The 107,459-nt window shown below is 47.6% G+C and overlaps 1 protein-coding gene across 1 annotated transcript; it reads left to right on the top strand.

Moving 5' to 3' along the window:
* Nucleotides 1-33,540: 33,540 nt before the first annotated feature.
* Nucleotides 33,541-99,309, top strand: zbtb41 (zinc finger and BTB domain containing 41; the record flags this gene model as incomplete). The annotated part of the gene is made up of 11 exons (XM_084333637.1): nucleotides 33,541-35,027; nucleotides 35,266-35,540; nucleotides 46,824-47,034; nucleotides 61,309-61,384; nucleotides 74,638-74,785; nucleotides 85,689-85,818; nucleotides 88,753-88,848; nucleotides 93,656-93,762; nucleotides 95,459-95,564; nucleotides 97,575-97,663; nucleotides 98,517-99,309. Coding segments are annotated over 11 exons (3,333 nt in total), but the record flags the coding sequence as incomplete, so codon positions are not given.
* Between the last annotated feature and the right edge of the window lie 8,150 nt (nucleotides 99,310-107,459).

Genomic DNA, 107,459 nt, shown 5'->3' with positions numbered 1-107,459 from the left:
CACCCACCCACCCCCTACCCACCCCCCCCCCCCCCCCTCCCCACCTCCAATGTACAGTTCCCCCCCCCCCCCCCACCCAACCCCCACCCCACCCCACCTACCCAACCTCCTCCAATGTACAGTTTCTACGTCAAATGTATATACACTCTTTTCTGGCGTCCTGGATGGGGATGTGGTGTGGGGGGGGGGGGGGGGGGGGGGGGGGGGGGGTTGATGTGTCCGGGGGACCGGCTGCTCCTGGGGGGGGGGGGTGTTGATGTGTCGGGGGACCGGCTGCTCCTGGGGGGGGGGGGGGGGGGGGGGGGGTTGATGTGTCGGGGGGGGGGGGGGGGGGGGGGTGTTGATGTGTCGGGGGGGGGGGGGGGGGGGGGGTTGATGTGTCGGGGGGGGGTGTTGATGTGTCGGGGGGGGGGGGGTGGGTGGTGGGGGGGGTTGATGTGTCGGGGGGGGGGGGGGGGTTGATGTGTCGGGGGACCCGGCTGCTCCTGGGGGGGGGGGGGGGGGGGGGGGTTCACAATGCTTTTGAGCAACACTGTACTTATTGTACTTATTTTATGCCTATTCTCACGTCTGCACTTTCTTTGGCTTTTATTCTCTATGCTAATTTTATACCTATGTTCACTTTATGCTATTTGCTGTGAAGCACTTTGAGCTGCAATCCATGTATGAAAGGTGCTATATAAAATAAAAAGTTATTATTATTGTTACAACAAATATAGGCAATAAAGAATTTGAAGGGGGTGGAGGGGGTACAGGTACAGGTGGGGCAGGGTAATAGTAGAAAGAATACAAATATGAGAGATGGTGCAGATGATCGGGTCTGACCCTTTCAGAGAAATATATGATTTATTTATTATTATTATTATTAATATTATTATTAGAAAGAATGCAAACCCTGATCTGAGTCTAAACTCTGCCCCCTAGGTGGTGGTGGTCCAGCTGATCCCCTTCACGGTGCGCTGGGCCCGGGCCGCCCTGCTGGAGACGCTGGAGTGGGCAGCACCTGGCGCCGGACGAGGGGGACGCCGCGGCACTGAGCCACTCTATGGGCCAGCAGGACCTGGAGGCGGAGCCCGGCACCACCCACGCCTGGGCTCGGGGGCTGCGTGCCCGCGGCCCCCACCACGCCACTGCTACAAGTGCGGACTAAGCGCGTCTATTCGAAGCCTATAACAGGTTCATGCTTCCGCGTTCGCGTTTTTTTTGCGCTCGCGATTGGCCACTGATGTTTCTGGTCGCACCAATCGTGTGACGGCAGCAAGTTCTTTCGCCGGTTAAGCTTAGGCCACTCTTTCGAAGTTGGTTAAGGTTAGAGTTTGTCTTAGAGCAGGGCGATAGAACACCAGCCCTGATTCCAAACGCTAACCTTAACCCAACTGCGAAAGAGTCGCCTATAAGCTTAACCGGTGATAAACTAGGCGTTAGGTAGCTAGCAGGCTGGTCGAGGCGGAAATGGGCGCGTCACGCGATCGGGGCGTACACGTCACATGACCAGAAACGTCAGTGGCCAATCAGATCGCAACCAGAAACGGCAGTGGCCAATCAGATTCGCAAAAGGCGAACGCCAGAAACATAAACCGGTTAGGCTTCAAATAGACACGTCCGGACTCTCTCACCCCCCCCCCCCCCTCCCTCCCTCTTTTATGAATATGAAAATATGAGAGAAATAGACAGTATAAACAATATAATTAATTCTAAAATAAAGATATAAGAAAAAGAAATCTATCTATCTACAGTATACTGTATTTGGTATCTGTGTACTTAGTATGTACTGTGTATCTATCTATATCAATCAATCAGATTTATTTATAGAGCACGTTTAACATGGCACGTGTCAACCAAAGTGCTGTACATAGATACATCTAGACAACAATCACATCTCAGTTTTATGGAGGGCACACAGGCAAACACACAGGAAAACAGGGGCATGAGTCAGTGAACATCGGGAAAGGCTAGTAGATAGAAGTGGGTTTTGAGCCTCGATTTGAAGGCATCTATCGAGGATGGAGGTGGGGATGCTGTTCCACAGTGCAGGGGAGAGGAGCCTAGTGGAGGTGGAGGATGCTGTTCCACAGTGCAGGGGGAGAGGAGCCTAGTGGAGGTGGGGATGCTGTTCCACAGTTCAGGGGGAGAGGAGCCTAGTGGAGGTGGGGATGCTGTTCCACAGTTCAGGGGGAGAGGAGCCTAGTGGAGGTGGGGATGCTGTTCCACAGTTCAGGGGGAGAGGAGCCTAGTGGAGGTGGGGATGCTGTTCCACAGTTCAGGGGGAGAGGGAGCCTAGTGGAGGTGGGGCGATGCCTGTTCCACAGTTCAGGGGGAGAGGAGCCTAGTGGAGGTGGGGATGCTGTTCCACAGTTCAGGGGGAAGAGGAGCCTAGTGGAGGTGGGGATGTTGTTCCACAGTGCAGGGGGAGAGGAGCCTAGTGGAGGTGGGGATGCTGTTCCACAGTTCAGGGGGAGAGGAGCCTAGTGGAGGTGGGGATGCTGTTCCACAGTTCAGGGGGAGAGGAGCCTAATGGAGGTGGGGATGCTGTTCCACAGTTCAGGGGGAGAGGAGCCTAGTGGAGGTGGGGATGTTGTTCCACAGTGCAGGGGGAGAGGAGCCTAGTGGAGGTGGGGATGCTGTTCCACAGTTCAGGGGGAGAGGAGCCTAGTGGAGGTGGGGATGCTGTTCCACAGTTCAGGGGGAGAGGAGCCTAGTGGAGGTGGGGATGCTGTTCCACAGTGCAGGGGGAGAGGAGCCTAGTGGAGGTGGGGATGTTGTTCCACAGTTCAGGGGGCGAGGAGCCTAGTGGAGGTGGGGATGTTGTTCCACAGTGCAGGGGGAGGGGAGCCTAATGGAGGTGGGGATGTTGTTCCACAGTTCAGGGGGCGAGGAGCCTAATGGAGGTGGGGATGCTGTTCCACAGTTAAATCAAATCAAATCAAATTTATGTATAGGGCCCGACAACACACGTTAATGTCCCCATGGGCCGTACAGGTCTTCTTTAAACAAGTCAAGAAGAAAACATAACAATAAGTCAAGAACAGAACAAGAACACCATAAGGTCCAAACATTTTTAGATGAATGCAAATAAATGAAAGAATGCAAGCACTCCCAGACATACCCCACGCGAAGGTAAGGAAAAACTCACTAAAACCTAACAATAGGGAAAAAAGCTCCACAGGCAGTGTGGAGGAGAGAAACCTTAGAAGGGCCATTCAAGGGGGGATCTCCCTTCTTAGATGTTGGTGATAGTAGTGTTGCAGACGGACAGTTGGTAAGCATGCACTCATGTGTGTGGTGAGACACAGATGAGTGCATGCGATAGCAACTGAACATTTTGAAAGATTAAAGATAGAGCTAATAGCGGTAGCAACTGAACATTTTGAAAGATTAAAGATAGAGCTGATAGCGGATCTATTTGAGGCAGAGGGGCGGCGCAAAGAGGGTCACGTCCTCCCCGTCTTAGTCACGGGACATTCAAGACATCCACAGTGCAGGGGCTGCGACAGCAAAGGCACGCCCCCCCCCCCCCCCCCCCTCCCCTGAGCTTGAGGTTAGACCTCCGGACTGTCAGGAGCCTCTGATCGGCTGACCTGAGGGACCTGGTGTTGGAACAGGGGGATAGGAGGTCTGAGATGTAAGAGGGAGGGGGGGGGGGGGGGGGGGCTGACCAATAAGGGCTTTAAAAACAAATAGGAGAACCTTAAAATGTATCCTGTAGCGTACTGGGAGCCAATGAAGGGAGGCGAGGACAGGAGTGATGTGGTCTCTCTTGCGGGTTCCGGTCAACAGTCAGTTTGTACCAGCTGTAGGCGGGACAGGATTATTATTCCGTTAGTCCCCCGCCCTCTGGCTCCTCACTCTGTATCACTCTTCCACCTCACCCCGCCCTCTGGCTCCTCACTCTGTATCACTCTTCCACCTCACCCTGCCCTCTGGCTCCTCACTCTGTATCACTCTTCCACCTCACCCCGCCCTCTGGCTCCTCACTCTGTATCACTCTTCCACCTCACCCCGCCCTCTGGCTCCTCACTCTGTATCACTCTTCCACCTCACCCCGCCCTCTGGCTCCTCACTCTGTATCACTCTTCCACCTCACCCCGCCCTCTGGCTCCTCACTCTGTATCACTCTTCCACCTCACCCCGCCCTCTGGCTCCTCACTCTGTATCACTCTTCCACCTCACCCCGCCCTCTGGCTCCTCACTCTGTATCACTCTTCCACCTCACCCCGCCCTCTGGCTCCTCACTCTGTATCACTCTTCCACCTCACCCCGCCCTCTGGCTCCTCACTCTGTATCACTCTTCCACCTCACCCCGCCCTCTGGCTCCTCACTCTGTATCACTCTTCCACCTCACCCCGCCCTCTGGCTCCTCACTCTGTATCACTCTTCCACCTCACCCCGCCCTCTGGCTCCTCACTCTGTATCACTCTTCCACCTCACCCCGCCCTCTGGCTCCTCACTCTGTATCACTCTGACTCAGCAGACGCTGCTGGAGCTGCACTCGGTCGAGTCCGTTGCTTCCCGGGACGTTGATGCTCAGGGAAAGTCTCAGTCCTCCGCGAAGCAGCAGGTCTCAGAGGAAAGGAACCCGGCAGACACTGAGGGGACGGGCAGAGCTGAACACGGGCGGCCTGAGGGGACGGGCAGAGCTGAACACGGGCGGCCTGAGGGGACGGGCAGAGCTGAACACGGGCGGCCTGAGGGGACGGGCAGAGCTGAACACGGGCGGCCTGAGGGGACGGGCAGAGCTGAACACGGGCGGCCTGAGGGGACGGGCAGAGCTGAACACGGGCGGCCTGAGGGGACGGGCAGAGCTGAACACGGGCGGCCTGAGGGGACGGGCAGAGCTGAACACGGGCGGCCTGAGGGGACGGGCAGAGCTGAACACGGGCGGCCTGAGGGGACGGGCAGAGCTGAACACGGGCGGCCTGAGGGGACGGGCAGAGCTGAACACGGGCGGCCTGAGGGGACGGGCAGAGCTGAACACGGGCGGCCTGAGGGGACGGGCAGAGCTGAACACGGGCGGCCTGAGGGGACGGGCAGAGCTGAACACGGGCGGCCTGAGGGGACGGGCAGAGCTGAACACGGGCGGCCTGAGGGGACGGGCAGAGCTGAACACGGGCGGCCTGAGGGGACGGGCAGAGCACATGTACAGTCCTTACCTCGCGCTCAAGCCTTCCCCACGACGACGACATGTCGGAAAAGGCGGTCGCAGCCCGAGACCAGAGAAACGTCGCCCCTGGCCGGAATAACTCGAGGCCCGACCCCGGCAGAGCTGGACGTACGCAGAAACGTACCCCGACCGACACCACACACACTTGTCGCTAAAAGACTTGACCCGACACAACTACCCCGACACCAGGTATGGCCTGAGGTTTACGCTTTGGAGCCGCAACCTCCCCATCGACTGTCAGGGAGGACGGCGGCGCTCGCGTCCCTCGTTGGCACCGACCGGCACCGCTGCAGAACAACGCCCAGGCGGGTCACCGTCACCCCTGAGGCCGACCGTCGGCGCCTGTCCACCGACCGGGACGAGGGCGTCGTCCATGCACTTCAGCGCGTCACGCTCGCCGTCGGTAACCAACGAAGAAGTCATCTGCCGGGTACTACTATCCCTTCGCTGTCCCATGCCCTGCACACCATGCGACTGGCCAAAGGGGTCTCTCTTGGCACCGCTGTGAGGACCTCCCGTCACGCGGAGGACGACCCGCCCCGGCCTGAGCTGAGACCCGTCAGAAACAGCCTTCCTCCTCTGCGGCCTCTCGGTGAGGCGTTGGAAGAGCGCCCGAGAGCCACGAGCCAAACCTGACGGTGGCCAGGGCGGCGTACTACGACTACTACGCTACCGAGGAGCGTTTCTCTGAATGTATGTACATTTAAAAAAAGCTGTGAAAATAAAATAATCTGAATCTGATCCTGAACATAGTAGTATTGCTGCCTGTGTTTATGTTTTTAGTCTAGAGGTGAGAGCACTCGCTGTTTTGGGACTTTCGCCAATATGAAATGTAAAGTAAACATATTACTCACACAATAAGTAAATATAGTACTTATGGCTATAACATAACTCAGAGTGACCCATGCTCTTACAGTAGGACTGAGTGTACTTGTCTACACTCTACTCGGTTGAGTACTTTATTATCTAAAGATGGTAAGTTAGAGTGTTGTGTTCATTCATAGTTAAAGACAGTAGAGGTTGAGTACTTTATTATCTAAAGATGGTGAGTTAGAGTGTTGTGTTCATTCATAGTTAAAGACAGTAGAGGTTGAGTACTTTATTATCTAAAGATGGTGAGTTAGAGTGTTGTGTTCATAGTTAAAGACAGTAGAGGTTGAGTACTTTATTATCTAAAGATGGTGAGTTAGAGTGTTGTGTTCATAGTTAAAGACAGTAGAGGTTGAGTACTTTATTATCTAAAGACGGTGAGTTAGAGTGTTGTGTTCATTCATAGTTAAAGACAGTAGAGGTTGAGTACTTTATTATCTAAAGACGGTGAGTTAGAGTGTTGTGTTCATAGTTAAAGACAGTAGAGGTTGAGTACTTTATTATCTAAAGATGGTGAGTTAGAGTGTTGTGTTCATTCATAGTTAAAGACAAGTAGAGGTTGAGTACTTTATTAGCTAAAGATGTTAAGTTAGAGTGTTGTGTTTCATTCATAGTTAGACATTAGAGGTTGAGTAAATATCTAAAGATAAGTTAGATGTCAATGTTTTGGTTTGATTGTTTGTACTAGTAACGTTAATGCTAGCAGAATAGACACAACGTGAGGTAATCACCATCCATTTTAAACCGGTTATTACCTAATGCTAACGTTAGCAGATAGACGCGAGACTGGGTAACATTACAGCTTGGCGTTAGCCTAATGCTAACGTTAACGTTATCGTTAATGTTGTTATTGATTGATTGATGAGTCGGCATTAATACAGAGGTGCTGTCGGCATTTAATACAGAGGTGCTTCACAGCGCGGCGTTTCCAATATTATAAATACGGAAACAGCTGTTCTGCGAGGAAGTCAGGAAGTCAGCGAAAGAGCTGTAGAGCGTCGCATAACGCGCGTCGATAAGGGGGCGTGTAATAGGGTAGGGTCACGTGGGGTCAGTGGCCAATCAGAGGAACCCGGAAACCGAATTCCGTTGCGGAAAAGATACACGCCAGTGAGCTGGATGCAATCCTACCTGGAGGGGAGAGAACAGATGGTGGAGGTAAACGGTACTCTATCCCCCCCCCTCACAGTGAGCTGTGGTGTTCCACAAGGAAGCATACTAGGACCGCTACTCTTCCTAATTTATGCAAATGACATGTCGTCAGCCTGTGACTGCAACTTGTTCCTGTTTGTGGACGACTCAGCCCTGCTGGTCTCTGACAAGAACAAGTTGCAGGTTGAAAAAACCCTCAGCTCGGAACTAGGCAGAATCTGCATATGGCTCGCTGATAACAAACTATCATTACACATGGGCAAAACAGAGTCCATTCTCTTCGGTTCAAATAACAAACTCAGCAAGACCGACGGCTTCTCAGTTGCAGTGGGTGACAATATTGTCACAAGGAAAGACGAAATTACCTACCTGGGTTCCATCCTAGAGGCAAATCTTTCCTGTGACAAAATGGCATCCAATGTAATAAAAAAAGTCAACCAACAAACTAGATTCTTGTACCGGATCTCCTCACTGGTAAACAAGAATACAAGTTTCAAGTTCAAGTTTCTTTATTAGTTGACATGCAAAGATACAGAATACCTTCACATGGAATGCTTTTTTCTGTTATGCTCCTATGAGGATCATAGGACGCTTGGATCATACACATACAGCTCATTACAGTAATATTCCACAATTATTACATTTTAGATAGTAATAATGGTACAGAGCCTTGAGACAAACATATGCATATTCACCACCGCAAACAGACTGGCAGCCGTCATAGGCAGCGCCATTTACGGAAGGAGGGGGGAGTGGGTTGGGGTTGTTACAGGGCTGTAGGGGGGGGGGGGAGTGGGAGGGGGGGGGAAGGTGGGGGGGAGTGCACAAGCCAAGTCCTGGGTGGGGGAGGTCTCCCTCACACGAGGCAGCCGACAGTGCAGCGCCAATGCGGGGGGGGGGGGGGGGGGGGTGGGGACTAGGGATTGGGGTTGTGGGACGCCGCTCGCCACTCTTATCTCCCAGAGAGCCTTCGACTCCAGAGCTCTCGGTTCGACCTTGGTCCAAGAATTTGTTTTGGCTGACTGACTGGCACAATTTATCCCAGCCACGTCCCTTTAAATTTGATTTGAATAGAGTGGAATATAACTCTATTGATTTGAGTGGAGTGAGTTTTAACAACTCCGTCCAAATGACTGAATGCATTATTAGTCCAAGTGTCCAAGTGTCTTATCAGTTCATTTTGGTAGGTCCTGTGCGCGGTAAACAGATCCAAAATCTTCTTATTGCAGTCCAAAAGCTTCGATAATCCAAATAATACCACGTCTTCAAGTTTGTAGCCCAATTATGATGTCCCAATAGGCAGAGAGGGTTAGCCTTATTCTGCTTCTTGAAGAAAATATGCAATCCACTGATTAGATCCATTTAGAGTTGATTTGAGTATAGTCCGGCCACCGGCACGAAGCAGGGCATAGCAGCGTCGGGCTCCATGGTGCAGTAGAGGCGGCGGTAGGAACGGCCTTGAAGGCCTTGGGAGAGAGGAAAGAAATGCGACTTGTCTCTGCAAGAGGTGGGAGGTGGGAAAGACTCTGGCAGGAGCACTCATTCAGGGGTACTACGACTATGCGTGCACCTCATGGTACCAAAGCACCTCAAAGGCGCTTAAAACAAAATTACAAACATCACAAAACAAACTGGTCAGACTACTACTTGACCTTACCCCCAGAACCCACCTCACCCCTGCCCACTTTGACAACCTAGGATGGCTTAGAGTAGACGACAGAGTACAGCAACTTGCAATGGGCCTGGTCTACAAGATACACTATACGACTAAGGTACCCATGTACATGTCAAAATACTTCCCAAAGGTCAGTGAATACCACGATCACAACACCAGAGGAAGCTCAACAAATCATGTTAAACCCAGATTCGGCTCAAACAAGGGACTAAACACGTTTCGCAATTATGCCACAACAATGTGGAACGCCCTACCTAAAGCTGTAAAGGAATGTGAATCCCTACCCACATTCAAAACCGCTCTTAAAGAGCACCTACGGGAGGCTGCAATTCGAAACTGGCCACCGTAAATGCCCAAAACCCCCACCACCTACTAATAGACAGTCTCCTCCCCACCGCATGTATATATTCCCTCCCCGCCGTATGTATATCTCTCTCCCGCCCACCCACCCCCTCCTAATGTACAGTCCCCTCCCCATCATATGTATATACTCTGTCAGGATCTAGGGGTAACAGTACTGTATATTTGAATACCATTTATGTCACAAATGTATCAGTACTAAATACCTATATGTCCCTATGCCATAAATGTCATGTATGTTGTGTATGTCATAAATGTCTATATGAATTGAAAATGGGGGACCTTGATGGAAACAAGACAAACGTCTTTCTCAGGTCTGCATCCCCTTAACAATTGTGTGTATTGAGCCGTACTGTATTGTACCCATTCTGCAATCTGTTAAATAAAGTTTTCATTCATTCATTCATTCATTCATTCATTCATTCATTCATTCATTCATTCATTCATTCATTCATTCATTCATTCATTCATTCATTCATTCATTCATTCATTCATTCATGAAGTTACATTTGCCAGCAGGGGGCGCCACATGACACGACGAGAGAGAAACAGGAGAAAGAGAGAGAGAGAGAGGAGAGACAGACAGAGATGAGAGAGAGAGAGAGAGAGAGACAGGAGAAAGAGAGACAGGAGAAAGAGAGGAGAGACAGACAGGGAGGAGAGAGAGAGAGAGAGAGAGAGAGAGAGAGAGAGAGAGAGAGAGAGAGAGACAGGAGAAAGAGAGACAGGAGAAAGAGAGGAGAGACAGACAGGGAGGAGAGAGAGACAGGAGAAAGAGAGACAGAGAGGAGAGAGAGACAAATAGAGAGAGAGACAGAGGAGAGAGACAGGAGAAAGAGAGAAAAGAGAAAGAGAAACAGAAGAGAGACAAGAGAAAGAGAGACAGAGAGGAAAGAGAGAAAGGAGAAAGACAGACGGAGAGGAGAAAGAGAGAGGAGAGACATGACATACATGACATACAGGTATGCAGTACTGTTACATTTGTGACATACTAGATATGCAGTAATGTTAAACAGAGATCCTGACAGAAAACATATACATACGAGGGGGAGGAAACTGTAAACCCATATTCGGCTCAAACAAGGGACTAAACACGTTTCGCAATTATGCCACATCAATGTGGAACGCCCTACCCACAGCTGTAAAGGAATGTTAATCCCTACCCACCTTCAAAACCGCTCTCAAAGAGCACCTACGGGAGGCTGCAATTCGAAACTGGCCACCGTAAATATCTAAACACCCCCACCCCCTCCCCCTCCTAATGTACAGTCTCCTCCCCATCATATGTATATTCTCTGTCAGGACCTATGGGTAACAGTACTGTATATTTGCATATCATATATGTCACAAATGTAACAGTACTATATACCAGTATGTCATGTACTGTATGTCCCTATGTCATAAATGTCATGTCTGTTGTGTATGTCATAAATGTCACTATAATTGAAAATGGGGGACCCTGATGTAAACCAGAGCCGTATTATACAAGTAAACAAGACGAAAGTCTTTCTCTGGTCTGCATCCCCTTAACAATTGTATGTATTGAGCTGTACTGTATTGTACCCATTCTGCAATCTGTTAATACAATTTTCAATCAATCAATCATTCATTCATTCTAACAATGGTTTGTGAAAATAAAGGCCTTTCCTCCACATTCATTAAGCAGAGTTTTGCATAAAGGGAATATGTCATGTTGTAAGTTCTTTCAGTGGGTTGGTGTACAGGATACACAAGTACAAAAATGTGAAAATATATAATTTATCTTTGCTTTTGATGATTGCTTTATATGTGTTTTAAGACACTAAAGAACTTGTAGAGAGGCAAAATATAATATCTCAAAAGGGTTACTATCCAGCCAAAGTCACAGTTTTCAATGGTTGTGCCCTGCCTTAATATAATAACTAATACCAGTGTAATACCAACATGTATTCTATTAAACAGAAATCATAAATTGTAAGTGTGTATCTACTTTGGAAAAGGGTAGATTGATTGATAGACAGACAGACAGCCAGCCAGCCAGCCAGCCAGCCAGCCAGCCAGCCAGACGGACGGACGGACGGACGGACGGACGGACGATCGATCGATCGATCGATAGATAGATAGATAGATAGATAGATAGATAGATAGATAGATAGATAGATAGATAGATAGATAGATAGATAGATAGATAGATAGATAGATAGATAGATAGATAGATAGATAGATAGATAGATAGATAGATAGATAGATAGATAGATAGATAGATAGATAGATAGATAGATAGATAGATAGATAGATAGATAGATAGATAGATAGATAGATAGATAGATAGATAGATAGATAGATAGATAGATAGATAGATAGATAGATAGATAGATAGATAGATAGATAGATAGATAGATAGATAGATAGATAGATAGATAGATAGATAGATAGATAGATAGATAGATAGATAGATAGATAGATAGATAGATAGATAGATAGATAGATAGATAGATAGATAGATAGATAGATAGATAGATAGATAGATAGATAGATAGATAGATAGATAGATAGATAGATAGATAGATAGATAGATAGATAGATAGATAGATAGATAGATAGATAGATAGATAGATAGATAGATAGATAGATAGATAGATAGATAGATAGATAGATAGATAGATAGATAGATAGATAGATAGATAGATAGATAGATAGATAGATAGATAGATAGATATATAGATAGATAGATAGATAGATAGATAGATAGATAGATAGATAGATAGATAGATAGATGGACATGCCAGTTTGCCAGTAGCATCAACAACACAACAGTTATTTTGACTACTACATTACCCACAATGCATTGCAGGGAATAGAGGAGCCTTACGATACAGTTCAGCACATTCTTTCATCCGTGACTTTTAATTCGGCCTTTAATTTTACACCAGGATGTACGTAAGCAGAGTGTGATATATTTCCTGTTGTCATTACTATTATTATTATTATTATTATTATTATTATTATTATTATTATTATTATTATTTATTGTAGCCTACTCAAAGTCTTTCGAAGACAAAAAGCTGAAACAGTCGATGACTAAACGGTCGTCCGACATTTCTTCATGGAAGCTTGAGGTGGGGCGTTTTGAGATATTCGGGAAATGATCATTCCTCTGTTATTGTTATGATCAGAATATGTGAACGGATCCTCGGTGCATCTGTACTCATCTCGCTTAGGTGAGGATCACAGTTACTATTGGTTTACATGTTGTTTTCCACGGGAGCAATACGAGTCGTTTGTCAACGTTCTCCTCGGAGGGGGGCGTTCAGAGCATAACAACATAATATTATAATAATAACATATATAATAATAACATAGGGGTTCTTGAGGTGCATATCGTCATTCATGGGCGATTATTGATTGATTGATTGAATTGATTGAAAACTTTATTAACAGATTGCAGACTGGGTACAATACAGTACAGCTCAATACACACAATTGTTAAGGGGATGCAGACCAGAGAAAGACTTTCGTCTTGTTTACATCACATTTCAATGTGAGGGGGGGGGGGGGGGGAGATAGGGTTTGATTGATTGATTGAATTGATTGATTGAAAAGTTTATTAACAGATTGCAGAATGGGTACAGTACAGTACATCTCAATACATACAATTGTTAAGGGGATGCAGACCAGAGAAAGACTTTCGTCTTGTTTCCACCAGGGTCCCCCATTTTCAATTCATCATAACATATATGACATACATGACATACAGATAGACAGTACTGCTACATCTATACATTTATGACATATCAGATTTGCAAATACAGTACTGTTTGTGATACAAAAGTGTCCAGAAAAGGAGTGTATATACATTTGGCGTAGAAACTGTACATTGGAGGAGGTTGGTGGGGTGGGGTTGGGTGGGTTGGGTGAGGGCTGTACATGGGGTTGGGTGGGTTGGGTGAGGGCTGTACATTGGAGGTGGGGGGGGGGGGGGGGGGGGGTTGGGTAGGGGACACACACACATTTTACACTGTACATTGGAATGTTGACAAAGCCTTACTTGGTCATTTACTGTACAACTAGGTTAGGACATTTGTAGGGGCCAGTTTCGAATTGCAGTCTCACGTAGGTGTTTTTTGAGAGTGTTTTTGAAGGTGGGTAGTGATTCACATTCCTTTACAGCTTTAGGCAGGGCGTTCCACATTGATGTGGCATAATTGCGAAACGTGTTTAGTCCCTTGTTTGAGCCGAATCTGGGTTTTACATGATTTGTGGAGCTCCCTCTGGTGTTGTGATCGTGGTATTCACTGACCTTTGGGAAGTATTTTGACATGTACATGGGTACCTTGGTCGCGTAGTGTATCTTGTAGACCAGGCCCATTGCAAGTTGCTGTACTCTGTCGTCTACTCTAAGCCATCCTAGGTTGTCAAAGTGGGCAGGGGTGAGGTGGGTTCTAGGAGTCAGGTCAAGTAGTAGTCTGACTAGCTTGTTTTGAGATGTTTGTAATTTGTTTTTTAGTGCCTTTGAGGTGCTTTGGTACCATGAGGTGCAAGCATAGTCGTAGTACCCTTGAATGAGTGCTCCTGCTAGAGTCTTCAGGGTATTCTTGTTTACCAGAGAGGAGATCCGGTACAAGAATCGCGTTCGTTGGTTGACTTTTTTTATTACATTGGATGCCATTTTGTCACAGGAAAGATTAGCCGTTTACCTCCACCATCTGTTCCCTCCACTCGATGTAGGATTGCATCCAGCTCACTGATAGACTATCAAAACCAATTGCCTTTAGCTTGTCAATCAGAATGGAGTGATTGACAGTGTCGAAGGCCTTTTGTAGGTCCAGCATGACCATGCCGCAGTATTTGCCCGCATCCACCTCTTGTTTGATGTGGTCGTTCAAATAGAGAAGGCATGTGTCAGTGGAGTGGGATGTTCTGAAGCCAGATTGGAATTCGTAGATTAGATTTTTTTTCCGCTAGGTACTTTTCAACCTGTTCGTAGACTATTTTTTCCATGACTTTCGAGATGGAGGTAAGAATGCCTGATTAGAGGATGTAAGAATTGATTGATTGATTGATTGATTGAACACTTTATTAACAGATTGCAGAATGGGTACAATACAGTACGGCTCAATACACACAATTGTTAAGGGGATGCAGACCAGAGAAAGACGTTTGTCTTGTTTACATCAGGGTCCCCCATTTTAAATTCATCATAACATACATGACATACAGGTAGACTGTACTGCTACATCTATACATTTATGACGTACCAGATTTACAAATACAGAATAGTAAACTCGTGATTGTAAGCCAACCACAAGAACACGTTTTGCAGAACTGTCTCGAAAAGCAGTCTAATAGTCTAATGTTTCCACAACGCTCAGTTTAAGTGTTACTGTCTGTCTTTTCACAGTAAATTACAGACGTTTTAACTAGGCCTTAGCTTAGCCCCTTTCGTGACTGTGATGCACAGAGTGAATACACAGTACACATGTCATATATGTCTATATGAATTGAAAATGGGGGACCCTGATGGAAACAAGACAAACGTCTTTCTCAGGTCTGCATCCCCTTAACAATTGTATGTATTGAGCCGTACTGTATTGTACCCATTCTGCAATCTGTTAATAGGGAGGTGTAGTGGTTACTTCCTGTTCTATAGGGAGGTGTAGTGGTTACTTCCTGGTCTATAGGGAGGTGTAGTGGTTACTTCCTGGTCTACAGGGAGGTGTAGTGGTTACTTCCTGGTCTACAGGGAGGTGTAGTGGTTACTTCCTGGTCTATAGGGAGGTGTAGTGGTTACTTCCTGGTCTATAGGGAGGTGTAGTGGTTACTTCCTGGTCTATAGGGAGGTGTAGTGGTTACTTCCTGGTCTATAGGGAGGTGTAGTTGTTACGTCATTGCCGTTTTTCCGTGTTCCACTCTCTGTCCAACGCAATGTATTTCCCCATTGCCCATTTCTAAATTGCCTCGTTTAAAACAAATAAAGCATTAACATTGGCATGGTGTACCTTTCTGTGCTTATTCATCCACAATCTATAAAATATTCGCAATTAATAATAAAAAGAAATCGCTAAATTTTATTTCAACCAAAATTGTTTAACAATAATGTTAGTGATAGAAGGGAACTCATTTTGTGCAAAAATGTAAAGCTTTTCAATTTCCATGCGGCAGAATTGTTACAATAGCCGATAATCCATTTTCCCAATGATGAATCCCTATACGGGCGGAACAACCAGTGACGTCAGACTACACCTCCCTATAGTGACGTCAGACTACACCTCCCTACAGTGATGTCAGACTACACCTCCCTATAGTGATGTCAGACTACACCTCCCTACAGTGACGTCAGACTACACCTCCCTATAGTGATGTCAGACTACACCTCCCTATAGTGAGGTCAGACTACACCTCCCTATAGTGACGTCAGACTACACCTCCCTACAGTGACGTCAGACTACACCTCCCTACAGTGACGTCAGACTACACCTCCCTACAGTGACGTCAGACTACACCTCCCTATAGTGACGTCAGACTACACCTCCCTATAGTGACGTCAGACTACACCTCCCTATAGTGACGTCAGACTACACCTCCCTATAGTGACGTCAGACTACACCTCCCTATAGTGACGTCAGACTACACCTCCCTACAGTGACGTCAGACTACACCTCCCTATAGTGATGTCAGACTACACCTCCCTATAGTGACGTCAGACTACACCTCCCTACAGTGACGTCAGACTACACCTCCCTATAGTGATGTCAGACTACACCTCCCTACAGTGATGTCAGACTACACCTCCCTACAGTGATGTCAGACTACACCTCCCTATAGTGACGTCAGACTACACCTCCCTATAGTGACGTCAGACTACACCTCCCTACAGTGACGTCAGACTACACCTCCCTATAGTGACGTCAGACTACACCTCCCTATAGTGAGGTCAGACTACACCTCCCTATAGTGACGTCAGACTACACCTCCCTATAGTGATGTCAGACTACACCTCCCTACAGTGAGGTCAGACTACACCTCCCTACAGTGAGGTCAGACTACACCTCCCTATAGTGATGTCAGACTACACCTCCCTATAGTGATGTCAGACTACACCTCCCTATAGTGATGTCAGACTACACCTCCCTATAGTGACGTCAGACTACACCTCCCTATAGTGATGTCAGACTACACCTCCCTATAGTGATGTCAGACTACACCTCCCTATAGTGAGGTCAGACTACACCTCCCTACAGTGATGTCAGACTACACCTCCCTATAGTGACGTCAGACTACACCTCCCTATAGTGACGTCAGACTACACCTCCCTATAGTGATGTCAGACTACACCTCCCTATAGTGATGTCAGACTACACCTCCCTATAGTGATGTCAGACTACACCTCCCTACAGTGAGGTCAGACTACACCTCCCTACAGTGACGTCAGACTACACCTCCCTACAGTGATGTCAGACTACACCTCCCTATAGTGAGGTCAGACTACACCTCCCTATAGTGATGTTAGACTACACCTCCCTATAGTGATGTCAGACTACACCTCCCTATAGTGACGTCAGACTACACCTCCCTATAGTGATGTCAGACTACACCTCCCTATAGTGACGTCAGACTACACCTCCCTATAGTGATGTCAGACTACACCTCCCTATAGTGAGGTCAGACTACACCTCCCTATAGTGATGTCAGACTACACCTCCCTATAGTGATGTCAGACTACACCTCCCTATAGTGATGTCAGACTACACCTCCCTATAGTGACGTCAGACTACACCTCCCTATAGTGACGTCAGACTACACCTCCCTATAGTGACGTCAGACTACACCTCCCTATAGTGACGTCAGACTACACCTCCCTATAGTGACGTCAGACTACACCTCCCTACAGTGATGTCAGACTACACCTCCCTATAGTGACGTCAGACTACACCTCCCTATAGTGATGTCAGACTACACCTCCCTATAGTGACGTCAGACTACACCTCCCTATAGTGACGTCAGACTACACCTCCCTATAGTGACGTCAGACTACACCTCCCTATAGTGACGTCAGACTACACCTCCCTATAGTGATGTCAGACTACACCTCCCTATAGTGATGTCAGACTACACCTCCCTATAGTGATGTCAGACTACACCTCCCTATAGTGATGTCAGACTACACCTCCCTATAGTGATGTCAGACTACACCTCCCTATAGTGATGTCAGACTACACCTCCCTACAGTGATGTCAGACTACACCTCCCTATAGTGACGTCAGACTACACCTCCCTATAGTGACGTCAGACTACACCTCCCTATAGTGACGTCAGACTACACCTCCCTATAGTGACGTCAGACTACACCTCCCTATAGTGACGTCAGACTACACCTCCCTATAGTGAGGTCAGACTACACCTCCCTATAGTGACGTCAGACTACACCTCCCTATAGTGACGTCAGACTACACCTCCCTATAGTGATGTCAGACTACACCTCCCTATAGTGATGTCAGACTACACCTCCCTATAGTGACGTCAGACTACACCTCCCTACAGTGACGTCAGACTACACCTCCCTACAGTGACGTCAGACTACACCTCCCTATAGTGACGTCAGACTACACCTCCCTATAGTGACGTCAGACTACACCTCCCTACAGTGACGTCAGACTACACCTCCCTATAGTGATGTCAGACTACACCTCCCTATAGTGATGTCAGACTACACCTCCCTACAGTGATGTCAGACTACATCTCCCTATAGTGACGTCAGACTACACCTCCCTATAGTGATGTCAGACTACACCTCCCTATAGTGACGTCAGACTACACCTCCCTATAGTGATGTCAGACTACACCTCCCTATAGTGAGGTCAGACTACACCTCCCTATAGTGATGTCAGACTACACCTCCCTATAGTGACGTCAGACTACACCTCCCTACAGTGATGTCAGACTACACCTCCCTATAGTGACGTCAGATTACACCTCCCTATAGTGACGTCAGACTACACCTCCCTATAGTGATGTCAGACTACACCTCCCTATAGTGATGTCAGACTACACCTCCCTACAGTGACGTCAGACTACACCTCCCTATAGTGACGTCAGACTACACCTCCCTATAGTGAGGTCAGACTACACCTCCCTATAGTGACGTCAGACTACACCTCCCTATAGTGATGTCAGACTACACCTCCCTATAGTGACGTCAGACTACACCTCCCTATACACAGTCCCGTATTCCTCGATAAGGAAATCCCACAATTAACTCTGACGAACTGGTCCTCAGCGAAACGCTCGTTGTACAAGTATCGCAGATTAGTGTCAAAGGTACACACAGTTGCACGAGGGTTTCGGACAAACGCTAGGGTTTGAAAGCTCGGCGTTGCTAATAAACACTTTAAATAATTTTTATAAACTGGTCAACACAGCTTTATTTCCGGCGTTGGGTGCCTGAACCATGTGATCACAGCGCAGGCGCATCAGGCAGCTAAAGCCGTTTTGAGCCGTGTTGACCAGTTTATAAAAAATATTTTAAATGTTTATTAGCAACGCCGAGCTTTCACACCCTAACGTTTGTCTGTCCAAAACCCTCGTGCAACTGTGCGTACCTTTGACACTAATCTGCGATACTTGTACAATGAGCGTTTTGATAGAGAAAAGCGAGACAGGGTTAATTGTGGGATTTTCCTATAAAGGAATAAGGGACTGTATTGATTGATTGATTGATTGATTGAAAACTTTATTTAACAGATTGCAGAATGGGTACAGTACAGTACGGCTCAATACACACAATTGTTAAGGGGATGCAGACCAGAGAAAGACTTTCGTCTTGTTTACATCAGGGTCCCCCATTTTCAATTCATCAGGACATTAATGACATACGCAACATATATATCATGACATTTATGACATACATCTACATGACATAGATATACAGTACTGTTACATTTGTGACATACAAGATATGCAAATATACAGTACTGTTAAACAGAGATCCTAACCGATAATATATACAGACAGTTACGGGGGCCGGTTTCGAATTGTATTCACTCATCCAACCTTGCTGGAGTGCATCACAGACCCGAAAGGGGCTAGCCTTAGCTAATTCATATGCCATTTATTCTACACAGCTTTTTGCTAACTTGCACTAGTAGTGGATATCTTTCCCCAACACCCCCTCCTAATAGGCTCCTAATGTGCTCAGCGAACCTACCCTGGGTAAATAAAGGTTAACAAACAATAGACAGTCTCCTCCCCACCGTATGTATATTTTCTCCCACCCACCCACCCCCTCCTAGTAGACAGTCTCCTCCCCACCGTATGTATATATTTTCTCCCACCCACCCACCCCCTCCTAGTAGACAGTCTCCTCCCCATCGTATGTATATATTTTCTCCCACCCTGATGTAAACAAGACGAAAGTCTTTCTCTGGTCTGCATAATCAAATCAAATCAAATCAAATTTATTTGTAAGGCCCGACAACACACGTTAATGTCCCCATGGGCCGGACACGTCTTCTTTAAACAAGTCAAGAAGAAACATAACAATAAGTCAAGAACAAAACAAGAACACCATAAGGTCCAAAAAATTTAAAATAAATGCAAAATAAATGAATGAATGCGAACACTCCCAGACATACCCCACACAAAGGTAAGGAAAAACTCACTAAAACATAGCAATAGGAAAAAATGCACCACAGGCAGTGTGGAGGAGAGACACCTTAGAAGGGCCATTCAAGGGGGGATCTCCCTTCTTAGATGTCGGTGATAGTAGTGTTGCAGACGGACAGTTGGTAAGCATGCACTCATAATAATAATAATAGATCAAATTTATATAGCGCCTTTCATAGAACCCAAGGTCGCTTCACAATCAGGACAAAAAATAGGGCTAGGGAAATAGGGGGGACAAAGGGGATGAGGGAAGGTAAGGGATAATGGATAATGAACCTAATCTAGTCTAAACTAACTGGTGGGGAAAAGCCTTGGTGAAGAGGTGTGTTTTTAGAGCAGTTTTGAAGATGTCCAGGGTTGGGGCGTTGCGGATTTCAGGGGGGAGAGAGTTCCAGAGGGTAGGGGACGCCACGCTGAAGGCTCTGTGAGAGAGTTCCAGAGGGGGGGGGGACGCCACGCTGAAGGCTCTGTGAGAGAGTTCCAGAGGGGGGGGGGGACGCCACGCTGAAGGCTCTGTGAGAGAGTTCCAGAGGGGGGGGGGGGGGGGACGCCACGCTGAAGGCTCTGTGAGAGAGTTCCAGAGGGGGGGGGGGGGACGCCACGCTGAAGGCTCTGTGAGAGAGTTCCAGAGGGTAGGGGACGCCACGCTGAAGGCTCTGTGAGAGAGTTCCAGAGGGTGGGGGGGGACGCCACGCTGAAGGCTCTGTCCCCAAAAGTCCGTAACCTGGTGCGAGGGATGGAGAGGAGACCCAGATCAGAGGATGGTAGGTTCCGGGATGGAGTGTACTGGTGGAGGAGATCAGACAGGTATCGGGGGGCGAGGGCATGGAGGGACTTGTAGGTGAGGAGCAGGAGTTTGAAGGTGATGCGGAACTGCTCGTGCTTATGGTAAGCTTTGACTGACTTTTACGAAACTCAGAGCATTTTTTGTCTCTGGTTTTCATAGCGGTCAGTATTTCAGTGTGCATCCACGGCTCTGCGCGATTTTTAACCCTGGTGGTTCTTAGGGGGGCCATGTTGTTTAGTATCGTTGAAAATTTGGTTTTGAAGCCAAGCCATGTTTCTTCAGCCAGTGTACCATTGAGTTCATCTGACCAGTCCAGACTCTCCAGTTCAAGGTTAAAGGCCTCGCTAGAGTAGGTTTTGAGATCTCTAGATGTGACTGTTTTGTGACAGCCAGCCTTTTGTTTTAGCTTTTTGCGGGTACAGAATATCATATAATGATCACTTAACCCGCATGCTATAACCCCTTTATTGGCGATCTTGGACTTGTCAGAGGTCAGGATGAGGTCAATGGTAGTCTGAGTTGACTCACACACACGTGTGGGTTGTGTGATTAGCTGGCTGAGGCCGTGCAGATCACAAAACCTATTGTAGGATTTGAAGACGGGTGCATCTTTTTGTTGCATATCCGTGTTCCAATCCCCAATAAGAATCATTTCTGTATCCTCAGCTCCAGCTAAGCACACATCCAACACATCATAAAAGCCATTTTGGTCTGGCGGTCTGTAAATTGTGCCGACTAGAACAGATTTAGCCCTTTCAAATAGAATTTCTACAAAAACAGTTTCAATAGCCTCATGATCTAGGTCTGTACGGTTAATAAATTGTGAGCTGGATGCAATCCTACCTGGAGGGGAGAGAGCAGATGGTGGAGGTAAACGGTACCCTATCCCCCCCCCTCACAGTAAGCTGTGGTGTTCCACAAGGAAGCATACTAGGTCCGCTACTGTTCCTAATTTATGCAAATGACATGTCGTCAGCTTGTGACTGCAACTTGTTCCTGTTTGCGGACGACTCAGCCCTGCTGGTCTCTGACAAGAACAAGTTACAGGTTGAAAAAACCCTCAGCTCAGAACTAGGCAAAATCTGCATATGGCTCGCTGATAACAAACTATCATTACACATGGGCAAAACAGAGTCCATTCTCTTCGGTTCAAATAACAAACTCAGCAAGACCGACGGCTTCTCAGTTACAGTGGGTGACAATATTGTCACAAGGAAAGAAGATATTACCTACCTGGGTTCCATCCTAGAGGCAAATCTTTCCTGTGACAAAATGGCATCCAATGTAATAAAAAAAGTCAAGCAACGAACTCGATTCTTGTACCGGATCTCCTCATTGGTAAACAAGAATACCCTGAAGACTCTAGCAGGAGCACTCATTCAAGGGTACTACGACTATGCTTGCACCTCATGGTACCAAAGCACCTCAAAGGCGCTAAAAACAAAATTACAAACATCTCAAAACAAACTGGTCAGACTACTGCTTGACCTTACTCCTAGAACTAGAGATGTTCCGATACCATTTTTCCCTTTCCGATCCGATTCCGATACCTAAGCTTTGGGTATCGGCCGATACCGATATTTATCCGATACCAGTGCATAAAAAAAATAAAATAAAAAATTATATAAATTATACATTTTTTTTATTTTTTCCAGATACTGTTATACTGTTTTTTAGTAATAACTAGAACGTATGGTATTTATTCAACAACAGGTGATTGTATAGATTTGTATTAGTATCATTAATCAATGAGTATGGGCTGCAGCACTGCAGATATACCCTACTCCAATGATCCACACGGACATTAAACGGTGTTGCACTCGCTACTCCGTGGCTCTGCAGATATACCCTATTCAGTCTGTAAGCTAGAGGCAGATAGAACGTTCATGTTGTGATTTTTGATGCAAAATAAATATTCAACATTCTCTTTTGAAACTCCGCCTCAGACTCTTATCCTTTGGCACTTGCTGTACTTTGCTTGCAGGTCTGCAGCCATTATTGCTGGATTATGAGTAGCACCAACTTTAGACACGGTAACGTTATCAAGCTAAGCTAACTGACCTAGCTCGTCTTCCCGCATTGACATTTGATAATGTTAGTAATAGTCAGCTAACGCTAGTCCGTAGCTACTTAACTTAAATACAATTCACCGTGGGTGCATTATTGTTGATAGACGGTCACGGACAGTGTTAGGTCCTGGAGAAAGGACAGGCGATCATCTGATTTGATGTAACGTTAAAGCGGATGTTGTTCCAACTAGCTATCTTTCCAGCTAATGCTATCATAACACCAGCCAAACACATCCCGATTCCCGTCCGAGCTCCCCGTCACACCGCACTGTCGGGGACAATGGAATTTAAGAAAGTGTATCTGCTGTTAAAATGACACAGCATCACACTTTAAAACATGTTCATTTTATAATCCTCACTCTCCGCAGGACTCGGCAGGAGATCAATTACATCATGGGATCGGAGGCTAGAATTTACGTGTACTCGCCGATACCAATACCAGCATTTTAGGCAGTATCGGCGGCATTTCCGATACTGGTATCGGTATCGGAACAACTCTACCTAGAACCCACCTCACCCCTGCCCACTTTGACAACCTAGGATGGCTTAGAGTAGACGACAGAGTACAGCAACTTGCAATGGGCCTGGTCTACAAGATACACTACACGACCAAGGTACCCATGTACATGACAAAATACTTCCCAAAGGTCAATGAATACCACGATCACAACACCAGAGGGAGCTCCACAAATCATGTTAAACCCAGATTCGGCTCAAACAAGGGACTAAACACGTTTCGCAATTATGCCACATCAAAGTGGAACGCCCTACCCAAAGCTGTAAAGGAATGTGAATCACTACCCACTTTCAAAAACACTCTCAAAAAACACCTAAGGGAGACTGCAACTCGAAACTGGCCCCTGTAAATGTCCGAACACAACCCCCTCCAATGTACAGTAAATTACTTGTATGGTCTTGTCAATAATCCAATGTACAGTTTTGTTTGTACAGTTGTACAGTGTCCCCCCCCCACCCCTCCTACCCAACCCCCCCCCCCCACCCACCCAACTACCTCCAATGTACAGTCCCCCCCCCACCCCCACCTACCCAATCCAATGTACAGTTTCTACGTCAAATGTATATACTCTTTTTTTTCTGGACTCTTTTTGTATCACAAACAGTACTGTAATTGCAAATCTGGTATGTCATAAATGTATAGATGTAGCAGTACTGTCTATCTGTATGTCATGTATGTCATATATGTTACGATGAATTGAAAATGGGGGACCCTGATGTAAACAAGACGAAAGTCTTTCTCTGGTCTGCATCCCCTTAACAATTGTATGTATTGAGCTGTACTGTACTGTACCCATTCTGCAATCTGTTAATAAAGTTTTCAATCAATCAATTCAATCAATCAATCAATCAAGCCAGTGGAGGTGGATGAGGGTGGGGCTGATGTGCTGCCAGCTAGGGCTTGGTGTGAGTGAGAACCCTGGCAGCTGAGTTCTGTACATACTGGAGCCTGTCCAGGGCTTTGCTGGGTACCCCGAACAGGACTCCGTTACAGTAGTCCAACCGGGAGGTGATGAATGAGTGGATTCACTTCATGTGTGTAGTGAAACACAGATGAGTGCATGCAATAGCAACTGAACATTTTGAAAAATTTAAGATAGAGCTGATAGCGGATCTATTTGAGGCAAAGGGGCGGCGCAAAGAGGGTCGCGTCCTCCCTGTCTTAATCACGGGACGTTCAACACTCCGGTCATCACTCCGAGACAGCCGGAGACAGGGAGACAGGGGGCGGCGCAGAGAGGGTTGCAACCTCCCCGACATCATCGCGGGACGTCCGACACTCCGGTCAGCACTCCGGGACAGCAACTCACGGGGAGACAGGGAGACGGGACAGGCGTTAGACAGCTTGCGTGATTGTAATGGGCGGACATAGCAATAGATACAAGTGGTAAGCATATATGTTAGGGATGCACTGAATATTCGGCCACCGAAAATTATCGGCCGAAAATTGTTAAAAATGCATGTCGAAAGGGTTTTAGCACAGAAAATATATCACAGAATGTCAAAGAACAGGGTTACGTAACGTTCGTAACCTAAAGTGTTGTTGTGATGACATAATCAAAACGCGGCTACAGACTTTGCGCAACGTATAACGTGAGCAGCTTGGCAGCTCTTCCTGCGTTCTGCAGCCTGTGATAACTAACTCCTCTTGGGAGTCGCGCGGTTTCTATGTAAACTCTGCGAGCAACGCATCCAATAAATGCGTCTTTAACATGCTTTACATCCTTTTAAACTAACGTTAGCGTTAAGCTAGCTAACAACGCTTCCGGTCCTCTTTCACTCGTCTCTCGTAAGCTACGTCATCCCCCGCTAAGAGTCACAGGAGTTGTAGTAAATACAACAGTCCTTCCATAATTCCATGAATTATGACAGTAGCCACTACAGTAACATCATTAAGTCTGCTATAAGCTATTCTCCCTCTCGTGTGTGTCTTTATGCAGATCTTTATGCAGTTTTAAAGCACCTTGGCTTTGTTCTGAATGCACTTTCAGGGGTGTACAGTGCGACATATATATCGCACGTGCTACAGCAACGATGTGCGATGGATGGATTTACTTCAGTAGCACTGGTGCGATAGGGATTCGGTTCATATAGATACTCTTATTTTGAAAATCCTGTAGCGGGTCTCATTTCTGCCCACGCGCAGCTCCAGCTAGGCTCCGAAAGCTAGCAACGTTCAGGTGCATATGATACTAATATTTTGAAAAAACTCTTGTGACAACTCGACGAGTCGTATCCACCCTATCCGTGCTTCTGCAAGGAGCAGCGCGTTGGTCGGTTGGTGCGCACTGCTGCGTTAACACAGCAGTGCGCCTACACGTCCCGAAATAAGTCCGTGGTGTTTTTTCTTTCTCGCAACGGGTCAAATGCATCTACATGCTTTGCACCGTCGCCATTCCTTTATGCGCACATCGCCCGAAATTAACGTTTATGTACCATTACAATCACTACAACGTTAGCAAGCTAACAAGCTAATCCTGATCAGAGGCGCAGAGCCAGCAGACACAGTGTGGAAAGGGAAATGGGGGGGCACTCTCTCCCCTTCCCTGTGTGTGTGTGCGTGCGTTTGGAAAGACGATGAAGTCACTAGTCAGGACTCAGGACAGGAGTATATTATAGTAAACTGAGGATGGACAGATAATGATGATATTCAAATATAAACAAGTTTCGAGAGGAGTGGAAGTTTGAAGACAGACTAGACTACAATATGATGCGGGGGTGGTGAGTTGAAACAGTGTGTGTGAATGAATGAATGAAAACTTTATTTAACAGATTGCAGAATGGGTACAGTACGGCTCAATACACACAATTGTTAAGGGGATGCAGACCAGAGAAAGACGTTTGTCTTGTTTACATCAGGGTCCCCCATTGTGTGTGTGTGTGTGTGTGTCCCAACCGACCCCACTTCTATGTTTCAATAAATTATTTGCATTTAAAACTATTAACGCTGACTCATTCCTTCAGTCCACTCAAAATTATGCTAATATTCCTTATGTTGTTTATGATATTAATTGAAAATAGCATATGAGAGTATCATAGTAATAATAACACATGGCGATATACTAAATGACAGCCAAACATGGCACTGCAACTAAATAACACAAATACAATAGGCACATTTGTGACTGTTACAAATATAACACGTTTTATACTTGTGCTACAAGATTTTGGCCTGTGCTACAAAACTATCAACCTCTGTAGCACCAGTGCTATGTGCAAAAAAAGTTAACGTACAGCCCTGACTTTGTTGTAGTTATCCTACAGAGAAAAGAAAATGCACTTGACTTTAATGCACATTTTGTTGTATGCAAAGAGAAAATGTTTAAATTGTACAATCTTTCAGCAGTCAGTCTGGAATTAATGTATGCATTCAAAAGTTCTGAATAAATGTTTTATGGGCCCATAATAGTGATTATTAATATTATTTAAGTTAAGTTTAGCCATAATCATGTATTTTGCCATAATCAGGTAGCTAAAAAAAAATACAGTATATATATATTTATATTAATCATTTTTGGCCTTTCGGCATTCGGTTTTCGGCCAACTGTTTCCTATTTTCGGTATCGGTTTCGGCCAAGAATTTCCCATTCGGTGCATCCCGTAATAGCCAATAGTAGCCTACTTTTCAGTGCTACTGTGATGCCAGTGTACCAGGAGGAGCATGCATAGTCATAATGACATTGGATCAGTGCCCCTGCCAGGACTTCCATTGCTGACCTGTTAATATAGGTGGACACTCTACGGAGACATTTTATTCTCTGATTGATCTTTGTGACCACCTTTTGTGCCATGCTCACCCCTGATAAGGTGTTGTCCAAAATACATCCTAAGTATGTGACTTCCTCCTTTGCTGTTAACTCGATATCTCCTACCACTACCTTGAACCCAGGAGACCTCTTAAGTCGTATGGCCGAGCCAAAAAGGATAGCTTCGGTTTTACCCAGGTGTAGGGATAACCTGTTTTCTACCAGCCAATGACTGATCTTGACAAGCTCTAGACTGAGTGACCTCTCTACTTCTCTTTTGTCCTGATGGGAGACCATGAGTGCAGCATCGTCCGCAAATAAAAACAGTTTACAATCACATGCAGTTTTCATGTCATTGATATATAAAAGAAATAAAAGTGGTCCTAAAATACTTCCTTGCGGCACCCCGCACGTCTGTTGGCGTGAGGAGGATATGGTCCCATTAATTTCCACTACTTGTTTCCTGCCTCTCAGATAAGACTCCATCCACCTTAAGGATATACTGTTAAAACCCATAGCCTTCAGTTTATATAAAAGTATGTCGTGGTTAACAGTGTCGAAGGCTTTTTGTAAGTCTATTAAAACCATCCCACAGAATTGACCTTTGTCCACCTCTGTTCTAATTTGGTCTGTCAGATATAATAAACATGACATAATAATAAACAACATTATGTTGTGGGACTTGTACAGCACTTTCTTCAACTTTGTCAGTGCTGTAAAGTTTAAACCTTTTTAAATAACAAACAGCATTGCTTGTTGTAATTAACAAAGAGAGGCAGAGTTGATTTTGCAAAAAAAAAAAAAAAAATCATATATATATATATTTCTTTTTTCATAATCGAATTTTATTTTCAGATAGATAGAGCGGTACAAGCCCATTTAAAATTTTGTAGGTGAGGAGTAACACTTTAAAGTCAGATCGGGCTTGAATAGGAAGCCAGTGTAGGGCGGACAAAACTGGTGTGATGTGAGTATCCGTGCAGCCGCATTTTGCACGAGTTGAAGATTTTTGATGCTTGAATTAGGTAGGCCTGAAAAAAGTGCATTACAGTAGTCCAGACGTGATGAGACAAACGCATGAATCAGGGTTTCAGCATCAGCCAGAGTTAAAATGGGGCGAATTTTTGCGATATTACGAAGATGGAAGAAGGCAATTTTGGTGACTCTTTTATATGTGCATTAAATGAGAGGGAGGAATAAAAAATTACTCTGAGGTTTTTTATGGTGGAGCTCTGGGATACATGACAAGTATCAAAGTTGAGGGAGATGTCCTGAAACAGGCCTCTGTGGTTTGGGGGGCCAACAATTAACATCTCAGTTTTATCTGCATTAAGGAGTAGAACGTTTTGCGACATCCACTTTTTGACGGCAAGCTGGCAGGCCTCAAGATTTTGTAATTGGGAGGAATCATTTGGCTCAATAGGTATATATAATTGGGTGTCATCAGCGTAAAAATGAAAGTTTATGCCAAATTTGCGTATGATATTGCCAAGGGGTAGCATGTAAATCAAAAATAGCAAAGGGCCCAGGACAGAGCCTTGTGGGACACCACATTGCACTGGGAGGGTCTCAGATGTTAAATTAGAGGGTCGAGGTTCGTTTTTTAAGTAGTGGTTTAATGACGGCTGATTTAAAGGCCTGGGGCACCACGCCAGTAGACAAGGAGGTGTTGAAGATATTGAGTAGGGCAGGGCCTAGAGTTGGGAAGAGTTTTTTTGATGAGAGTTGCTGGAAGAGGGTCAAACAGACAGGTTGAGGGTTTAGCCCAGGGGCGTTGTTCTGGTATGGCAAGGTATGGCACCTTGGCAAAAAAAAAAAAAAAATGTTTTTATAATAGCAATTTTTTATGTTGATTTAGAATTCGAATGTCAACATTATGAATGAAGCTTCGAACTATTCGGTACAGCCCTAGCATGTTTTGATATTGTCAATTATCTCACTTTTACTAGGTGACTTTTACTGTGACTAACTGAAATATGCCAAAAAAAAAAGGAAAATGGACATAGGGACGTTTTTTTATCAAAGGGCAGCAGAGACAAGTGATACAGGGACACAGGCAAGGTCTTACAATGGCTTAGTGATTATAACAGTGCAGTTCAGCATTCAGTAACCCATACTTTTTGTGAATGTGTTTTTGATACTACATTCTGTTGAACACACACCTCAAAACCGTACCTAAGGAAAATTGGCTCAATTGCAAGAAAAATAGACAGTTATGATATTACATTCTGCATAATTCGTATGCAAAATATTGTGGTTCCCTGCTTTAGTCTGTTGACACATTTCTATACTAAAAATGCTTGTGTAGTCCTGTGTCATACCTAAATGTCATATAACTGAATTGTATAGAAACAACTCACCAAAAGTGACTATTGCACAACTGATTTGACAAAAAATAATTCACCAAGCCCTCACCCCCCCCCCCCCCCCCTCCCTCCCTCCTCGCCATATCTTGCCTTTTACTGAAACAACGCCACTGGTTTAGCCGCACCAACCAATTTAGAGAAGGCAGCATCAAAGAATCAAAGTCAGGGGGAAGGCCCATCAGAGGTTGGGAGGGACTCTGATTGTTGAGTAAGCCAACAATTTCATCTCTTATGAGGTACATTTTCTTGGTAAAGAATTTAATGAATTCGTTAGCCGAGAACGCATGGTTTAGGGCACTTGGTTGTTTTTGAGTAAGTTTTGCAACTGTGTCAAACAGAAACTTTTAGTTGTTTTTGTTTTCATTAATGAGCCTGGAAAAATATGAGGTTTTGGCAAGTGAGAGCGCCTTTTTGTAGTTACGTAAACTATCATTCCAGGCGAGGCGGAATACTTTGAGTTTGGTCGAACGCCATTTATGTTCAAGTTTGCGACAAGCCTTTTTAAAGGAGCGCGTTTCCTCCGTAAACCAGGGAGTTAGTTTTTGCGGAGCACGTTTAATTTTAGGTTTAAGGGGAGCGACAATGTCGAGCGTGCTACGAAGGGCGGCATTAAGTTTGTCTGTAAAGAGATCAAGGGGGCCAGAGTAAGAGAGGAAGGGAGAGAGGGTGTCTGGTAGGCAGTTAACTAGAATTGGGACAGTTGAGGCGTTAATACGACGGCTCATGTAGGATTCTACACTGTCTGGTCGAGAAACCGTCAAATCAATTTGAAATTTGATGAGGTAGTGGTCTGAGAGAGCAGGAACATAGGGGGAAACGGTCAAATCTGACACAGTGAGACCGCGGACTAGGTCAAGGGTGTTTGAGACCGACAGAGTCAATGATGTCGGTAAAAGCCTTATTTAGGGGATCTAGAGTTTTGTTGGAATGAATGTTAAAATCACCAACAATTTAAATGTTATCTGAGCGCGTTACAAGCTCAGAGATGAAAGTGGAAAACTCATCTAGGAAGAGGGTGTAAGGGCCTGGGGGGCGGTATAGGACAGCCATTACAAAGGATGCAGTGGAGGTAGGAATCAGACCGCCACACTTTCTGTTGGGGGGAGAGGGACCCAACAGGAGCACCTCAAACGAGGAAAACTTGCAGTTTGCGTCGGATGTAAAGTTGTGCTTAGAGTCGTAAATTAGAGCAACTCCGCCTCCTTTCTTGGAGGTGCGTGCGATATGGGAGCTACTAAAATTAGGGGGTGAAGCCTCGTTTAAGGGCCGAAAGTCATTAGGTTTAAGCCATGTCTCAGTGAGGCCCAATAAGTCGAGACTATGGTCTGTTATCAGTTAATTTACCAAAGAGCTTTGGTTAGCAGAGAGCGAATGTTGATAAGGCCAACCTTCACGCACTCTGTATATTTAACAGCACGATTTTCAGCCATGCAGGTAGGTTTAATCGCAATTAAGTTGGCATGGTTTATCGCACAAGGACGAGCTGGGTAAAGCGGAGCGTAACGAGATATTCTAGTTTTGATTGGCTATACCGGGTTAAGGATAGAGATAGAAAGAGAGGAGTGGGGAGCCTGGTGGAGGAGGGACCCAGCATGCTTAGGAAAGGTATAGGGATTGGCAGGCTCCATCGGTTTAGCATGACTAGCAGGCTCGCTACGAGCCTGTACCCTGGCATGCTTGTGGGGTGGCTGTCAGCCCGAAGCTATAATCTTGTCTATGTTTCTAGATAAGAGAGAGGCGCCATGCATGTTAGGATGCACGCCGTCCTTTCTCAGCAAGCCAGGGCGCCCCCAGAAAGAGGACCAGTTATCCACGAACCCTAAGCCCTGTTCTTTACAGTATTTCTCCAGCCATCGGTCATCATGCCGGTTTACAGGCAGGGGGCCAGAGAAGATTACTCGATGCCGACTCATCTTTCTGGCGAGGTCAGAACGCCTAACTCTGTTGATTTTTGTGACCTCAGAGACTTTAATCCTACAGTCATTATTTCCGACGTGTATAACAATATGGTCGAATTTATCTTCAGTGGGTGTGAGATGTGTGTTATCTTTTCCCTTGACTATGCTATTCGCCAGAAATCTCAGGTTGGCTTCAATGTCGGTAGCTCTGGCTCCCCCATAACATTTGATCTCGGCTGGCTTGTCTAGCTTAATATGCCGGGTGATGGAGTCGCCAATCACAAGGACGGGAAGACGGGGTTCCAGTGGAGGCCGCTGCGTACTGGGACCGGAACCTGCAACACGTGTAAAATCATGTTGCGGAGCAGGTGCTGTTGAGGCCGAGGCCGAGCGGTTACACTGCCGCTCCGTATTGGGCACAAAGACCACGTCCTGAGCACTATGTCTGGGACTCTCCAGACTAGAAGACCTCGCTAGAGGCTCCTTAGAAAAGCCTGAAGTGTCCAAGACGTCTAAAGCTGACTGTTTTCCTGACTCAAGTTCAAGGACACGACTCTCTAACGAGTTAACCTTTCTAGGAGAGAGGGACAGACAGAACACAGAGCCATGCTTACACCAGGTGGCGGTGGTAGACCGGGAAAAAATTAAAGTAAAAAGTGCTATGGATCAACTGCTAAAGGCTACGTGTATGGAGCCAATTGAAGGTTTAGCTAAAGAGCTAAAACCAGTAGGTCGAGCTAGCCAGGTAAGCCTGGAAGCTAGCGGACTAGGATAGTATAGTTGACAAGCTAACAAGGAAAGACCAGAAAATGCAGGTACAAAAGAGTGGCCTGCTGGAGGAGGGCAAGTAAGAGGCAGTAGATACTCAAATGCACTCGGTTGCCTCCTCGGAGAACTCCAGCAGGAAAACTCCAAGTCTTAGTCGGTCGCCGGCGCTTGGATAAACTACACTTAAATCCCTAATGAATATTGTCCCACACCTGTAGGGGGCCGGCCTCTGACTGATTGGACTAATTAGCACAGGCTGCTCAAGTCAATCCCTATGGGGTGAACTGAGCTGATTGATTCACAACATTCAATTGTGTGTATTGAGCCGTACTGTATTGTACCCATTCTGCAATCTGTTAAATAAAGTGTTCATTCATTCATTCATTCATTAGCACCGTGCAATCCATTCTTTGTGGATCTAGCCCTGAGAATTGTTACGCGCGATGCTAGTCAGTCTCGGAGTTGTCTCGGAATGGATTTGGTAGCTTTTTTCTGCGTCTCCGTTTTAATGTCTTAGTGAAGATTGATTTATATGAAAACCGATGTATGTATAATTTAGCTAGCTCGCCAATGTTACTGTGATTAAAGCAAACTTAAAAAAAAAGAAGAAAAAAAAGAACTAACTAAATTTTATTAAAAAATTACTTATTATATTTTTTCTGCAGGTGCGGCCGCCCCGCCAAGGCAATGGTAGGGGAAACACTTACAGTACTGTTACATTTGTGACATACTAGATATGCAAATATGCAGTACTGTTAAACAGAGATCCTAACAGAAAACATATCCATACGAGGGGGAGGAAACTGTACAAACTACAAACTGTACAAACTGTACTCCTAACAATGGTTTGTGAAAATAAAGGCCTTTCCTCTACATTCATTAAGCAGAGGTGGGCGGGGCCAGCAGCATGGACACTACCATCCCATAATAGAATCATCGGACAACAAAAACCGGCAGACCCACATGTGTTTGCAGAGAACGCTCAATCACAGAACTATGTTGTTATGTTTATTATGTTTATATTTGCCCCTCAGATCTAGTGGACGACAGTGGATCACACACAGCGATGAAGAGAAAGCCCAGCCGCCCGCCGCCTCCCAAGGGCAGGCCCAGCAGGCTCAGCGCCACCAGAGGGGGTGCTGTTGAGATGGAGTCCAGCAACGTTACCCCATCGCACTCTCACACTGTCCCAGGACACGCCCCTCCAAACAGCCACACTGTCCCAGGACACGGCCCTCCAAACAGCCACACTGTCCCAGGACACGGCCCTCCAAACAGCCACACTATCCCAGGACACGCCCCTCCAAACAGCCACACTGTCCCCGGACACGCCCCTCCAAACAGCCACACTGTCCCAGGACACGGCCCTCCAAACAGCCACACTGTCCCAGGACACGGCCCTCCAAACAGCCACACTGTCCCAGGACACGGCCCTCCAAACAGCCACACTGTCCCAGGACACGGCCCTCCAAACAGCCACACTGTCCCAGGACACGGCCCTCCAAACAGCCACACTGTCCCAGGACACGCCCCTCCAAACAGCCACACTGTCCCCGGACACGCCCCTCCAAACAGCCACACTGTCCCAGGACACGCCCCTCCAAACAGCCACACTGTCCCAGGACACGGCCCTCCAAACAGCCACACTGTCCCAGGACACGGCCCTCCAAACAGCCACACTGTCCCAGGACACGGCCCTCCAAACAGCCACCTGGTCATGTCGCAGCACAGCCACAACCTCCTCAAATTCTTGCGTGACGACCGAACCCGCCAGCGGTTCTGCGACGTGTCCGTGTCCGTCGGGGGGAAGCTCTACGGGGCCCACAAGGTGGTCTTGGCCCACGGGAGCAGCTACTTCCACGCCGAGCTGTCGAAGAACCCTGCGACGGCACACGTCACGCTGGACCACCACGTGGAGGACTCTGTGTTCCAGCACCTGCTCAGCCTGCTGTACGGCTCCGAGTGCGTCGTCACGGAGACCCAGCTCCCGGCCCTGGCTCTGGCCGCCCGCTTCCTGGACATGATGGACGTGCTGAAGCTGGTCGACGGCGAGGGGGTCTTCCAGCCGGGGGCGGGGGTAGGCGGAGAGGGGGTCTTCCAGCCGGGGGCGGGGGGAGGCGGAGAGGGGGTCTCCCAGCCGGGGGCGGGGGGAGGCGGAGAGGGGGTCTCCCAGCCGGGGGCGGGGGGAGGCGGAGAGGGGGTCTTCCAGCCGGGGGCGGGGGGAGGCGGAGAGGGGGTATTCCAGCCGGGGGCGGGGGGAGGCGGAGAGGGTGCCTCCCAGCCGGGGGCGGGGGGAGGCGGAGAGGGGGTCTTCCAGCCGGGGGCGGGGGGAGGCGGAGAGGGGGTCTTCCAGCCGGGGGCGGGGGGAGGCGGAGAGGGGGTCTCCCAGCCGGGGGCGGGGGGAGGCGGAGAGGGGGTCTTCCAGCCGGGGGCGGGGGGAGGCGGAGAGGGTGTCTTCCAGCCGGGGGCGGGGGGAGGCGGAGAGGGTGTCTTCCAGCCGGGGGCGGGGGGAGGCGGAGAGGGTGTCTTCCAGCCGGGGGAGGGGGGAGGCGGCGAGGGGGTCTTCCAGCCGGGGGCGGGGGGAGGCGGAGAGGGTGTCTTCCAGCCGGGGGCGGGGGGAGGCAGAGAGGGGGTCTTCCAGCCGGGGGAGGGGGGAGGCGGCGAGGGGGTCTTCCAGCCGGGGGCGGGGGGAGGCAGAGAGGGGGTCTTCCAGCCGGTCACCGCGGCTCCGGTCCAGGCGGGGGGAGGCGGAGTCTCGCCAGCACACGGCACTGAGGTCCAAAGCCCATCCGGCCACAGGTTCTGCTCAGAGAAGTCCCTCCAGAACCCCCTGGCCAGGAGGCACAGCGGCCCGCAGCAGGCCGACGCGGAGGGGAGGGTGGCGGGGACCAGGAGTCACAGCGGCCCGCAGCAGGCCGACGCGGAGGGGAGGGTGGCGGGGACCAGGAGTCACAGCGGCCCGCAGCAGGCCGACGCGGAGGGGGGGGGTGGCGGCGGTCGGCACGCGGAGGTCTGCCCGTAGGAGGAGAGCCCCTGCCAAGTATAAGAGGGACGACGTGGAGAGCCCCGCAGAGAGACAGACGAGCTCATCGCCGACCGAGGAAGAGGGTGAGGAGGAGGAGGAGGAGGAGGAGGAGGAGGAGGAGGAGGAAGAAGAAGAGACTGTTAGAAAACTAAGGTCCAAATCTGACGCGAGGGGAAGGTCGCCGGCGGAGACCCAGGGAGAGGAGGAGGAGGAGGAGGAGGAGGAGGAGGAGGAGGAGGAGGAGGAGATGGAAGGCCAGCAGAAGACGCCCCTGGGCTGTGCAGCGGACGGGGAGACCAGGCAGCAGCGGGAGGAGGAGGAGGGGAAGCTGAGCGCTCTGCCCGCGGAGGCCTCCAGTCAGGCGCCAGTCTATCCTGCGGGCCTGGAGGCCTCCAGTCAGGCGCCAGTCTATCCTGCGGGCCTGGCTCCACTCATCACATTCATTCACACCTCCAGCAAGAAGACCCTCAAGTGTCCCAAATGTGCCAAGACCTTTGACCGCGCAGGTGGGCAGCATGTAGTACTACATTTACATTTAGTCATTTAGTCATTTAGCTTTTATCCAAAAGCGACTTACAAGTTCTGTACGACAAGTCATCAGGAAGGGCACAACTCTATCAGCTGAGTAACAATGTTCATCAAAGTGTTGAGTGCTACAGTGTAGGTTAGTTTATTAGGACAAGTACATGACAGTAGGGTTAGTTAGGGTTAGATTTTAGACATTGTTTGACTAGAGTTTGACTAGACAGGCTTCGTTATGATTATTACATGCACGCTATTATGTCGTTATTTGTTAAATGGTAAATGGTGCATTTTATACAGCGCTTTTATCCAAAGCGCTTTAGAATTTTGTTCCTCACATTCACCCGTTCACTCACACCTTCACACACCACCGACGGCGGAGGCAACCACGCAAGGTGCCGATTAGGGGCAGTTAGGGGTTAAGTGTCTCTCGCTCAAGTGTCTTGCTCACTGTTATTTTTCTGCACTGTTGCGCTTGGCTCAGCTGTGACACGGCCAACATCTGTATTTGTACTCGCTGACTGCAAGATAGAAGGGCGATCAATATCCATTCACAATACTTGAATAGGCCGTATACACCTACTGTACGTCCCTCACAAACCAAACCAGTTTTATAATTTTTTTTTCTTTTTTCTGCAAAATCTTTTTTGGACCATAATGACCAAGTGAGAGAAAAGTCATGTCCATTGTTCCAATGAACTAGCAGCTCCACTGGATCAATTGGGGTGAATTGTTTTGACCATCTCCCATCAGTATGGGGTTTATTGACATTGTAACGGCAATTTTTCCTTTCCAATGTCCTGCTTTCTCTTGCCCGTTACTTCACAGGTATGATAGGGAGTGATCTTACGCAGTAGACACAGCAATGATGGATGTCCAGTCGTGATTCCAGGTTTAGGGGTGTTTATTGCTGAAGTTGCAGGAATTATATGGTATTCTATATCTATTTGGTATTTCTTGTCTTCTGGTTGCTGAGCTGCTGAGCTTCTGTTACTGAGCTACTGGTAAGAACGGTGTGCTCCTCACTACCTGTGTCCCTGCTGATTACTGCACCTGTGACCCTAAATACCTAACCAGTGCTGTCCAATGTAAAACCCACCACCAGGTGCCCAACAATAATATTACAAATAATAAAATAATATGCCACCATCATAATGGCTCCTACACACCGGCCCCTAATTGTCTAAAGTGTAATGGCAATTAATACTAAAATCATATTCAGGGAGCCATATTCAAAATTTACAATTTTCACATATTTTCTTTACAATTTCATTACCAATTTCTGAAGAAAATACATAAAATAAAAAATCTTCTTCAAACTTAGGTACTAAAAGCCTGTTACTGTAGGCATGTTGTACATGCTGAAAGCCTGTTCCTGTAGGCATATTGTACATGTCAAAAACCCGTTCCTGTAGGCATACTGTACATGCCGAAAGCCTGTCCCTATCGGCATTACTCCGCTTCTTTACAATTCAGTCTCTTGGAGCAGACATATCTTGGATATTGGTCTGGTCCTCTGATCCATCTTTTGCAGCTTAAGAAGCGGTCTGCAGTTGATGCTGAATCTGAAGGATTTTCCTTTGTGCTCACATATCTCCATTGTTATATGTCAGTAGCATCCCTTATAAAAGAGATCCTGTTTGCTACAAATGTTTGAAAACGTTTAGTTTAATTGTTTATGTACTTAAGCACTGTAGTGCTATCTGTCCAGAAAATGGATTTGTCCAGTGGTAGCTAGCTGCACTCTCTTCTTTTGTACTTGTGCTTTCCTTCTTTCCTCTATCAGACCCCTCTGTGTTGGTCAGATTGTCTTCTACTGGTTCATCCTCCACATAATCCATTATCTCATACATAGCTTGCTCTTCTTCCTCCGTTTTGGATGCTTCCTTAGTTTCCTTGCTCTTACTTGTTGGTTTCTCCTCTTTTCCAGACATTCTATCATATCTCTTTGTGGTGGTGTTCTTCTTTCCCCTCTCAGGGTGTTCCGTGGTTGGCTGGTCATCAACACAATCTACCACATAAGAAGCCTCTTCTTCCTGTTTTTTGACGCTCTCGTCATCTTTATTGGCCGTTCTGTCTTCCTTTCGAGGAATTCCTTCTCCTTTTCCTGACTCAGAATCCCTGACAGGAGTGTCACTCTTTGCTGGTAGTTTGTCATCTTTTTTAGAAGTGTTGTCATCCTTCTCAAATGTTCTGTCTTTCTTTCCTCTCTCAGACCCTTGACCAGTGGTCAGATAAACATCTATTGGCTTATCCTCCACAGAATCTACAATCTGATATGAATCACACACTTCTTCTGATACTTTCATCTTGGTTCTGCTCTTTCTCTTGTCCTTGTCCTTGTGCTTGTCCGTGTCGCCATCTTTGTGCTTCATCCTTTCCTTCTTATTGTCTCTGTGTTTTGTGTCAGAGGAGTCCTTGTGGTTGCATTTCCACTTCTCCTCAGGCTCCTTCTCGGCCTTCTTTTTTCCGTCCGCCACTACTCCTTTCTTCTTTGTCTTCTTGGGCTTGATGTCCTCTTCATCATCCTGTTTCCTTCTCTTGACTTTCTTCTTGTGGTTTTCGGTCTTGATTTTCTTAGGTTTGAAAGGTAAGTTTAGACAGTAATGTCCAGCTTTAATTCTTGCAGAGTGGTTTACAATATCAAGGAATTTTACCTCTTCTCTTGACATTTCCTCTGTTTCTTTACTGGCTCTTTCACTGAAATCCTGATTGTACTGTTTGACAAGTAACTCCTCTGTGTTTAGAATAGATATTCTATTGACAGCAGGAGCAGGGCAGCCATTCTCATCCCTGATGGTGTTGTCTCCTCTTAAGGGACCATAGATGACCCACCCCAATAGGGTCCTCGCAGCGTAGGGTCCATCTGCCTGGCTATTGACCACCTCCCAGGTGTCCAGTACCTTTGAGGCGTTTGTGCCGATGAGGAGGTCAATGCCAGAGTCTATTTCAGGTATTGTGATATGGTTCAAATATGGCCATGGTGACAAGTCCTGTTGTTTTGGAATATTGTGTTGTGAAACTGGCATGGTTTTATGAGTGAACACATCAGGCAGTTGAATGAAGTTGTTTGTGTCCATCCTAGCTATTTCCAGACCGGTAATATGGTAGCTGGTCTCAGGCTTCACTTGGTTTGTTTGTTTGGTTATTTACACATATAAAAACAGTTACATATATAATACAATATAGTCCACAAGGGATGTGTAGGAGAATTGCCTAAAAACCCTCAAGGGGCTTGCATGTGGCATTCACCAGGAAGCAAAATTACATTATATCAAGATAAATATAAAATATAAAATAAAATCCCCCCCCCCCCCCCCCCCTCTGAACAAACAAACACACACAAGCAGGCCTACATAGACACCGAAGTAGGCACCCCATGCCATACGATTTCTGGTATAGAGAAAACAATCAATGACAGTAAGAATATATAATAAAACGAAAATACAATAACACAATACATCAAGCCATCAGACTACAGTTTGTAAAGGAAGTCCATATGGGAAATATTGGTGATCTAGGAGATGAGATTTCAGTGCTCTTTTGAATTTCAGAAAAGAAAATTCCAAAATATGTGGAGGCAAAGAGTTCCACAACTTTGACCCTCGGTAGAGCAAACAAAACTGAGATTGGGAAGTGCGGGAAAAGGGTGGTCTAAGCAAACAGGAACTACGTGTGGGGTAATTATGAATTTGGTGATTGTGGGCAAACATGTCATGAAAAAAAGGGGGAAGGGCTCTGTTTAAAGAACTATGCACAAATAAACCAGTCTGAAGATGATTCACTTGATAAACACTGAGGATACCTAACTTATGGAATAGAGGCTGAGAAGAATGACTTCGATGTACACAGCTGATTATTTTTAGAGCTCGTTTCTGCAGACAGTATATGGGCTCAAGTTTGGTCTGATGCGTACTACCCCAAACTAAATTACAGTAATTGATATATGGGTAAACCATAGAGTAATATAACATTGTGGCAACCTCGGTGCTCAGCAAGTGACGTGTTTTTCCAAGAATACCAATACTCTTGGCCATTTTTGTAGTTATGGCTGTGATATGAGGTTTCCATGATAGGGATTCATCAAGCAGAACACCAAGGAATCGTGTAAAACACACCCTAGCTATGGGGATGTCATTGATCACTACTTTAGATGAAGAGTTAAAAATCACAGATTTGAGACCAAAAAAAATGAAATTCGTTTTTTTAATGTTTAGTGATAATTTGTTGCATTTAAACCAAATTGATAGTTTGTTAAGTTCTTCATTTATGACCCTAATGATGGTATCAGGATCTTTATGTGAATAGAATACACACGTGTCATCTGCAAATACAATTTTCAACAGCCTGTCTGAGACGTTAGGGAGGTCATTGATATATAACAAAAATAACAAAGGCCCAATAATTGAACCTTGGGGCAGACCGCAAAGTAAAGGAAGAAAAGGAGAATTTATCCCATTATAAGATACAGACTGACGTCTATCTTTAAGGTAACTGGTGAACCATAGCAGTGCATTGTTTTTTATTCCAAGATGTGAGAGCTTCTGCAGGAGGATATTGTGATTGACTGTATCAAATGCCTTTGATAAGTCTAAAAAAATACCTATAGTGTTTTCCTTTCTGTCTTTAGCTTTGTATATTTCATTAATTAGATGTGTTATTGCCATATATGTTGCATGTTTCTTTCTGAACCCGTACTGGTGAGTGTAAATAATTGTGCTTATTAAGATGTTCAATTAATCTTTTATAGACCAGCTTTTCAAGTATTTTTGACAAGGTAGGAAGGATGGATATAGGTCTGTAATGGTTGAAGACGGCTGGGTCATCATCTTTATAAATAGGGATGATCTTAGCTATTTTAAGTTCCAGTGGGACGATTCCCTTCTCCAGTGATGTATTAAAAATATGACATAATGGCTTCACAATGGATTCTTGAATGGATATCAGTAATCTGCCTCCAATACCATCATAACCCGGAGAAGAGTCCCCCAGGTTGATCAAGATCTTCCGAACCTCATCCTCTGTAACCGGCAAGAAGTTAAAACTGTCATTGATTGGAGGATTCATAAACTGAAGGGGACTATGGTTACTAAATGGAATCTTTGCAGCCAGTGTTGGACCAACTTCTGAGAAAAAGTTATTAAAGTTATTGGCAATTAATTGCGGGTCAGTGATAATAACCCCATCAACCTTAAATTCATTAGGCAACTGATTACGTTTATTTTTTTTGTTGAGGATAGAGTTAATTGTTCTCCATAAGAGAGTCATGTTATTTTTGTTTTTAGATAATTCCATATTGTAGTAATGCTTTTTAGCTCCTCTGATAATGTGGTTTAATTTATTTCTATAGTTCCTAAATTGAGCAAGATAAAATGGAGTGGGATTGAGAAGATATTTTTTATACAATCTACGTTTAGTATTTAGTGATTTGATAATAGCTGGGGTTATCCATGGTTTGATCAGTTTATGATGAGGCTTGGGAGATGCCTGTACAAGGGGAAAACATAGGTCATAGGCCTGGGAGATACGTTCAGAAAACAAAGTAAAAGACTTTTGTGCATCAACAGAGTGGAGGATATCTGTCCATGGATACTCGCCGACCACTAGTCCAAACCTGGTCAAACTAGCTTCATTAAAGCGTCTCTTATATTTAGGATATAGCATAGTTGGAGACTTTTCATGTTCCCTATATAATATGAGAAAGATTGGACAATGATCAGCAATATCCATGCACAGAACTCCTGATTTCATGCTCTTATCCAACACATTAGTAAAGATATTGTCAATCAGAGTGGCAGATGTCTCCGTCACTCTGGTTGGTACTGCAATCATAGGATGAAAGTAGTGGGAATACATTGTGTCAATAAACTCCTTAGTTGAGTTATCATTCTTATGGTTTATAAAATTGATATTTAGGTCACCCATTAAATAGCATTTTTTCCCTTCTTGGAAATGACATCCAGAACATTTGTTAGATCAGCATTGAATGCAGACAAGCTAAAGCTGGGAGGTCTATAAATACATGCAATAATGGCCTGGTGGGTTTCAACAAACACAGCCTCAGCAGAAAGGGTTAAATACTTTTCGATGTCATGCCTTTCTTTATACACCATGTTCGGATTGAGATATAGAGAAACACCCCCACCCTTTTGGCCTTCTCTGCATCTATGAATATGCTTATAGTTATTGAATTCATACAAATCAGCATTGTCTTTAGACAGCCATGTTTCAGTAAGCCCCATTACACTAAAAGAGAAGTCAAGGTTAGTCAAACAAAGGCATAAAGTATCATAGTTTTTTGGCAGGCTGCGGACATTGATATGAATGAGGGAAAAGTCACTCCTAGTATTTTGAGGGTCAACAGTGGAATTGAATTCGTTCACACTGAAGTAATCAGATATTCCAGAGACTTGTTTCATTTGAGCAAAACAATGTGTGTCAGGGTCATTATTGAATAAAAGGTTTGATGTTGATGAGTCCCGAGATTCACTTTCTGACTGAAGCAACGTAGTGGGCGGGTCCTTCAAAAGTTCATTTACTTGATCATATGGGTTGGAGTTAGAGTTTACATGTAATGAACCAGAGACAGATGTAGGGAAGGTTTGGAGATGAGCGCCAAATTGGTTGTGTGAGGAAGATGACATGATAGATAGGTGGAGAAAAGATCATTAAAAGGGGTCATCATAGCATGGTAGGTTCCCACTGACTTTCACTCGTGTTGTGTGGTTGGAATCACCCCCTGAGGCTTTCGTGGTTTGATCACCAGTCTGTCATAGTTAATGACGGCATACTTTCCTTCATCCCTTGCCTGTTTCATTGCTGGAATGAGGTCAGCTCTCTTCTTCCTTAACAAGTCAGAGAAGTCCTCATTTACATAAATTAAGGTGTTCTTGAGGTGAGCTCTCGCCTTGGCAAGTATGAGGTCTTTATCCTTGAACCTCAGGAGTTTCACAACAATTGGTCTTGCTTTATCAGTGTTCTGTTTCACACTCCCAGTGCGGTGGGCTCTTTCGATTTCGATGAACTTTGGATCAATTTCCAGTTTGTTTTTTAGGAATTCTCTGACCATCTGCTCAGTATCTGACCAGGACTCATACACATTTTCCTGAGTCAGACCATCAATAATTACATTGTTTCTTCGACTCTGATTTTCCAGATAGTCCATTTTGGATATGATGTCTTTGCTTTCCGGGGTCATACCCTGAGTGGGCAGGGACTGGAATGACTGGAGCTGTGATTCAAATGAGCCAAGTTTCTTCTCCATCACTCTCAAGTCATCAATTTGGGCTTGAGAGAACTGAAGGCTGGACCTGACCTCATGTACCTCTTTCATAATGCCATCAATTCTAGTGGTTGTAGATTCCATGATGAGCTTGGTAAAGGACATGAAGTTTGACTCTTGCCTGTTAAGCATTTCCACATAGAATAATTTCTGTTGATCCATCATTTCTTTCACATTTTCCATAGAGACATAGTCCTCATCTTGAGTAGAGATGTTTTGTCTTGTTTTGATCTTGCGAGGGGACATGCTTACCCTCTGTAGAAGTTGGTATGAGAATTTTGACAATGGATAGAAGACAGTCAGGTAGGTTGGATGGTGGTAGAACAGTAGGCCCGGATTCTTAATCCATCAAAAATCTCTTTCGGTGTTAGTCATCCACACTTCAGCAACTCTTCTCTATATATGGCTTTAAAATATGATAAAAATAGCTTTGTATGCTTTGAAAAAAGTATTTAAAAGAGTCCAGAATCACAATAAAACATTTGGATGGCTTGTAGCCAAAAATTGCATGCTGCTGCTGCTAGACAGGAAACAGGAAACAGGAAGTCAGCCATATTCGTTTTTTGTCCAGGAATGTTTAGCCTTCTCATTAGGCTTTCAGTGCAGAATGTAGATGTGCTTCCATGATCCAAGAATGCATACGTTTCCAATACTGTGTCCCCCTTGTGGCTCTTTACCTGTACTGGTACTATGGAGAAGAGGGAGGTTTCATCACCGGCCCCAATATGACCACAGGTGTGAGGTGAGATGACAGCATTGTCTCCTAATGATTCCTGTGCCATTTGTTCAATGTGGAGTATATTGGGATGTTTTTGTTTACATGTACCACAAGTTAAACGACTTTTGCAGTCTCTGCTTAAGTGTCCTCTTCTCAAACAGCCAAAACAGACTTCCCTTTCCTTTAAGAAGTCTATCTTCTCTCTGTGTTTTTTCTTCTTCATCTGTGGACACCGCTCCAATGTGTGATCACTTTTATTGCAGAACAGACAAGAATTATGAGAACTGATGAATACATTTCTTTGCACTCTATTCGACTCCACTGCTGTTTCCATGGGTGTTACTGTTGTTGCAAAACTGCTTCTTGGGCTTGACCTTTCTCTTGGTTTAATGATGGTTGAGGTTTTGACAGTTGAATTCTGTTTAGCATCCTGGATGTTTTCAAAAAGCGTGTCAGACAGTATTTTCACCTGTCTCTCTATGAAATTGACCAGGTCTGAGAAAATAGCACGATGCCCAAGCTCCTGTAGCTCACATGCCCTGTTCCTCCATCTTTCTCTGATCTTGTATGGCAGTTTCATAAGGATGGTCCTCATGTTTGACACAACATTCATCTCCTCCATATAGGCTAGATTTTCCATTGCATTGCAACAGCCTCTGAGGAAGAGAGAGAATGCCTGCAATTCTTTCACATCCTCCTGCTTGATTGCTGCCCAAGCAAAGGCCTTTTCCATGTATGCTGTTGCAATTTTGTGCTCATTCCCAAAATGCTCTTTGAGCAGATGTCTTGCCCTCTGATAGCCCTGTGATGGAGGCAGATGTTGGCAGCTGCGGACCAGGTTTTTTGGATGTCCTCTTGTGTATTGCTCTAGGAAGTGTAAGCAGTCACTGTCATCATCAGTTCTTTTCTCCACTCCTCCCTCAAATGCACTGATAAAACCTTCATATTTTAATGGATCACCATCATACACAGGAATGTCTCTTGGTGGTAGAGTGGAATACAGATTTTGCTTAACCAGTAAAGCAGTTATGTCATTCTGTCTTTGTAGCACATTGCAAATATCACCGGCAGGGGGTGTAGTATGAATGACATGACCTTGAACATCCTTTTCCAAATGAACCTGTATATTTTCAGTTTGAACATGTTGGCTGTATAGGCCTCACAACCTGTGGCAGGGAGGGAGGCTTTGTTTGAACATGTTGGCTGGGGAGAGAATATTGCGTTAGAGGAGTCATAGAATGAGCTTTGGCAGGTGTATCACAAATAGGCTGTTTAGGTCTCACAACCTGTGGCAGGGAGGGAGGCTTTGTTTCCCTTTGAGCAGCAGCAGCTCCTTTTTGACAGTCTGAGCTCCTCCCACTTGACACTCTTGAACTATTCCTTGATCCCATTGTTTCCAGTACATGGGCCTTTGCATTTGCTGCTGCCAGCTGTGTTTCCATTTCCAGTTGTTCCAGTTGCAATCTGAATTGTTGTTCTTGTGCCTCATTTTCTCTTCTGAGTTGATCTTGTTGTGCCTCATTTTCTCTTCTGAGTTGTTCTTGTTGTACCTCTTTTTCTCTTCTGAGTTGATCTTGTTGTACCTCATTTTCTCTTCTGAGTTGATCTTGTTGTGCCTCCAGTGCATGTTTTTTCTTTAAGGCAGCAACCTTTTCCATTATAGCGGCCTTTTCGGCCTGAGCTAAAATACGAGCAGATGAGGTGGAAGATGCTTTTGATGCAATGGATTTGTGTGTGGATCTTGATTTTGAAGCATTTGATACACTGTCATGAGGTCCAATATCATCAGAATTTACACCACTCAGTCTTTCACCTTCAGTAGTGACATGTGTTTCCTTTTCAACAGTGACATGTATTTGCTGTTCCACTTCTGATAGCCACAGATGTACATCCTGTATAAAACCTTCTAGAAAGTCAATTTTTGGTTGAAACCATTCCTTTTGCATTTCAATTTCCTCTTCATGTAATGGTAAATTCATCAATGATGAATGCCTTTCCTTGGCTTCATCACACAGAGTGGTTAATTCATTCAAACGGCGTTTTACTGTATTTGCATTTTCATCTGACTTCATGAGCCCTTTCAATACATCTCTTGACTTAACAGCCTTTTTGACACACAAGCCTCTTGTCTTCTGGCTGTTTTCAACCAACATTTCCAAGCCTTTGGCTGTGTACTTGCAAACTCGTTTTTCCCTTTCAGGATCCTGTCCAACATTGCCATCTAGTGGCTGAGCATCAGACATGTTCATTCACAGTTTTCCAACAGCTTAATTCACAACTCACCCAGTAGAGCTGCGCAGGTGTTTCCAATCACCTCAATCAGCCGCCATATTGGCTGTGAAACAATCTGTCCTTCTGAAGCCTTTGATGATGTCCTAGTTTCACTCATGGCTGTAGAGCGACGTTCTTACTTGAATGTAACGGCAATTTTTCCTTTCCAATGTCCTGCTTTCTCTTGCCCGTTACTTCACAGGTATGATAGGGAGTGATCTTACGCAGTAGATACAGCAATGATGGATGTCCAGTCGTGATTCCAGGTTTAGGGGTGTTTATTGCTGAAGTTGCAGTTGTACATTCAATTTATTGCTAGAGTGGGTTCTGTAGGAATTATATGGTATTCTATATCTATTTGGTATTTCTTCAACGTCCTTAACCGTCGGGCTACAACTGATAATGATCTCCATTTACACACCGTAGCACTTATATAAAAGCAGATGTACAAAGTGTTTTAACAACTAGAAAGATATTTTAAAATATTAAAAACGCAAACAATGTTTTTCTTTAATAGAAGACATGATAATAACACAATATTAGAAAGGCGTGGGGAATCAAAACATTGCAAAAGGGTAATCACTTTAAAGACTACGTCACATTTTAAGACTTACATCACCGCACTGCTTGCCTGTTTCTCATGAGTAGGGTGACCAGATGCAAAAAGTCCAAAAGCAGGACAACAGTAAGATTTTGGTGGGACAGACACATTTTTTTATTAGAATAACTTGTCTTCACCGAATAGATAAAGGTTAAATCAAAATAAATACAAATTAAATACAGAATTATATCTCTCCACATTCATCTTGGCACTGGCAGCCGACATCTGTTTTAAATATTCAAACTTTATCACTTGATTTTTTTCCCCTTTTTGCTTCGAAAAGAGGGACATCCTCTCAATATGTGGGACGCGGTCTCAAATGGTGGGACAGTCCAACCTGGAGGGGGACACCTGGTCACCCTTCTCATGAGTAGTGACGTCTCTCCTCGCTGCAGGGAAGTACGAGAGTCACACCCGGGTTCACACGGGAGAGAAGCCCTTCCAGTGCGACGTCTGTCTCCAGTGCTACTCCACCAAGTCCAACCTGACCGTGCACAAGAAGAAGCACAACGCCGGCGACGCCCCTGTCCAGCGGAAGGAGCACCAGTGTCCCTGCTGTAACAAACTCCACGCCAGCAAGAAGACCCTGGCTAAGCACGTCAGGAGGTGAGACGGGTCAAACAGAGTTAACCCTGGCTAAACACACCAGGAGGTGAGACAGGTCAAACAGAGTTAACCCTGGCTAAACACACCAGGAGGTGAGACGGGTCAAACAGAGTTAACCCTGGCTAAGCACGTCAGGAGGTGAGACGGGTCAAACAGAGTTAACCCTGGCTGAGCACGTCAGGAGGTGAGACGGGTCAAACAGAGTTAACCCTGGCTGAGCACGTCAGGAGGTGAGACGGGTCAAACAGAGTTAACCCTGGCTGAGCACGTCAGGAGGTGAGACAGGTCAAACAGAGTTAACCCTGGCTAAACACACCAGGAGGTGAGTCACCGTCAAACAGAGTTAACCCTGGCTAAACACACCAGGAGGTGAGACAGGTCAAACAGAGTTAACCCTGGCTAAACACAGGTTAACCCTGGCTAAACAGGTTCATACTGTTCTGTGGAATAGGGTTAGGGTTAGATAACAATAGTAGTTCTGTATCACACTAGCTCCCGCTCAGCGTCTCATTGCATATATCTCGCTTCAGCATATATACACTGAATAAATTTCAAAATGTACCTTTAAATGCCAGCATTCATCTGGCCACACCCCCATCCGCTTACCTACATAAGCAGGGGTGGTGCCACACACTCATCTCCTTCTCAAATTTCATCACAAGCAACGTGTTGCTCATATGCCCACTTGATGTGGAGAAAAATATTGGCTGACAATGTTTACGAGGAAAGGAAGAACAAGAGATACGTTGACATCATATCTTTATTTTCTCTCTCACTATTTTCGAGAAAATACGGCGATATTGTCTTCGTCACTGGAGTGTCTGGAAGATGGTGATCATTCTAAAATCCTCCACCGGTTTTCGTATTGGGAGCACGCCGCTGCATGCCTCTCAACTGCAGGTCCTTGCTGTGTTGGTTGGGGTGAAACCTTTCAGGACACAGCTGAACTGTAGGACGCGCCGCTGTTGTGAGAAGCGGTGGGTTTCAGGTTGGTGAGTACTGTTTGCTTGCGGCTCCACTTGTCTGTTAGTGCTATGGGGGCTAACTGACAATGTTTACGAAAACCGGTCCCAGGTTAAGGTCTTTTGTTCAGCCTCTTAGGCAGCAGCGGAAGACCTTAGTCTGAAGCCCATTTTAGTTAACTAGTGGGCCACGACCATTAACGGTAGGTTATGTAGATAACCTAGTTATATTAGTATTGGCTGAGCGTTCCGCTCTGAGCCTTATGAGATATTCCATATTCTATGATACCTATTGTATCCCCTTACGAACAAAAATTACATGCACCCCACCTGTATGGGGCTCCGCCCCCATGGTGGCACCGCCCATATAGCAGTGACTCTGGTCACCACACATCCTTCCTCGCCATAAAACCCGTCCCAGGAAAAGATTCCTCAAGAGGGAACTCAGGGCCGCGCAGAGCGGAACGCTCAGCCAATACTAATATAACTAGGTTATCTACATAACCTACCGTTATATGCCGTATTAGCTATCGCGTTCCGCTCTGAGCCTTATGAGATATGGGGAAGAGCGGACGCGAAGCCCGACAAATGTACCCCCTGAGGACCCGTAAGCCCACATCAAGGGGTGCGGGGAGCCCTGTCACCCCATCCTCCCTAATGAAGGGGGGGCGCAGTCAACTCCACCTGAATGCGAACAAGAGGGAAACTAGAACCCCTTGAACACACCGTACAGGCGGAACCACGTGTGACTCAACACACTGTGGCCCATACCCATACACTCCTGCTACCCGACCAAAGGACGGGAAGCAGGGAAGGCCACAGACCCCAGAACCGCCTGGGAGACAGAACCCCCGGTCATGTCCATGAGGAAAAACCTTACAAAGGAGCCCGGGGAGGACCATGAAGCTGCAGCACAGATGACCTCCACCGAGGCCCCACCCAGGAGAGCGGCAGAGGCAGCCACCCCACGAGTGGAGTGCGCCCTGACGCCCCCAGAGGGATCCTGCCCAGCCAACGTGTAGCAGAGGGTAACACCCTCGCACAACCAATGGGACAGGCGCTGCTCCGACAGTGCCTCACCAGCACGAGCCCCACCGTAACAGACAAAAAGCTGGTCGGTAACCCTGAAATCCTGAGTACGGCTGAGGTAAATCCCCAAGCACGGACTGGACATGACAGGTGAAGGCCCGCAACTAACTCACTAGTGTGAGGAGGAGGACGAAACGCCTGAACCACAATATCCCGGGAGCGGAAGGAACTCCGGATATTCTCAGGCACGAAAGCAGGATTAGGTCGCAGAGTGACACCGTAATCGGCCCGAAAAGACAGGCACTCTGGACGTACCGAGAGAGCACAGAGCTCACCTACGCGTTTAGCGGAAGTGACAGCCAGAAGGAACGCGGTCTTGAAGGACAGCTGTCCCAACGGCGCCTGCTCGAGCGGCTCAAACGGGGCCAAGGACAACCGACCGAAGACCAATTGAAGATCCCAAGTCGGAGCCAAGGAGCGTTGCACCGGCTTAACGCGTCGAGCGCCAAGCAGGAAACGCTTCACAAGAGGGTGGCTGAACAAGACATCCCCTCAAACCCCTCATGATAGGAGGATATAGCTGCTGCATATACCCTCACCGTCGAAACCGACAGTCTATCAAGGAGAGACTGGAGGTAACCAAGGACAGCATCCAGGGGGCAGGAGACTGAGTCCCGGCCCCCCGCCTTACACCACACTTGGAACATACGTCATCTGCCCGCGTAAGCGCGACAGTGGAGGGAGCATGCGCATTCCAGATGGTAACACCATCAGGATCAAGAACCTGCGCCCCTCAACGTACCCGTCCCAACAACTGACCTAACAGATGTATGGGGAAGAATCCCTGGCGGCACGGCATCGGTCCCAGACCTGCCTGGCCATGTCCAGACGCAATCCTCACCCGTCAGGATGAGGGCCGCCCCGCGACAGTACACCTGCACCCACATTCTCCCTGCCGGGGATGTGGGGAGCCCTCAGGCCGCGCAGATGGAGGACGCCCATAGCCAGCCGCCCACCGCCTGGTGCAGACAGGGGGAGCGTACTCCTCCCTGTCTGTCGATACACGACACTGACGTCGTATCGTCCGTCCTGATCAACACCATTTGTGGACCAGAAGGACCGCTTTCAACACCAACACATTGAACGTAGCGCAGACCGGGCAGCATGGTTTGCCAGCTGCCCCCTACTGCGTTGGCCCGACGCATCACCAGCGAGGGAGGCGTCGGTGAAAACGCAACGTGAGACAGCGCCGTAACCGTCCTAGGACGGAACCTCCCGAGCGTGTTGACAACACGCTCTGAGATGGATGCCCATAGCCCTCCAACCGTTGACTGGGAAGAGGAATACTCTACATCCAGTCTACAGCAACCCCAGGCTGGTAGAGACCTGCCTGGTATGAGACCTGACGATCCACCTTGACCGCGAAGGACCAGAACGTCATCAGGGCAGAACACTCCGTAACCCCGGACGACGCAGAGGCCCCAGTGCGGCCTCCACGCACTTGGTGAAGATGCGGGGAGCCAGAGAAAACCGAATGGCAGCCTCTGGTACTCATACGCTAACCCTGCAAAGGAAGCGTAGGTAAGCCCTAGGATGGAAGATCGGGGATGCGCATACGCATCCTACAGGTCTATGGAGGAGAACCAGACCCCCACCTGACAGTGTTCAACAGGTAGGAGACGATCCAAAAAATGCTGAACCTTCCCATGGGACAGGTCCAGCCTGGGTCTTACACCCCTCCCTCCCGACTTCTCGGGCTGAGAACACCGGGAGGAGAACGCCACGACGATGGCTTGCTTCGTCCACAGAGATTGGATCTCGTTGACCAGAGCTGTCCCTGCTGGAGACCCCGACAACAGGGTCTGTACCAAACCTGAAAACGGGTGGGGTTGTGTAAACACAAGTCCCCGCCTCACCGTTCTCTCCATCTACCTCGACATATGGTACTGCCGTAGTCATATGTGACGACACTCCCAACGCACCCGCCGTCACGTGGCGCAGGTCCGCCAGGAACTGTAGATAGTTGGCCCGGTCCCCCCGCTGTGCGAAGACCATGGGGGCGGAGCCCCATACAGGTGGGGTGCATGTAATTTTTGTTCGTAAGGGGATACAATAGGTATCATAGAATATGGAATATCTCATAAGGCTCAGAGCGGAACGCGATAGCTAATACGGCATATAACACTGGTGATCCCTGTGTTTTCTGGGCGAGTGGATGTTTTCTCTGTCACCGTGTAGGCCCCATCTTTCATATCCAAATGAGAGTATTCCTCACGAGGAAATATGGGCATAGATGTTCGTTAGTGGAAGATCTGTGTTCAAGTCAGCTACAGGCCAGTTTGGTATTGTGCTGGCTCCGTCGGGTGTTGGTAAAATCACCGTTGTAAAACTGTGTTAACATCTTGTTTCTCTTTTCTCTTAAAAAGTGAGGAGGGTTTCAGAACGGCGGCCTGTCTGAGTGAGTGTTATATCATTGTGTACAAGTTCAGGTGATAGCTGCTTAGCTTACGTGCTAGTGGTGGCCTACTGTTAGCCAGTCAGCTGTTAGCTGCGGCGCTAGCCTGCTGTGATCACTAGGTGGCCTACCTAGGCTAGGAAACGTTAGCTTGCTGCTATCGGCCAAGGCCCAGCGCGGGGTGGCTCCGGCCCCTCGCGCGCCGCCGCGGTTCCCAACCCCCCTCTCCCTCACGGGGAGAGGCGGGGGGGATTCGAAGCTCCCCTCTGGTCGCGTGCACCGTTCGCTCGGCGTCTCGCGGGCAGGGGCGGTAGCGCCCGACGGTTGGAGCGGCCGTTAGCTTAATGCTACTCTGTTGAACGTGCTTTGATTATAACATGTTTTAAACACTCTTGACTACGACGTCATCTTTGACAGAGGATGTTCGTCGAACCTGCCCTGGGCCAGGACGGCAAGGACTGCGTCAACAAGGGGGACCGTAGCGACGGGTTGGAGCGGCGACGCTGCCCAGATCGACAACACAGAACGGCTGTGTTTACTACGGTGCCTTGAGACTGCACTTCGCTTGATCTACGCTCCGGGTAGGCAAGGCCTGACCAGAACTTGTACACTTCTTCTGGCTTTCCCTTCTAAATGTTTTGTAAATAACGATGTTTTCCAAAACGAGTGTTGCTGCACTACATTTAGGATACGACGCGAGTTATGTGTGAATTGTCTTGTCACTGGTATTTAGCTTCTCCATGCAAATCGGGTTGTTGTTACAGATGTGAAAATGATCTGGTTTGTTGTGTTGAGAAACATCATGTGTGTTTATATGTACCGTGTACTCACAACTAAGGGGGTTAACTAACCTATAAAGCTATGCTTAGTGACAAATGAGTAAAGAATGATTATTTTCTCAGCCTGTAATGACAATGAACAGTGTGTTCACATATTAACAGGTTTTCCTGTTTTAACTGGCCGTATTAAGGGTAAAGTAGGAGGATTGTGTTTCCCCCCGGTTCCCTGGGGACTTCTTCATCCTCCTCTCAGACATGTTGTTGCACTACATTGTGTCACTGTGTGGTAGGGATACGATGTAACCCTTAGCTTGATTGCTGAGGTTGTGCTAAAACAGCTGGAGAAACTTTATTTTCCTAAAAGAAAAGATTGTTTGGTCGCTTTCGTGTGTGCTTAGCAAGGCCTGTGGCCGATACTAATCGAGAATTATGTATTCTCTCATTATGAAAAACGGCGTTCCTCTGTAGAGTGTTTTTGCCATTTTTTGTAGGTGATGATGGGTTGTGTGTGTCATGTGACCTACAACTGGGTTGGACTGGCCACAGAAGCACATGTGTAAGTTTGGTACCGGGGCTCTTGGAGAGCCCTCTCTATTCTGTGTTTTTTCCTTAGTAAAAATCAGATAGCAGGTTAGCTCATGCGCTGTGTGAAGCTGTCAGACGCTTCATGGAGCTGACTATGACTGTGTCATACTCTCTTTTTGTCATTACATCGTATCATGGGTGTGGGGTCGTAAAGGGGTGAACTGGTAACCTTTCCTTCCCCTTTTTTCTGTTGGTCAGGGGTAAACCCCCTGTCCTTCAAGGTTCCTGTCACGTTGCGGTTCGGCACGTTACAGGGTGAGGGGGGGGGGGGGGGGGGGGGGGGGGGGAAGGGAGTTTCCTGGTCCCACGGCCTGGAATATTGGGCGTGTGCACCGCATAAATTCCCCCGCCATAGAGTACGTCACTGTGCGCGTCTTTGTTGGTAGGACTTCCGTGTGCTGTTCAGGTACATGTGATGGATCTGTTTCGGGGGGTGGTCAGGGCTCCTCCTCACCAAGCTCCTATTCGGGCCTTCTGTGAGTTGGGACTCTCCTTCCATGTGAGGGAGCCTCCTTCAGAGTACAGAGCCTCCTCCTCAGATTGTCAAGGTGAGTGGACCCTCAAGAAGGAGTCCTACTCTATTGTGTATGTATTCGATTCAATTCGATTATTGAGTGTGTATGGGTTCAGTGCCTCTTCCCCGGAGAGCACTAAAACCAATTTTTTTACATGGCTCAAGGTGCAATATATTCTTTTCAATCTGTACAGCTCGCGTGGGAAGTCTCTCTGGGGATTCCCGTCTCCTTCCTATGGGAGGGTGGTGGGATGTAAAAATGTGAAAAAAATGTACCCCCGGCTGTGTAGACTGGGATACATACTGTTGGTGCTTCCTTCTTTTCTATTAAAAAGAGTTGGAGTTAGGAAGTATCACACCCCTCTTGTCGTTCCCCTGGGCGCCTTGGGGATTCAATGACAGGTCTAAATAGCCTGTTCATTGATGTGGGTGTGTCCCGACGCACGTATAGTGCTAGCTCGGGGTGTTCTGTAAACAGGCGACTGACTGGCACGCCTTGGTTGCTTGAGGTTAAAACGGCGTTTTTATAAAGCAACTGGGATGGAGGTTTTTCCTCTTCCGACGACCAAATCCGACGACCTGGTTTGGTTATCGACGGATTCTCGTTCATATCTGGGGGATGATGACGGAATGGATCTGAACATATGTAGAGGGGTCTCACGCCCTGGGGGTGGGGCACCGGGCGCGGTTCGCCCGAACGTCTGGGTGGCGCCTTCTTTTCATGTTAAGATCAACACGCATATCTGCCCCTTTTCCTGGAGTAGGCATGTCGGCGTGGTTAGGGCACGGGACTGGTTCTGGTCACGCTGGTCCGGATCAGTTGAACCCGTTGTCCGCCGGGGATGTAGATCTGCTGTTCTGGTACCCTGAGGGACTTGGGGCTAACGTCAACAACCTCGCGCGATGTGTCGACGTCGGCTGGCCCTCAAGGCCTCTCCACCAGACACCATTTTTTTAATAGAAAAAAGCAGCAATTCGAACACAGTTCTAATCGTTGCCAATTCCATACCGTGGCGGTACAAGCCTTAACAGCCCACCAGCCACTCGCCAGGCCGACCCACCCATGGTGTCGACCGGGCGGGGCATTGTTTCAATATATCAAAAACAAAGGACTGATGTTAACATGGAGCACCAGTGGTGATTGCAAACAGCACCCTCCACTGTGGTGTGCACCATGAAAGAGTTAAATGAATAAAAGAGCTAAACCACAAAAAACTGTAGAATGAGCAAACCCATACACACAAAGTTTAAGGGGAGACGGACCAGACCCGTCTTCATTCAAAATATTCACAACAGGACACCAGCCCCAGTTTAGCCCATTTACCAAAAAAGGTAAACAAAGCCCCCCCCCGCACTACTCCCCCAGTATACCGATTGACCGTCAGTATGAATGGTTTGAGAGGAGAGAAAACTGTAGCAAGACAGACCTTCTCATAGCAGAGTGACAAAACGAAACAATAGCCCCCTACACAGGGCCGCCCCAGGAGGTGGGGGGGCCTCGCGTCTAAAAACGCACAGGGCCTCACATTTCTCCCAGGCGGCCCTGCCCTTATACTACTGCAGCCTAACGCCAGGCAATGTGGAACCCAAGACAACAATTGCCTGTGCACAGACACGCAACATGTTTACCATGTCGGCTGGACCCATAGCCCCACTACCCGACGCCAACCCAGATGGGAACACCGTTCAACAAACCCCGCCGGAACACAAGGTAAAATACCTGGCTAGGACCCTAGCCACGACCTACCCCGTTGTCAACCCATTTACCCGAAAAAGGTAAATAGAACTCAAAAAACCCCACAACAGCTACCGACCGACCTTCATTGATGAACCGGGCAAGAGGAGGGAGAGTGACAACATCTCACGGCGGAGACATTAAAACAGCATAGCAATTAGCAGTAGTAATAGCATGCGGCAGTAGCGATAGCATGTAGCATAACTTTAGATGTTTTAGCAGCACGCCCAAGACAGCTTGGAAACCGTTCCCTGCAGAGAACGTTCACCAAACCATCCTGCCCCCGGCGCCAACACACAACATGGTTGTGTTAACAAAACAAACCAGCATTACTAACACTAATACCCATGCCTGAAGACACAGGGCCTACCTGAGTACAAGCTGGCCCGACAGCCAGCCTTGTACAGCTGAACCTCGATGTGCTGTCATCAACGAGGAACATCAACACAGGCCCGTCGTGTCGCCGAAAACATGCGTCGGAGGTTTCAGGGGCCAGCAACCTCCGGTAAGCTTCCAACATTATGAATCTAATCTTTTCATCCTACTAGTTTATCGTATGGTGCACGCATCCGAGTACGCTGGGACGAACATAGAGGAAGGATGTGTGGTGACCAGAGTCACTGCTATATGGGCGGTGCCACCATGGGGGCGGAGCCCCATACAGGTGGGGTGCATGTAATTTTTGTTCGTAAGGGGATACAATAGGTATCATAGAATATGGAATATCTCATAAGGCTCAGAGCGGAACGCGATAGCTAATACGGCATATAACACTGGTGATCCCTGTGTTTTCTGGACGAGTGGATGTTTTCTCTGTCACCGTGTAGGCCCCATCTTTCATATCCAAATGAGAGTATTCCTCACGAGGAAATATGGGCATAGATGTTCGTTAGTGGAAGATCTGTGTTCAAGTCAGCTACAGGCCAGTTTGGTATTGTGCTGGCTCCGTCGGGTGTTGGTAAAATCACCGTTGTAAAACTGTGTTAACATCTTGTTTCTCTTTTCTCTTAAAAAGTGAGGAGGGTTTCAGAACGGCGGCCTGTCTGAGTGAGTGTTATATCATTGTGTACAAGTTCAGGTGATAGCTGCTTAGCTTACGTGCTAGTGGTGGCCTACTGTTAGCCAGTCAGCTGTTAGCTGCGGCGCTAGCCTGCTGTGATCACTAGGTGGCCTACCTAGGCTAGGAAACGTTAGCTTGCTGCTATCGGCCAAGGCCCAGCGCGGGGTGGCTCCGGCCCCTCGCGCGCCGCCGCGGTTCCCAACCCCCCTCTCCCTCACGGGGAGAGGCGGGGGGGATTCGAAGCTCCCCTCTGGTCGCGTGCACCGTTCGCTCGGCGTCTCGCGGGCAGGGGCGGTAGCGCCCGACGGTTGGAGCGGCCGTTAGCTTAATGCTACTCTGTTGAACGTGCTTTGATTATAACATGTTTTAAACACTCTTGACTACGACGTCATCTTTGACAGAGGATGTTCGTCGAACCTGCCCTGGGCCAGGACGGCAAGGACTGCGTCAACAAGGGGGACCGTAGCGACGGGTTGGAGCGGCGACGCTGCCCAGATCGACAACACAGAACGGCTGTGTTTACTACGGTGCCTTGAGACTGCACTTCGCTTGATCTACGCTCCGGGTAGGCAAGGCCTGACCAGAACTTGTACACTTCTTCTGGCTTTCCCTTCTAAATGTTTTGTAAATAACGATGTTTTCCAAAACGAGTGTTGCTGCACTACATTTAGGATACGACGCGAGTTATGTGTGAATTGTCTTGTCACTGGTATTTAGCTTCTCCATGCAAATCGGGTTGTTGTTACAGATGTGAAAATGATCTGGTTTGTTGTGTTGAGAAACATCATGTGTGTTTATATGTACCGTGTACTCACAACTAAGGGGGTTAACTAACCTATAAAGCTATGCTTAGTGACAAATGAGTAAAGAATGATTATTTTCTCAGCCTGTAATGACAATGAACAGTGTGTTCACATATTAACAGGTTTTCCTGTTTTAACTGGCCGTATTAAGGGTAAAGTAGGAGGATTGTGTTTCCCCCCGGTTCCCTGGGGACTTCTTCATCCTCCTCTCAGACATGTTGTTGCACTACATTGTGTCACTGTGTGGTAGGGATACGATGTAACCCTTAGCTTGATTGCTGAGGTTGTGCTAAAACTGCTGGAGAAACTTTATTTTCCTAAAAGAAAAGATTGTTTGGTCGCTTTCGTGTGTGCTTAGCAAGGCCTGTGGCCGATACTAATCGAGAATTATGTATTCTCTCATTATGAAAAACGGCGTTCCTCTGTAGAGTGTTTTTGCCATTTTTTGTAGGTGATGATGGGTTGTGTGTGTCATGTGACCTACAACTGGGTTGGACTGGCCACAGAAGCACATGTGTAAGTTTGGTACCGGGGCTCTTGGAGAGCCCTCTCTATTCTGTGTTTTTTCCTTAGTAAAAATCAGATAGCAGGTTAGCTCATGCGCTGTGTGAAGCTGTCAGACGCTTCATGGAGCTGACTATGACTGTGTCATACTCTCTTTTTGTCATTACATCGTATCATGGGTGTGGGGTCGTAAAGGGGTGAACTGGTAACCTTTCCTTCCCCTTTTTTCTGTTGGTCAGGGGTAAACCTTCAAGGTTCCTGTCACGTTGCGGTTCGGCACGTTACAGGGTGAGGGGGGGGGGGGAAGGGAGTTTCCTGGTCCCACGGCCTGGAATATTGGGCGTGTGCACCGCATAAATTCCCCCGCCATAGAGTACGTCACTGTGCGCGTCTCTGTTGGTAGGACTTCTGTGTGCTGTTCAGGTACATGTGATGGATCTGTTTCGGGGGGTGGTCAGGGCTCCTCCTCACCAAGCTCCTATTCGGGCCTTCTGTGAGTTGGGACTCTCCTTCCATGTGAGGGAGCCTCCTTCAGAGTACAGAGCCTCCTCCTCAGATTGTCAAGGTGAGTGGACCCTCAAGAAGGAGTCCTACTCTATTGTGTATGTATTCGATTCAATTCGATTATTGAGTGTGTATGGGTTCAGTGCCTCTTCCCCGGAGAGCACTAAAACCAATTTTTTTACATGGCTCAAGGTGCAATATATTCTTTTCAATCTGTACAGCTCGCGTGGGAAGTCTCTCTGGGGATTCCCGTCTCCTTCCTATGGGAGGGTGGTGGGATGTAAAAATGTGAAAAAAAATTACCCCCGGCTGTGTAGACTGGGATACATACTGTTGGTGCTTCCTTCTTTTCTATTAAAAAGAGTTGGAGTTAGGAAGTATCACACCCCTCTTGTCGTTCCCCTGGGCGCCTTGGGGATTCAATGACAGGTCTAAATAGCCTGTTCATTGATGTGGGTGTGTCCCGACGCACGTATAGTGCTAGCTCGGGGTGTTCTGTAAACAGGCGACTGACTGGCACGCCTTGGTTGCTTGAGGTTAAAACGGCGTTTTTATAAAGCAACTGGGATGGAGGTTTTTCCTCTTCCGACGACCAAATCCGACGACCTGGTTTGGTTATCGACGGATTCTCGTTCATATCTGGGGGATGATGACGGAATGGATCTGAACATATGTAGAGGGGTCTCACGCCCTGGGGGTGGGGCACCGGGCGCGGTTCGCCCGAACGTCTGGGTGGCGCCTTCTTTTCATGTTAAGATCAACACGCATATCTGCCCCTTTTCCTGGAGTAGGCATGTCGGCGTGGTTAGGGCACGGGACTGGTTCTGGTCACGCTGGTCCGGATCAGTTGAACCCGTTGTCCGCCGGGGATGTAGATCTGCTGTTCTGGTACCCTGAGGGACTTGGGCTTTTTTCAGGGGGAAAAATGCCAGGTCGGTCCGGGTGTCACAGGGTTAAGCGCTATGGAGATCCTGGTTGGGTAAATTTTTTACTCAGCACTGTCGTAATGGCTTACGGCCATGCCAACCTGTACACGCTCGATCTCGTCAGATCTCGGCCGCTACACAGGTTGGTCCTGGTTAGTACTTGGTTGGGAGACCGCCTGGGAATACCAAGTACGGTGTGCTTGGGGCTGGTTCTCCATTCTTTTTCGCTCCTCTCTCACGCATGGCGAAGAGGGGCCTGTTGGGGTGGTCTTTGACCTCCTCTGGTGACCCTGTGCTTCCCGTATCGCCGGGCCCGGTCCGAAGTCATGTTTCGTCGACCCGCAGGCCTGGGTTAACCCTTTTTTGAAAACTGAAACACTTGTACTGCGGTATAGCCGGTGTATACCCGCAGGTGTGTTTTGGAGTTTTTTTCTTGAGGGGTTATAGGAACAACCACCGCATTGGGTAACACCAAGGTGGTTGATTCCTTGGTGTGTTGGAGCAGTGTCAACTCCCGGGTTCACCGGTTGAGGGTGCCCCTGCACGTTCATGACGTCTGCCAATCGTGTCAGCCTTCTCTGCCTCAACCCCTCTGGGTGGGGGCTTTTTAAATGGAGGCTTGGTCATGCAACAACGCCAGCTTCCGCCCCTTCCGCCGGTGCGGCTGTGTTCAGCTGTCCCCTCTGGCGCCTGTCTCGTCCGCAGTCTCCAGGCTAGGGTTAACAGCCTGTTGCCTGGTTTTTCCCCGGTGCGCTGCCTGCTTCCGTTGGTTAACCTTTTTTGTGTGCTTACGGCCATGCTGACTGCCTGTTCTGCAGGGTCAGTGTGCCAGGCGGTGTACTATTGGGGGGACAGGGCCCGCTCGGCTGAGGGGCCTTTGTCCGAATACGCTGGCGATGTGGGGGGCGGGGTCACTAAGTGCCCACCTGGTGGGGTCTTGATGCTGGCATCATGGACTTCTCCGGGCCCCCGTTCCAGGGGGTCCAGTCCCTTTGGTGGGTCTGGGTCTTCCTTCGCGCTCCACTGCTACGGCCTTGCCACGGGGTTGGGTTTGCCCTTGACCCCGTGATTCTGGGGGCAGTAACGAGGTTGTTCCCTCCGTTCGTTCCCGGGTGGCATGCGTGTGTGTAGTCGTGGGGTCAAGCCACGGTCTGCTCACCCTGTGCGTTGAGTTGCTTGAGTGCCTCTTCGCACGGTCGGGTCCGTCGCCCTCCCGTGAAGCCCCCAATAGGGGGGGTGCCCCCCATTAGGCGGGGTCGGGGGGGCTCGGTCCTCCCTGATCTGATGGCTGTGGGGGGCCTCAGCGGGGTACATTTGTCGAGCTTCTAGCTCCCGCTCAGCTCCTATTATGCAATGAGACGCTGAGCGGGAGCTAGTGTGATACAGAACGTTAGGTTATGACTATAACCAAGTTCTGTTAACACTAGTGGACGCTCAGCGTCTAGACGCCGCTGCGGCCCTTGATTTTTCATTGTGGTGAAATTTGTTGGGAAGGAGATGAGTGTGTGGCACCACCCCTGCTTATGTAGGTAAGCGGATGGGGGTGTGGCCAGATGAATGCTGGCATTTAAAGGTACATTTAGACATTTATTCAGTATATATATGCTGAAGCGAGATATATGCAATGAGACGCTGAGCGTCCACTAGTGTTAACAGAACTTGGTTATAGTCATAACCTAACGATATGAGGAGCTCCCTGCGGGGAAGTTCATTGTTTTTAGCAGCAGTTGCAAACACAAGCAACATTTTTTTTTTATAAATGCAAATAATAATAATAATAATAATAAATAATAATAGAAAAAAATATAGAAATATAAAAAAGAAAGGAAAGTATATCCTAAAAATCTGTATCTTACTACAAAGTGACTTTTATTAACCCTTTCACTGCCACACGACAGACGGTTAGCCCTTTGCTATCACACAACCGACGGCGATGCTCCATCATAAGCGTCATTAGCTCCGCATCCTAACGATGCTAATGATGGAGCATCGGCGTCGGTCGTGTGATAGTAAAGGGCTAACCTTCTGTATTGTCACAGTGAAAGGGTTAACCGGCTGTCGTGTCGGCAGTGAAAGGGTTAATACAAATGTCCACTTGATCCTTTGAAACGTAACTGGTAACAGTCACAGTGTATTTAGAATCAAACAGTCACTTCATGAATGGAGAGAAATGGACACTTCTTCTCATAAGGTATGGTAGCCAGGCAGGGTTAGGGTTAGGGTTAACCCAAGGTACGGTAGCCAGGCAGGGTTAGGGTTAGGGTTAACCCAAGGTACGGTAGCCAGGCAGGGTTAGGGTTAGGGTTAACCCAAGGTACGGTAGCCAGGAAGGGTTAGGGTTAGGGTTAACCCAAGGTACGGTAGCCAGTTCTACGTCTGTCCTGCTCATCGCTGTTTTGTTTGGTTTTGTGTCGCCAGGTTCCATCCGGAGCACCTCCAAGAGTTTCTTACCTTGAGGAGGAGGAGGAGGAAGAGTGAAGGCTGGAAATGTGCTGTAAGATTCCAGTCAAACGGTGTTTTTTCTCTTTGTGTTTACAGAAGTTAATATTGTACGCCTAAAACGTGGGTGTTTCCACCCAATATTTGCATCGTCAGTGGTGGGGCTGTACCTTTTTGTTGTTTACAATGGGGGACTGAGTGATTATAACCGTCTTTGATTAATACTAACTAGCGTTATCTGTAACATCTGGTAGCTGTCAATAGGGAGGTGTAGTCTGACGTCACTATAGGGAGGTGTAGTCTGACCTCACTGTAGGGAGCTGTAGTCTGACCTCACTGTAGGGAGGTGTAGTCTGACATCACTGTAGGGAGGTGTAGTCTGACATCACTATAGGGAGGTGTAGTCTGACGTCACTATAGGGAGGTGTAGTCTGACGTCACTATAGGGAGGTGTAGTCTGACGTCACTATAGGGAGGTGTAGTCTGACATCACTATAGGGAGGTGTAGTCTGACATCACTGTAGGGAGGTGTAGTCTGACGTCACTGTAGGGAGGTGTAGTCTGACGTCACTATAGGGAGGTGTAGTCTGACGTCACTATAGGGAGGTGTAATCTGACGTCACTATAGGGAGGTGTAGTCTGACGTCACTATAGGGAGGTGTAGTCTGACGTCACTATAGGGAGGTGTAGTCTGACGTCACTATAGGGAGGTGTAGTCTGACGTCACTGTAGGGAGGTGTAGTCTGACGTCACTATAGGGAGGTGTAGTCTGACGTCACTGTAGGGAGGTGTAGTCTGACGTCACTATAGGGAGGTGTAGTCTGACGTCACTATAGGGAGGTGTAGTCTGACGTCACTGTAGGGAGGTGTAGTCTGACATCACTATAGGGAGGTGTAGTCTGACATCACTGTAGGGAGGTGTAGTCTGACGTCACTATAGGGAGGTGTAGTCTGACGTCACTATAGGGAGGTGTAGTCTGACGTCACTATAGGGAGGTGTAGTCTGACGTCACTATAGGGAGGTGTAGTCTGACGTCACTGTAGGGAGGTGTAGTCTGACGTCACTATAGGGAGGTGTAGTCTGACGTCACTGTAGGGAGGTGTAGTCTGACGTCACTATAGGGAGGTGTAGTCTGACGTCACTATAGGGAGGTGTAGTCTGACGTCACTGTAGGGAGGTGTAGTCTGACATCACTATAGGGAGGTGTAGTCTGACGTCACTATAGGGAGGTGTAGTCTGACGTCACTATAGGGAGGTGTAGTCTGACGTCACTATAGGGAGGTGTAGTCTGACGTCACTATAGGGAGGTGTAGTCTGACGTCACTATAGGGAGGTGTAGTCTGACGTCACTATAGGGAGGTGTAGTCTGACGTCACTATAGGGAGGTGTAGTCTGACGTCACTGTAGGGAGCTGTAGTCTGACGTCACTGGTTGTTCCGCCCGTATAGGGATTCATCATTGGGAAAATGGATTATCGGCTATTGTAACAATGCTGCCGCATGGAAATTGAAAAGCTTAAAATGTTTGCACAAAATGAGTTCCCTTCTATCACTAAAATTATTGTTAAAAAATGTTTGGTTGAAATCAAATTTGGCGACCACTACACCTCCCTATAGACCAGGAAGTAACCACTACACCTCCCTATTACGTAACCATTGACTACAGGAAGGCTCGTTAACCTGTCAATGTTACACAATAAGGAGACGGCAGCCAAAGTATCTAAATAAAGAATATTTTAATTAATAGTTACCATGGTTTTTCGTAACTGAAATGAACATCAAATAATAGACAGACAAACCCAGGACTATACAGACAGGATCAGCACCAGACGGAAGGGATGACAGACTACTTATACACAAGGGAATGACGAGACAACACACACCTGGGGTAATGGTAATTGGGTACACCTGGGGGGAAAACAATAGGGACTACACACCATGACAAAGGACTACATCTAGACATGACACATCACACTAGGAACGCCTGATCAGGGCACATGACACACATAACACCCCCCCCCTTAAATTTATGGCCATAACCCCAGAATAAAAATGGGGAAATGGACATAAACAACAAAAGAGAAAAAAAAAACCACACAAAATAAATAACGAGAAAAATAGTGGCCACTTCTAAACACGTCTCAGACAAACTTCACAGACTACGATATTGCCGCTGCACTAGAACAATGTGACATCGATCGGCACTGCACTCTGCAATCTGTCAATAACGTTCTCAATCGATCAGGCAATCAGTCAGGACGAATGGGCAGCCACAGCCCCACTCCTCACCAGCCCGACCCGCCCCTGGAAAACAGAACAAAATTAACAAAGAGAAACACAATAGGCCACAAGACAGCTCCAACACAGAGCCACCTCCCATGCGGAGGAACGTTCAGCCCCGCTCCCACCACTGCTTCAGACGGAACAATGACGGCCTCCTCCATTTCCCTCGCTCCCACTGGAAAGAGAAAACTCACAGCATTGCCATCATTCACATTGTCATCACTCGCATCAACACTAGATGGGGCCAACACACAAGCCGACGCTGACGTAGAGGGCATAATCACAGGTGCAGCCACTACTGAGGCTGGCACCGGCGTTCTAGGCGTGGGAAAAAAGATAGGGATGGAATGGCAGTACAGTCAGGCACCGCGCCCGACAACCCCATGTCAAATAAATCAGCACCACCCGTCATGGCCGTCGTACGTGCATCTGATGGACCAACTCCCGTATGCACACACGCCAGAACGTCCGCACCAACAGGCCCCGCTGAAACGCAAATGACATCTGATGTTATTAACATCTTACCCCCTGCCAGGTCATTACCGAGGATCAATGACACCCCCTCGATCGGGAAACGGCTATCGACCCCGATAACGACCGGTCCCGACACCAGGCCCGACTCCAAATGAATCTTGTGTAGCGGCATTCTCATAACATGTCTACCAAAAGCTCTGACCCTTATCCCAGCATGTGCTTTTGATCTGTTATCAAAGGGTAACACATTCCTACGGATAACTGATTGAGACGCAGCAGTGTCCCGTAAGATAGTCACAGGGACCTTCCTACCACCTTTGTAAAATGATACCAACCCTCTACTGATAAAAGGTAAATAGGCTGCCGCCATGCCTTCACCCACAGCAGTGGGCGTCGCAACCAACGATATTTGTGTCATCTGTGTGGTAGGACTGTTAACCCCGTGAAGGAGAGCATAGCAATTATCTTTTATATGCCCTTTTCTTCCGCAATGAAAACAGACACGAGTGTCCCCCCCCAGACCTCGCTCACCAACTCCACCTGCGTCCGCATGTGTTAACTGCTCGCTATTGCCAGAGGCCCCCAGTTTACCACCGGAGCTCCACCCCGGTCTGTCCTCCCCACCAGGACAGCCAGGCTTGACAAACAGCACCCTGTGTGTTAAAACAAACTCATCCGCCAGACCGGCAGCCACCGAGCATTTAGCCACCTTCCGTTCGTTGATATACATCGCCACATTATCGGGCAAACAATACGACTTGAATTCCTCCAAGAGGATGAGCTCCCGCATTTTAGCCAGGGTGTCCACTTTCTCCGACGCACACCACCGGTCAAACAACAGCTCTTTCTCGTACGCAAACTCCACATAAGTCTGCGAGCTGCCCTTCCTCAGAGCCCTGAACCGCTGCCTGTACGCCTCAGGCACCAGCTCATACGCCCTGAGAATCGCAGCTTTGACCGCCTCGTAGTCGTGGGTATTCGGGCACAGGGACGCATACACATGCTGGGCTTTTCCCGTAAGGACACTCTGGAGCAGCAAGGTCCAGTGTTCGGCCGGCCATCTCAGTGTCGTGGCCACAGTTTCAAACATGGAAAAATATTTATCCACATCTTTTTCCAGAAACTGTGGCACGAGACGGAGATATTTGGCCACATCGAACCTATCCTCACCGTGTGGGCGCCCCTCTATCCCAAGCCTCCTGAGTTCAAGCGTGCGCGCGTGGGTGCGCTCCGCCTCGGCTTGGTCACGGTAAACCCGCTCCAACTCGCGCGCATGCACACGTTCCGCCTCCGCGCGCACACGGTCCGCCTCCTCCCGCTTGAACCTGAGCTCTTCAAACCCCAGAGAGCCATCGGAGACTTGGTCTAACTCCTCATCGGTGTCGTCATGCACCACCTCTTGGGTGGTCAAAGCCTCTACCAATGTGCCCCGCTGCTGTGCTTTTCTACCCGGGGCCAGCTTAACCCCATAATGGTCCGCTATTCCCGCCAGCTCATCCTTCGTGCACACGCCTAACAACCCCACTGTCGGCCTGCGCACAAAGTCTGCCACTGTCACTGGCATTCCTGAACCGGGAAGAAACAGGGAAGGAGAAAACGAGGGATACCCACAAACACAACCACCATATATCAAAACAAACGAAAACAATCAACCCCTAACTAACCACAACAAACAAAAGAAAAAACGGCTTCACCCTAGCGTCTGTATAGTCCTGGTCCCTACCTACTTCGGCCACCGCTCCACTACCAACCCTGGTACAGTATGTACGATATCTAAACAAGCGCTGGCACGACCGCCTAATGCCTCCACACCTAGAGGTATTCGCAAATCAACCACTGTCATGTGTCAAAAAAAAAAACCAAACCCATCCCCAAACGTTCTCAACCCTCACTATAGTACCCCTATATAAGTAACTACTATACACACGCCGGCCTAGGAGGAGCCTGACAGGGTCCTTCTAATACCCCGACCGCATGTGGTGTGTCCCCAGGCGATGGAAGGTACCATATATAAAATGGTCCAACTGCCCTAGCTGGTTGAGAACGCTCCCTATTGGAGAAGTATTTGCCAAGGGGGTCTAAAACATGGGTCACACACACGACAATGCCAACCATACCTCACAGTGTGGATCCAGCCCAGCGGCCATCACCAAATGCTTGCTCCTAGTCGTTTGGCCGAGCCCCCATATTACGTAACCATTGACTACAGGAAGGCTCGTTAACCTGTCAATGTTACACAATAAGGAGACGGCAGCCAAAGTATCTAAATAAAGAATATTTTAATTAATAGTTACCATGGTTTTTCGTAACTGAAATGAACATCAAATAATAGACAGACAAACCCAGGACTATACAGACAGGATCAGCACCAGACGGAAGGGATGACAGACTACTTATACACAAGGGAATGACGAGACAACACACACCTGGGGTAATGGTAATTGGGTACACCTGGGGGGAAAACAATAGGGACTACACACCATGACAAAGGACTACATCTAGACATGACACATCACACTAGGAACGCCTGATCAGGGCACATGACACACATAACACTCCCTATAGACCAGGAAGTAACCACTACAACTCCCTATAGACCAGGAAGTAACCACTACACCTCCCTATAGACCAGGAAGTAACCACTACACCTCCCGCGTCTCTACTTTCCGTAGCTCCATTTCTGCAGACCCCTCTCTGATTGGTTGAGCCCATTTCTGCAGACCCCTCTCTGATTGGTTGAGCGAAGCCCCTCTCTGATTGGTTGAGCGAAGCCCCTCTCTGATTGGTTTAGCTCGTCATGCGGTAAAAGGCGGATGTAATGTTATCATATCAAGAAGATAAAAAGAAGTGTACTACCAGATTCGCGTATAACGTTATTTCGCGTGACTTCGCGGTTTATTCATAACGTTATGCACATTTCACAACACAGCCAGCTGTTAGAAACTGTACATTGTAACGTTATATAACATAACGTTATGTTATTTCGCGGTTATTTCGCGGTTTATTCACATAACGTTATTTCACGTGACAAGTTCAACACAGCCCAGCTGTCAGAAACTGTACATTGAAGGGGTTTGAATCACTGTTCTGTATCGTATAGCTCTCGCTCGGCGTCACTCTCTGCACTGTCCTCGCACACGTGCACACGCACTGAATAAAGACCACAATGTACCTTTAATCCCAATATTTGTCTGACCACACCCCTATCAGCTTACCCATATAAGCAGGGGTGGGGCCACCCACTCGCCTCCTTCTCGCTTTCACCACAAGGAAGTGCCTCGGTAGATCCCCACACTTGAAGTGATGTGATGGTAGGAGAAGAGTTGGAAAGCAAGGATACGTTGACATCATATCTTTATTTTCTCTCTCACTATTTTCGAGAAAATACGGCGATATTGTCTTCGTACTGGAGTGTCTGGAAGATGATGATCATTCTAAAAATCCTCCACCGGTTTTCGTATAGGGAGTACATACTTTTCCAACTGCAGTCCTTGCTGTGTGCTGGTTGTGGTAAAGACACAGCTGGGCTGTAGGACGCGCCGCTGTTGTGAGAAGCGGTGGGTTCCAGGTTTGGTGAGTTATGTTTTGCTGGCAGGCTCCACTTGTCTGTTAGTGCTATGGGGGCTAATTGACAATGTTTATGAAAACCGGCCCCAGGCTAGGGTCCTTTGTTCAGCCTCTTAGGCGACAGAAGACCTTGGTCTGAAGCCCATTATAGTTTTAACTAGTGGGCCACGACCATTAACACTGGTGATCCCTGTGTTTTCTGGACGAGTGGATATCTCTCTGTCACCGTGTTAAGGCCCCATCTTTCATATCCAAATGAGAGTATTCCCTCACGAGGAGATATGGGCATAGATGTTCGATAGCGGAAGATCTGTGTTCAAGTCAGCTACACAGGCCAGTTGGGTATTGTGCTGGCTCCGTCGGGTGTTGGTAAAATCACCGTTGTAAAACTGTGTTAACATCTTGTTTCTCTTTTCTCTTAAAAAGTGAGGAGGGTTTCAGAACGGCGGCCTGTCTGGGTGAGTGTTATATCATTGTGTACAAGTTCAGGTGATAGCTGCTTAGCTTGCGGTTAGCCAGTCAGCTGTTAGCTGCGGCGTTAGCCTGCTGTGATCACTGCGTGGCCTACATAGGTTGGGCCTACTGTTAGCCAGTCAGCTGTTAGCTGCGGCGCTAGCCTGCTGTGATCACTAGGAAACGTTAGCTTGCTGCTATCGGCCAAGGCCCAGCGCGGGGTAGCTCCGGCTCCTCGCGCGCCGCCGCGAGCTCCCCTCTGGTCGCGTGCGCCGTTCGCTCGGCGTCTCGCGGGCAGGGGCAGTAGCGACCGACGGTTGGAGCGGCCGTTAGCTTAATGCTACTCTGTTGAACGTGCTTTGATTATAACATGTTTTAAACACTCTCGACTACGACGTCATCTTTGACAGAGGATGTTCGTCGAACCTGCCCTGGGCCAGGACGGCAAAGCCTGCGTCAACAAAGGGGACCGTAGCGACGGGTTGGAGCGGCGACGCTGCCCAGATCGAACAACACAGGACGGCTGTGTTTTCTACGGTGTCTTGAGACTGCACTTCGTTGATCTACGCTCCGGGTAGGCCAGGTCTGACCAGACCTTGTACACTTCTTCTGGCTTTCCCTTCTAAATGTTTTGTAAATAACGATGTTTTCCAAAACGAGTGTTACTGCACTACATTTAGGATACGACGCAAGTTGTGTGTGAATTGTCTTGTCACTAGGTATTTAGCTTCTCCGTGCAAATCGGGTTGTTGTTTCAGATGTGAAAATGATCTGGTTTGTTGTGTTGAGAAACATCATGTGTGTTTATATGTACCGTGTACTCACAACTAAGGGGGTTAACTAACCTATAAAGCTATGCTTAGTGACAAATGAGTAAAGAATATTCTTTTCTCAGCCTGTAATGACAATGAACAGTGTGTTCACATATTAACAGGTTTTCCTGTTTTAACTGGCCGTATTAAGGGTAAAGTAGGAGGATTGTGTTTCCCCCCGGTTCCCTGGGGACTTCTTCATCCTCCTATCAGACATGTTGTTGCACTACATTGTGTCTTTGTGTGGTAGGGATGCGATGTAACCCTTAGCTTGATTGCTGAGGTTGTGCTAAGACTGCTGGAGAAACTTTATTTTCCTAAAAGAAAAGATTGTTTGGTCGCTTTCGTGTGTGCTTAGCAAGGCCTGTGGCCGATACTAATCGAGAATTATGTATTCTCTCATTATGAAAAACGGCGTTCCTCTGTAGAGTGTTTTTGCCATTTTTTTGTAGGTGATGATGGGTTGTGTGTGTCATGTGACCTACAACTGGGTTGGACTGGCCACAGAAGCACATGTGTAAGTTTGGACCGGGGCTCTTAGAGAGCCCTCTCTATTCTGTGTTTTTTTCTTAGTAAAAATCAGATAGCAGGTTAGCTCATGCGCTGTGTGAAGCTGTCAGACGCTTCATAGAGCTGACTATGACTGTGTCATACTCTCTTTTTGTCATTACATCGTATCATGGGTGTGGGGTCGTAAAGGGGTGAACTGGTAACCTTTCCTCTCCCCCTTTTTTCTGTTGGTCAGGGGTACACCCCCTGTCCTTCAAGGTTCCTGTCACGTTGCGGTCCCGCACGTTACGGGGTGAGGGGGGGGGGAGGGAGTTTCATGGTCCCACGGCCTGGAATATTGGGCGTGTGCACCGCAGAAATTCCCCCGCCATAGAGTACGTCACCGTGCGCGTCTCTGTTGGTAGGACTTCCGTGTGCTGTTCAGGTCCATGTGATGGATCTGTTTCGGGGGGTGGTCAGGGCTCCTCCTCACCAAGCTCCTATTCGGGCCTTCTGTGAGTCGGGACTCCTCCTTCCATGTGAGGGAGCCTCCTTCAGAGTACAGAGCCTCCTCCTCAGATTGTCAAGGTGAGTGGACCCTCTAGAAGGAGTCCTACTCTATTGTGTATGTATTCGATTCAATTCGATTATTGAGTGTGTATGGGTTCAGTGCCTCCTCCCCGGAGAGCCCTAAATCCAATTTTTTACATGGCTCAAGGTGCAATATATTCTTTTCAATCTGTACAGCTCGCGTGGGAAGTCTCTCTGGGGATTCCCGTCTCCTTCCTATGGGAGTGTGGTGGGATGTAAAAATGTGAAATTTTTTTACCCCCGGCTGTGTAGACTGGGATACATACTGTTGGTGCTTCCTTCTTTTCTACTAAAAAGAGTTGGAGTTAGGAAGTGTCACACCCCTCTTGTCGTTCCCCATGGCGCCTTGGGGATTCAATGACAGGTCTAAATAGCCTGTTCATTGATGTGGGTGTGTCCCGACGCACGTATAGTGCTAGCTCGGGGTGTTCTGTAAACAGGCGACTGACTGGCACGCCTTGGTTGCTTGAGGTTAAAACGGCGTTTTTATAAAGCAACTGGGATGGAGGTTTTTCCTCTTCCGACGACCAAATCCAACGACCTGGTTTTTTGTCATCGACGGATTCTCGTTCATGTCTGGGGGATGATGACGGAATGGATCTGAACATATGTAGAGGGGTCTCACGCCCTGGGGGTGGGCCACCGGGCGCGGTTCGCCCGAACGTCTGGGTGGCGCCTTCTTTTCATGTTTAAGATCAACACGCATATCTGCCCCTTCTCCTGGAGTAGGCATGTCGGCGTGGTTAGGGCACGGGACTGGTTCTGGTCACGCTGGTCCGGATCAGTTGAACCCGTTGTCCGCCGGGGCTGCAGATCTGCTGTTCTGGTACCCTGAGGGACTTGGGCTTTTTTCAGGGGGGAAAATGCCATGTTGGTCCGGGTGTCACAGGGTTAAGCACTATGGAGACCCTGGTTGGGTACGTTTTTTACTCAGCACTGTCGTAATGGCTTACGGCCATGCCAACCTGTACACGCTCGATCTCGTCAGATCTCGGCCGCTACACAGGTTTGTCCTGGTTAGTACTTGGTTGGGAGACCGCCTGGGAATACCAAGTACGTTCTTTTTCGCTCCTCTCTCACGCATGGCGAAGAGGGGCCTGTTGGGGTGGTCTTTGACCTCCTCTGGTGACCCTGTGCTTCCCGTATCGCCGGGCCCGGTCCGAAGTAATGTTTCGTCGACCCGTAGGCCTGGGTTAACCCTTTTTTGAAAAACTGAAACACTTTTACTGCGGTATAGCCGGTGTATACCCGCAGGTGTGTTTTGGAGTTTTTTCTTGAGGGGTTATAGGAACAACCACCGCATTGGGTAACACCAAGGTGGTTGATTCCCTGGTGTGTTGGAGCAGTGTCAACTCCCGGGTTCACCGTTTGAGGGTGCCCCTGCACGTTCATGACGTCTGCCAATCGTGTCAGCCTTCTCTGCCTCAACCCCTCTGGGTGGGTTTTTTTTAAATGGAGGCTTGGTCATGCAACACCGCCAGCTTACGCTCCTTCCGCCGGGGCGGCTGTGTTCAGCTGTCCCCTCTGGCGCCTGTCTCGTCCGCAGTCTCCAGGCTAGGGTTAATAGCCTGTTGCCTGGTTTTTTTCCCCGGTGCGCTGCCTGCTTCCGTTGGTTAACCTTTTTTGTGTGCTTACGGCCATGCTTACTGCCTGTTCTGCAGGGTCAGTGTGCCAGGCGGTGTACTATTGGGGGGACGGGGCCCGCTCGGCTGAGGGGCCTTTGTCCGAATACGCTGGCGATGTGGGGGGCGGGGTCACTAAGTGCCCACCTGGTGGGGTCTTGATGCTGGCATCGTGGACTTCTCCGGGCCCCCGTTCCAGGGGGTCCAGTCCCTTTGGTGGGTCTGGGTCTTCCTTCGCGCTCCGCTGCTACGGCCTTGCCACGGGGTTGGGTTTGCCCTCGACCCCGTGATTCTGGGGGCAGTAACGAGGTTGTTTCCTCCGTTCGTTCCCGGGTGGCATGCGGGTTGTGCGTGTGTGTAGTCGTGGGGTCAAGCCACGGCTGCTCACCCTGTGCGTTGAGTTGCTTGAGTGCCTCTTCGCACGGTCGGGTCCGTCGCCCTCCCGTGAAGCCCCCAATAGGGGGGGTGCCCTCCATTAGGGTGGGTCGGGGGGGCTCGGCCCTCCCTGTTCTGATGGTTGTGGGGGGCTTTCAGCGGGGTGTATTTGTCGGCCGATGGCTCTCGCTCGGCCTCCCTTGTGCAGAGAGTGACGCTGAGCGAGAGCTATACGATACAGAACGTTAGGTTATGACTATAACCAAGTTCTGTTAGTATAGCGACGCTCGGCGTCCGACGCCGCTACAGCCCTTGATCTCGCCTTGTGGTGAAAGCTTGGGAAGGAGGCGAGTGGGTGGCCCCACCCCTGCTTATATTGGTAAGCTGATAGGGGTGTGGTCAGACAAATATTGGGATTAAAGGTACATTGTGGTCTTTATTCAGTGCGTGTGCACGTGTGCGAGGACAGTGCAGAGAGTGACGCCGAGCGTCGCTATACTAACAGAACTTGGTTATAGTCATAACCTAACGTTTAGTGTTTACACTCCCCACTTACTGTAACTGTACCATGACGCACTCCCCACTTACTGTAACTGTACCATGTTCTACATATAACCTCATCTCATCATGCACCTTATTGTGTATCCTGTTTCTTTTTCCTCATTATTATATTCAGAGTTAATTATATTGTTTACACTGTCTTTCTTCTATTATAACCCTGCCCATTTGATGTTCCCAAATCATATTCAGAAAGTATCACAGAGACTTCTATTGACCAAGGAATTAGTTATTATTAGTAAGACACAACATTTCCGTAGCAATCCGAAGTGACATTGACCACCAGACTCTTTCTCTTAAGGCATTAACTGGGTTAATTAATATAAATGTTATATTGTAACTGTCTAGTTACACATTGGTTCCGAAACATGTATGTTCCAGGCTGCAATTAAAACTTTGAATCTGAGAGAGCTCTGGTCAGCGAAGCCGGCGATGCGAGCGATTATTATTGGTTTTTAATGACAAACCAATTACATAATCCAACATATGTGTAAAGGCACACACAACATATTCCAGTTAACGGTATATTTTTTTAATGATTCGTTATGGCGTAATCAATAGTTCCATGCGTATAAATTGCGTTCGGGACCTCCATGTTTTGGGGGTATTCATCAGAAAACTCGGATCCGGGATTCGGCTCCCATCCGTCGGGCAAGAACTGTGGGTTTTCAGCCTCTCTCTCTGGAGCTTAACGGAGTTTCGATTCCTGGCTAGAGGAGCTTGTCGCGGCTCATGCGCATGCGCGCGCTCGGCCAATCAGAGAGGGGTCTGCAGAAATGGGCTCAACCAATCAGAGAGGTGTCTGCAGAAATGGAGCTACGGAAAGTAGAGACGCACACCTCCCTATAGACCAGGAAGTAACCACTACACCTCCCTATAGACCAGGAAGTAACCACTACACCTCCCTATAGACCAGGAAGTAACCACTACACCTCCCTATAGACCAGGAAGTAACCACTGCACCTCCCTATAGACCAGGAAGTAACCACTACACCTCCCTATAGACCAGGAAGTAACCACTGCACCTCCCTATAGACCAGGAAGTAACCACTACACCTCCCTATAGACCAGGAAGTAACCACTACACCTCCCTATAGACCAGGAAGTAACCACTGCACCTCCCTATAGACCAGGAAGTAACCACTACACCTCCCTATAGACCAGGAAGTAACCACTACACCTCCCTATAGACCAGGAAGTAACCACTACACCTCCCTATAGACCAGGACGTAACCACTACACCTCCCTATAGACCAGGAAGTAACCACTGCACCTCCCTATAGACCAGGAAGTAACCACTACACCTCCCTATAGCCCAGGAAGTAACCACTACACCTCCCTATAGACCAGGAAGTAACCACTACACCTCCCTATAGACCAGGAAGTAACCACTACACCTCCCTATAGACCAGGAAGTAACCACTACACCTCCCTATATACCAGGAAGTAACCACTACACCTCCCTATAGACCAGGAAGTAACCACTATACCTCCCTATAGACCAGGAAGTAACCACTACACCTCCCTGTAGACCAGGAAGTAACCACTACACCTCCCTATAGACCAGGAAGTAACCACTACACCTCCCTATAGACCAGGAAGTAACCACTACACCTCCCTATAGACCAGGAAGTAACCACTACACCTCCCTGTAGACCAGGAAGTAACCACTACACCTCCCTATAGACCAGGAAGTAACCACTACACCTCCCTATAGACCAGGAAGTAACCACTACACCTCCCTGTAGACCAGGAAGTAACCACTACACCTCCCTATAGACCAGGAAGTAACCACTACACCTCCCTATAGACCAGGAAGTAACCACTACACCTCCCTATAGACCAGGAAGTAACCACTACACCTCCCTGTAGACCAGGAAGTAACCACTACACCTCCCTATAGACCAGGAAGTAACCACTACACCTCTCTATAGACCAGGAAGTAACCACTACACCTCCCTATAGACCAGGACGTAACCACTACACCTCCCTGTAGACCAGGAAGTATATCACTGGTATTGAGAGATTGATTGTGCAGTATTTTAACCATCAGCTGATTGATCCCCTTCCTCCTCCTGACCCAGATCTGCCTGAAGACCTTCACACGCCGGCCTCACCTGGAGGAACACATGATCCTGCACACGCAGGAGCGGCCCTTCAAGTGCACCTTCTGCGACGAGTTCTTCAGATCCAGGTTCGCCAGACTCAAGCACCAGGAGAAATACCATTTAGGTGAGACACAGACTTCAAGCACCTGGAGAAACACCATTTAGGTGAGACACAGACTTCAAGCACCTGGAGAAATACCATTTAGGTGAGACACAGACTTCAAGCACCTGGAGAAACACCATTTAGGTGAGAAACAGACTTCAAGCACCTGGAGAAATACACCATTTAGGTGAGACACAGACTTCAAGCACCAGGAGAAATACCATTTAGGTGAGACACAGACTTCAAGCACCAGGAGAAATACCATTTAGGTGAGACACAGACTTCAAGCACCAGGAGAAACACCATTTAGGTGAGACACAGACTTCAAGCACCTGGAGAAATACCATTTAGGTGAGACACAGACTTCAAGCACCTGGAGAAACACCATTTAGGTGAGACACAGACTTCAAGCACCTGGAGAAATACCATTTAGGTGAGACACAGACTTCAAGCACCAGGAGAAATACCATTTAGGTGAGACACAGACTTCAAGCACCTGGAGAAACACCATTTAGGTGAGAAACAGACTTCAAGCACCTGGAGAAACACCATTTAGGTGAGAAACAGACTTCAAGCACCTGGAGAAACACCATTTAGGTGAGAAACAGACTTCAAGCACCTGGAGAAATACACCATTTAGGTGAGAAACAGACCCAAAAAGACTAATCCTAACTAGGGATGTTCAATATTGGCTTTTGTACCGATACCGATATACCGATATTGTCCAACTCTTAATTTCTGATACCGATATTAACCAATATCAACCGATAATATGCAGGGTCCCCCCCCCCCCAAAAACTGAATAATTTCAGGTAATTAACATTACATATCTCTTGTCGTGTAATTAACACAACATTATGCATACTTTGACAATAAATAAAATAATAATTTGTTCTTACTTGCTTGCCTGGGTAAATAAAGGTTAAATTAATGTAAAAACCGATACCGATATTTTCCGATATCACATTTTTATGCCAATATCGGCCGATGATATCCGTAGGCCGATAATATCGGACATCCCTACCTGTAAATCTAAACTTGAATAGTGGGTTTAGGAGTGTGAATGCAGTCATATTGATAATCGTTAACTATGAACTAAATTACGTTTTTGGAAAGTTATATGTATAGTGAAAATACCCCCCCCCACACACACACACTTGATTTTGACTTGGAAAATGTATCAGAATAGTCAGCAGATATAACTTTTGAATATTCAAAATGTACTTGATTTACTTGTTATTGATTTACTGTGTTAGGGCTTAAATGTCGTTTTCAGATCAAATTATAATTTTGTTTGTGTTTTATAAGGGAACATATATATATATATATTGGTGATCCTCTTGGGAGGAATCAGTGTGGATTGTGGGAGTGAGCTTGGGAGAGCGTCTGTCAGTGTATACATTTACATTTACATTTAGTCATTTAGCTGACGCTTTTATCCAAAGCGACTTACAAGTTCTGTACGACAAGCCATCAGGAAGGGCACAACTCTATCAGCTGAGCAACAATGTTCATCAAAGTGTTGAGTGCTACAGTGTAGGTTAGTTTATTAGGACAAGTGCATGACAGTACGGTTAGTTAGGGTTAGATTTTTTTTTTTTTTTTTTTTTTTTTTTTTTTTTTTTAATTCAGATAATGGTTGAAGAAGTGCGTCTTTAGTCGACGGCGAAAGATTGGACGTGATTCGGCTGTCCTAACTGGGGTGGGTAGTTCATTCCACCATTGTGGGGCAAGGACTGAGAATAGGCGACTTCTCTTTGATGACCCTCCCGGAGCTTGGATAGGAGTAGGTCTGAGGCGGCCAGAAGATGCAGAGCGTAGGGGTCTTGAGGGTGTGTAGTTAGAGACCATTGACCGGAGGTAGGCGGGAGCGGTTCCCTTTGCCGCACGGTATGCTAGGTCGAGGCCTAGCCTTGAAGCGGCCTTGAAGCGGATTCGTGCAGCAATGGGGAGCCAGTGCAGGTCCCTAAGAAGTGGGGTGACATGGGCCGACTTCGGTAGGTTTGAGATCAGGCGGGCCGCTGCGTTCTGAATGAGTTGAAGAGGCTTAGTGGCAGTGGCCGGGAGGCCAGCGAGCAGTGCATTGCAGTAGTCGAGGCGGGAGATGACTGTTGATTGGACGAGGAGTTGGGTGGCTTCTTTTGTCAGGAAGGGGCGTATCCTTCTGACGTTGCTCAGGAGGAATCGGCAGGTTCTGGTCGTCGCTGCGATGTGAGCAGAGAAGTTCAACTGGTCGTCGAGGACAACACCAAGGTTCTTGGCGGTCGGGGACGCAGTCACAGCTGCATTCTCGACTGTGATTGAAAGGTCGGTTAGGGGGGAGGATTTGGCCGGCAGGTGGAGCAATTCTGTTTTGCTTAGGTTCAGTTTGAGGTGGTTGGACGTCATCCAGGCTGAGATGTCGGACAGACAGGCCGAGATCCGCACAGAGACGTGGATATCTGAGGGAGGGAAGGAGAGGAAGAGTTGAGTATCGTCGGCATAACAATGGTAGGAGAAGCCATGAGACGTGATAATGTTACCCAGTGATTTAGTGTAGAGGGAGAAGAGAAGGGGTCCTAAAACCGAGCCCTGGGGGACACCCGTCCGCAGGGGGCGGGTGGCCGACAGGGTCCCTCTCCATGACACTTGGTAGGAGCGGTCATTGAGGTATGATGACAGCCATGTCAGCGCAGAGCCAGCCACTCCCATTCCTGCGAGGGCCGCAAGGAGGATCTGGTGGTTGACTGTGTCGAAGGCTGCAGATAGATCTAGGAGAATCAGGACAGAGGAGAGGCCTTTCGCTTTTGCTAAGTGAAGTGCCTCTGTGACCGCAATGAGGGCTGTCTCTGTGGAGTGACCAGTCCTGAAGCCTGACTGATTAGGGTCTAGGAGGTCATTCTGTAAGAGATAAGTAGTAAGTTGGTTGGATACAGCACGTTCAAGTGTTTTAGAAAGGAAGGAGAGAAGAGAGACAGGACGGTAGTTGCCTATGACGGTAGGGTTCAGGGTTGGTTTTTTTATGAGCGGCGTGACTCTGGCTTGTTTTAGGGAGGTGGGGACCACCCCCGAGTTGAGTGAGGAATTGATGGTTGCAGTTAGGAATGGGAGGATGTCTGGTGCTATGGTCTGGAGGAGTGGGGAGGGTAGCTGGTCCAGCTGGCAAGTAGTCGGACGGTTTGACGTTACCAGTGTCAGGGTCTCTGCTTCTGTAATGGGAGAGAAAGATGACAGAGTGAAGGATGAGGTTCTCGATTCAGCATTTGGAATGGGTGGGGGTTGGGAGAAGGAGCTGCGGATGTTCTCCACTTTTTCCTCAAAGAAGATCGCAAAGTCTTCGGCAGAGAAAGATGAGGGAGGGGGGGGTGGGGGGGGAGTGAGGAGGGAGGACATGGTAGCATGCAGTTTGCGAAGATTCTTGGCAGAGGCCTCGATCCTATGGTGGAAGAAAGAAGCTTTGGCATTAGTGATGGTTTTGGAGAATGTTAACAAGAGGTTGTGATATGTGTCGATGTCAGCAGTGAGGCGTGACTTTCTATACTTCCTTTCAGCTGCTCTCAGGACCTGTCTTTGTTCTCTCACTGGATCTGTCAGCCATGGACTGGGTGGGGAACGGCGGGCAGGTTTCTCAACGAGGGGACAGAGCTTGTCGAAGGAGGTTGCAAGGGCTGAAAGGAGGGTGGAGGTTGCCATCTCTGTGGAGAGAGCAGAGAAGGTGTCACTCAAAGGTAGAGCGGATAGTATGTCAGAGGAGAGGGTGGAGGGGGATAGGGAGGGCAGGTTGCGTCTGAGTGAGACTGTTTGAGTTGGGGTGAAGACCTTTCGGTTAAGCATGAGAGTTAGTGAGAAGGATATGAAGGAATGGTCAGATACATGTAGGGGAGTTACCGTGGTGTTAATGATGGTGGAGTTACGGGAAAATATGAGATCCAAGGAGTTGCATAAGTGTAAGTGCATTTGTTGTCTTGTTTTTTGTTTTGTTATGTATTGTATTGTATGTTTTGTATCCTATGTTAAGGACCCCCTCGAAAACGAGATAGCATATCTTAAGGGGTTTATCCTTCAAATAAATTTCAAAACTTAATTGAGTTTGCTAATAGAGGTCCACCAATACCACTTCTTGTTGATCAGGCACACAGTACTGATGTGAGTATATACTACAGTACTGATGTGAGTATATACTACAGTACTGATGTGAGTATATACTACAGTACTGATGTGAGTATATACTACAGTACTGATGTGAGTATATACTACAGTACTGATGTGAGTATATACTACAGTACTGATGTGAGTATATACTACAGTACTGATGTGAGTATATACTACAGTACTGATGTGAGTATATACTAGTACCGTACAGTGAAAGGTTAACCTTCTGTAGTGTGGTAGTGAAAGGTTAACCTTCTGTAATGTGGTAGTGAAAGGTTAACCTTCTGTAGTGTGGTAGTGAAAGGTTAACCTTCTGTAGTGTGGTAGTGAAAGGTTAACCTTCTGTAGTGTGGTAGTGAAAGGTTAACCTTCTGTAGTGTGGTAGTGAAAGGGTTAACCTTCTGTAGTGTGGTAGTGAGAGGTTAACCTTCTGTAGTGTGGTAGTGAAAGGTTAACGTTAGGTTATGACTATAACCAAGTTCTGTTAGTATAGCGACGCTCGGCATCGCTCTCTGCACTATCTCGCATATGTGCACGCGCACTGAATAAAGACCACAAATGTACCTTTAATCCCAATATTCGTCTGACCACACCCCTATCAGCTTACCCATATAAGCAGGGGTGGGGCCACCCACTCGCCTCCTTCCCAAGCTTTCGCCACAAGGCGAGGTCAAAGGCTGCAGCGGCGTCGGATGCCGAGCGTCGCTATACTAACAGAACTTGGTTATAGTCATAACCTAACGTTCTGTTTCGTATACGCTCTCGCTCGGCATCGCTCTCTGCACAAGGGAGGCCGAGCGAGAGCCAACGGCCGACAAATACACCCCGCTGACAGCCCCCCACAACCATCAGAACAGGGAGGGCCGAGCCCCCCCGACCCCCCCTAATGGAGGGTATCCCCCCTATTAGGGGCTTCACGGGAAGGCGACGGACCCGACCGTGCGAAGAGGCACTCAAGCAACTCAACGCACAGGGTGAGCAGACCGTGGCTTGACCCCACGACTACACACACGCACAACCCGCATGCCACCCGGGAACGAACGGAGGAACAACCTCGTTACTGCCCCCAGAATCACGGGGTCAAGGGCAAACCCAACCCCGTGGCAAGGCCGTAGCAGCGGAGCACGAAGGAAGACCCAGACCCACCAAAAGGACTGGACTCCCTGGAATGGGGGCCCGGAGAAGTCCACGATGCCAGCATCAAGACCCCACCAGGTGGGCACGTAGTGCCCCGCCCCCCACATCGCCAGCGTATTCGGACAAAGGCCCCTCAGTTACTGCACCTGGTATTCCCAGGCGGTATCCCAACCAAGTACTAACCAGGCCAGAACCTGCTTAGCTTCCGAGATCGGACGAAATCGGGCGTGTTCAGGTCGGTATGGCCGTAAGCCGAGCGGGCCCTGTCCCCCCAATAGTACACCGCCTGGCACACTGACCCTGCAGAACAGGCAGTCAGCATGGCCGTAAGCACACAAAAAAGGTTAACCAACGGAAGCAGGCAGCGCACCGGGGAAAAACCAGGCAACAGGCTGTTAACCCTAGCCTGGAGACTGCGGACGAGACAGGCGCCAGAGGGGACAGCTGAACACAGCCGCCCCGGCGGAAGGAGCGTAAGCTGGCGGTGTTGCATGACCAAGCCTCCATTTAAAAACCCCCACCCAGAGGGGTCGAGGCAGAGAAGGCTGACACGATTGGCAGACGTCATGAACGTGCAGGGGCACCCTCAACCGGTGAACCCGGGAGTTGACACTGCTCCAACACACCAGGGAATCAACCACCTCGGTGTTACCCAATGCGGTGGTTGTTCCTATAACCCCTCAAGAAAAAACTCCAAAACACACCTGCGGGCATACACCGGCTATACCGCAGTACAAGTGTTTCAGTTTTCAAAAAAGGGTTAACCCAGGCCTACGGGTCGCAAACATCACTTCGGACCGGGCCTGGCGGTACGGGAAGCACAGGGTCACCAGAGGAGGTCAAAAAACCACCCCCACAGGCCCCTCTTCGCCACGCGTGAGAGAGGAGCGAAAAATAATGGAGAACCAGCCCCTAAGCACACCGTACTTGGTATTCCCAGGCGGTCTCCCAACCAAGTACTAACCAGGACCAACCTGTGTAGCGGCCGAGATCCGACGAGATCGAGCGTGTACAGAATGGCATGGCTGTAAGCCATTACGACAGTGCTGAGTAAAAACGTACCCAACCAGGGTCTCCATAGCGCTTAACCCTGTGACACCCAGACCGACCTGGCATTTTTCCCCCTGAAAAAAGCCCAAGTCCCTCAGGGTACCAGAACAGCAGATCTGCATCCCCGGCGGACAACGGGTTCAACTGATCTGGACCAGCGTGACCAGAACCAGTCCCATGCCCTAACCACGCCGACATGCCTACTCCAGGAGAAGGGCAGATATGCGTGTTGATCTTAACATGAAAAGAAGGCGCCACCCAGACGTTCGGGCGAACCGCGCCTGGTGGCCCACCCCAAGGGCGTGAGACCCCTCTACATATGTTCAGATCCATTCCGTCATCATCCCCCAGACATGAACGAGAATCCGTCGAAAAACCAACCCAGGTCATGGGATCTGGTCGTCGGAAGAGGAAAAACCCCCATCTCAGTTGCTTTATAAAAACGCTGTTTCAACCACAAGCAACCAAGGCGTGCCAGTCAATCGCCTGTTTACAGCGAGCTAGCACTATACGTGCGTCGGGACACACCCCCATCAATGAACAGGCTATTTAGACCTGTCATTGAATCCCCAAGGCGCCCAGGGGAACGACAAGAGGGGTGTGACACTCCCTAACTCCAACACTTCTGGAATAGAAAAGAAGGAAGCATCAACAGTATGTATCCCAGTCTACACAGCCGGGGTAAAAAATGTTCACATTTTTACATCCCACCACCCTCCCATAGGAAGGAGACGGGGATCCCCAGAGAGACTTCCCACGCGAGCTGTACAGATTGAAAAGAATATATTGCACCTTGAGCCATGTAAAAAATTGGTTTTAGGGCTCTCCGGGGAAGAGGCACTGAACCCATACACACTCAATAAACGAATTGAATCGAATACGTATACAATAGAACAGGACCCTACTAGAGGGTCCACTCACTTTGACAATCTGAGGAGGAAGGCTCTGTACTCTGATGGAGACTCCCTCACATGGAAGAAGGAGTCCGAACTCACAGAAGGCCCGAATAGGCGCTTGGTGAGGAGGAGCCCTGACCACCCCCCTGAAACAGATCCATCACATGGACCTGAACAGCACACGGAAGTCCTACCAACAGAGACGCGCACGGTGACGTACTCTATGGCGGGGGAATTCCTGCGGTGCACACGCCCAATATACCAGGCCGTGGGACCAGGAAACTCCCCCCCCCCCCCCCCCCCCCCCGTAACGTGCCGAACCGCCACGTGACGGAAACCTTGAAGGACAGGGGATGTACCCCTGACCGACAGAAACAAGGGGGAGAGGAAAGGTTACCAGTTCACCCCTTTACGACCCCACACCCATGATACGATGTAATGACAAAAAGAGAATATGACACAGTCATAGTCAGCTCTATGAAGCGTTTTACAGCTCCACACAGCGCATGAGCTAACCTGCTATCTGATTTTTACTAAGGAAAAACACAGAATAGAGAGGGCTCTAAGAGCCCCGGTCCAACATACACATGTGCTTCTGTGGCCAGTCCAACCCAGTTGTAGGTCACATGACACACACAACCCATCATCACCTACAAAAAATGGCAAAAAACACTCAAAAGAGGAACGCCGTTTTTTCACAATGAGAGAATACATCATTCTCGATTAGTATCGGCCACAGGCCTTGCTAAGCACACATGACAGCGACCAAACCATTTTCTCTTTTAGGAAAATAAAGTTTCTCCAGCAGATTTAGCACAACCTCAGCAATCAAGCTAAGAGTTACATCGCATCCCTACCACACAAAAGACACAAATAGTGCACAAACATGTCTGATAGGAGGATGAAAAAGTCCCCAGGGAACCGGGGGGAAACACAATCCTCCTATTTTACCCTCAATACGGCCAGTTAAAACAGGAAAACCTGTTAATATGTGAACACACTGTTCATTGTCATCACAGTCTGAGAAAAGAACATTCTTTTACTCACTTGTCACCAAGCATAGCTTCATAGGTTAGTTACCTTAGTTGTGAGTACACGGTACATATAAACACCATGATGTTTCTCACACAACAACCAGATCATTACATCCCGATTTGCACGGAGAAGCTAACTGCCAGTGACAAAAACAGCTCACACATAACCCGCAACGTATCCTAAATGCATTGCAGCAACACACGTTTTGGGAAAAACATCGTTATTCACAATACATTTAGAAAAGTAAAACCAGAAGACGTGTTATAAGGTCTGGTCAAACCCGTTCCTACCCGGAACGCAGATCAGCGAAGTGCAGTCACAGACACCGTAGGAACACAGCCGCTCCTGTGTTGTCCGAACTGGGCAGCCTTGCCGTCCTGGCTCAGGGCAGGGTCGACGAAACATCCCCTGTCAAGGATGACGTCGTAGTCAAGAGTGTAAAACATGTTAAAATCAAAGCACGTTCAACAGAATAGCATCAAGCTAACGGCCGCTCCAACCGTTCGGGTGCTACTGCTTCTGCTCGCGAGACGCCGAGCTAACGACGCACGCGATCAGAAGCGAGCTCACGGTGGCGCGCGAGAAGCTAAGCTACCCCGCGCCAGGCCATGGCCTATAGCAGCAAGCCAACGTTACCTAGCGCCCAGCAGGCTAACGCAGCAGTTAACAGCTGACTGGCTAACCGTAAGCTAAGCAGCTATCAACTGAACCTGTAACAATGACATAACACTCACCCAGACAGGCCGCCGTTCTGAACCTCTCCTCACTTTTTAAGAGAAAAGAGAAAACAAGATGTCAACACCGCTTCACAACGGTGATTTTACCAACACCCGACGGAATCAGCACAATACCAACTGGCCTGTGTAGCTGACTTTGAACATGAATCTGCCGCTATCGCACATTCATGCACATATCCCCTCGTGAAGGAATACTCTCATTTGGATATGAAAGATGGGGCCTTAACACGGTGACAGAGAGAATCCACTCGTCCAAAACACACAGGGATCACCAGTGTTAATGGTCGCGGCCCACTAGTTAAAACTATAATGGTCTTCAGACCAAGGCCTTCTGTCGCCTAGGTGGCTGAACAAAGGACCCTAGCCTGGGGCCGGTTTCCATAAACATTGTCAAGTAGCCCCCATAGCACTAACAGACAAGTGGAGCCTGCCAGCAAAACACTACTCACCCAACCTGGAACGCACCGCTTCTCACAACAGCGGCATGTCCGACAGTTCAGCTGTGGCCTGACAGGTTTCACCCCAACAAACACAGCAAGGAACTGCAGTTGAGAAGCATGCAGCGGCGTGCTCCCAATACGAAAACCGGTGGAGGATTTTTAGAATGATCAACATCTTCCAGACACTCCAGTACGAAGACAATATCGCCGTATTTTCTCGAAAATAGTGAGAGAGAAAATAAAGATATGATGTCAACGTATCCTTGTTTCCCAAAGCTGCTCCTAATCCTTTCTTCCAGCATGGTGTCAAGTGTGGGGATCTACCGAGGCACTTCTTCCTTGTGGTGAAAGCGAGAAGGAGGCGAGTGGGTGGCCCCACCCCTGCTTATATGGGTAAGCTGATAGGGGTGTGGTCAGACGAATATTGGGATTAAAGGTACATTTGTGGTCTTTATTCAGTGCGCGTGCACATATGCGAGATAGTGCAGAGAGCGATGCCGAGCGAGAGCGTATACGAAACAGAACCTTCTGTAGTGTGGTAGTGAAAGGTTAACCTTCTGTAGTGTGGTAGTGAAAGGTTAACCTTCTGTAGTGTGGTAGTGAAAGGTTAACCTTCTGTAGTGTGGTAGTGAAAGGTTAACCTTCTGTAGTGTGGTAGTGAAAGGGTTCACCTTATGTAGTGTGGTAGTGAAAGGTTGACCTTCTGTAGTGTGGTAGTGAAAGGGTTAACCTTCTGTAGTGTGGTAGTGAAAGGTTAACCTTCTGTAGTGTGGTAGTGAAAGGTTGACCTTCTGTAGTGTGGTAGTGAAAGGTTAACCGTCTGTAGTGTGGTAGTGAAAGGTTAACCTTCTGTAGTGTGGTAGTGAAAGGGTTAACCTTCTGTAGTGTCGTAGTGAAAGGTTAACCATCTGTAGTGTGGTAGTGAAGGGTTAACCTTCTGTAGTGTGGTAGTGAAAGGGTTAACCTTCTGTAGTGTGGTAGTGAAAGGTTAACCGTCTGTAGTGTGGTAGTGAAAGGGTTAACCGTCTGTCACAGAGCGCTTTGCCACATGGAGAGTTTATGCCTCAATCTGGTATATTAATTAAATGTTTTTTGCGGTGGAATTGCCTGTTAAGTGATCGATAAACCATTGGGATTCAATAGAATTGTGCTAATAGTACTCACCTCTCTCGTACTTCACCTGGTGTTTGGGCGTATCGGTGCACCTCTATCTGTCACACCGTTACAGTAATGAACAGCCACGTGTTTATAAATGGATAAATGTTGCATTTTATATAGAGCTTTTATCCAAAGCGCTTTACCAGACGACCAGATCTACCTCCTGACCCACTGCTGCCACCTTTTTTTAACATTATATTGGAACTAGAAGTTAGTCAAACCATGACCCTCTACCCTCTTGCCTCGACCCACAGGTCCGTTCCCCTGTAACCGTGACCCTCTTGCCTCGACCCACAGGTCCGTTCCCCTGTAACCGTGACCCTCTTGCCTCGACCCACAGGTCCGTTCCCCTGTGAGATCTGCGGCCGGGAGTTCAACGACTCGGGCAACAGGAAGAGACACATCGAATGCACACATGGAGGGAAAAGAAAATGGACCTGCTTTGTTTGTGGGAAGTCCATGAGGGAAAGGTAGCGGTATCTGCTCCTACTCTCCATAACCATCGGCACCACTAGGGATGGGTACCGAATCCGGTACTTTTAACACTTTCAGCGGCCAGAGGTCACTGTGGGCCGCGTGCCAGCAGCGCTGTAATGAACGGGGATACATGCACCGGTGTTTGCAGGGCTAAAACTATATTAACACTTCCGGTGCCGTTCACGTAGAACTACGTTTCTGTCGCCCCAATCGTTGAGTGCCGGTATACGTAGATCTACGTTTTTCTCACGGTATTTTTTTTTAATCGCTTGTTGCCATTCATAATTCAGCGGGGCACCTTGTAGCAATGCTGTTCTGAGTGTGTCTGAGCTGGCAGACGGTCTTATACCGCCATCCAACGCCTTCGGCCATTATTGCACCCCGTTAGAAAACGGGTTAGTTTCTTTTCTCTAGCGAGCTGGTCCTAAACACTCCGGCAAAACACACACTTGTAGGGATGGTTTGGACTACTGACCCCGCCCGCCCGTTGAAGTGCAATGCCCAACAACGTCGGAGACAGGATCGCTGTGGATAACTGGAAATTGGATTATTTTTTTTGCATTACATCAGATACCAGGTAAGGACACTATATATGAAAGCTTGCGTTGATCTGATATTTATTTCTACCGCGATTGAAGCTATCTGTGTTTTATGTGTGTGGCTGTCTGCCGTTGGGTTGCAGGGGGGGGGGGGGGGGGGCACGCCGATCTAAACCACATTGCATGCGTGCACAAGGAAGGATAATAATGATGATCTAGCGTTGATTTCAGGAAGATCCGATAATCAGGCGAAAAATGACAACGTGTTTATTGAATTACACAAAAACGCTGTTTTCCCTGGAATTACTCAGAAGCAACCAAAATATATTCATATTCAAAATGGTATCAAACGGAAATGTACGGTTGAAAAAATTATCTGTTTTTTGCACGTTGACTGGAAGCAAGTCACTGAGACTCGACAGCGTTATTAGACCCATAGCTATACTATAAAATATAGGTTTAGCTCTACAAACTACAACTACGTTTACATGGGGTTAATGGACGGCAGGCCAGGTCACTTCCCGGAAGGGGCGTGGCACTCAATGTGTTAAATATCATAGCTATGCATATACAACTATTGCCCATTTGAAATCGAGTATCTATCGTTCAATTTGTGAAAAAAAAAATAAAGATCATCCATACATTCCCGTTTTATACCGTGATGAATATGAGTATAGTTTTAGAGTAATTCTGTGTAATCCCAGGAAACGCCGCTATGCAGCGTTTAGTGCATTTCACTAGAAACCTCGCCTGGATCAACAATACATCTGAAATCAACGCTATATTATCGGTATTATGTTTCATCATGCATGCATGAAAGGGTGGGGGGGGGGGGGGTTCTATGCTTTGATCGTCACCAACGGAATACGTTACCCACACACATTACACACATACGTTAGGATCGCAGGGAAGGGATTCTTCGATCAACGCAAGATTGATACCATATAGCCCTTACCTTGACTAGGATGTACTGCAAAAGGAATATACCAATTATCTGATCGCCATTCCAAGTATTGATGTCGATCGTGTTGCCAACATAATCCAACACGGATCGGGAGTGTTTGATTCTCCTCAATCCATGCGTTATAACCGCTCGCCATGCCCCACAAGGAAAACCCGGACCGGACTTTTTAAATCGACGTACAGCCCAAGCCAGAGAGTTTCCAATGATGTGCAATACCGGCCGCAAGGCGGCAGGCGGCGGTATTGGACGTTTGCGATCTCAGACCCATCCCCAATGCTAACACAGGCTCCCGCGATGGATTATGAATGGGCATATCGAATAAAAGAAATAACGATCGAAAACCCAACTTTTCTCGGGTTTGGCGCCCAAGCGATGGCGAGTTAACCCGACTTATCGGGGGTCTGGCGTCCAATGTGTTAAGGGTATCGACCGAATCACGTTGGTACTACGAGTACCGATTCATGTGAGATCCACCGGTGCCAAATTTCGGTATTGCAATTATATTTTTTAATAATTACCGGTAAATAAAATAATATTTATAAAGTCAGATTACGTCAACGTTTCGTTTACCACAAAACGAAACCTATGAAGTGTGCCGCACCTTCATGTCAACGTTCACGTACACAATACACGCTTACCTAGGATTTTACGTGATTCAACAAGTCGGGGCAATGGCAAGCCGAAAACGGTCGCAAGTGTGCAATATTATATATTATATATATATATTATTAACAAATTGTTCTAAATAAATAATAATGATAATAAATAATTTGAAGTTTGGACTAATTTTTTACAACTGAGGTAGGTAGATTACATTTTTAGAGACTAAAGTACCTAAGAAAGGTACCGTTGGGTACCGGTATCGATTCACAGGTACCGGTACCGGTATCGGTTCAAATGTGAACGGTACCCATCCCTAAATACCACAGCGTCTCGTGCTCCCATGCGTTGCATTGTGATGTTTACTGTGGTCGCTTTTATTTATCTCCTAGTCATAGTATGTTTTTCTTCTTATATGACCTGCTATAAAAGGCCAAAAGAATAATAAAAAAGTTGAATAAGCCACGTTGCTTTGAATTTTGCATTGTACATTATTAGACTGGTCTCCTTTCAGCCCGTTAGTTCATCTTTGAACCAAGACCTAAAAGAAAGTCGGACTTTCAACCTCAAACAGCCGTGGTTATTCTTGTTTATTTTATTCCTCCGTTGATCAATGTATATCAAGGTCGTGCTGAAAGAGAGAGAGTGACAAAATCTTTATTTATTTATTTATTTTATAAATCTGTTTATTTTTTACTTTACAACCTTTATAAAAGAATGAACAGAACATGTAACATGAACATCTGGCTCAGAGCAGGAGAAGACCACTGCAGTCTGGATCTCCCTGGATGTCGTGTTGTTGTTTCATGTTGTTTCTTTTACAGAACCGCATTGAGGGAACACCTCCGCATCCACAGCGGAGAGAAACCACACCTCTGCAGCATCTGTGGGCAGAGCTTCCGTCACGCCAGCTCCTACAGGTGTGTGTGGCGAGGGTTAGGGTCCTACAGGTGTGTGTGGCGAGGGTTAGGGTTAGGGTCCTACAGGTGTGTGTGGCGAGGGTTAGGGTCCTACAGGTGTGTGTGGCGAGGGTTAGGGTTAGGCTCCTACAGGTGTGTGTGGCGAGGCCTGTGACCAGCTTGTGGGGCTCTGACAAAAACCTTCCTACGTTTGACTGTGTATCTCTCCTGAGGAGATTGCATTTTTATTTCATTCAAGAAGGGAGGGCGGGGAGAATATACAAACTTGAATAACCTGGGATATTCTGTTTGTAGAAAAGGCAGTGTTGGTGCCTGGGCCTCCCTCTGGCAGCACCTCTCCCTCTGGCAGCACCTCTCCCTCTCTGGGCCTCCCTCTGGCAGCACCTCTCCCTCTCTGGGCCTCCCTCTGGCAGCACCTCTCCCTCTGGCAGCACCTCTCCCTCTCTGGGCCTCCCTCTGGCAGCACCTCTCCCTCTCTGGGCCTCCCTCTGGCAGCACCTCTCCCTCTCTGGGCCTCCCTCTGGCAGCACCTCTCCCTCTGGCAGCACCTCTCCCTCTCTGGGCCTCCCTCTGGCAGCACCTCTCCCTCTCTGGGCCTCCCTCTGGCAGCACCTCTCCCTCTGGCAGCACCTCTCCCTCTGGCAGCACCTCTCCCTCTGGCAGCACCTCTCCCTCTGGCAGCACCTCTCCCTCTGGCAGCACCTCTCCCTCTGGCAGCACCTCTCCCTCTGGCAGCACCTCTCCCTCTGGCAGCACCTCTCCCTCTGGCAGCACCTCTCCCTCTGGCAGCACCTCTCCCTCTGGCAGCACCTCTCCCTCTGGCAGCACCTCTCCCTCTGGCAGCACCTCTCCCTCTGGCAGCACCTCTCCCTCTGGCAGCACCTCTCCCTCTGGCAGCACCTCTCCCTCTGGCAGCACCTCTCCCTCTGGCAGCACCTCTCCCTCTGGCTGTTGGACCTGGGGAGTCAGGTGATCGTGTTGAGACCAGCCTGCTTCCAGACAATCTTTTACTCTAGGGGTTTTTATTATTATTATAATTATTATTTTTACTCTAGGGGTTTTTATTATTATTATAATTATAATTATTATTATTATTATTATTATAATTATTATTTTTACTCTAGGGGTTTTTATTATTATTATTATTATAATTATTATTTTTACTCTAGGGGTTTTTATTATTATTATTATTATACTTATTATTTTTACTCTAGGGGTTTTTATTATTATTATTATAATTATTATTTTTACTCTAGGGGGTTTTATTATTATTATTATAATTATTATTTTTACTCTAGGGGTTTTTATTATTATTATTATAATTATTATTTTTACTCTAGGGGTTTTTATTATTATTATTATAATTATTATTTTTACTCTAGGGGTTTTTATTATTATTATTATTTTTACTCTAGGGTTTTTTATTATTATGTTAAAAAAAATTTACTCTAGGGTTTTTATTATTATTATAATTTTTATTTAATTGAATTTTTTATTTATAGCATTTTCAGCTTTTTTGGTCCACGCAGGACCGACAGAGGAGAGAGGGTGAAACGGGAGGAGAAGAGGGGAAGGCATGCGGCACATGGCCACCGGGTCGGGGAATCGAACCGGGGCGACCGCTTCGCCACTCAGCGCGCTATGTGGTGCTACTGGAGCGCCCCTGGGTTTTTATCATTATTATTAGTACTCTATTTTTTTTTTTCTTTTTTTTTTATTATTATTATTATTATTATTATTATTATTATTATTATTATTATTATTATTATTATTATTATTATTATTATTATTATTATTATTATTATTAATAATATTATATTATTTTATGATTATTATTATTATTATTACTCTAGGGTTTTTTATTATTATTATTATTATTATTATTATTATTATTATTATTATTATTATTATTATTATTATTATTATTATTATTATTATTATTATTATTATTATTATTATTATTATTATTATTATTATTATTAATATTATATTCTTTTATGATTATTATTATTATTATTACTCTAGGGTTTTTTATTATTATTATTATTATTATTATTATTATTATTATTATTATTATTATTATTATTATTATTATTATTATTATTATTATTATTATTATTATTATTATTATTATTATTTTTACTCTAGGGACTTATCTCGGGTCTGGCGTCCAATGTGTTAAGACTACTACAGTATGTGTTTCTATTCCTATCTCATTAAGACTAAGAATCAAGAGGTTTATTTGTCACATACATACCAGCAGGGCATACAGTGAAATGCGGGTGGTCATGGCCGCATCGATTGTGCAATAATACTAATAATAAAATAGACATAGAGAAAAAAAAACAGGTAAGACATAAGATGTGCATGATATCAGAATTTTTTTTTCTGAACATACCTGTACAGCCCTCTGTATTGCTGTTGAATGATGTTGCAGCCCCCATACAGCTAAAGAGACTAGTTTTATCCGGTCTCACAGCTGCTAAAAAGCTGATAGCATCACGATGGATTCAACCGGATAAAATGTGCCGGAAGGTATGGGTTCTTACCTATCTCGATGTGATTTATCTAGAGATATCTACAGCAAGCATTTTAGATGTCAGTGAAACCAAAATTGCAATCTGGTTAGAAGTGGTGGAGAGAATAAAGGCTAGCATATGAATTGTAATTCCTGGTTAAAAACGAATGATAATGGATGGATTATCCAAGGGGGGTCCTGAGGGGGGGGGGGGGGGAAGAAGAGCGAGCAGGAGCATAATGTATGTATTGGATTGTATTGCAAGTATTAGGTATATATCTCGTAAACTACATTTATATTGATTCAAATGGAATGTATAATCCTGTGACTTACTGTGGATATTTACTGTTAATGCTTGTATGTCTAATTTTATGTCATATTTATAAAAAAAAATAAAAAAATTGCATGATAAAAATAGGCATGCTAAATTCCTGAGAAGGCACTGGTTCCTATGTACACTACAATACAATATACAATTTTAACTCTGTCATTATGTTATGCTTACTATATCTAAACTATACATTTATTTTGCATTTATTTAAAAAAAATTGGATCTTATGGTGTTCTTGTTTTGTTCTTGACTTATTGTAATGTTTCTTCTTGACTTGTTTAACTCTTTAAATGCCATGCCTGGTTTTCCATTTTACCGCTTGAATGCCACCATCCGCGCCAATGTTAACGTTAATATCGCCTAATCTATGTTTTAAATTATGGCTATGTGTCTAATCTGCCCATCGCATTATCAAAGACTATGTTCCAGACAGTGCTGTGAAGGCAGATTGTTTTTTTATCGCGTCGTTGCCGTTTCAGAGCAGTTAGAAAAGCCCCCGTTTTGATATAAAAAACAACTCATTCTGGAGCATTCTATGAAAATCGTCTTTTAGTGGAATATTCCACAACGTTGATATTCGTCGGCCTTTTTATGAATCGTTTTCAAATAAACGCTAGATGATCAATATTATACGTGCACGCACGCACATTACGGCCGCGCGCGGACAATCGCCTTGTTGATTTCCTCTCGGACTTTTACAGTGAAAACGAAAGAAGAGATTTCACAAAACAGCTTATAACTTCATCAAAATTACTCTGATTATCCTACCACTGATAACATAGAGTCCTTACCTGACATCAGATGGTATCCAACTGGTATATTCCAATTCCTGATCACCATTCGAAAAAATCGATACGTGTATGGATCCAACGCGACACAGTGGTTCTCCATGATCCGCGGAGATCTGAGGCTCCAGAATGAACTCTAGTAACCCCGGCTGGATCAGTGAACTGGAAAATGTGGAGTACCGGATTTTTTTCCCCATTCATTTTCATTGAGTCCATTCCAAAATCACTTATGTCATCTGGGAGACGACAGGGGGCGCTTTTTTCCACAGTGATCACCGGCGCAGCTCGGCAATACTCGGGTAGGCTCGGGTGATGCAATAATTTTTCAGATCGCAAAAAAAAAATAAATAAAAAAAATCCGAGAAATCTCGTGAGTGGCTAGCAACCACCTATAAAAAAACACGAGAAATCTCGTGAGTGGCACTGAAAGAGTTAAAGAAGACGTGTCCGGCCCATGGGGACATTTTGTCGGGCCTTACAAATACATTTGATTTGATTTGATTTGATTTGATTTGATTTGATTTGATTTGATTTGATTTGATTTGATTTGATTTACTATACAAGAACCACTTCTGTTCTTTCCTTAAAGTGACTTTTATATTCCTCATTCCTTTCATGTGACTTTTCCATTTACTTTAAAGTGACATTTTGTTTAAAGTGATTGTTTAAAGCGGTTGCAGCGTGAGTGTGTGTGTGTGTGTGTGTGTGTGTGTGTGTGTGTGTGTGTGTGTGTGTGTGTGTGTGTGTGTGTGTGTGTGTGTGTATGTGTGTGTGTGTGTGTGCTCATGTGTACTTGTGAGTGGAGAGTTCAGTGTTCTGATGGCCTGGGGGAAGAAGCTGAGCCGAAGTCTCTCTGTTCTCGTAGCGTGTGTCCGTAGGCGCTTGCCTGACCGCAGCGGCTTGATCAGGCTGTTGTTGGGGTGGTGAGGGTCTGTTGTTGGGGTGGTGAGGGTCTGTTGTTGGGGTGGTGAGGGTCTGTTGTTGGGGTGGTGAGGGTCTGTTGTTGGGGTGGTGAGGGTCTGTTGTTGGGGTGGTGAGGGTCTTTCATAATTCCACTACTATACGTCCTCGTCTCTATTCCTTTCTTATTTTCATTCCGGAAATATGAAGCGATTGCCCAACGGTTGACTAGTTGAATATAAATTGTAAACCCGCTGTTTTCTTCGACAGGCTGCATCTTAAAGTCCACCACGACGACAAGCGCTACGAGTGCGACGAATGTGGGAAAACCTTCGTACGACACGACCATCTGACCAAACATCAGAAGATACACTCTGGTGCTGTTCATCATATTAACACACACACACACACACACACACACACACACACAATTACAGTAATGCAAAATCCTTTTGTTATTTCATTTAATTTCAAAGCTTTATTTAAACTGCAAGTTATGTACAAAGCAAGAAATAATCAATTACCGGTAAATGTAAGAAGCACATTTCTGGATAAAGAGGGGGGATACAACCTCAGAGGACCATTGAACTTCAAAAAACCTGTGATGAAAACCAACCTGAAAATAATGTGTATCTCCTCTTACGGGGCCACCCTAGGATGAGCAAAAATATTGTGAAAACATAAATCAATTCAAATTTAGACTAAAAAAAATCAATTTTTGATAGGTACAGAAGGGAAGAAGAGCTTTAATGGCATATTAAAAAAACATAAATAATAATAAATACGTATGATACTGTACGCTATATCATATCACATTATATAATCATATTATAATTCATTTGTATATTATATTGAACTATATTTGCAGTATGTACTATTATATTATGGTACTATATTGTATTGTATATATCATGTACTATATATCTCACATCACATTATATATGTGCTGTATACACTATTATGTACTATATACTATTATATACTGCAGGTATACTATACTGTAATGTGTACTGTAATGTGTACTATATGTGTGCACTGAAATGTGTACTATATGTATCTACTATGTATGTATGTAAATTACAAATAAAATAAATAACGTAAGTCTTCAGCGGTAGGGCCCGACAAGCCTAGTGCTTCTCCCTTCAGCCCTTTTCGGACAATTGGACAATGCTGCAATAGCAGCTGGTAAAACTTTTTTTGATTTATGGAATGACCGGTGTTATGTGTCCAAAGCCCGAAATAAAAAATAACTGAACCGAACTGAACTCGAAAAGGCAACTGAGGTTTGCCTCATTTACAGTCACGTCGAGTACACGTGGAGTTAAGCAAAACACGTAGCATAAACTGAGTCACACAGCATTATACAATCATAACAATTAGACAAGTAAGGATAACAACTAGGGATGTCCGATATTATCGGCCGACCGATATTATCGGCCGATATCGGCAGTAAAATGTGATATCGGAAAATATCGGTATCGGTAAAAAAACAATTCTTTTTTTTTTTTTTTTTTTAACATTTATTTAACCTTTATTTACCCAGGTAAGCAAGTAAGAACCAATTCTTATTTTATTTATTGTCAAAAGTATGCATGTTGGTCTAATTCAACAACAAGAGATATGTAATGTTAATTTTTACTTTTTTAATGATCATATTTTGCACAGATAATAATGACTTGGATTTATATAGCGCTCTTCATGGCACCCAGAGCGCTTCACAGAGTCCATTATTCGTTCATACACAGTCATACCGGTGGTGGTAAGCTACAATTGCAGCCAGAGCTGCCCTGAGGCAGACTGTCTTACATAATGCTTACATTTAGAAAGCCTTTTGAATGCATCCAGTGAAATTATTAGTTACCTGAAATTATTCCGTTTTTTTGGGTGGAAACCCTGCATATATCGGTATCGGTTGATATCGGTATCGGAAATTAAGAGTTGGACAATATTGGAATATCGGTAAAAAAGCCAATATCGAGCCTCCCTAACAACAACCCATTAAAACAATGTACAACTTGATTATCAGAGTTCCTTGTTGAAGTGGACTGAACCTTTGGTTTTTCCGGCGCGCAGGGGAGAAAGCCCATCAGTGTGAGGAGTGTGGCAAGTGCTTCAGACGCCACGACCACCTGACGGTCCACCACAGGAGTGTCCACCTGGGGCAGAAGGTGTGGCAGAAGTAAGTCTGACCCACGACCACCTGACGGTCCACCACAGGAGTGTCCACCTGGGGCAGAAGGTGTGGCAGAAGTAAGTCTGACCCACGACCACCTGACGGTCCACCACAGGAGTGTCCACCTGGGGCAGAAGGTGTGGCAGAAGTAAGTCTGACCCACGACCACCTGACGGTCCACCACAGGAGTGTCCACCTGGGGCAGAAGGTGGTCTTCAAGTGAACCAGGGTGCTGTGGTGCTGCTGGTTATACATTAATATCCCTCACATTAAAAAACCTTTTAGTCTTGTATGGCGTGGTATGGCGTGGTATGGCGTGGTATGGCGTGGTATGGCGTGGTATGGCGTGGTATGGCGTGGTATCGTGTGCAGTGCTCGAGTTGGGGGATGGCACCCCCCCCCCTGAAATAAAAATGGTAAATATCATCCCCCTTCTAAAACGGCCACCACCCCTCCCCATCCCTTATGTCATTTTATCCATGAACATGGCATTAACTGCTATTTCAACATTCAGGTTTGCGCATATTGAAAATATTGCCTGCGAAGGAGCACGTACGCCTGCATGCGATGACATTTTTAGGTTTATCAGCACAAATGATGTCCCCATATGATAAAATCCACCATCCCCATGGCTGCAGATCCCGGAGGGGGGCATGTCCCCCCCCCAAATTTGGAAAAATATGAATTGCCCCCCCCCCCCCCCCCCCCCCAAGAATATGTGCTATCAAGAGTAGTGTATCTACTCCCACTCTGTAATTCTAGTATAAAAATACTCCTAAAAGCTTAATTTAAATCATACACATTTTCTACCAGGGGACGATGCCCCCGGACCCCCCTACTCTGCGTCCCCCCCAAACCTGTCGTGAGATCTGCAGCCCTGATCATCCTCCCTGTTTTTTTTTTCACAACTTGAGTACTGATCGCGTGTTATCGTGTGTTATCATGTGGTATCATGTGGTATCATGTGGTATCATGTGGTATCATGTGGTATCATGTGGTATTATGTGTGGTATCATGTGGTATCATGTGGTATTATGTGGTATCGTGTGTGGTATCATGTGGTATCATGTGGTATCATGTGTGGTATCATGTGTGGTATCATGTGTGGTATCATGTGTGGTATCGTGTGTTATCATGTGGTATCATGTGGTATCATGTGGTATCATGTGGCATCATGTGGTATCATGTGGTATCATGTGTGGTATCATGTGGTATCATGTGGTATCGTGTGGTATCATGTGGTATCATGTGGTATCATGTGGTATCATGTGGTATCATGTGGTATCATGTGATATTATGTGGTATCATGTGGTATCATGTGGTATCATGTGGTATTATGTGGTATCGTGTGGTATCATGTGTGGTATCATGTGTGGTATCATGTGTGGTATCATGTGGTATCATGTGGTATCATGTGGTATCATGTGGTATCATGTGGTATCGTGTGTGGTATCATGTGGTATCATGTGGTATCATGTGGTATCATGTGGTATCATGTGGTATCATGTGTTATCGTGTGTTATCGTGTGGTATCATGTGGTATCATGTGGTATCATGTGGTATCATGTGGTATCATGTGGTATCATGTGTGGTATCATGTGGTATCATGTGGTATCATGTGTGGTATCATGTGGTATCATGTGTTATCATGTGGTATCATGTGGTATCATGTGGTATCATGTGGTATCGTGTGTGGTATCATGTGGTATCGTCTGTTATCATGTGGTATCGTGTGGTATCGTCTGTTATCATGTGGTATTGTGTGGTATCGTGTGGTATCGTGTGGTATCGTCTGTTATCATGTGGTATCGTGTGGTATCGCGTGGTATCGTGTGGTATCGTGTGGTATCGTGTGGTATCGCGTGGTATCGCGTGGTATCGCGTGGTATTGTGGGAGTTCGCTAAATGACAAACATCCAGCACTTGTTGAAGATGTCGGTTGAATGATGTTCAGTGTTTCTATATTTACTTGTGAGAGAAATCCTCCCTGAAGAGACATGTGTCGGTGGTTCACAGGTACAAGAGCGCGGTGCATCAGTGTGACGTCTGCAAGAAGGAGTTCAAGGGGAAGTCCAGTCTGGAGATGCACTTCAGGACACACTCTGGTGAGTATGTGTGTGTTGTGTGTGCTCATGTGTGCTTGTGTGTGGAGAGTTCAGTGTTCAGGGCTCTGATGGCCTGGGGGAAGAAGCTGAGCCGAAGTCTCTCTGTCCTAGTAGCTGGTGTGCGCAGGCGTCTGCCTGACCTCAGCAGCTGGAACAGGCTGTTGTTGGGGTGGTGAGGGTCTTTCATTATCCTGCAGGCTCTGGATTTGCACCTCTTGTTGTATAGAACCTGCAGGGGAGGTAGTGCAATACCCGTGGTACGCTCGGCTGAGCGCACCACTCTCTGTAGGGCCTTCTTGTCCTGTGCCGTGCTGTTTCCATACCAGGCAGTGATGTTTCCAGTCAAGATGCTCTCTACTCTGTGATAAAGTCCTTAAAAGTAGTCACAATGAGGACGAGTCACGTTAGATAATGAGGATTTGATATCATTTTGTTTTATTATGCATGTGGTACTAAAACCCTGTTGTCTTGTGACAGGTGAGAAACCCTACATGTGGTACTAAAACCCTGTTGTCTTGTGACAGGTGAGAAACCCTACATGTGGTACTAAAACCCTGTTGTCTTGTGACAGGTGAGAAACCCTACATGTGGTACTAAAACCCTGTTGTCTTGTGACAGGTGAGAAACCCTACATGTGGTACTAAAACCCTGTTGTCTTGTGACAGGTGAGAAACCCTACATGTGGTACTAAAACCCTGTTGTCTTGTGACAGGTGAGAAACCCTACATGTGGTACTAAAACCCTGTTGTCTTGTGACAGGTGAGAAACCCTACATGTGGTACTAAAACCCTGTTGTCTTGTGACAGGTGAGAAACCCTACATGTGGTACTAAAACCCTGTTGTCTTGTGACAGGTGAGAAACCCTACAAATGTCCCGAGTGCCACCAGACCTTCCGCATCAAGAAGACCCTCACCAAGCACATGGTGATCCACTCCGACGAGCGGCCCTTCAACTGCCCCCACTGCAGCGCCACCTTCAAGAGGAAGGACAAGCTGAAGTACCACACGGACCACGTGCACGGCACCAAGTTCACCACGGAGCCCCCGGCCGGGCCGCCCCCCCACCAGGACAAGATGCTCTCCCTCCCTTACCAGGAGGCCGCCAAGGTGTACCGGGCCGAGCCCAAGTCGGTCCTGCAGAGCGTCCCCGCCCCGACCAACGTCTGTGTGCCCGTCACTCTGGTGCCGGTCCAGATGGCAGGAGTCCCGGGGGGACCGGGCGACCTGGGGGGGCACGGGGCCCCTCTGCCCTCCCAACCCCACCTCGCCATGCAGGCCTCTGGCTACCAGGCCGCCACCGCGCTGGCCTTCCTGGACACCCTCACGCCCCAGCCCGCCAACATCATCCACCCCGTGAGGCCCGATCAGATGCTGGATCCCAGGGAACAGTGCTACCTGGGGACCCTGCTGGGCCTGGACTCCTCTGTGCAGAACCTCTCCAACTCCGATCACACCCACTGATCACACCCACTGATCACACCCACTGATCACACCCACCGATCACACCCACCGATCACACCCACCGATCACACCCACTGATCACACCCACTGATCACACCCACCGATCACACCCACCGATCACACCCACTGATCACACCCACTGATCACCCACCGATCACACCCACCGATCACACCCACTGATCACACCCACTGATCACACCCACTGATCACACCCACTGATCACACCCACCGATCACACCCACCGATCACACCCACTGATCACACCCACCGATCACACCCACTGATCACACCCACTGATCACACCCACCGATCACACCCACTGATCACACCCACTGATCACACCCACCGATCACACCCACTGATCACACCCACTGATCACACCCACTGATCACCCACTGATCACACCCACCGATCACACCCACCGATCACACCCACCGATCACACCCACCGATCACACCCACCGATCACACCACCGATCACACCCACCGATCACATGATCACACCACCGATCACACCCACCGATCACATGATCACACCCACTGATCGCCTTCTGAATTTGTGTTGACATTGACGTGGAAATATTATTGCTTCCTCAGTGAATCTAAACCACAGAGTTGTGGTGAAGAAGATGAGAGTCACGCATCAGGCTGAGGACAGTCTGTTTTATTTTATTTGTTCATTCAACATGTTATTTTATTCACAGTTTTTGCTTAAATCCTCCTTGTTTGACTAAAACAATGAGCATTTAACCTCTTTTGTCCAGAGAGGGGCGACATTGAGCCAAAGTTACATAGTGCTGGTTTAAAACCTGTGTGTGTGGCTGTCAGACCAATGGCATGAACACAAACTGTCTTTGATGAAGGTCTTTAGTGGCAGACAAAATTGGTCTTGAAAAGCTTTTTATTTAATTTTTTACAACCATTTTGTCAAGGCTTTGCTTCCATGCCTAATATGGCATATAATGCCACGATGATTTAATCCAATTTAACATTCTTGGTTTGATTGACTTGATTTCTTGAGAGAATTGTACAAATCTTTGTCTTGTTCTTTATCGTTTTTTCTTAAATATTATTGCGAAATATTTTTATTGTGGCTTTAATGTGTAATGTACAGTATTCCATGTACTATATATAATACTATATGTGTGGCTCTGAATTTGTATGGCTTTTGCACCTGAATGTGTTGGACTTGTACATATTAAAGAAAGAACGTGAATTTGTTGAAGCTGAATATTGAATGAGGCTGCTGTGTATTGTATTATGTCGCATACTGTCAGCGACTTCGGGTTCTTGAGAAGCGCTATGCAAATAAAATGTATTATTATTATTATTATTATTATTATTTTTTATTGATCTTTTTCCCCCTTCATTTTCCTCCGATTTTCTCCCATCCCAATGTTAGTCGTTATGCCAATTCCCATTCCCCTTCCTGGTCGCTGCGCACTTACCCCCCACAGTCGGTCTGGGAGAGTGGAGGCTATCACGTGCTTCCTCCGACACACGTCCAGCCAATCAACCGCTTCTTTTCACCTGGCAGCGCGGACTCTCACTGAGAAGGCGTAGCTTGTGGAAGGATCACACTACCCCCCTTAGATCCTATCCGCGCTGAGCAGGCGCCCCGACCGAACTGTAGGAGTCGCTGTTTACAACGACCCGGACCCACCCCGCCAGCTTCTCCCACCCTCTAATACTGCCAATTGTATTAGTGTGAACGGCCAGCCAAGCTGGTGACAACGCCGGAGCTGTGAGCTGGATTCGAACAGGCGAATCTAGCCGCTCCGGGGTTTGGTGACGAACGCAATCTCCGTTACGCCACCTGACCGCCCATTTATTATTATTATTATTATTATTATTATTATTATTATTATTATTATTATTATTATTATTATTATTATTATTATGTGTTTTACATACCTCAGGTGGTGGTGGGATGCAGGCCTCAGGTGAATGAATGAATGAATAATTTATTTTTGGACATGTTATTCTCCATATTTCTCCAAACAACTCACGGTATCTTGTTCCGTCGAACCAAACAATCATAACAACAAATTAAAAAAACATTAAAAGAAAAATATTAAAAAAATAATGAATTATAAACAAAAGGTCAAGAGCAATGTGTTTGGTTAGCAGACATGTCCAAAAAAGGAGTAGAGGGAAGCTAAGCTTATTGATCCCTACCCCCTTACATTTATTTGTTCTTCCATTAATATTACTAGATATTACATAATTCAGTGTATTACAATATAGAATATACTTTTACTTATATTAAAAGATTACAAGAAAAAACTTGATTCACTTGACAACACCAGTGAATATTATAGTACAGCACTACATACACAATATAACATAACTTTGTTTATCCTCAATACTCATTTCTGTATGATGGTGGGATGCAGCCCTCAGGTGGTGGGATGCAGCCCTCAGGTGGTGGGATGCAGGCCTCAGGTGGTGGGATGCAGCCCTCAGGTGGTGGGATGCAGCCCTCAGGTGGTGGGATGCAGGCCTCAGCTGGTGGGATGCAGGCCTCAGGTGGTGGGATGCAGGCCTCAGCTGGTGGGATGCAGGCCTCAGCTGGTGGGATGCAGGCCTCAGGTGGTGGGATGCAGGCCTCAGGTGGTGGGATGCAGGCCTCATGTGGTGGGATGCAGGCCTCAGGTGGTGGGATGCAGGCCTCAGCTGGTGGGATGCAGGCCTCAGGTGGTGGGATGCAGGCCTCAGCTGGTGGGATGCAGGCCTCAGGTGGTGGGATGCAGGCCTCAGGTGGTGGGATGCAGGCCTCAGCTGGTGGGATGCAGGCCTCAGCTGGTGGGATGCAGGCCTCAGGTGGTGGTGGGATGCAGGCCTCAGGCCTCAGGTGGTGGGATGCAGGCCTCAGCTGGTGGGATGCAGGCCTCAGGTGGTGGGATGCAGGCCTCAGGTGGTGGGATGCAGGCCTCAGCTGGTGGGATGCAGGCCTCAGGTGGTGGGATGCAGGCCTCAGGTGGTGGTGGGATGCAGGCCTCAGCTGGTGGGATGCAGGCCTCAGCTGGTGGGATGCAGGCCTCAGGTGGTGGGATGCAGGCCTCAGGTGGTGGTGGGATGCAGGCCTCAGCTGGTGGGATGCAGGCCTCAGGTGGTGGGATGCAGGTCTCAGGTGGTGGTGGGATGCAGGCCTCAGCTGGTGGGATGCAGGCCTCAGCTGGTGGGATGCAGGCCTCAGGTGGTGGGATGCAGGCCTCAGGTGGTGGGATGCAGGTCTCAGGTGGTGGTGGGATGCAGGCCTCAGCTGGTGGGATGCAGGCCTCAGCTGGTGGGATGCAGGCCTCAGCTGGTGGGATGCAGGCCTCAGGTGGTGGGATGCAGGCCTCAGGTGGTGGTGGGATGCAGGCCTCAGGTGGTGGGATGCAGGCCTCAGGTGGTGGTGGGATGCAGGCCTCAGCTGGTGGGATGCAGGCCTCAGCTGGTGGGATGCAGGCCTCAGGTGGTGGGATGCAGCCCTCAGCTGGTGGGATGCAGGCCTCAGGTGGTGGGATGCAGGCCTCAGCTGGTGGGATGCAGACCTCAGCTGGTGGGATGCAGGCCTCAGCTGGTGGGATGCAGGCCTCAGGTGGTGGGATGCAGGCCTCAGCTGGTGGGATGCAGGCCTCAGCTGGTGGGATGCAGGCCTCAGCTGGTGGGATGCAGGCCTCAGCTGGTGGGATGCAGGCCTCAGCTGGTGGGATGCAGGCCTCAGGTGATGGTGGGATGCAGGCCTTAGAACCACCCCGAGGACCACACAGGGGGCCTCATTCATGAAGCGATATAAGAACAGATTTCAAGACCAAATTCTAAGAGTGGTCGAGAGCACTCCTACCCAGATAAGAAACTCTTACCCAGATAAGAAACTCTTACCCAGATGAGAAACATTTAAAAAAGCCTACCATTCATAATAATAATAATACATCAGATTTATATAGCGCTTTTCCTAATGCTCAAAGACACTTTACAAAACAAACGATACAATACAGTTTTAGTAGATAGAATAAAAAATATATATATAAAAAGGTGAGAGGAAGGAGTTCATGGGTTGAAAGCAAACCATTGGTCAATTGCCCCCAGATTCCCCCAAATACGACTTTATAAACCCAGAACTTTTCAATAATAATAATTATTATAACTTATTGCGTGCGTTCTTCTTCTGAAATGGATTATATATTGCAGATGGACTGTGGCAAACGAACTGGCATGGTTCTGATTGACCTGCAGAAAGCGTTTGATACTGTTGAACATCAGATCCTGCTTGAGAAGCTCAAAGCCTGTGGGATGGACGATGGGTCGGTGAGATGGTTCAGGTCGTACTTGACTGGGAGGACCCAGGTTGTGAACATAAATGGTGTCGCATCTTCATATAATGAAATAACATGTGGGGTGCCGCAAGGCAGCATCCTTGCTCCATTGCTCTTTTCACTATATGTTAATGACATGGTGTCTGCAGTATCCTGCAGACTCCTACTGTATGCTGACGACTCAGTACTTCTGGTGTCTGGAGACGACACGGCAGAAATACAAGCCGGTCTCAGTAGGGAGCTGGAAAGCCTTTACAATGGTTAGTTGACAACAGATTATCGATTCACCTTGGAAAAACTGAGTCAATTCTATTCAGCTCAAAACATAAATTAAAGGAATGTTCCCGACTTGAGATCAGCTGTAATGGCTTCAGTGTCAAGTCTAGAGACTGTGTTAAATACCTAGGTGCAGACCTAGACCAAACACTCTCAGGGAAAACAATGGCCCTGAAGGTGATCAAAAAAGTTAACACAAGGGTGACATTTTTGCACAGAAAAAAGAGGTTCTTATCACTGGAAACTATGAAATTGCTTGCCAACTGGGGAAGAAGCTGAGCCGAAGCCTCTCTGTCCTAGTAGCTGGGGTTCGCAGGCATCTGCCTGACCTCAGCAGCTGGAACAGGCTGTTATTGGGGTGGTGAGGGTCTTTCATTATTCTGCAGGCTCTGGATTTGCACCTCTTGTTGTATAGAACCTGCAGGGGAGGTAGTGCAATACCGGCTGAGCGCACCACTCTCTGTAGGGCCTTCTTGTCCTGTGCCGTGCTGTTGCCATACCAGGCAGTGATGTTTCCAGTCAAGATGCTCTCTACAGCTCCGGAGTAGAAGGACTGGAGTATCTTCCCAGATACTCTGAACTTCCTTAACTGTCTCAGGTGGTAGAGGCGCTGCTTCGCCTTTTTTACGACTGTGTCTATGTGTGTTGACCATGTCAGATCCTCTGAGATGTGGACCCCCAGGTACTTAAAGCTGCTCACCCTGTCCACGGTAGCCCTGTGTGTCTGTGTGTGTGTCTCCTGCTGTCCTCTCCTATAATCCACGATCAGCTCCTTGGTTTTACCAATGTTCAGGAGCAGGCTGTTGTCCTGGCACAAGCGTTCCAGTACCTCAACCTCCTCCCAGTAGGCCTTCTCGTCGTTGTCCGAGATCAGCCCCACCACCACCGTGTCGTCTGCAAACTTCACTATGGAGTTGGAGCTGAACTTGGCCACACAGTCGTGTGTGTAGAGTGAGTACAGCAGGGGGCTCAGAACACAGCCCTGGGGGGACCCGATGCTCAGGGTGATGGTGTTGGAGGTCTGACCCCCCACCCTGACCGCCTGGGGCCTTTCGCTCAGAAAGTCCAGTATCCAGGCGCTCAGAGCAGAGCTCAGACCCAGCTCGATCAGCTTGTCCACCAGTCTGGTGGGGACTATGGTGTTGAACGCTGAGCTGTAGTCAATGAACAACAGTCTCACATAGCCCCCCTTCTGGCGGTCAAGGTGAGAGAGGGTGCTGTGCAGTACCTGGGAGACCGCGTCGTCAGTGGACCTGTTTGTCCTGTATGCAAATTGCATAGGGTCCATATCACTGGGGAGGGAGGCACAAATGTGATCCTTGACCAGTCTCTCGAAACATTTCATGACCACAGAGGTGAGTGCCACCGGTCTGTAGTCATTGAGACATGTTGGGGAGGGTTTCTTCGGTACAGGGATGATGGTAGACATCTTGAAGCAGGCAGGGACCACTGACTCCGCCAGGGATCGATTAAATATGGCGGTGAACACCGGGGCTAGCTGGTTGGCACAGGACTTAAGTATGCGTTGTGGCGATAAGAAAGTAGCGAGCCAGAGACGTGGTTCGAGTTGAGGTACTTTACTTCTCACTCACATAGCATTTACCAATAACAACAAAGTTAACCCGGAACCGGAAGTGGTATTTAACCTGTCCCCTAAACAGTACAACCCACACGCTTAAAGGCACAAGCCCACCTTGGTGAATGTCTCTTAATATAGGTCACCACACAGGCCCCCCCAGAATTCACCAATACAAAAACTGCAACTAATTAATAGCCAGTGAACAGTCCATCAGTGAACAGATCACAGCATGAAATAGTCAACGTGGAGGGGGACGGATCAAGCGGCCGAACCGACTGCGCTTAACCAGAGGGGGACTAAGGGAGATAAGTGGAACCAGCGGCCGGGCCACGGAAGGGGCTAAGGCCGGAACAGAGGATAGGGCAGGGGTCTGAGCCGAAACCGGGGGGCGCCCCCGCCGCGGGGGTAGGGCCAACTTAACTGGTTCGTCCTTGTCCAAGTGAGCAGGCTTAAGACGGTCTATAGTGACCCGCTCTGGCCTGCCTCCCATGTCCACAACAAAGTTTTTAGTGCCTGCCTCCAAGACACGGAAAGGCCCGTCATAAGGGGGCTGCAGCGGGGTCCGATGGCTGTCGTGCCGGATGAAAACATATTTGGCCAATGGCAGGTCCCTGGGGACGTAGGACTGGGGAAGGCACTGGCGGGATGTTGGAATGGGAATAAGGGCATCGGCAACACCCCGGGACACTGCTCGATGGGAGGCGACGGACCAGGACGCTGTGGCCCCCGGAAGAAACTCCCCAGGGACCCGCAGCGGCTGGCCGTACACCAGCTCGGCGGACGAGGCCTGGAGGTCCTCCTTGGGGGCAGAACGAAGGCCAAGCAAGACCCACGGGAGGCGGTCAACCCAGGCGCCATCCGTAAGGGCAGCCCGAAGAGCGGCCTTCATGTCCCTATGGAACCGCTCGCAAAGTCCGTTGCCCTGCGGGTTGTACGCCGTAGTGCGGTGGATCTTCACCCCCAGGTGCTCCGCAACTGCAGTCCAGAGCTCCGAAGTGAACTGGGGGCCCCTGTCGCTTGTGATGTCCCCCGGTGTGCCAAAACGGGCCACCCAGCAGCCGATGAACGCCCGGGCCACCTCCGCTGCCGTAGTGGAGGACAGTGGAACAGCCTCCGGCCACCTGGTGGTCCTGTCCACCATGGTGAGGAGGTGAGTATATCCATGGGAGGGGGGCAGGGGGCCCACCAGGTCCACATTCACATGGTCGAACCGCCTCTCCGGCACTATAAACGGTGCCAAAGGGGCTTTGGTATGGCGGTGCACCTTGGCACGCTGGCACGCCACACATGAGCTAGCCCAGGTCCTAACATCCTTCCGGAGGCCAGGCCACACAAACTTGACCCCCACCAGCTTAGTCGAGGCCTTCACACCTGGGTGGGAAAGGCTGTGGATCATGTTAAAAACCCGGCGCCGCCAGGCCGTAGGCACCATAGGGCGCGGTTGGCCAGTGGAGACGTCGCAGAGGAGAGTGGCGTTAGCTGTGTCGAACACCACATCCTCCAGCTGCAGTGCGGTAGGACCCGTCCGATAGGCCTGAATGTCCGAGTCCGTGGCTTGGTCTGCCGCCATGGCGGCATAATCGAGTCCCAAGTGGACGGACCCGATGACCGCCCGAGAGAGGCAGTCGGTGACAAAGTTGTCCTTGCCCGCCACGTGCTGAATGTCCGTGGTTAACTCGGAGATCGCCGATAGCTGCCGCTGCTGACGTCCCGACCACGGCTCCGAGGTCTTGGCCATGGAGAAAGTTAGCGGCTTGTGGTCCACAAAGGCAGTGAACTGGCGGCCTTCCAACAGGAATCTAAAGTGCCTGGTGGCGAGGAACAGACCCAGCAGTTCCCTGTCGAAAGTACTGTACTTACGCTCGTTGTCGCGGAGCTGTTTGCTAAAAAAGGCCAGTGGCTGCCAGGCACCGCCCACCCACTGCTCGCACACCGCCCCCACTGCATAGTCAGAGGCGTCTGTCGTGAGGGCGACCGGGGCAGTGGGAGAGGGGTGCGCCAGCAGAGCAGCGTTGGCTAGCGCGTTCTTGGCAGCCCCAAAAGCGCTGTCCATCCCCGAGGACCAATCTAACTCGTCCTTGGGCACTTTGCCCCGCAGGGCCTCATACAAGGGCCGCATGAGGTGGGCAGCATGGGGAAGGAACCGGTTGTAAAAGTTCACCATGCCCAGGAACTCC

Source organism: Notolepis coatsorum (genome assembly GCF_963971535.1).
Source record: "Notolepis coatsorum genome assembly, chromosome: 17".
NCBI lineage: Eukaryota > Metazoa > Chordata > Actinopteri > Aulopiformes > Paralepididae > Notolepis > Notolepis coatsorum.
Note: the sequence above shows the minus strand (reverse complement) of the source record. Positions and strands in the feature narration are given on the sequence as shown.